Source organism: Eleutherodactylus coqui, chromosome 2 (genome assembly GCF_035609145.1).
Source record: "Eleutherodactylus coqui strain aEleCoq1 chromosome 2, aEleCoq1.hap1, whole genome shotgun sequence".
NCBI lineage: Eukaryota > Metazoa > Chordata > Amphibia > Anura > Eleutherodactylidae > Eleutherodactylus > Eleutherodactylus coqui.
Window position 1 is genome coordinate 256,927,296 of NC_089838.1, and position 144,179 is coordinate 257,071,474.

Consider the following 144,179-nt stretch of genomic DNA (forward strand, 5'->3'; position numbering starts at 1 on the left):
ACCTCTAAAGTATGTTGTGCAAGCTCTGTCCACTAGCCCAGCTTAGGCACCCAGAAGTCAGAAGAGCCAACCCCATGTCTGAGTACACCCACAAGAGAGTTGACATACTCTTGGATCATCATGGATAAGTGCTGTCTGTGACTGCGAGTCCTACCCTGTGCTTTCTCTGCAGACTGTGATGGGCTGCAAAAACTATGCCCCACCACCATTAGACTTCCCCTGCCACTGGTGGTGGTGCTGCTGTGGCAGCTTCCTGCTTGTCCACCATGAGTCACAGAGCTGTGATTCATTGCTTATATATCCCAGCGACCATGAGAAAATGCTGTGCTTAAGCAGCTTTATAGTGTCTTCTGATACTGCTGCATTTTGAGGTCTCTCTTCATTGCTGGAGTGAGGTTTGTCATTTTGGCTTTTTGGCGGGGATCAAGGATCGGGGCCACTCAGTAGTGGTTTGATGTGGGCTGAGCGATGGTCCTTCTGCAAACACTGCAGCATAAAAGCACTCATATGCCTCAAAGCGCTTAAGGATTATGGCCGACATTCCTCGGAGTCAAGAATAAGAGTGTCCCTTTGCTGGTCCCACCATCCATGTAGAATAGCTGGAGTTAGTGATGGATGTAAGGAAGCCACAATCCCTGAGAGGCACAAAATTTGAGAATAGAAGGCTACACAGTATATTTGTGCACTGTCCCTGTTTGGAGCAGCATAATTGAATTCCCCAAACTTCACTGCTACCTCTGTAAGGTCTTTAAATCATTTGTAGCGGCTGCATTGGCAACTCTGAATGACGTCTCAGACCACAAACAGAGAACTGCAATATATCCTTTGTAGAATATCTGTTTCTAACAACAAACCATGTTTTATATGGGTATATAAACATATTGCAGTTTTTTTTCTGATCCCTCCAATAGAACCCCAGTATACAAGCTTTCACACCAGCAGCAATATAATCTATGTAGAATATTTGGCTCCAACAACAGACCACATGTTATATAGGCATATAAACATGATGCAGCTTCTCTGTCCTGTGCTCAACTGTAAAATGTCTGATGCTTACACTGTGTGTATGTTATATATGGGTAGGTCATATGATGCAGGCATCCAATGAAACTGGTGCCCATATGCAAGATGGAGGACACATTAGTTGACATCTGGCTGCTGATTGCTTGCACACTGGCCTATGCAAAAAGCATTACGAGAAATATGATTTTCACGCAATTTTCCAAAAAGACTTACTCAACTCGATTTTGCTAAAATCGGGAAGTTTTTTTGTAATAGTTCAGCCAATGAAGATGAGTAACACTAATTTTAAGTTGTCAAAAATATACCGTTTTCAAAAATTCAAAGATGAAACACACATTTCTGAATAATCTGAACTATTGGAATTCTGTAGATCTACAAAATATTTTCCAAGTTTAAAAAATATGAATTTAGAAAATATGAATTTCATATCAAGGGTGCTGACAGTTAGTTAGATCATTTGCCATAATGGAAATGTAATGGAGAAATCTAAATCCACTAATCTGTGACTAAGATCGAATTTTAGTGAAAGGATATTGGTTAGGATGGAAGGTAAATATGGTTTAATCATAACCACATATGGTAATCATCTAAGTTGATGATAGCAAGTCAAATTTGTAGGCAGACAAAAACAGCAGAGGGTCCCTGTGCAAGAACAGTATGTAGGTCCCTTGTATACTAATAGCCCATCATAGAGCACCTACGTATGCCTCTCTAAAGAGAAGCTACAGCCTTACATCTCTGGTGGTGAACAAATATATCAGAAACTGAAATTCAACATCCCTGATCCTTCTTTTCCCTGACATCATCTATTAGGGGAAAGTCATCTGGCTCCATCATTATCAGGATGTTCAGCAATAATTGTGAGCCATTGACCTTAATTAAAGGTAATGTGTCACTATCATTTTGCAACCTTCACTGAGAGCACCATAAGGTAGTGCATGTGACACTGATTACAGTGATATGTCTGCTGTGTATCTGGGCAGTAGTTTAGGAGAAACTTGCATTTTACTGATAGTAGACAGACACAGAACTAGTCCTGCATATTAATGAGCTGCAGACTAGCCACACCCACCCTGCCCTCCAGCCAATGATTGGCAGCTCTCTCTATGCACAGTAATAAGCAGAGAGCTATCAATGAGTGGCTGGAAGGCGGGATGAGTGTAGCCAGCCTGCAGCTCATGAATATCCAGGACTATTACAATTAGTCCTCTATGTGCTGCTGCTAATAAAATGTGTTTTTCTCCAAATCTTCTGCACAGATTTACACAGCAGACATATAACTGTAATCAGCGTGATTGTCACTACCGTGTGCTGCCCAGAGAGAGGGGTGCAAAAAGATTGTGATGGAGTCTCTTTAAGGCCTATTTCACACGGGCCACAAAATCGCAAAATTTTGTAGCAATGCGACATTGCTACAAAACGTATGTATGTGAAGTCCATGCTTTCCAATGGGTTCTTTCAAACAAAGATGTTTTGTAGCCTGAAAGAACCCACTGGGCTTCACATAGATGCATTTTGTAGCGATGCCGCATCACTACAAAATCGCAAGATTTTGTAGCCCATGTAAAAGACGCCTAAAAGTGACCAAAGATATTAAGTAACATAGTATGTTATACCGAAAAAAAAGACATATTTCCATGCAGCTCAGCCAATTTCTCCCCCAATGTTGATCCAGAAGTAGAAATAGGATGGTGGTTGAACAACTGTTGAACAAAAACTGCCTGGTAAATGATCATTTTGCAGATCCAGCCATACACACTTTAGTTCACATTGTCTGCTACAGTTGCTCAAATTTGCCTTACATTTTTAATATCACCGGGAGATGAATAAACACTCTTTTTGGACCGTTTTCCCAAAGAAAGATCACTCATGGATGCTAGATCTCCTGTTGTAACGAAAGTTTTTTGTCCAATGATCAGCTAAAAATTCCAAACTTCTTTCCGAATAACGCTAGCCTGTCATCAGTCAGCTGAAATGATCGTTCATTGTTAAATGTCATCAAATAATCATTTTAGTCGAAATCTTCCATTTTCATTAACTTTAGTCTAATGTGTATGGGCATCTTTAGTCCCTTACATAAAACTGAACAGACAGTAGGAAGCACTTTTAAGAAGCTAGAAGGTCAGCATCCCTCCCAGACCCCTGTGAAGCTACATACGTTTTCTATATACTGTGTCCACCCAAGGTTACATCCTTCCATATACGTCTCGACAAATTTTCCCTTGTTCCAAAACCCAGCAATAAACGTAAAATCCAAAATGTATCTAAAAACAATGACAATTTCCTCATCGAGCTTCTTCTAAGTCTAATTCTGGGGAAAAGCCATCCATCCTAAATTTATAGCCCCATCCTATTCAAGAACTGCTTTCTTCTCACTGTAGTGTAGAAAAAGGAGGATGGTATTTTACTTTTCAATCTGTTAAGTGGACCCTGACAAATCCTTAGAGGAATAAAATTGCATGTGGTCATAGTATGATTAAAGCAAGAAATGGAGCATTTACCCAGGCTTAAGAGTTTGGAAAGCTTTATTAATTCGATTATGTACCATACATAAATATGAACACTCATAAACTCAGCCACAGTTTCCCCCTTGGAGAAAACATCTCATTGAACGATCGAATTTCCAGCCGAATAAGCATCCTGCCCCTTTTAAATAACTGATTCTCATTTTTCACACTTCTGCTGCTCAAGAAACCTGCTGCTAGTTGTTGGAATGAGGAAGCGGTGTCTGCTTTAAATATGCAACAGACCCAAAGTTACACATGGAAATGTTTCCTAGTCCTCTGCCGTCTAATATGGTTTTGGAAATAAAATACGGTAACTTTAAGAGTGTAGAAAAAAAAAAAAAAAAAGGAATAAGACATATTGCCAACATTAAGACATTCATTTATTGTTCGTTTTAAGCCATGTTGCAAAGCAAGCATTTTTTCTGTTGGGTATTGTGGGGAAAATATAATTCATATGCTTAATACTTAGCATATTTTACATGATTTGAGACTGTTTTGCGTGTTTGCTATATATCAGTTGACACCTCTGTAAAAATCTTTATATTAAATGCCGTTGGCAACTATACACTGAATAATAGCATTACCATTTGTAATATTCATAGCTGTGGCTTTATGATGCCTTTGCCACATGCATTTTAAGTAGGGAAGTCTTTATTGGTTCAATATTCTTTGTCTTGACCCCTTTTTCCAGTTTTATTTCGAAGGCAAAAGTGCTGCTTTTAAAAAGAGAATTATTTTAACTGTAAAGATACTGAAAAAAAAAATATCGGATTCTCTATGTTCTTTCCCATTATGATGATAAAATGTCATATTTTACTTTACAGAGTAATAGAGGGCGAGTATTTAAGCTTTATGAATATAAAATGTACCAGAACATTCCATTTGGGAGAGATATTTTAAAATGCTTAGGCAGAAAGCTTACATCAGACAATCATCATGTTCATCAAGCTTAAAGGGGTATTCTTATCTCTGGAATCCTATGTTCGAAATAGCAAAACAATGAATTCACCCATTAGATGTTTATTTCCAAAATGCTGAAACGTTCCCCAGATATTGCTGATATTGACTCCTCTGCCATTTGGTTGTTTATTGATGGTTGGCAGGAAAACAGAACACCTCTTCTATGGAAAGATATAAGATTGGCGCTTGAGCACCTCTTTCATCTATATCGGTTGGCCGTGATCTTGGGAGCATATTCACACTAGCTACTGTTGTGCGCTACTGTTTCTTTCCATAGAAGAGCTGGTCAGTTTCTCGGGCAACAAGCACTAAACAACCAGAGAACAGAGGAATCAATAACTGCAATATCTGGAGAACGGAGCATTTTAGAAAAAAAAACATTTTATGGGTGAGCGCATTGTTTTGTTATTAATCAGATCAAATTGAACATATTAAGATTTCCTATAGCCAATACTTCATCAGGTTTTAACTTTTTTCTTTAGGCCCTTTTATTTGGAACCACTGATGAACAAATAGTAATTTAAACTGGTAATTCTGAGAAGCTTATGACCATTTCTATCAGAATGATCCTCACAGCTTTGCAAAGAGCATTGTAGATGCTTTGGGTTGCTTCACACGAGCGTGTTTTTGCGCATACATAGGTGCGTACATAGGTGCTCACCCATGTACGGGCAAAAACACACGTGAATGCAGGTCTGAGAGCTGCCTGTGATTGGCTGAGCACCTCAGCCAATCACATTCAGCTATTTCAGCAGGTGGGGATTTTAAATCCATGCCTGCTGATAGATCAGCACCACAGTGCAGGGGACAGCAAAAGAAGACACGGCCTTGCCTCGGCAGCTGAAGGTCGGTGAGTATCTTTTTTTTTTTTTAACCACTTTTACTTGATTTTCAGGGAAGGGCTTATATTTAAACCCTTCCCTGAAATCAATTGCCGGCAGCAGAATCCTCTACCGCAGCTGACATGTGTGACAGCTGGGGTAGAGAATTGAAGAATTCCTCTGCTGCATCTGTCACAGATGTGGCAGATGTAGCAGCAGGTAATTCTTTTAACTAGCAGGGATGAAGGAAACATCTGCCACAAACATTTACCTATTTTTTTCTCATTAGCACATTGTTAGTTCTCATCGGTAACTGATGTTGACAGACGGCCACTCCCTGGGTTATCTGCAATTTTAGTTTCTCCTGCTTGAAACTCCTTCACCCAACGCCACACATTGCTAATGTCTATTACAGTGTCCCTATAAACATTCTTTGGCTGATTAAGGATTTCCTTAGGTGCCTACCCATCTTTCGAGGGACATTCAAAGATGGCTCTTTGTTTTAGCCTCAGATCCATGGTTCTAATAACTCCATCTGAAAAAGAAAAGCATACATAAGTCGAGTAAGGAGACTTATATAACATCGTTCATAGCCATTCACCGGCATCGAAATAGATGAGAAGTTACACTACTTTTTGATCCATCCTCATACATAACATTTCTTTTCTCTAGTCTAATCGTTTTGTGAACTTTAGAAAGCAGAATAAAAATATTATCTTTGGTTTTTGCGCTTCAACCTTTCTATTGGAGCATGCTTGCCAGTTTTGTATGCATGGAGAAAACAGCCCTGTTTTTAATTTGCAAAAGATTATTTATGCTACCTTAGGGTCTGGTCGGCCATGACAGATCTGAACCAGGCCTGTTAACTGGTGGCAAACCTGTGCAAGAGGTGCAGGAACCATGTAGTGAATGTTCCATCTCTTTAAGTAAATGCAGATATACAGAAAGAAGAAAAACAAGCGTAACTGAATAGTAATAATCTCAATTTGTTACTTTACAGGAAATTGTACAAAAGACCATTTATATACACTTGCTACATTGCTATTTTCTTATGGTAAACACAGAGGAGTATCATAAAGCTTCCTGCATTCTATAAAATGATACCTGAAACTCCTTCAAAATGAAACAAATTGCCATAGGCTACCCCATAGACATCTTTCACAACACCACCTATACCATGGCTGCTAACTTAAAGTGGCTATTCAACTTGGTCATATGGACATGAATACTGGAAAGTTGACGACCATGATGATTCCTACTCTGAAGCACCAGGCATTACATAGACACTCATTCATAAAAAATAGGCATCATGTTACCTTACATGTGGTCACACCGAGCAAAGAAATGGTCCATCTGTAATCACAAAATCCCAAGGTAGCTTTATTCTAAGAAGGGGTTGTCAAGCTTCCAAATCCTTTAACCCCCTTAAGGACCAGGCTGCTTTGTACCTTAAGGACCAGACACTTTTTAGGGATTTTACCCATGTGGTAGTTTTACTGCCTAATTTTTTTCCTTTAGCTACCAAAATTATTTTTGCTGCGTTTTTTTCTCGTGACATATAGAGCTATTTTTTAATATCTTTTTCACTGACTTTTTTTTCCCAGTTTTTTAGTTTTATCGGGAGTAAAAAGCTAAAAAAAAAGAATTTTTTTTTAACATTTATAGTTATTTTTTTAAATTAGTATATTTATGCTAAAATAAAGAACTGTAACAGGTTCCTAATTTTGTTTAAGACGTTTTGATATATAATATGTATGGTTTGGATTACAGCATGTAACGACAGTTTTGGTTGGTGTCGGCTTTGGGTTATTTTCTTTCTTATGTATATATTGTTGTTTTATTCTGTAATTTTTATTTATTTAATCATGTTTTTTTACTTTCTATGTCCCCTATAACGTCATATAAGGCCTCTGGGGGACACTCACATGTTTTTATTTGACATTTTTCCACTGTACCTGAGGCATCCAACGGAGCCCCAGTTACAAGGAAAAACATCCCCTGTAGTTACATTAGTCACTGGCAGAGCTGATCAGGGTCTTATAGGACCCTGCAGCTCTGCTGTAGCAGGAAATCCCAGTGGTCATGTGACCCCCGGGCTCCTGTAGTGGAAGAAACACTTTTTAGTTTATATCACTCATTGAGCGATGTGTACTAAACAAAGGAGGAGGCAGGATGGGTTAAATCCCATTTCTCCCTCCTCCTTTGAGTTATCAGCTGTGACTAACAGCTGACAACCTGTCCTGCTTCTGATTGATTTCAGAAGCAGGAGGCTTTAATCCCCACCATAATTTTACATACGGCTGGGCTTTAAGCCTGGTCCCTAATGGGTTAATATAGGGTTCTGTTTGCCAGCGAAGCATCCACAAGCTCTATTGCTTTGCAACACAAAGAATCTGTGCCGACAGATGAGATATCCCAAATACTTTTGATCAATTGAATACTGTGTTGTATGTAAAGACAGGCGGACAAATGTCAACATTCTGGAAGAAGCTAAGACCACCAGCATTGAAGCAATGATCCTTCACCATCAACTTCGCTGAACTGGCCACTTTGTGCAACTGCCCGACTACTGTCTCCCAAAGCAATTACTGTACTCTCAACTCAAGCACGGAAAACGGAATGCTGGTGGACAGCAAAAGAGATTTAAAGATAGGCTTAAAGCTAACCTTAAAAACTGTGGCATAGACATTGAGAACTGGGAAGCCCTGGCCCCCGAGTGCTCAATTTGGGGGGCAGCCGTTACCAACAGCATTGTGAATTTCAAAGAGGCACAAATGGATGGTGAAAGGGAGAAACGTATTAAGAGGAAAGAACGTCAAGCCAACCCTTGTCGGGACCATCTTCCACTTGGAAACCAATGTCCTCACTGTAAAAGAACCTATGGACCCATTGCTGAGCCCCTATATTTGGAAGAAATCTTGTTCGGCCACGAGTGATAGCCTATGATATGATGTATGTAAGGACCCTGTATGTTAGTCAAAAATCAAAATGACTTTTAGCACTTAGGGAACAAATTAAACAAGATTAGCTAGAACAGAAAGAAAAAAGCATAAGGATGCATTCACATGTGGGGAATTTACTGTAGATTTTCCACAGTGGAAAAAAACTGCAGCAAATCCACACCAAAATCTGCATCATTTTGTGAGGATTTTGATGCAGATTTGCAGTGGATTTTCTTTTAGCTGCAGAAAATTAGACACAAATCAGCTATGGGTGAATACACCCTTAAAGGGGATGTCTGGTCAAGCACTCTTGGTGCCCTGTCCTTACCTAGGTCATCAATAGCAGATCAGCGGGAGTTTGCTATTCAGGACCTCTGACAATCAGCTGAGAAAAGCTGTTGTCAGCTGACCAAAAAGCTTATGATGATGTCTATTGGGCAGTGGCCTGGTTTTCTATTACAGCTCTATCTCTTTAAAGTGAATGAGAGAACAGCAATACCAAACTCAGTCACTGCTAAATGGACAGTCTTATGAACGTTCTTGCCAGCTGACAGCAGCTCTTACCAGCTGATCAGAGGGGATCCCATGTGGCAGATTCCCACAAATCTGTTATTGATGAGCTATCCAAAGGATAGGTGATCAATGGCCTTTGACAAGAAACCCCCTTTAAACTTCAAGTTGGTTTAGTTATATTAAAAGAAGACACCAGGAGAGACACACTGCAGCAGATTGATTTAGCATCTAAAAGAAAGACAGCTTAAACTTAGAGAAGACAAGCAGAAGATGCGCCAAATTCATCATAGTGGCAGACGCTGTATGATAGATTTGGTGTATTTTTTGCTTGCATTGTTAGACACTATTATTTTCTTTAGGTCACCTCTTAGTTTGCTTCCTTTACAAAATTGTGGCTCAGATTAATAATATGGCACATTTTAAGATTCCACTTAGCCCCTCCCCCTTTTCTAGACACTTTAAAAATATTTTAAGTAAGGAGCAAAAAAAAATTAAGAAAACCGGGGTATGGCATGTACACCAGTTTTTTAAATGCAATCTGCGCCAAAATTCTGGTACAATTGTCATAGTACTGTATATCTGCCCTAGGGCCCTTTTACATGCAAAGAGTATCATTCGAAAAATTGTTGGATTGCAAATTAGAATAGTAATTGTTTAGTGTAAACACAGGCATAACTGAAAGGCGAAAAATAACTCATTTGCTTCTCATCATTTATTTTATGCAGGCATAAAAATTATCATTAGCAACTAGAGATGAGCGAGTATACTCGCTAAGGCACATTACTCGAGCGAGTAGTGCCTTAGCCGTGTATCTCCCCGCTCGTCTCTAAAGATTCGGGGGCCGGCGGCAGGCGGAGAGCGGCGGGGGAGAGCCGGGAGGAACGGAGGGGAGATCTCTCTCTCCCTCTCTCCCCTCCGCCCCCCCCCCCCCCCGCTCCCCGCCGCAACTCACCTGTCACCTGCGCCGGCCACCGAATCTTTAGAGACGAGCGGGGAGATACTCGGCTAAAAGGCACTACTCGCTCGAGTAATGTGCCTTAGCGAGTATACTCGCTCATCTCTATTAGCAACTGATACAGTGAATGTGAACAACTGAACAATCCAGCGAATGAAATTTAATTGATTTATTTGCCTGTATAAACTGGTTGAAGAAACGAATGAGCTAAGTCTGTCATCAGTTCGCTAGTTCGCTCAGGCGAACAATTTCTCACTCCATGAAAAAGGACCCCGCCTGTTATGCCTTTAAGGCAAAGTCTAACACAAGGATTCAAAGGGCAGCAAAAAAAATAATTCAGTGTACCAGTTTGCATTTGTCTTATCCCCTGACCTGAAAAAAATCCCAGCGTGGCCGCAACATTGCAATTTTTTAAAGAATAAGATCATCTTAACTGTCTTGGATTTTCTTTTAAATAGCATACCATTTTTTTTAGATTTAAGCAGCAACATTTGTACTGTGTGAACATATACACATAGTACAGGTATAGATGTATCTGCCGTGTAAGATGAGACATTATGCATAGAATGAACCCACAGAACATTGAATGGAAAAATACAGTGTTTAGTAGTGATGAGCGAAGTTTTCAAAAGTTCAATTTGACCGGTTCCTCAAACTTTTGCAAAAAGTTGGATCCAGTCTACATTCATTTGAACTGAACTGGAAGCTTACCAAAAGTCCCTAAAACTTGTGTATAACACTGTTGAAGAGCCATGAAGGAGTTTTTCTGGTTCTTAAACAGTGTTATACACCAGTGTTCAGTGAATTAAACCAGTAGAACTCTGTTTTGGGTAAAGTTTTTTAAAGGTTTGCGCCAACCCAAAATTTTTTCAATGTTCGACCCAAAACAGGGTTCCACTGGTGCGGTAGACTCAATGCTTGTTACGACTCATTCATTCAAGAACTGCGAACAGGACTCAATACACATGGACAGATTTAAACCAAGAACTGACAGATGCTCAAGACACTCACTATACATACCAGCACACATAACAGATATTATTGCTATAGAAAGTACAAGGTATTATTTTGGCCAAGACACTTTAGCACTCTTCAGGGGTCATCATTGTCTCATGGGTCCCCACACTTACAAGACAATTAACCTCAAGAAAACCTGCCTGCAAGCGGGGTGATCGTCCTGATATGGACGACCCCATGCTGGAACCTAAGAACCTACCTTGTCCTAGATGATAAACAATCCACAGCGGAACACAGTTTACACCAACACGCTCACCATGGATTGCATACCACACAGAACACCATTTACACTGAACAGGACAGTTCATACACCTAGTCTGGCCACCTGCACGGACATACAAAACACATTATTGTTCACACAAGACACATAACAGACTGTTCACACCTCATGTCTGGCCACCTGCACAGACCCTATAAACACCCACCTGTGCACATGAATATACACAAATACCATGCATGGAGCAAACACCAGGGTGTTGTGAAACCAGCTTCCTCTAGCAGAGGAGCTGGTATATATATGCAGCAGACCAGTGGGGATTGGCTGGCAGGAAAACTCCACACCCAGCCAGCTCAATTAACCCACCTGTGGAGCTGTGCTGCTGAAAACCCATATAGAACAACAGATCCTAGCAGCACAACCTAACACAATAGTGTTTAGTCTATGAACTACCTAAATACAGTACACGATAATATCTGCAATGAGTAAGAATTATAAATGCTTCTGCCGCTACCTCCTCAGTTTTGTAACCCTTAGCATTTGCAGTTACTAATCAACCATTTTTAAGCTTGTCAAACGAACATAATATTGAATCAGAGTAAAATTCCTTCCACGGATTATTTTGGTAGAAATTGACACTAAGTGCTAAATGTGACGGAGAAACAGACGCTAATAATATGGGTAGCTGCCTTAAGATGTTTCATCAAGTGTTTTGGAATCCTTCTTTAGAAGACTAAACACAAGAAAGTAAGATAAAGTGAAAAGAAGGATTAAGTGATCATGCTGTAAGTGGAGCTAATAAAAGTGTTGTTAGCATCTGTTTGTAAGGGTAAGTGTACCTTTAATGTCCTGCCTGCCTTCTCAGTTAATAAAAGCCATATGTCTGAGTCCTACCTACATGAACCATGGGAGTTTTATTTTGCTGTATATTATAAGCTGTTTATTACAAGTGATGCTTTGAACAGTATCTCTCCAAATAGTATCAAGAAGCTTGTAAAAGTCAAATGTCACTCTTCTTAACTGTCGTCTACAAGAAGTCAGAGATCTGCATTCCCAGCCTCCTACCAGCAAACAGTTCCAAGTGTGCTTCTGTTTTGGGTCATCTCACTGTATGAAGACTTTTGTTTAGATCACAGAATAAGGATCTTTATTTTCGCTGCTTATTTGTTGACGAACTCCTATTTTCGATGATCTTCAATATTTCACCCCAATTAACAAATAAATATATTGGTCAGCAGATGTTCCTGATCTTAGAACTGAAGACTGGGAAGAAGTAGCGGACACTTTCCTTTCCACTATGGTGAGTCTTCATAATATCCTGATCCAGTACAAATTCCTCTACAGAGTATATTACATGGCTGTTTGGTTGAAAAGTAGAGATAAATCTGATTGCAATAGCTGTTTTCATTTCCAGGCTGAGCAAGGGACTTTTCTCCATTCTGTATGGCAATGGTATAGCCATACTGGTCTGCAGTTCTTCAGTGCACGGTCATTTTGGATTGCATCATAGTAAGTCTGTTTGGTAGAAATTATTGATTTTTTAGCTACAAGAAACTAAAAATTATTATTTATTTTTTGTTGTATTCCGTTGTCTTGTACTTGTAGCATTGTGAAAAGCCACTAAGTCTCCAACCGTAAACCATTGGATTAAACTAGTTAATTCATATGTTCCTCTGTATAAAAAATTGTATATGAATAGGAAGTGTCCAAAAAAATCTGATGGTCAGGAGAGGTGTCGTGTCTCCTTAAAGAGAGCACCCAAAAAATGTGTGGAGACACCTAGGGAGTGAGTGGGTCGGGGAACATACTGTCTCTCCCCAAGGAGAGCACCCAAAAAGGGTGTGAGGAAACCTCAAATATGAGTGAGGAGACTTTTAAGGCCATGCTAGCTCCTCTGGGTAATTTATGCAAATAAGGAAGATGGAAAAATATGTGTGCAGCGTCACCTATTGGATGGCAGCATTCCTTCAAATCAATGTAACTTTCTAACAAGTCTTAACAATTATTGGGAATAGGAAGCGAGAGAACCAACAGACAGCTGTTTCGGGGTGTTTGCCCCTCATCAGTGTGCAGTTGGTTTCTATAGATTTTTTTTAAAAATCTGATGAAACGTGGGCTGATTGGCTGAATATTTCTACAAGCACCAGTGCTCCAGGAGATAACGTTTTTGTAAGGACAGGGTGGATGCAGTGGAATGTTTGGTATTATTGCATGTATGTGTGTATGTAAGGTTTCACGTGTCATGTTGTGCAAAGAACTAAAATAATGCTGTGGGTTTAGTCAAAATCTCTTTATTATACAATTATCATAGGTTCATATACAGCTCAAATGTTACCATACAGCGCGGCGCGTCGCTCCGGCGTCGGCTCCGGCGGCCTGGAGCACTGTGTCGAGGTTGTCCCAGCAGCTGTGGGCGGCGGCATGGGCGTGTCCGCCCGTAGGGTGCCGCCCGCCCTCCTCCGCTCTTCTTATACAGCAGTGGGCGGAGTTGCCTCCTCCCACTCTCCGCCCCTGGGCGGAACCTTGTGGTTAAAAGTCTGGCAGTGAAGTGAGCTCACTGCCAGTTATTGGTTCTGCATGCACCTAGCCAGTCTGTCTGCGGTTCTCCTCAGCCAGTCCCTAGTTGTCGGTCAGCTCCCTCTGGTCCTCTATTACTCAGTCTGTTTTTGTTGGTTCTGTTTGCCTCTAATCTAGTCTGGCCCAGTCTGCACTAGTTGCTATCCAGCACCCTGCCAGTTTGCCTGTGAGTCCCATCTCCAGCCTTGTAAGTTTTGTTGGTCTGATTCATCTGCCTCCTCTGTCGGCACTCTGTTCCCCCCATTAGGTAGGTTCCTGCTTGTCAGTCGCCAGGTCCCTAGCCAGGGCAGGGACCGCCGTCCAGTTGTCCGCCTGGGGTTAGCCAGGGCCGAGGCAAGTAGGTAGGGACAGTGGGGGTGCGGGAGATCAGGGCACCCCAACTGGCGCTCGGGGAGCAGAGTGCCGTAACATAATAACTGGCCCTTAAAATACTGTTTTTCTTTTCATGGCGGCGATCAGCGCCCTTGCAAACCAGCTGCAAGACCTGGTGCCGGTGATCCAGGATTTGGCAGCTCGCATGGTGGCCCAGGAGCAGTGGGCGTTGTCGCAGGGGCAGAACGCCTCTACCTGTCCCGAACCCAAATGCCCTCTTCCTGAGGTGTTCTCTGGGGAGAGGAACAAGTTTTTTGTTTTTCAACAGGCGTGTCGCCTGTTTTTTCGGATGCGTCCCCGCTCTTCCGGCTCGGAGGTCCAGAGGGTCGGGCTCATAATGTCCCTGCTGCGGGGCTCTGCCCAGACTTGGGCCTTTTCCATTCCCGAGGGTTCCCCCTCCCTGCATTCGGTGGACTCCTTTTTTTAGGAACTCGGGGGCATCTTTGATGAACCGGATAGAGTGGGGTTGGCGGTTTCACGGTTGCTGGCGCTGCATCAGGGGTCGCTTTGTGTGGAGGATTATTGCTCCAGTTTCAGACGCTATGCGGGTGATACTGCATGGAACGATAGCGCCCTGAAAGACGTTTTTATGCAAGGTCTCTCGGACGCGGTCAAAGAACTGTTGATCTCCCATCCCGTTCCCGGGTCCTTAAAGGAGGCTATGGAGTTAGCAGTGAAGGCAGATAGGAGGCTCAGGGCTGGGAAGCAAGATAGACCGACCCATAGAGTCAGGGAGGTCATTTGTCCTGTTCCCTCCCCGTCCGTACCAGTCTCTGTTCCCGAACCTATGGAACTGGACCTGTTGGACCCCGAGGAGCGACGCCGGATTCGGTTATTACATCATCTCTGTCTCTACTGCGGGAAAGCTGGACATCGGGTGATAACCTGCCCCCGGAGGCCTCAGCGTCCACAGTCTGAATCGGCAGAAAGACTTCCAGTCCTAGGCGATTGCAGGGAGGGTCGCCTAGGACCTCAGGTACGTCCTAGACTCGGGCTTGGTACGATGGAGGACCCCAGTGTTACAACTCACGGTGGGGGGTCGCCATTCGGAAGGTCTATCGTTCCTGGTAATGGAGAAAATGTCGGTAGACATGATACTAGGGATGCCGTGGCTGGCGTTGCACAACCCCCAATTCGATTGGGTCACTGGGGAGCTAACCCAGTGGGGGCCGTCCTGCCATAGCCATTGCGCTCCCCCTCCTCCCTGCTCAGTCGATACCGCACTCAGTCCCCGAGGTATCACTTACCCTCACACCCCGTCCGCCCGTCCTGCTGCTGATGTCGCCGCCGGTGTGCTGCAGGGGGGACGGAAGAAGGGGGTGGGGTCTCGTATGCAGTTGCATTGTGAGGAGAGTCGGTCGGTATTTGAGCCGTACAGGGTGGGACAGAAGGGGTACCGGTCCTCTGGAAATCGCAAAAGGAGGGGTCGCACGGGGTGCCATAAGTCTTTGTCGAAACCTGTTGTCTCTTCGGTGATGCCCACCTCCGGTCCCCCGCCGCCCACCCTGGTCTGTGATGAAGTTGAACACAAGGCCCAGGAGGTCCTGGATTCTTGCCGGGGTCCAGGAACCGTACAATATTTGGGGGCCCGGAAGAGTTTTTTTGGAGTATGATAGCTCAGATGACAGTGATTTTAAAATTGGAGTTGCCGCATATTTTGAAGGCAGCGTCATTGGGAGTGAGGATGGGACAAGAGATAGTGGTGAACCTTCGGGCATTGACTCGGAAGACGACCTGAAACACGACGATATGTCAACGGTTGGTCCTGAAGAAGATGTAGAAAGGAGAGCCCCTGAAGGAAATGGGGCAGCCACAGGCTACCAAAGTCATGGACCTGAGGATCAGTCCATGGTGACCGCTCGGGAGGGTCACATTCTCGGGTTGGTACAGCGTTTTCATAGCCGTTTTTTGGATAAGCCTGGTCGAGTTTCCGGGGGCCCGGAGGTCCCCCGTCAGAGGGGGGGTAATGTTACCATACAGCGCGGCGCGTCGCTCTGGCGTCGGCTCCGGCGGCCTGGAGCACTGTGTCGAGGTTGTCCCAGCAGCTGTGGGCGGCGGCATGGGCGTGTCCGCCCGTAGGGTGCCGCCCGCCCTCCTCCGCTCTTCTTATACAGCAGTGGGCGGAGTTGCCTCCTCCCACTCTCCGCCCCTGGGCGGAACCTTGTGGTTAAAAGTCTGGCAGTGAAGTGAGCTCACTGCCAGTTATTGGTTCTGCATGCACCTAGCCAGTCTGTCTGCGGTTCTCCTCAGCCAGTCCCTAGTTGTCGGTCAGCTCCCTCTGGTCCTCTATTACTCAGTCTGTTTTTGTTGGTTCTGTTTGCCTCTAATCTAGTCTGGCCCAGTCTGCACTAGTTGCTATCCAGCACCCTGCCAGTTTGCCTGTGAGTCCCATCTCCAGCCTTGTAAGTTTTGTTGGTCTGATTCATCTGCCTCCTCTGTCGGCACTCTGTTCCCCCCATTAGGTAGGTTCCTGCTTGTCAGTCGCCAGGTCCCTAGCCAGGGCAGGGACCGCCGTCCAGTTGTCCGCCTGGGGTTAGCCAGGGCCGAGGCAAGTAGGCAGGGACAGTGGGGGTGCGGGAGATCAGGGCACCCCAACTGGCGCTCGGGGGGCAGAGTGCCGTAACATCAAAGTGATATAGAATTAATGGCCTAAATAAGTCTATTTTAGTTGCTTGACATGTCTGCTTCATGCTTATATGTTTTTTTTATTTGTTTGTATTGTTATCAACAGGGGCGTAACTAAAGGCTCAGGGGCCCTCATTTAAAAGGTGAGTTGGGGCCCCTCCTCTATCTGTATCTGTACCCGTACCCATACCTAAACCATGCTGCACAGAGGCATAACTTGAAGCTTCTGGGCCCCAATGCAAAACCTGTACCAGGGCCCCCAACTATAATGCTTTATTCATAGTACTGGGCTCCCTATATGGAGAAGAGAGGCCTTATGGGCCCCTAAGGCTCCTGGACCCGGGTGCAACTGCATCCCCTGCACCCTCTATAGTTACGCCCCTGGTTATCAACATTACAAAATAAAACCTTAAAAAAAAGAAAGAAATATATTGTCTTCATTGATAACTTTTCAATGAACAGCCAATCACAGCCAGCACTCAATCATTCACAGCCATTTAGTGAATGACATCACTGAATGGCTGTGATTGGTTTATCGAGCACTGGCTGTGTTGCTGCAAGTTTGCAGCGTCTCCCAGCACACTGTCAAGTGTATGAAGCAGATACCAGGACATGGGCCTTTACATGAGGAAAACTGGACAAGACCGACGAAGGGCATCAACCCAGCAAGCAGACCAGCATCTGATCCTTTGTGTAAGGAGGAATAGGAGGAGTACTGCTAGATCCTCCTTAAAAATGACCTTCAGCAGGCTACTGGTCTGCATGTTCTTACCAAATTGAGGGTGGCAGGAGAGTCTGACATCCCGTAGTGGGAACTGTGTTCACAGCCCATCACCGTGCAGCTTAATTGGCATTCACCAGAGAACATTAGAATTGGCAGGTCACCATTGGTGCCCCATTCACTTCACAGATAAGCTTAACACTGAGCACATATCCTTTGCTCATTGAGATCTGAGCAGTAATTTAAACCTTCTCTTACATTTTCTGAGCAATGTTTTCCCTTAATTTGTTTGAGCAGTGTATATTTAGTAACTCCATAACCACAACAACAACAAACATCCTCTAAATGTATCTTCCACTTTCAGAGGTTCGAATTTTAGTATTAATGTATATCTATGTGTTTCTACTTTTTTCCTTTCACGTTATGTGAAGTCTACTTCATACTTGTAGTCTTGTTAACATTCCAACCTTAACTTTTGTACCTCTTTGTGGCTTATTGATTTGAGTTCAGTTTCCTGTTTGCTTCATTTTTGAAGGCTTCTCCCAGTCTCCTATGTACACTGCTATGTGTTAACATTTGTCTTGTAAATAGTTAATGAGATATTGATGGGATGCCAATACAGAAGAGGAGGGAGTCAGCTGGATCAGTTTATAAGGGCCTTGAAGTGCAGCAGCTGTGGCTCAACTTTGAGGAGAGGATCAAGTCAAGAATAAGAGATAGGCAAACTTTGGCTTAAATGTTCTTCCCTCTGATTGTCCTTGGACATCTGCCTCATCTCCTGTCAGGAATGTTGGCAGCTGTTAGATCAGAATAACACTGCTGCTCGGTCATTTCGATAGCTGGGTCTGCTAATACTTTAAGCCAACTGGTCTCTGCACTATGCCTAAACTGATACACAACTATGCTAATGTCTAAAGTCAACCGCCATGAAATCCAACAGCTATGAAATACATAGAGCTTTTACTGTTCCTCTCTTTTACGTTCATGATAATTTGCTGTAGTTGTTTACGGTAAATGTAACTATGTGACCATTGTAACAACTGTATGAGTATCTGGAACAACGTACACTCAAGGAGTTGGAGAGGGAGAAGTAATTTTCTGCTTTACAAATGTTTCATATATTTACCTACTGCCAGCAATTTCCAAAGTATTTATTAAGTAATTACTTTATATTAGTCAGGGTTAATGCCAACTATATATTTCAATATAAATTATGAGAAATGTAAAAATAATTGTAGCAATCTTTATTTATACAGCAGGGATGTAGCTAGAGGGGGTGCAGGTGGTGCATTATGGCATCGGGGAATGCAATATATCACTCTACTCTAGCAGGGTATTTAGATACAAGGATAGGGCAGCTAATCTAATTTTTGCTTGGATGAAGCCAAGTATTTGTACATGGAGATTCTGGTTTGATGTACATCCCTGTTCAAGTTGCAAGGCCTGTTAAAAAGTTGGACATTGACTCATAGGGTAGCACCTTTCAATAGATGCCGCTATGAAGGATTATTCCATCACTCATTTGCAAGACTTTTTCCCAGTGAGCATTGCATTACCTATACAAGACTTCGTATATCCTTGTGGTACTCTCTCTTGTGGTGCTCTCTATAAGGAGAAATATCACACTCTCCCTTTCCGAGACTCACATTGATACCCAATCATCTAGCTAATGGCCCACCAGAATCATACTGTATGCCGATAAAGGGCAACAATCCTGAAACAGTTGTAGGTACATGGATATTCTGGTCTGGTCTACATCCCTAGTCATGTTGCAAGGCCTTTTAAAAGGTCAGCTATTGACTAATAGGGTTGCTACTAGAGATGAGCAAGTATACTCGCTAAGGCACATTCCTCGAGTGAGTAGTAGTGCCTTAGCCGAGTATCTCCCCGCTCGTCTCTAAAGATTCGGGGGCCGGCGCGGGTGACAGGTGAGTTGCGTCGAGGAGCGGGGGAGGAAAGAGGGAGAGAGAGATTCTCCCTCCGTTCCTCCCTGCTCTCCCCCGCCGCTCCCCGCCCCCCGCCGCCCCCCGAATCTTTAGAGATGAGCGGGAAGATACTCGGCTAAGGCACTACTCGCTCGAGTAATGTGCCTTAGCGAGTATACTCGCTCATCTCTAGTTGCTACCTTCCATTACGTGGTATAGTGGAGGATTATTCCATCACTCATTTGCATGGCTTTTTTTCCAAGGAAGCATAGCATCTGCTATATAGGATTTACTTGTGTGGCTCTCCACAAGGAAAAACATTAACCACTCAGCTTTGGGCGGAGGAAACCCTAGGTCTGACTCTGGCTAAAATAGGTATTTAAATATGCTGCAGACTTTACATCTGTACCATATTTCCCAATTGCTAATTTGCAGATTTCTTAATATATTTACCTTTAGAATTCTTTATCATTACCTTGTTACAACTGTTCAAGTCTCCCATTGCATCTCTGTTTCATGTGTACCAACATATTGTCCATGGAAACATCTATTCACATGAATGGGCTAGGCTGTCACTGGTTTAGTGGCTTAGTATGGTTGAAATGTCATTTCAACTGAGCCGCTCCTCTCACAGTTGATTGCACAGTACATAAATAGTTGTAATAGATGCCCAAACAGCAACATAAGAATAGTGAAGAATTCTAAGGGCTCGTTCAGACAAACGTAGTTTTCGCACTGCATAGCAGCGCAAAAAGATAGCTGCTAATAGCGCTGTAAAGATCGCGTGAATGAAGTAGCCCGTTCACACAAAACTAGGTGTGAGCTGCGTCCTTTTTAAGGCTCCCATAGGAGCCCATGGAAACCACGCAGCAAAGATAGGACATGCCTTGGAGCTACATGTGGCCTGCAGCATATCCTATCCTTGTTAGGTGCGCACCGTTTTGGGTGCCTAACATTCTCTTATGTGAACGCTTCTATAGGAACCTATTGGTTCCTAATAGAAGTGCATTCTGTCGCTGCTAGCAACGCGAAAACTGCGTTCATCTGAACGAGCCCCAACAGTAAGTACTGTATAATTGATACTAACACCCCATGCGAGTTTTAGTATCTCTCCTCTATGGAGCATGTGCTGCATTCATCAACAAGGTTAAAAACAATTGCAGATTAATTCTATTTAGATACCAGGTCAGGTCTTAATAGGGGTATTGCCAAAGGCGCCTCTGCCATGTAAGACACCACATGGGTCAGGAGAGTAGGTGGGAGAATGTGAGCAAAGCTTTGCTATATTTTTCTAACAATAATTGAGGTAGTGGCAGCATCAGAGATGTAATAAAATCAACTTCTCTTTATTGCTCCATGTTAAAAAGGCAACCTTTCGACACAGATGTCTTTATCAAGCCAATTGATAAAGGTTTGATAAAGACATCTGTGTCCAAACGTTGCCTTTTTAACATGGAGCACTAAAGAGAAGTTGATTTTATTACATCTCTGATGCTGCCACTACCTTAATTATTGTTGGACTGCGCTTGGGGATTGGGAGGTCCATAATAGAGTTGAGCGAACATACTCTGGTGAGCTTGATGCTCGTTCGAGTATTAGCGTACTTGATGGTGCTCGTTACTCGAACGAACATCAAATCGCGTTCGACCCCGCCCCAGCTTTTGGCTCCTCCCCGCTGTGACGCAGAATGCGTCGAGAGAGAGAGAGAAAAAAAGCTCGGGACCCCGGCGTTCCACATACAAAAATGCTCGAGTCTCCCATTGTAGTCAATGGGGTTCGTTACTCGAGTAGAGCTCTCGAATTTTACGAAAAGCTTGACTCGAATAACGCGGACCCGAGCATTTGGGTGCTCGCTTATCTCTAGTCCATAATTCTCTTTTTGTGGCTCTGCATGGTAAGGTACCTCACCCATGTTTGGGATCTACTAAGGAGTGCTGCCGGACACTTGGAATTTTGATTGCTATATTTTTCTGTCTTCACTAGAAACCTCAAATAAGTATGCTGATAAATCTGTCCCATTTTGTCTTCTTTTAAACTTCTTTTAGATGTAAAGTTGCTAGAATCGTAAAAAAGTATGATAGTTTATTTATTAGTTGGCTTTCGTTGACTCACTGGATTTCATCTTTGTAATATGATGCCATATTATCATCCAGCTCTTTGCTCAGTATACATGTGCAGTGTAGAATTATACTGTATATGTTTCTGATACATTGTAACTAAATACTTACACCATTGTCTTAGCATGGAAAAATGCTTTGTTTGGGAAGTATCCAGGCAACTCGAAAGTAATTATTGCGTCTGGATACCACAGAAAATGATGTTTTAACTTGTTTCACATGTACGCCTGTGAAAAAGGTTTGAAAATCCAAAACTTCTGAGAACTCAGAATGTTTTTTCATTAGGCAAGTAAAGGGTTAACTCATAAAGAAAATCCCTGTCCATATGCCCTATTAGTATAAAGGGGGCCCTTGCTAAGGACCTCCCTTTATGAGCCAGCTGGGCAAGATTCGGCCCGCCTATGTGTTACATGATTGGTCGTTTAGCTGGCATGTGATGCTATGCTTCTGCAGAAAGAATATATAGTGTGGGGACGTTTTCCTGAAATAATAGCAAATTGGCAAGTGGCATTGTAGCAAAACCTCAGCTTATACTTAAAGAGCATCTCTACCTACAGACATGAATGTGAATCTTATATGAAGACAACTATAGTCCCACCAAAAAGTCAGTTCCATATATCAACCGATATAACAGACCCCCCCCCCCCCCCCCCAAAAAAAAAGTCCAAGACAGGACTGCAGAAATCTATCATTAAAAAATTGTTACAAATATAATAAAAGCATTTAAAAAATGGAACATAAAGGAAATGCAGCATCAAAACAAGGGAAATACATTGCCTCGGATCACACATATAAGGAGTTCCCAAAGAAAATCATGCTCATATTAACCTACAATAGGGGCAACCAATCTCAGTGTCATATATATATAGTAAAGTGTTACCACGTAACCAAGGGTCTGGAAATCCCTGTGCCCGATGCACACATTTCGCCATTAGCTTCGTCCCCCCTTTTTAGGATTAGCTTCCACATGTGACCATAATAAATAACACTATACTGTATCTGGCCGTTATATGACTTGCTTACTGCATTTATCACCATTTTACCCATCTGCAGGCCTATATATATTTATATTTAGTTTTATTTATTTTTTTACCCAAATCAGGGATGATTTTCAGGGAAGGGCTTATATTTCAAGCCCTCCCTGAAAATCACTGCAGGGGTTGCCAGCATCCTATTGCTTTCAATGGGGCTGCCGGCAGCAGCTGTGGCCCCATTAAAAGCAATGCTGCACTGACCTGCATTTACGTGTGTTTGTGCACGTACGTGGGTGCGCAGTTTTGTGCGCACCTATGTACGCACACGCTCGTGTGAATGCACCCTAACACTTGTGTACAGCTACTTTTTCCTTTAGAGCTTTCCACAAAATAGCAACGAAAAAGGGCAACTGTTGGAAAGAGAAATCTGCCTGGTTATTCTTCAATACTTTGCTGGACCCATATCATTGCATTGCGAATCAGATTTGATATAGAAAAGCTTTAGAAAATCCTTATCAAAACTGCAGCAGTGTCATTTTAAAAAACATTGAGAAAAATGTATTTAACCTTTTAGTGAGGGGCCCATTTTGTACCCTAATAACTAGAGATGAGCGAACGTACTCGGTAAGGCCGATTTCACAATCGAGCACCGCGCTTTTCGAGTACTTCACTACTCGGGGGTCGCCGGGGAGCGGGGGGAGGCGTGGTGGAGCGGGGGGTAGCAGCGCGGAACAGGTGGGAGCTCTCTCTCTTTCCCTCTTCCCCCCACTTCCCTCTGCAACCCCCCGCTCACCCACAGCGCCCCCGAGTACTTTTCACCCGAGTAGTGAAGTACTCGAAAATCGCGGTGCTCGATTGCGAAATCGGCCTTACCGAGTACGTTCGCTCATCTCTACTAATAACCAATAATTCAATTTTTCTATTTTCTTCGTCATCACATTCCTACAGCCTTAACTTTAAAACTTTTCCATTGACAGAGCTATACGAGGGCTTGTTTTTTGCCATGCAAGTTGTATTTATTAATGGCATAATTTTGGGGTGTATATATTGTATTGTATGACTTTTATTATTTTGGGGGGAGGGCTGGTTGGGGGAAAAAGAAATTCCATCATTGTTTTTTTGTTTTTTATTTCATTTTTATAGCGTTTAGCATGCAGAATAAATAATGTGATAGCATTATTCTCTAGGTCAGCCATAACATGCTTATTTTTCCATTGATGGAGCTCTATGGGGGCTTATTTTTTGTGGGATGAGTCTTCATTAATCCCATTTTTGGAAACATATAACATTTTGATCAATTTTTATTCAGGTTTTTTCAGAGGAAATATTAACAAAATTAACAATTCTGGCCTGTTTCTTTTAATTTTTATCTTACAGTATTCATCACGCTGCATAAAAGAAATTAATTTTTCAGGTCAGTACAATTACGTTGAAAGCATATTTCAATTATTTTTGTTTAATATCTTGCTACTATTTCTAACAAAGATGTATGTTTTTTGTATTCTCACATTGAAAGACCTGAATGTGATTGTTCCCAGCTAGAGAAACCACATAGTCTTGTAGATATGATACCTTCTAACATAGTTCTGTTTCTGTCCAGGATGAATTATACCTTTTATTGGTAAACCGTGCATGTTACACAATGTACTAACTTTTTTTTCTAGGGTCATTGTGAACGTGACAATACCAAAATTGTGACAATTTCCTCTAAATTCCGGCAAAATGCCTGACTACTGGCTGAAAATTGAATGGACTCTAGGATAGTCAATAGGAGTCCATTCGGCTCCATTCGGTTCAGTTATAAAACGAAACTGTTAGGCCAGGGTATGCTGGGACCTCCCAAACACTGATATGAATGAGCCCTTATATTGGTCTGGAGGCCATCTTCAAGCCTTTGGATGCCATAGCAACTCAACAGGACGCCATGATCACATCAGTCCTCTCCATCATCTTTCTACATGCAGCAGTTACATTGACTGCAACATGTAACGAATTAAACAGCGGGGATTGGCCGTTTCTCTGATCCATGCTGTTAGAACAGGTGCCGGGCTGTCACCGGGCATAAGAATAAAGCCCATTAGTAACCGCCAGATGGGTGTATGGGCCGTTACTAAGGGGTTAAACAAACTGAAGGCAAGAGAACAACTCTGAGACTTGTATTTATTGACAATTTATGAGCATCATAACTTCAGATTCTAATTGCAAGAAATATAAATTACAGGGACGAAAATAATTAAGTAACTGACTGATAGTAGAACCTTTGGCTGAATACTAGATGCGGAAAACTCAGAACAATTTATTTTTGTTACCCTAATAGAAAATTACTTTGAATTGTTGATCACTTGACTTCTAGTTATACAAAGCTATCTTGCAATTTGTCACCATAGCAATATCATTCCTTGTGACTGAGGCATGAGGTCATTGATAGAATGGTGATCTCTCAGAAGTGAAGGTGATTCTTTCCAGCTATGTAAGGCTGCATTACTCTCCATGTTATCTGAGTGCTATGACACAGACACAGCTTTACTTTCCAGCTCCGTCAATTTGACACTTCTCTCCAGCAGTGCATACATCATTATGGGAACCTTAAGATCTCAGCACTCGTTTGTTCATTTGTTTTTTACTTAGTGATATTAAGTAGGGAGAATCATCTGAAGAGTGTCAAACAATCTTCCAGGGCCACTTTGTCTGCAGTATTTAAAGTCCTGGCACCAACGTGTAGCAGTTAATATTGATGAAGCCGCTTCCCATTCATATTCATTTATAAGTTCTCAGCAGTGCCATGTTCATATCAGAGATGTTAGTTACACGTACTGAAAAGAAGATATCCGTGTTGTGTAGGTTATTTGTAAGGCGGGTTTACTTTGCACTCTCCAATCGCAGCCTTTCGACTGAAGAAGTATCATTTATAGTTGCCTGTTTCTTTAAAAGGAATCATTTGTTTTCTAAGGGACTGCTTAGTAATTCAAAATATAAACTGAATTTCTAAAAACTTTTGACATGTCAAGTTTTCATTAAATAAGGGAGACGGAACAATACCTCCACAGAGCACCTATTGGAAGGCAGCAATCCCTATCAATGTTAGACTCTTTATATAAGCCTTGTAACAATGACCAGGAGTTGAAAGCAAAGTCAGAGCCCATGCACAGACAGCTGTTTCAGGGTTTTGCCCTTCATCAGTGTGCAGTAGGTTTCTGATTTTGCCAGAGAGAGTTTTCATCAGTGGAGTCCAGATGCGGAGACACACATCGATTGCTAAAATGAATGGGCAAATGTGCTCACTGAGTGCTGTGCCCATTTAGCTGTCATTGAAAGTGGCATATAGACTATAGACTTTGTATAAAGTCTGTACTCTACTCTGAATTGGCACAGTGATCATATGAGTGATTCTGCCCATATGTTTTAGTAATCATAGGAGTCTCAGCACCCACACCCCACTGATCACTGTTTCTGACATGTCACTATCGTGTGTCAAACGTTTGCCAAAAGGTTAGTCAAGTAATAAATCTTGTTATTTTCTATAGTGACAACTTATTCCACAGCGCTTTCAGGTAATTTATTTATTACCCGCCAGCAAGTGGGAACTCATTTTACAAACTTCAGAAGGATGGAAGGCTGAGTCAACTTTGAGCCGGATACCTGAACCACGTGGGGATTGAACCTGCAACCTTCAGGTCGTGAGTGAGAGCTTAGGACTGCATATCTGCTGTGGCTGATCGCAAAAATGATGGTCTTCTTGACTGTCAGCTGAAGATGAAGATATGAATTGTGGTGTAAGCCCAGGAAGAGCCTGGTGCTAACGGGTAAATGTACATAAATAGCTGCTGGGAGGAGCATGTAAGTCTAGATAAAAAGGCAGTTTTGGCACCAGTAGGTGACACTGTTTGTGATCCGTGTGTAGTACCTATTGAAGCTGCTATTGGCTTGTGAAATAGTTATACTTGGGTCATGGCCCACCTGGCAGGATTGCAGTGTGCAGACTTGGACATCATGAGTGGTGGTGGACTGGAGGCTGGGTGCAGCTTGTCCAGTGGAGAGTTGATGGAGGGATGAAGGCCAGGAGTCATGATGATGTAGAGTAAGTGAAGAGCTGTGTAGATGGTCACCTGATGTGTGAGAGCGTCTCTGGCAGGAAACAGTTTAGGGGCTGCTTTGCTGAGCTGGGCCTGGTTGTTACAGGAGTAGATGGAGAGCAAACAAGTGACTAATTGTTAGACAGGGACTAAGGAGGCTGGCCATGGAAGAGGGTGGTTTGCAGTGTTCTATGCAAATAGGAATATACTATAGTGTTAAAAAAAGCTACATATTTCAGCTCCCTACAACTAGACCTGAGAGTAAGGACCCAGCTATAAGGGTCTGAAATACATAGTTTTTTCCACACTATGTTCCTACTTATATTTTAAATTAGCCAATAAATCTATGTTTTTAAGCATTTACTTTCATGCTGGGCATCTAAGGTGAAGAGGAATGAAGCTCTGTAGGGTAGGATCTGAGAAGGACAGGGTTCAATAGGAAAGGGCTTAGACTGAGAGACATATCCACTTGGTATTTGATGGAAGGTGAATTGGCAGCTGAGGCATATATGAAGTAAGGTCCTGGGGTGTGGATTTTTTGGAGTGAACAGAAATCTGAGATAGTAGATGAAACTGTTATTCAATAGTATACTCTTTTCAGTAAAGTTCTGCAATGCTTAATCAACAGCACCAATATGTATGTATATAAAAAACAATATGATTTTATGTCTCATCTGAGTCTTGTGACCATTAAGTGTTTTGTGCTTCTCAAAGTGACTAACCATTAGGTCAAGAAGTGTTAAGTTAGTGTGAACTGTTTAAAACTGAATTTGGTCTGCACATTGTTGTCTTGCTTTAAAAATGAACCACCCTACATATTAAAGGTACAAGAACATATTAAAGCTCAATTAGATGAACTTTAGAAACTAGCTGATTTTATTGAGTGCATCCACTGCAGATAAGGGAGATGGAATAAATCCTCCACAGTGCCACCTATTGAAAGGCAGAATTGAGGATTTATTCCATCTCCCTTATTTGCATATTACCCAGAGGAGCGTGCATGGCCATTTGAGTCTCCTTACTTAGTTTATAGTTGCTCTCCCTAAGGAGAAAAGATAGCGTTTCTGATCCACTGCAGATGAAATGCACAAGTGTATCTGGTTGGCTTTCATGAAGGTCTCTTTGCAAGATACCAAAAATACCTAGCTCATTACTTAAATAACTGCTGTGATGTAAATCATCCGTTCAGAAAAATGAAGGGTAGTGAGATACATAGAAAAGAGGACAATGTTTAAAAGCAGAGAGGAGTCCAGCTCCTACTACCAAATGGCAAAAATAAATACTTAACCAACTCTGGGCCCTGCCTCTACAAGGACCTTTTCTACTCAAGGGCCCCATAGCAGATACATGGTCTGCCTCTTTAATAGGCATGCTTCCCATACCTGCATACATGACTTCGGTGACTTGCATTCAATACTGTATGAAACTATTAACCATATATGTATGTATGGTAAAAACCTTCCTCTTTTCTACCTTCAACCATTAAATCAATTTCCATAAAGGAAGAAAGGGAAAATATTTACCTAATTCCTTTGATTTTGAAATAATTAATTACATGTAGATACTTTTTAAACTAACTACAGCTAAAATGACACACTTATAGAGACATTTAGTGAGAAAGTTACAATATAACAAGTTATGAACTGCAGCAACTTGTTTATTGATATTTCTAACATTGTATCTAAACAAAAAAAGGACATTTCTTCTTATTATTTTGTGTCTGGTACATATACAGTTAAGCTGAGACATCAATGTACATTGTCAACATGGCTCACTTTCAATCTGTGCTCTAGGGGTGGGAGTTACAATCTTGGAGATGTCTGGCTATCTGCTATTCTGCTTGTCATTCTTCACAAGAAGACCACCCAGCAAATTGCCTGAAGAAATAATTCTTCAAGCGCTACATTTACACAAAATATATAGTCAGAGTGCATCATCCACAACATGAGGGGGGATTTGCATACAGAAAACAAGCTGGAAACAAAGACCATATTTTATTACACTTGCTGCTGTCACAAATGTACAGACAATACTTTAATTCACAATTGCCTTTATTTTGGGTTATTTAAATAAGACTTACATATTTTGCAGACCTGCGCACTTATTAAAGGAGATTTCCAATCTTGGAAATTTATGGCATAACTACAAGATGTGTCATAATTGTCTGAAAGGTGGGGATCCCCACTCGAGAATACTTGCAAAGCAAAGTGAGTAGTACTACAATTATATAGTTTGCTACAAAAAACACAAAAATTTTGAAACATGAATAAGTGATCCAATCAAAGAAACAGATTTTCTATAGAGGTGACATTATTTTTAGAACCATACATAAATTATATTCATTGTATACGGATCAGAAAGTCATCACAGTTCTTATAGATAATCCTTATGTCTTTAGCCAGCGTTAGGGCTGTATGTCGTCTGCGTAATGAGCAGTGCTAAAAGCTCATTTACTTACTTTGGGACATTCAGACCTGCGTTTCTCAAGCGTGTTTTATGCACGTGACCTATTTTGGTACGTAGTATACATATTATAGTCTATGGGTGTAAATTACGCAGTAAATACCCATGTTACATGCGTATTTGCTGCATACTGTGCATTACACTTTCAAAAATATGTGTGTAACATGCACAATGTAAGTGAGTCCTTAGTCACGACCTGAAGGTTTTGAGTCCGATCCCCGCTTGGCTCAGTTAGCTGGCTCAAGATTGACTCAGCCTTTCATCCTTCCGAGGTTGGACTGATTTAAATGGTCGGCGTTCATGGGTTTGCCCATTTTTGTGTGTCTTCCTGTGCATACATATCTACACATTTGTGCAACCCCATAGACTCTATGGGGACTCTTGGTGCACAAATGTGCACAAAAGTAGAGCATGAAGCGGGGTTTTTTCGTGTATGCAAAAAAGAATGGTAAGGATGAACCCATTTAAAACAATGGGTTCTATTCACTGTCACTGCGCAATGTGCACAAATATGGTGGTCTGAAGCCGCTCTTAAAGGGACATTCAAAAGGGAGTTACAAAAGTGCTTTGAGGGAAGGGAGGCGAAGGAAAGGGAAATGAAGGGGGAGGAAGAGGAAAGGGTGAGAAAGGTAAAGTAATATGAAGGGAAAGGAGTTGGAAAGGAACAGCAAGGAATGTCGGAAAATTGCCTGCTACCACATTGGAGGGTTTTTTTTGCCTTTCTTTGCATCAACATTGGGGGGTATAGGCTGAACCGGATGGACATATGTCTTTATTTGGCCTAACATACTATGTTACTATGGAAAGGAAAGGGAAAGGGTGAGAAAAGTCTTCTTCTTAGGAGGTAAAGTTAGTCCCCTAAAATCAATGTTTTTGAATTATGACTTTATATGATAACTACATAGGTGCTGTGCAATTACATTTCTAAAGCACCGAGTCCATTAATCCTGTACAGCATGTCATTTAGTCACAATCCCTTTCGAAATCCCCCCACTGATCAATTCTAAATCCTCCAGTTAGGATTTCATATTTCAAATCCTTCACTCATTCTTCTCGCCTCAAATACTTCCTCTTACGGCTGCACATGGCATCTGGATGCATTTGGATCCTGAAAATTTGATATTTTTGAGCAATTCCAGATTGATATGGTCATTGGGACTATTTGTCAAGGTTGCTGGCTCATTGGGTATTTTTAAACCACTAAGGAATTCTCCAGCCAGCATTTTCTTGCCGGCAGCCAGCATTGGAAAGAAACATTTTAAACTTGAAAGGTTAAGATCTTGGAAGCACTGATTTCATCTGTGCTTGTAACCAAGGTAGGCAGATGGATTAACGATATGTGCACAATGTTCACTCAAGACACCTCAGTAAATATGCACAACTGCTAGGAGAACACAGGGACAATCTAACGTTATTGTCTAATCATTTCAATGCGAAGATTAGAAAGTGGTGCCCAAATCATTAGTGTAAATATCAAAAAGGATTTACCAAGAAGAACTGAAGTTTCATGCTCTTTCTGATGTATGGCAGAGGCAGCTACAGGGCATAATTTTCTATGCAGGTCTTCAGAAAACCAGATAAACTTAACATTCACGCATTCCGAGTAAGAATAACACAATATATGTGTATGCCTAAGAATCAATATTACGTTGAAAATCAAACAAGCTATTCATTTTGCTACATAATATTATGCACCACAAGCTGCAAAAAGCATGTAATGGATTTCAGATAGAACCGTTTTTCTCAGAGATGGATAAGCCAATTCAGATTACATTTAAGCAATAACTTGTCAACACACATGCTTCTGGTTAAGGCATTTATTGACCAAAGAATTATGAATCAGAGCAAGAGGACCTATTTGTATAGTAGAAAAACTGGCTAATGCAATGTGCTAAGTCTTCCACATTTTAGACCCTTGTTCAATGGATAACCCCAAGTCTCTAGTCAAGCTGAGAATCATAGGAGATGGAGTTCGGCAGCTACAAATTGAGTATTATAGTCTAATACACCAACAGGGGTTTGTTTTATTATATTTTGCAAGTCTATATGGTTTATTTATGCACTCTCATGATTTGCCATTAGACTACCTCTCACTTGTTTTCTAGTTTTTCACAGAAGATCTAATATTGTTTTATATATCCACAGCCACATTATTATTGAAGAGATTTTGCCAAGTTAGCACAGTTTGAGAGGAGACGCATTATTGGAATGCGAGAAGCTGGATGGTCTTATCAAAGAATTGCCAGCCACTTGGGCTATTCTGACCAGACTGTAAGGAGATGTTGGGATCAGTGGATGCGGGAGGGCACGAACGCAAGGCAACCGGGCTTAGGACATTCTTGAAAGACCACCAGTAGAGAGGATCATCCAACAAGCATGAGCAGCTTTAACTGTTTCTTTGTCCGCCGTACAGAGATTGCCCCTACTGCTGGTGTGATGGTCCAGGGGTTCATAACATACATCAGTCAGTGGTAGTGGTACGAGGGACAATGACATTCAGCGATATCTTCAGGACACATGTGTTACCTCTCATGGTGGCTTCCAAGAGGCATTTTTTTAGCAGGATAATGCTCAGCTGCACACATCAAGGGTGTCACAGGAATGCCTCCACAACATTGTCAGATTTCCATGGCCTGCTTGGTCAGCAGATTTATCATCAATATAACATGTATGGGACCATGTGGGATGCCAACTTCGACAGCCTACGTGATGTAGATGCTCAGTTACAGCAAATGTGGACCGGTATGCTGCAGGATACCATACAAAACCTGTATACCTCCATGTCCGCCTGTATCACATCTTGCATCCAAGCTAGAGGCGGTACACCAGGCTACTAGAGCCTCTATGCCTGCCCGTATCACATCTTGTATCCAAGCTAGAGGCGGTACAACAGGGTACTAGAGCCTCTATGCCTGCCCGTATCACATCTTGTATCCAAGCTAGAGGTGATACAACAGAGTGTAATGACCCAGAGGTTCCTACAGGATAGTCATACACTCAGGGGTCCTGAAATACCTGGCTATGTGCTCCTGCGGAGACATAGAAGGTATCGTACAGGAAAGAGACCTTGTCTTTCCCCTACTTCACAGACTAAATTTAGTCTGCCCAGCAACAGCTTGCTCTTGATTGGCTGCTTGCCATAGAATTTCTTGCTTGATAGTGGCAGGAGGAGTTGCGGCAAGCCCAGAAAAGTGAGCAGGATGTGAGGCGGAGAGAGAGAAAAAGTGCGGGAAAGCAGCAGGAAGTGAAGGAGGAGTTAGTTAGAGTTCTCGATGTGAGGTGGACGAGAGAGGTGGTGTATTGCAGAGCTGCAGCCATTAGCGTGCCCAACTGGAGATTGGGATTACACAAGCTACACAAACAAGTCCAACGTGGAGGAGAAAGATCTGGGAACCATCTACACAACAGTGTACGAGCCTCTGTTAAGGCAAAGTCTGGCAATGCTGATGAATAGAGGCTCCTGTCACACATTTAGAATGAAGAAGATGATAGCTCATCCTGCATGACTGCATACTTATGGTCTTTAGTTTATTGAGGTGAATGTAGAATTTAGTAGTTACACTACCCTTCCAGCAGGCAAAGGTGGTAAAATCTGCAGTTATGTAATGCAGTGATGATGCATCATGGGTTTGATAGCACAGAACACAGTGAAGGTGAAATCAACATCAAGATGATGCCTGATAAGCATCAGACAGGAGGCTGCACTGCATGGAAGTGACTGCAATATACATAGGAGACATCCAGAGTTGGACAGGCAACCGTAAGGGGGAAGGAATGGAAAAAAGTATGTTAATGGAGGTACTTCTTTAACCTACCAGTATATTTTTTGGAGTAAGGGAGGGAACCTGAATACCAAGACAAAGCCCACACAATTACAATGGGTACATAAACCCTTATCCACCATGCTGCATCAGCACTTTACAAATGTTGGTTCATGAAGACATAGACTGCCCATCCAGATTAGATAGCTGTTGGCCAAATTCAGTCAACAACTATGTGGCTCAGCAGTCCCATAGACACTTGTTTTGAATGTAATGAGGGAAGAAAGCCTCTGACAGACTCCTCCGGCAATGGCTTATCTCCCAAAGAACAAAAGTATCAGCCAATAACTGTGCAATACTTATGTCCCCTGACAGCTGCTGTTGGGAAGAGCCAGCAGACTGCCACATTACATGATAATCTGAACCCCCTGAAATCAATTTACATCTAATGTGTATAATATTATGGTTTAGCCTTTATACATAGTTTATGTGATGTCTAAAATGTTATTCTTCAGATGACTAATAAGTGGTCAGATGACTGCAGTTGGCTTGGAGGAAGCGGATGTAAAAAAAATCTTGGACACCATCATGGTGTTGCACAGTTGGAGAAGTTGTACATTCTATGAAGTAGCATACAGACATGCCTGAGCCGGTTCAAGCCCCAGTGTAGAAGACAGCAGGAAAACACAGTCACCGCTATTGTAGACTACAAGAACAGACTGGAGTGCTAACTAGTATAATGGAGCAGTGTAGAGAAAGGCAATATTTTGTATTGTCCAAATTTCCCATGAGCCACCTGCACGATCTAAGACCTGCAGTGAGTTGCATAGACTCAGTACCTCTTTTGACAGAGTTACCCCTCCGTCCAAGGACCCTGTAAAAATCCTAATGCATTTGAAAGGGCTGACCATGAATATACAGTACCATGATGATATACAGTACTGTGCAAAAATTTTATGCAGGTGTGGAAAAATTGCTACAAACTAAGAATGCTCTTAAAAAATAGAAATGCTAAGAGCTTTTTTTGTCAATTAACAAAATGCAAAGTGAATTAACAAAAGAGAAATCTAAATTGAATCAATATTTCATGTGACCACCCTTGGCCTTCAAAATGGCATTAAAGCTCCAGGTATACTTGCACACTGTTTTTGAAGGAAGGTTTTTCCAAACACCCTGGAGAACTAACCACAGATCTCCTGTGTATGTAGGTTGCTCAAATCCTTCTGTCTCTTAATGTAATTCAAGACAGACTGGATACTGTTTAGGTCAGGGTCTGTGGAAGCTATATCAGCACTTCCAGGACTCCTTGTTCTTCTTTGCACTGATAGTTCTTAATGACATTGGCTGGATGTTTGGGGTTGTTGTTCTGCTGCAGAAGAAATTTGGAGCCAATCAGACACCTATTTTTATTTAAAAAATCTTATTTGCAGCATTTTCCAGAGCTGCCTAAACCTTTTGCACAGAACTGAATGTATTGTAGGGTTTTTGCTGTTATTGAAGTTTCCTATGTTAATCCCAGCTCTTCCAAAAGAGACAGCAACACATCTATATTGTGCTCAGAAATAGGTTTCATAGCCTCATAAACCACTGCAACAACAGATCTGTGTTTAGAATGCATTGTGAATTATTGTACAGAAGAAGGGGTTAAAGGGTCAACCCCCTCAAGCACAGACCTTTGTGAGCTTGTGCCCCACATCCTAGGCTGTAGTAATGTAATCCTGCTTTCTAACCAAGCCAACATTTGCACGGTGTTTGTATATTCTCCGTATGGGTTTCATATGGTTATTCTATTTCATTCGGACATTCCAAAAACATTTTAGTATAGATGCTATTAGTAGTAGGTTTAGGGCTCATTCACACAAGTGTATTTGTATAGTGACAGGAGTGCGGGGGATGGGAGTTCTATTCTCCTGATTGGCGGGGTATCAGCAGTGTGACCCTCACTGATCAAGTTATTTACTATCCACAGGATAGGAGATAACTTCAGATTCTGGTACAGTACATAAAAAAAACTTTGACTGGTTCATGCGCTAATACGCATACTGTATCGTGTCTGTAAGATCTGATTTTTAGATGGTCTTCCACATTTCTCTGTTGCCCTGCTGTTTGCAATCAACTTTCAGGCACAGCGTAGGTAGCAAATCTAGCATTCAGCCAGTAGTTCTCTGATCTGCACTTCTTTGCCTTGACTTCCCATGCAGCACTGTAGTCTGTGGTCCAATCAACAGTAAGGCAGTATCTGAATGCCCACCCTTCTGCTTTCCCAGGCATTCTGGCCAAATGGTGAGTAAGCTCAATATAATACGTGTACATACACACCCATGAGAGATTGTGGGGATTGTTATCACAGTGTCTGCAGATCTGTTGGCCTGCAGCCTATGAGTACGTGGGAGTGCCCCTGTAAACATAGGTCCTCCCCCCATTGCTAAGGAAACGTCCCTGTGTCCTTGTTACTACAGAAGCTCTGTACCTAATGATAGAAAGTAGATTACAGAGAAGCTGGAAGGGACACCCCTAGTGACAGCCACTTCAAGTATTATTTAGGCCGCCTGTCCACGGCCGTGACGGAATATTCCGCTACGACGGAGGAGGGAGCACTGACAGGTCTCCGCAATGAGCCTATCTAATAGATAGGCTCACTGCGGAGAATCGCAGCAAATCGCGTCATGCCGTGATTTGAATCCCGCGATTGGAGAATTCTCCACTCGTGGACGTCGGGCTACGCTTTCCATAGTAAGCCTATGAAAAGCATGTCATGCGAGGTCCGCAGGCAATTTATCGCCGTGGATCTCCCAATGACAACTCGCCCGTGGACAGGCAGTGGTAAAGCAACACAATTTTCAATGCAAGTAAATTATAGAAATGATGAGACTAACACAAGCTAGTAGATGATCATAAGTTGTCTGAAAAGCTAGCGCCCCTATAACTTTTTCTTGCTGTTGCTTCTTCGAGGTCTAAGAAAATAAGAGGTCTGTTCTCTGCCCCAGAATTCAACACCAAGGTTAAAGCAGTTTTACAAGACTCCAATATTGGTGACCTATTCTTAGGATAGTTCATCAGTATTCAATCTGTGGGGGTCTGCCACTTGGAACCCCTGTTAAACAGCTGTTTGAAGAGACTCATGCTTGGGTTAGCCCTGCAGCCCTTTAAGGCCAGTGACATCACGTTCATCTGCCACGTGGTCTGTGAGCAGCTCAGTTTCATTCAAGTGAATGGGATTAAGCAGCTACACCTTCCACAGCCACTAAAAAATGTATGGCGCTGTGCTTGGCATGCAGTGTAAAGGCTGTGGAACTTGCCCGAGCGCTGTTGCTTCTAAAACAGCTCATTGGCAAAGGTCTTGAAAGGTGGACCCCACTGATCAGATATTGATGACTTATTCTGAGGACAGGTTATCAATATTGGAGTTCTTCTTTAATATGCACCTGATTTATTATTGTATTATATATTTATTCCTATTGTTATTGTGTATCATTATTATTGTTATTATGTTACCTTTATTTAGCATTCCTATATGTCCAACATGTTGGTGAATATAATTATGTTTCAGTTTTCTTTCCCACCCACTTTTTTAATGGTGTTCCCTACCCCTAATAAACACATTTTTTTTAAAAAAAACATTGCATTTTTTCAACTAGTCTAAATAGATTTTTTAGAAGTGTTTGTTGGGTGGCTTTTTATTTTATCTCATTCAACCCTTTCTTTTAAATGCACAAGTTTCTAGTGCGATTAAAGTGGTTTTCCAGGAAAAATATTATTGATGACCTATCCTTCGGCTAGTGGTCAAGAAATAAAGGTTTCAGCAGAATCAATGGTGCAAATCCAATAACGATGTTATTCTCCCATCACACCAGCAAGTGACGTTTCGGCATGTAGCCTTTTTCAAGCCTAAAAAAGTCTACATGCCGAAACGTCGCTTGCTGATGTGATGGGAGAATAAAATCGTTATTGGATTTGCACCATTGATGCTGCTGAAACCTTTATTTCTTGACCATTGGACTTATTTTGGGAGCACGGATGCGGTCTCCTGTATGTTCCAGCTGTTGCATCGGATAGCTCCACCCATGATAAGGTTTATTTAGTGGTGCTGCTCACGTGCACTTTATATATTGGACCTATCCTTAGGCTAGGTCATCAATAGTTAATTGATCGTGGTCCACCGCTCGGAATCCAGACCAATCAACTGATTGTGCACCTGATAGTAAAATTATGGTGGCGCTTTAAGCGTCCTCCCTCTGCAATCAATTAGAGGCAGGAAGGGTTATCAGCTGTTAGTGACAGCTGATAACCCGGAGGAGAAGGCAGGAGGGGTATTTAACCCTTCCTGCTTTTTCCTTCCCCGAATGCACAATGCTCAATGAGCGCTGTGTACTAGAAAGTGAAAGTAAAGTGTAGTTTTCACTACGGGAGTCGGGGGGTCATGTGACCGCCGAGGTTCCCTGCTACAGCAGAGCTGGAGGGTCATACTAGACCCTGGCCAGCTCTGCCAGTGACTAATGTCACTACAGCGGTTGCTTTTCCCTGTAACTGGAGCTCCAATGGATGCTCAGCTACAGTGGGAAAGTGTCCAAAAAAAAAAATGAATGTCCCCCAGAGGTCTTACATGACATCATGGGGGACACAGATAGTAAAAAACATAATTCCATACATCAGTAAAACAAAATAACAGAATACAACAACCATATATACATAAAAAAAGAAAATAACACAAAGCCGACGCCAACCAAAAACCGTCGCCGTACGCGTCCTGTAAACCAAAACCATACATATTATATATCAAACCGTCCGAAAATAATAGAGGAACTCATTTCCATACTTTATTTTAGCATAAATATACAACATTTTTAAAAAAATAACTATAAATGTTAAAAAATCCTTTTTTTTAACATTTTACCTCCAATAAAACAAAAAAATATGAAAAAAAGTCAGTGAAAAAGATATTTAAGAAATTGCCCTATATGTCACAGAAAAAAACGCAGTAAAAATAATTTTGGTAGCTAAAGGAAACAAAATAGGGCAGTAAAACCGCCACATGGGTAAAATCTAGAGATGAACGAGCACCAAAATGCTCGGGTGCTCGTTACTCGGGACGAAATTATCGCGATGCTCGAGGGTTCGTTTCGAGTAACGAACCCCATTGAAGTCAATGGGCCACCCGAGCATTTTTGTATTTCGCCGATGCTCGCTAAGGTTTCCATTTGTGAAAATCTGGGCAATTCAAGAAAGTGATGGGAACGACACAGCAACGGATAGGGCAGGCGAGGGGCTACATGTTGGGCTGCATCTCAAGTTCCCAGGTCCCACTATTGGGCCACAATACCGGCAAGAGTGCCCCCCCCCCCCCCTCCCAACAACTTTTACTTCTGAAAAGCCCTCATTAGCATGGCATACCTTAGCTAAGCACCACACTACCTCCAACAAAGCACAATCACTGCCTGCATGACACTCCGCTGCCACTTCTCCTGGGTTACATGCTGCCTATCCCCCCCCCCCGCACGACAGTGTCCACAGCGTACACCAAATTGTCCCTGCCCAGCCTTCAGCCGCCCTCATGCCACGCCACCCTCATGTCTATTTATAAGTGCGTCTGCCACAGGAAAAGCAGGCACACACTGCAGAGGGTTGGCATGGCTAGGCAGCGACCCCCCCATAAAAGGGGCAGGACGATAGTCCACAATGCTGTACAGAAGCAATGAGAAATCCAATCCTGTGCCACCTCCATCTGGAGCTGCACACGTGGGCATAGCAATGGGGAACCTATGTGCCACACACTATTCATTCTGTCAAGGTGTCTGCATGCCCCAGTCAGACCGCGGTTTTTTATAAATAGTCACAGCCAGGTCCAACTCCGCAATGGGAATTCCGTGTGCACCCACAGCATGGGTGGCTCCCTGGAACCCACCGGTGGTACATAAAAATATCCCATTGCATTGCCCATCACAGCTGAGGTAATGTCGTGCTTAATACAGGTGGGCTTCGGCCCACACTGCATGCCCCAGTCAGACTGGGGTTCTTTACAAGTGGACAGATGTAGTAACAACTCCCTGTGGACCCACAGCATGGGTGGGTGCCAGGAAGCCACCGGTGGTACATAAATAAATCCCATTGCATTGCCCATCACAGCTGAGGTAATGTCGTGGTTAATGCAGGTGGGCTTCGGCCCACACTGCATGCCCCAGTCAGACTGGGGTTCTTTAGAAGTGGACACATGCAGTTACAACTCCCTGTGGACCCACAGCATGGGTGGCTCCCTGGAACCCACCGGCGGTACATAAATATATCCCATTGCAGTGCCCAGCATAGCTGAGGTAGCGTCATGTTTAATGCAGGTGGGCTTCGGCCCACACTGCATGCCCCAGTCTGACTGGGGTTCTTTACAAGTGGACAGATGTAGGTTAAACTCCGTGTGCACCTACAGCATGGGTGGCTCCCTGGAACCCACCGGTGGTACATAAAAATATCAAATTGCATTGCCCATCACAGCTGAGGTAGTAATGTCGTGCTTAATACAGGTGGGCTTCGGCCCACACTGCATGCCCCAGTCAGTCTGGGGTTCTTTACAAGTGGACAGATGTAGTAACAACTCCCTGTGGACCCACAGCATGGGTGGGTGCCAGGAAGCCACCGGCGGTACATAAATAAATCCCATTGCATTGCCCATCACAGCTGAGGTAATGTCGTGGTTAATGCAGGTGGGCTTCGGCCCACACTGCATGCCCCAGTCTGACTGGGGTTCTTTACAAGTGGACAGATGTAGGTTAAACTCCGTGTGCACCTACAGCATGGGTGGCTCCCTGGAACCCACCGGTGGTACATAAAAATATCCCATTGCATTGCCCATCACAGCTGAGGTAATGTCGTGCTTAATACAGGTGGGCTTCGGCCCACACTGCATGCCCCAGTCTGACTGGGGTTCTTTACAAGTGGACAGATGCAGTTACAACTCCGTGTGGACCCACAGCATGGGTGGCTCCCTGGAACCCACCGGCGGTACATAAATATATCCCATTGCAGTGCCCTACTCAGCAGAGCTAACGTCAGATACAATACAGGTGGGCTTCGGCCCACATTGCATGCCCCAGTCAGACTGGTAATATGTACCTTAACAGTAACCTCGTTGGTGGTAATGTGGTGGTGACTGCGGACCTGCTAGCGCGGTTTTATGTAGTTGGTTTTCGGAATGTGGCCAGGATTAAGTGGGCCGTGGCGGGGGGATGGTGGTGGTGCTCTCTTGTTGTGTCGTTAAAGGTGAAATTCTTGGACTGCCACCAGACGGACCAATGCAAAGGTATTTGCCAAGAATGTTTTCATTGTTGGAGGAGGAGGGGGATGTTTTGGAGGCACTATGTGTCCTCTACACGTGTCCGTGGTTATATGCACCTTAACAGTAACAGCGTTGGTGGGAAATGGCCTCGCCGCCATCATGTCTTTGTGAAGCCTCTGTTTCCACACCCCAGTGACATACCATTAGCAGCGGTATAGGCAGAGCCCAGAATTATTAACATTTCAGCGGTAGCATTAGGGACAGGCCCCACTAACATTTCACTAGCAGCAGTATAGGGGGAGCGCAGTCTTAGTTCCATTTCAGTAATAGTAGCACTCAAGACAGGCCCCAGTAACATTCCCATTGCAGCAGTTTAGGGAGATAACAGTTTCTTTCACATTTCAGTAGCTGCAGTATAGACAAGGCCCCAGTTACATTTATGTAGCTAAAGTGTAGGCCAACCCCACACACCTTTCTGTACCATGAGTGCAGGCGAAGAACATAGAAATTACTATGATTACACTGTAGGTGAGGGCCCCAAAAAACTGGTGTACCAACAGTACTAATGTACCTCAGAAAAAATTGGCCATGCCCAACCAAGATGGCAGGTGAAACCCATTAATCGCTTTGGTTAATGTGGCTTAAGTGGTAACTAGGCCTGGAGGCAGCCCAGTTTAACGAAAAATTGGTTCAAGTTAAAGTTTCAACGCTTTTAAGAGCATTGAAACGTATAAAAATTGTTTAGAAAAATTATATGAGTGAGCCTTGTGGCCCTGAGAGAAATTGCCCGTTCGGCGTGATTACGTGAAGTTTCAGGAGGGGGAGCAGGAGGAGGAGGAGGAATATTATACACAGATTGATGAAGCAGAAATGTCCCCGTTTTGGATGGTGATAGAGAACGATGCTTCCATCCGCGGGTGCAGCCTACGTATTGCTTAGGTATCGCTGCTGTCCGCTGGTGGAGAAGAGAAGTCTGGGGAAATCCAGCCTTTGTTCATCTTGATGAGTGTTAGCCTGTCGGCACTGTCGGTTGACAGGCGTGTACGCTTATCTGTGATGATTCCCCCAGCCGCACTAAACACCCTCTCTGACAAGACGCTAGCCGCAGGACAAGCAAGCACCTCCAGGGCATACAGCGCGAGTTCAGGCCACGTGTCCAGCTTCGACACCCAGTAGTTGTAGGGGGCAGAGGCGTCACGGAGGACGGTCGTGCGATCGGCTACGTACTCCCTCACCATCCTTTTACAGTGCTCCCGCCGACTCAGCCTTGACTGGGGAGCGGTGACACAGTCTTGGTGGGGAGCCATAAAGCTGGCCAGGGCCTTAAAGAGTGTTGCACTGCCTGTGCTGTACATGCTGCTCGATCTCCGCACCTCCCCTGCTACCTGGCCCTCGGAACTGCGCCTTCTGCCACTAGCGCTGTCGGATGGGAATTTTACCATCAGCTTGTCCGCCAGGGTCCTGTGGTATAGCAACACTCTCGAACCCCTTTCCTCTTCGGGAATGAGAGTGGAAAGGTTCTCCTTATACCGTGTGTCGAGCAGTGTATACACCCAGTAATCCGTAGTGGCCAGAATGCGTGCAACGCGAGGGTCACGAGAAAGGCATCCTAACATGAAGTCAGCCATGTGTGCCAGGGTACCTGTACGCAACACATGGCTGTCTTCACTAGGAAGATCACTTTCAGGATCCTCCTCCTCCTCCTCCTCAGGCCATACACGCTGAAAGGATGACAGGCAAGCAGCATGGGTACCGTCAGCAGTGGGCCAAGCTATCTCTTCCCCCTCCTCCTCATCCTCCTCATGCTCCTCCTCCTCAACGCGCTGAGATATAGACAGGAGGGTGCTCTGACTATCCAACGACATACTGTCTTCCCCCGCCTCCGTTTCCGAGCGCAAAGCATCTGCCTTTATGCTTTGCAGGGAACTTCTCAAGAGGCATTACAGAGGAATGGTGACGCTAATGATTGCAGCATCGCCGCTCACCACCTGGGTAGACTCCTCGAACTTTCCAAGGACCTGGCAGATGTCTGCCAACCAGGCCCACTCTTCTGAAAATAATTGAGGAGGCTGACTCCCACTGCGCCGCCCATGTTGGAGTTGGTATTCCACTATAGCTCTACGCTGCTCATAGAGCCTGGCCAACATGTGGAGCGTAGAGTTCCACCGTGTGGGCACGTCGCACAGCAGTCGGTGCACTGGCAGATTAAACCGATGTTGCAGGGTGCGCAGGGTGGCAGCGTCCGTGTGGGACTTGCGGAAATGTGTGCAGAGCCGGCGCACCTTTCCGAGCAGGTCTGACAAGCGTGGGTAGCTTTTCAGAAAGCGCTGAACCACCAAATTAAAGACGTGGGCCAGGCATGGCACGTGCGTGAGGCTGCCGAGCTGCAGAGCCGCCACCAGGTTACGGCCGTTGTCACACACGACCATGCCCGGTTGGAGGCTCAGCGGCGCAAGCCAACGGTCGGTCTGCTCTGTTAGACCCCGCAGCAGTTCGTGGGCCGTGTGCCTCTTATCTCCTAAGCTGAGTAGTTTCAGCATGGCCTGCTGACGCTTGCCCACCGCTGTGCTGCCACGCCGCGCGACACCGACTGCTGGCGAGGTCCTGCTGCTGCTGTCACATCTAGATTGCAAGACAGAGGTTGCGGAGGAGGAGGAGGAGGGTGCTTTAGTGGAGGAAGCATACACCGCTGAAGATACCACCACCGAGCTGGGGCCCGCAATTCTGGGGGTGGGTAGGACGTGAGCGGTCTCAGGCTCTGACTCTGTCCCAGCCTCCACTAAATTCACCCAATGTGCCGTCAGGGAGATGTAGTGGCCCTGCCCGCCTGTGCTTGTCCACGTGTCCGTTGTTAAGTGGACCTTGGCAGTAACCGCGTTGGTGAGGGCGCATACAATGTTGCGGGAGACGTGGTCATGCAGGGCTGGGATGGCACCTCGGGAAAAGTAGTGGCGACTGGGAACTGAGTAGCGCGGGGCCGCCGCCATCATACTTTTGAAGGACTCCGTTTCCACAACCCTATACGGCAGCATCTCAAGGCTAATAGATTTGGCTATGTGGACGGTTAACGCGTGAGCGTGCGGGTACGTGGCGGCGTACTTGCGCTTGCGCTCAAACACTTGCGCTAGCGACGGCTGGACGATGCGGTGCGAGACATTGGTGGATGGGGCCGAGGACAGCGGAGGTGAGGGTGTGGGTGCAGGCCAGGAGACGGTAGTGCCTGTGTCCTCAGAGGGGGGTTGGATCTCAGTGGCAGGTTGGGGCACAGGGGGAGAGGCAGCGGTGCAAACCGGAGGCGGTGAACGGCCTTCGTCCCACCTTGTGGGGTGCTTGGCCATCATATGTCTGCGCATGCTGGTGGTGGTGAGGCTGTTGGTGGTGGCTCCCCGGCTGATCTTGGCGCGACAAAGGTTGCACACCACTGTTCGTCGGTCGTCAGGCGTCTCTGTGAAAAACTGCCAGACCTTAGAGCACCTTGGCCTCTGCAGGGTGGCATGGCACGAGCGTGCGCTTTGGGAAACAGTTGGTGGATTATTCGGTCTGGCCCTGCCTCTACCCCTGGACACCGCACTGCCTCTTGCAACCTGCCCTGCTGCTGCCCTTGCCTCCCCCTCTGAAGACCTCCCCTCTGAAGACCTGTCCTGAGTAGGCGTTGCAAACCAGGTGGGGTCAGTCACCTCATCGTCCTGCTGCTCTTCCTCAGAATCCTCTGTGCGCTCCTCCCTCGGACTTACTGCCCTTACTACTACCTCACCGATAGACAACTGTGTCTCATCGTCATCGTCCTCCTCACCCACTGAAAGGTCTTGAGACAGTTGCCGGAAGTCCCCAGCCTCATCCCCCGGACCCCGGGAACTTTCCAATGGTTGGGCATCAGTGACGATAAACTCCTCTGGTGGGAGAGGAACCACTGCTGCCCAATCTGAGCAGGGGCCCGAGAACAGTTCCTGGGAGTCTTCCCGCTCCTGAGCATGTGTCATTGTAGTGGAGTGAGGAGGCTGGGAGGAAGGAGGAGCAGCAGCCAGAGGATTCGGATTTGCAGCACTGGACGGCGCAGAACTATGGGTGGACGATAGGTTGCTCGAAGCACTTTCTGCCATCCACGACAGGACCTGCTCACACTGCTCATTTTCTAATAAAGGTCTCCCGCGTGGACCCATTAATTGTGCGATGAATGTGGGGACACCAGAAACGTGCCTCTCTCCTAATCGCGCAGCAGTCGGCTGCGATACACCTGGATCAGGAGTTCGGCCTGTGCCCACACCCTGACTTGGACCTCCGCGTCCTCGGCCGCGTCCACGTCCTCTAGGCCTACCCCTACCCCTCAGCATGCTGTATTACCAGTGATTTGATTTCCCAGCCAGGAAATAAATTGGCGCAAGCCTGCTGTTAAACTTAGCTGGCTGCGTATGATTTTTGTTTAAGTTCTCCACCCAGCACACACGTACCCAGAACGCTGAGGACTGTCAGAGGCAGGCCAAATAGAATAGTTGCCCTTTTTTTTTAAAGGAAAGGCCCACTGCCTATATTCAATCAATAATAAATGTGTTGTGGCCCTGCAGTGTGTCACAGAACTGCAGTGTTGCACTGTTATTAACTGCAGCAGAGCGGTGATTTCCCAGCCAGGAAATAAATTGGCGCAAGCCTGCAGGCCAAATAGAATTGTTGCCCTTTTTTTTAAAGGAAAGGCCCACTGCGTATATTCAATCAATAATAAATGTGTTGTGGCCCTGCTGTGTGTCACAGAACTGCAGTGTTGCACTGTTATTAACTGCAGCAGAGCGGTGATTTCCCAGCCAGGAAATAAATTGGCGCAAGCCTGCAGGCCAAATAGAATTTTTGCCCTTTTTTTTAAAGGAAAGGCCCACTGCGTATATTCAATCAATAATAAATGTGTTGTGGCCCTGCAGTGTGTCACAGAACTGCAGTGTTGCACTGTTATTAACTGCAGCAGAGCGGTGATTTCCCAGCCAGGAAATAAATTGGCGCAAGCCTGCTGTTAAACTTAGCTGGCTGCGTATGATTTTTGTTTAAGTTCTCCACCCAGCACACACGTACCCAGAACGCTGAGAACTGTCAGAGGCAGGCCAAATAGAATTTTTGCCCTTTTTTTTTAAAGGAAAGGCCCACTGCGTATATTTAATCAATAATAAATGTGTTGTGGCCCTGCTGTGTGTCACAAAACTGCAGTGTTGCACTGTTATTAACTGCAGCAGAGCGGTGATTTGCCAGCCAGGAAATAAATTGGCGCAAGCCTGCTGTTAAACTTAGCTGGCTGCGTATGATTTTTGTTTAAGTTCTCCACCCAGCACACACGTACCCAGAACGCTGAGGACTGTCAGAGGCAGGCCAAATAGAATTTTTGCCCTTTTTTTTTAAAGGAAAGGCCCACGGCGTATATTCAATCAATAATAAATATGTTGTGGCCCTGCTGTGTGTCACAGAACTGCAGTGTTGCACTGTTATTAACTACAGCAGAGCGGTGATTTCCCAGCCAGGAAATAAATTGGCGCAAGCCTGCTGTTAAACTTAGCTGGCTGCGTATGATTTTTTTTACGTTCACCACCCAGCACACACGTACCCAGAACGCTGAGGACTGTCAGAGGCAGGTCAAATAGAATTTTTGCCCTTTTTTTTTAAAGGAAAGGCCCACTGCCTATATTCAATCAATAAAATATGTCTTCTGGCCCTGCCTACACAATTCTGTCCCTGGAGTATTACTGCAGGGCGCAATGCTCTGCACGGCCGATTTGGAAAAAAAAATGTGCAACACTGCTAACAGCAGCCTCCACAGTACTGCACACGGTTAGATGTGGCCCTAAGAAGGACCGTTGGGGTTCTTGAAGCCTACACTAACTCCTAACACTCTCCCTGCCTAACCACCACTTCTGTCCCTGTAGTATTACTGCAGGGCGCAATGCTCTGCACGGCCGATTTGGAAAAAAAAAAATGTGCACCACTGCAAAAGGCAGCCTCCACAGTACTGCACACGGTTAGATGTGGCCCTAAGAAGGACCGTTGGGGTTCTTGAAGCCTACACTAACTCCTAACGCTCTCCCTACAGCAGCTCCAACACGATACCACTGTCCCTGATCTCTGTCACAAGTGACTCACAACGCATCTGAGGCGAGCCGCGGGAGGGGCCGACTTTTATACTCGGGTGACACCTGATCTCCCCAGCCACTCACAGCAGGGGGGTGGTATAGGGCTGGAACATCACAGGGGGAAGTTGAATTGCCTTCCCTGTCTTTCAATTGGCCAGAAAAGCGCGCTAACGTCTCAGAGATGAAAGTGAAAGTAACCCGAATATCGCGTGGTACTCGTTACGAGTAACGAGCATCCCGAACACCCTAATATTCGCCCGAGCATCAAGCTCGGACGAGTACGTTCGCTCATCTCTAGTAAAATCCCTATAAAGTGTCTGGTCCTTAAGGTACAAAACATCTTGGTCCTTAAGGGGTTAATACTTCCTTGTTGACTTACATCTAACATCTGGCTACAAAAATGAGGCAAAAAACACCTAAAATAACTTCACTAAGAATGGGAGGTTTTTCCAAAAATACTATATGTGAACCCACCCCCAGAGTACTAGTTGCTACGTGCACTTTATAGCTGTTTATGTTTGTCTCTTTCCATACTCTAGAAGTTGACTTCATGTACTCTCTGAGACTAAAGTATAAAAATCATTGGACATTTGCAGATACTTCTTTGCGTTGTGTTATTCCAGTTGTATCTTCCAGACCGCAAATATTTAATATCACATACACGTTTAGGAAGATCATTTTATGGCCACATACACATGAAGATTACATTATATACAATGCTCAACCACTAATGTGTCCAAATTTAGAAAATGTAATCTATATACACGAGTCAGAAAATCTTGCTTTAATCTGCGAGACACATGTCTGAATGTAAACCATGACAGTGGCACTGCAAATGCATACCACATGACGGCTGATCTGGGGAAATTGGACAGGAGTTCAGCTGTTTCCTCCTGCTGCCAGTGTACCGCAGAGTAGACTTTCCAGCAATGCGCTCAAGGGGGAAAAGTCAATTAAAATGCAACTGTCCCAATTCTAGTGAAAGTCACTGATCATCAAGAATTGCCATTCATTTTACTGTATGTGCATTTAAACTGTAGAATGACATGCTGACAAAATGCATTTAAAAGGCCATGTCCGTCAAATCCCATTTGAAGAATGATGGTGACTAAGTACATGGATAATCTGACCTTCTATTAAACCTTATTAAGATTGTTGACATTTCTTTTATTGTGTCTTTGGCTGTTATAAGTCCTGCCCCGAGCAGTGTTTAGTGCATTGGTTCAGTGCCTCTATTAGCTGAAGCTCGGTCCTATTTCCTGTGAAGAGTGCCCTTCCTTCCAGTACATTGTAAAATGGCTAAGTATGACTGTTACCGGTGGCTTTGCTTGGGTAAATCACAGTTACTGTTACAGTTACTAAACACTGAATGCTTAAATAGAGAGAATCCCACAGTAAGAGTTAGCTCACGGGATCTTCTGTGTCTAGCTAGTTTTAAAGAGATTCTAAAGGTAAAATGAACAGGTGCTGCAATACTAAATTATTTGTATGATTGTAGTAAACATTCCTCAACAGTAAAGAAGTTTCATGATCACTCCGTCTTGATGCATAACTATAGGGGGTGCAGAGGTAGGAGTTACATTCATGTCCTTAAATCTACAGTGGCCCAATGGCCAGGGGCATAAGTTAGTCAATAGGGCCATGGGGCAAGTTTTGGACCAAGGTTAAATTCTGCCAAGATGAATTATTAATCGAAGAATTCATCATGGTGGTCTGGGCCGGATGGAGAAAAAAGTAAACATGAGTGATACAAAACAGAAAATCAAAGACAACATCCCCCAGTGACTTTATTTGTGCTTGAATTCTAAAGTCTGCAGACCTTTGTTTTTATCATGACTGCACATATACAATATATATATATATATATATATATATATATATATATTCACACATGTATATACATACATATATATATATAAGTTTATACGCATATATACTGTATATGTGCAGTCATGATAAAAACAAAGGTCTGCAGACTTTAGAATTAAAGTACAAATTAGGTCACTGGGGGATATTGTCCTTGACTTTCTGTTTTAATCACTCATGTGTACTTTTCTTCTCCATTTGGCCCAGACCACCATGATGATTTCTTTGATCAATAACTCATCTTGGCAGAATTTAATATACAGACATTGGCTCCTCGCTTTTTTTATCACTTGCCCACCTCCTCACAAGCACTCAATCTCTATTGCTTTACATGCCCTATGAAGTAATAGTGCCCCCTTTAGGCCCACACAGTAATAGTACCCATATGGTGCCTTGAAGCAGTACTACTGCAATCTTTTCCCCCATATAGCAAGTTTGACCTCTTGCCCCAAAACAGCAATAGTACTCACTTTATAGCCCAATGCAGTTGTAGTGCCCTTCATAGTGTTGCCATACAGTGATAGTGGTCCTCATAGAGTACCCTTATAGTAGTGCCCCTTAGGGCTCAGTCACACGGACGTTTTTATGCGCGTATATACGTGCGTTAAAAAAAGGCGTGACCATGTCCATTGCCATCCATATGTTCTATATGCCATCCATATGTTTGTAGGTGCGATTTTTTTTTTTTGACGAACGCAGTACAAATGTTTTTACACGCGTATATACGCACATAAAAATGCCCTTTATAGTAATAGTGTCCCCCCATAGTGCCTCCACAGTAATAGTGAGCTTTGATTTTAATTAAAATAAAAATCTAATTCAGCTAGACTGTCATTCCCATGAAGTGAAGCAGGTCTTCTACCTGCAGCCTGGCACAGAAGGCATGACAATGTGAGGTTATTGCACCTCCTGACAGCTCCCGAGCCCCAGCCAATGTAAGTCCCAGGTAGGAAGCTGAATGCTTTTCTGCCAGTACCAATGCTTAGTTTTGAACTGGATCAGTGTCCTGAGAGTTGGTGTGGTGCTCTACATGTTATCATAGTGCGCCAACACTATCTGCATGGCGCGGCAAGTCATACACTCTGTATTGAAGCAATTGTGTTACACAAATTGTGTGCAAATGTTTAATGTACCAAAAAACCATTCCTTTAAGAATTACTATGTCTGTACTGGTAAGTTTATTGCCTTAACATGAAATTGTTCATAGTATGTTCGTGGCTGAGATGGGGTAAATTAGCTTGTTCTCCATTGGGGACAGGACTTGATATGAGTAGTGGCAATCTCTGTGTGGCACTGTAGGCCACAGCAACAAAAACCCACGCTTTTACCCATGGCAGTAGAACTAATTTTAAAACTTTGTATCCTTATTGAGTTTCACCCATTAAGTTTTCAAATTAGTCGAAGTTTCTGTATCTATATCCCACAGTATCTTCCTCCACCTACTCCCCCCATTTCAGGCTTAGTCTTTTTTATCATATTCTTTTGGCCCTAATGAGAAAGTGTAATTGTGCACCTAGTAGAATGGTACAAGCTTTCATCTAATGTCATGGAGCTGTCACACTGATTATAATTGTCTGTTACTGTATGAACAAATAACTTGCCTCCAGAACTGTTGGCTTTCAGTTGCACTTGATCCAAGTCAGGGGATGACTTGTCTAATATCACTTTAGGACTTCTGTGAAATAAACTGCTTGATTCCTGTTCAGTAAGAAAGTTCACTGTCCTCAAAACAAGAGAGTAAACTTTTGCACATCTGCATACTGATTATGCTGAAAAATTGCCAAATCCATTTACTTTCCCATTACAACAGGTGCATTTGGGTGACTGTAAATGCATAATTCCACATAGGAGTACCTGTAGTGCAGGACTGGTCTTTGTGAAATGTAGTGTAATCGTAAACATATAACTTCACATAGACTCAATTGTGACAGCATCTTCAGGGGAAAAAAAAGCTCTAGCTTTTTTTGCAGGGGTCAAAGGACACATAGCGTTGTCATCAAACACAAAGTCAGCAGCCAGGAGGAGGCTTAAACTTGACAATTGGCCAGCTTTATTTGCATTGTTGCAATAACAATAAAACAGCAGAAACAAAAGAAAAACCTTGCCTGTCCGACACTAACTAATACAGAGTATTACCCTCTCTACCCTGCAGGAGAGCTTCACTTTGCCACCTTACACAAAAAAAAACAGGCTTTAGCAACTGTGCTCACAGTTCAAATGAGACAGACACAGACCAGCTTTCTATGTTCCCAGGTAAAACAGATATGGGTCTGTTAGCTGCTTCTTATATATTCACCCACTGCCTTACTTAAAGGAGATGTCTCGAGGAAGCAGTGAATTTTTTTTTTGCCCAGTCCCCCTAATTAAACATACATTACTAATTACCCCTGTAAATTACTTTCCTAGCTGGTTTCTACTTACAGTTCCAGCGTTTCAGCAACTTATAAAACTTTTTCCCAAGATGGCCGCCAGCTCTTTTCGCATCGCTTGCTGTAGCCCGACGTGCGCGCTCCCGAGACGCTACCAGCTGTGTCTCCATGGCAACCAGACGCCCCGCAGCCGCCGACCGGACCCCTGGAGTGAACACGGCCGACCTGTCACCCACCGCCAGGCAGAAGGTAACCGGCGCAGCCCCCCCCCATCACAGCGGCAGCCCCCCCGGCCCAGCGACAGCCCCCCCCGGCCCAGCGCTAGTTCCCCCGGCGCAGCGACAGCCCCCCCCATCGCAGCGACAGCCCCCCCCGGCCCAGCGCTAGTTCCCCCGGCGCAGCGACAGCCCCCCCCCCCATCACAGCGGCAGCCCCCCCGGCCTAGCGCTAGTTCCCCCATCACAGCGGCAGCCCCCCCGGCCCAGCGACAGCCCCCCCCCCCCCGGCCCAGCGCTAGTTCCCCCGGCGCAGCGACAGCCCCCCCCCGGCCCAGCGACAGCCCCCCCCGGCCCAGCGCTAGTTCCCCCGGCGCAGCGACAGCCCCCCCCCATCACAGCGGCAGCCCCCCCGGCCCAGCGCTAGTTCCCCCGGCGCAGCGACAGCCCCCCCCCCATCGCAGCGGCAGCCCCCCCCCCCCGGCGCAGCCCGGTGCAGCCCGGCGCAGCGGCAGCCCCCCCGGCCCATCACTTACCAGGACAGCTGGACGGCGGGACAGCTGAGCGGCTTCTCCGGACAGCTCGGCAGCTCTGCACCTTCCTCTAACAGAGGAAGGTACAGAATGGCCGCTCCAGCGCGCTCCCGAGCAGTGACAGCTCGTCTGCGCATGCGCAGAAGAGCTGTAGCGGGGAGCACACTGAAGCGGCTCGTGCTGAATGGAGAAGACCGGACTGCGCAAGCGCGTCTAAAAAAGCAAGCTGCCGGCGAATTTAGACGGAACCATGGAGACGAGGACGCTAGCAACGGAGCAGGTAAGTGAATAACTTCTGTATGGCTCATATTTAATGCACGATGTATATTACAAAGTGCATTAATATGGCCATACGGAAGTGTATAACCCCACTTTGTTTCGCGAGACCACCCCTTTAATTAATCAGCCAGCAGGTGATACTCTCCTTGTTATTCCATATAGGAGAGAAAGCGAGGGGAAATAGATCTCCCTTCTACAACCACGCCTACATTTTTGTCACAGATCATACACCATGATGATATAAAACAATCGAAACTTGGGAGGGAGAATATACAGGATTTATGTATAGTATACTGAGAAATACTAAACCTGCTCGTACACATTAGATTATTGCTTCAGGTGCTTGCTACTCCAGGATCAGTCAACAATCTGTTTATAGGAGGTACTCAACTGTCCACCAACATGAAGATCAGACATGTTTGATTTCAGCATTCCCAGTGCTTAGGCCTGCCATGAGATAAGCAGCTGCCAGGAGTATTTCACAGCTCATTGTCTTCCAGAGTTGCTATAGGAAATTAGCAAGTCTTCTAGTTGAGTATAGCTAGTAGTTAGCACTGAGATTCCAGTTTTTCAGTCATAGTAACATAGTATGCATCGGTGTCCAGAACTGTACACAGTATTCCATGTGAGGCTTGATAAGTAGAGTGGGAGAATAATGTTCTTGTTCCTCGCCCCTATATTTCTTTTAATTCACCCAAAGACTTTATTTGCTTTTGCAGCAGCTGACTGGCATTGATTGCTCCAGTTAAAGGTTGATTTACACACAATGATTGTCACTCAAAATTTGTCCAAACAACGGCTTTTGAGCGATAGCCGTCATGTGTAAATGTGTGCCCTTCGTTCATTCTTCGTCCATCTCTGAGTTTAGCTCAGCATAAAAGCTGTCGTCCCTGATAAGAGAGACAGCATGTCTATGGAGGTGTCGTAATGGGGAGATCAGAGCAATGTGGTACCGGGGCCATAGACGAAGGAATATTTGGATACATCACAGCAACTGCATTTTTTCCAGTTCGATGTTTGGAGGGGTCTACCATGCAGAAATAGCAGTTGTTGAACTGATCAGTTTACGCCTGCCAAATTCTTGGTATCGCAAACTTCATGGCTCTATTTTTGCCTCTGAACCAACTTTCAAGAATTTTCTTGCAATTATCACAGCTGAAGTGAGGTGTCCATGAGTCATCTTGATCACTCACAGCCATCCCAAAATATGCCAAAGAGTTCTTCTTTGCCCGTGTTTTGATGAACTCTCCGCATATATAACAGAAACCATCTGCAGAATATTTACAACCTCTTGAGGGGACATGACAAGGAGTGGGTGATGTATTTTTATACTCACCCGCTCCCTGGATCCTGTGGCGCTCTCCCCAGAAGTCGGCATACAGCACAAAAATCTGACTCTTTTCAGAGTCCCATGCATGCGCTCTCCTATACAAATCTGTGAGAGAGCAAGGGCACGAGTTTCTGAAAAGAGTCAGATTTTCGTGCACCATTGGGACTTCAGAGAAGGACACCACTGGATTTAGGGAGTAGGTGAGCATAAAAAATACAGCACCGGCTGCTTGTCACATCCTCTGACAGCTCCAAAACTTAGTTTAGAGTGCTATGGGACCTGATAGGTTCCTTTTAAATAAAAATCCTGATCAGATACATGTTGACATTGAAAAAATGAAATAATAAGAAAATGTATGGTCCATACAGCTGATAACTATTATCTGAGGATATAATCCAGTATGCAGATCCGTACGGAGTGAACACCTCGGCTCCAGGCTGCTGTAATGGATAATGAATTGCTATTGAATTCCGAGAAGCAGATTGCCAGCAGGTAGCTCTCACACATCATCAGTTCACTAAGAACATTTTACAGTACGCTTGTTCTGTTTTATATCCCACCACTTTTGTGTTGTTTGTTGACTACTGCTGCTTCTGTTGCCTTAATCGTTATCACTAGAAACCCTGCAGAATTATGAACATTACCCCTTCCTATACTTTATTTCAAATCGCATACTTCTTATGAGTATTTATAATATATTAGACTCACCCTGTTGACTGTTAAGTTAGTATTTCACAAGTTTTAGAGAATACTTAAGCAGATCAGGTCTCTCATTATAGTTTACCGACCAGTAAATCTGGGAGTCCGTAAAAAAAGCTAAAGAATTGACCCATTTCTACAATTTACTTTATAATCAAGCAAATTACTGTAATTGACAATATGAAAACTTTTCCTGATAAATTCATACATCTGAACACAGATGTAAATTTTTGCAGAGCCTTGGTCATGTGTCAAAAACAAGCCATCCGAGGTATGGTATGGTTTTTTTGTTTTCTGCCTCTGATTTTGTAAAAAAGGAATTTCCCTCTACTGTAATCCTGCCCTTTGAACCCGCTAACCCAGTGTACACAGCACAAGATGAAAGGTGAACTCTAAAAAATAAGAGTTTTTAAGCAGTCCATACACATTAGATTAATTTTGGCAATATTTGACAACAGCCTAATGTATATGGGGGCCTTCATTTGTCAAATGTTAAGGGTAAAAGAATATCAGGTATCAGGGGATTTTTACATGGGACGATCTGTCGGGCATCAGATGCCCCAACAGGTCACACTATCATGTGCGCATTGGTGCTTTTAACTATACTTTGGCGCTGACGAGGACCATTCACATTGGGCACACCTATGCTGTGATTGAAAAAGGCTGTGTTTTGTGGACATTTGTGAACCTCCATAGACTCCTATTGTGCCTTATGTGTGCAAATGCACACAAAAATAAAGCATGGCACAGTTTTATTTCGCATGGGTGAATGAACCCATTGAAAGCAATGGGTTTTATTCTCTGCACAATGCATGTTCATGTGTTTAAACTCTTAAGGTGCTTTTACAGGAATGATTATCATTAAAAAAGTTGCTGGATCGCTCTAACTTGAACGATAATAGTTTGGTGCAAACACAGCCAGCGATCGAACGATGAACGATAATTTGTTCAATTAATTTGATTATTGTTCATTTGATGCAAGCATGAAAATCATGGTTGGCTTGTTCACTAATCGCTCGGTTTAAATAACGATCATTCAGTTTTTGTCATTCACTAATACTGTGAACTGAATGATCCTGTTAAAAATAAATAAAGAATTAATCTTTGAGTATAAACTGAACATCCAGGTGAACAAGCAAACTGTGATATCATTTGCACGATTTCTTGCACTTTCTACAAGCAACCTTACTAATGGCTCTTTTGCACGGGTTTGGATGCAAAAATCTAAACGATTATCATATAGTGCAAATGCATGCCCCTAAAGACTAAATGATGAATGAGAATCGTCCCATGTAAACAGGCAGTCATTAATTTACTGCCTACTGTGTATGGAGATGGTAGGCCATAACTATCTGCCTGCTCCGCCTCCATTCACTAGCGATGCTTGTTCCAGTGTAAAAGTATAGGAACCATTATCGCTAGGATGACCTGTTGGGCACATTGCGCCCAACAGGTGGCCCTTACCCATGTTGGGACATAAGTTTCCTGGGTTGGATTCAAATAAAGTATCTAAAAAAGCAAGAATGTAGCTGTAACTTCAATATATGATTATCCAGTGACCAGCGTTACAGTAACTGCAGGGCTTTGGCTGCGCCAAACACTTCACCAGTTACCTGCGGAGGTTGGTGAGAGGCCGCACCCAGTGCTTCTACCAACACCTCGCGGTTTATGTAAAGCAGGGCTGGTGTCAGCACCTGGAAAACCCGGGAGGGTGCCAACCCAACTTCACTTCCTGACAGGAAGCAATTCACTAATGGATACTGCATACGTATGTCAGCATATCCTACAGCTCACAAGCTGGCAAAGGTGCCGTAGTGCACATGACTGCTTAAACAGTCATGTGCCATTCATGGCAGTATCAGTGAAGCCCGTGATTCGCTTAGCGGTTGCATGCACAACAAACAACCATGTGACAGCTGCAGCTTGTTACTGGGCTAGAGCAGCAAGAAAAAAATACATGTTTTGTATGATCATGTCCATAGCAATCTACACAATAAATTAAACACACTTGTCATCTCACAGGAAAAATACTATTAACAAAAAAAAAACAAAAAAATAGAGCCAACATTTTTTCTCTCTTTATTTTGCCTCCCAAAAAGTAGTCATATGCACCCCAAAATGGTACAAAAAAAGTTAAAGGAGTTTTACAGGCAGCGCCGGCTGCCAGTGTCAGGCTACACTGGGGTCAGAGGGGAAGCCGCTGCTTCAACGACTGTGTAGTGGCCAGTGATCATAATTGCAGGTGCAGCTCTCATTGAAATCAACGATTTCAATGAGAACTGCACCTGCATTACCAGCACCCGCCACTACACAGGGGTCGGAGCAGCTCCGACCCAGGTGCACCCTGGCACTGACAGCTGGCGCTGCCTGGAGAAGTACCTCTAAGTTCCTCATGCAAAAAATAAGCCCTCAAACAGCTCGGTTAATGGAAAAAGGAAAAAAAATTGTGGGTGTTTGAATTCAGAGATACTACAAAAAATTATTTTTCAAAAAAAAGGGGTCTTCATTGTGCAAAAGTGGAACAACCTAAACAAATACATATAATTTTGGTCCTGTCATAATCATACCAACCTGCAGAAAAAAAGTTATTATGTCATTTATACAGCATAGTAAGCACAGTAAAAAAAGGCAAAAGTGATGTGTTCTTTCACACTGCCCCCCCCTCCAAAAAAAATAAAAAATAATAGTTACACATTATATGTATCCCAAAAACTACAGCTCACCACATAGCAAATAACCCATTATTTGGGTGTATCAACAGAAAAAAATGAAGTTATACTGCTGCGTTACACACCATAAAGGGGCCCACTGAGACTCTGTCACCCAAGGACCCACATAGCCCCAGAGACGGCCATGATATTAAGAGCCAAACAAGTGTCACCATCCTGGCTGGTCCTTTTCACTTATCAATAAGGAGAGTGTTATAAAGCCATTTGTAAGGCTCTGGGATACCAGTGAATCATAAAACAATTCTGTCCAATTGTATAAAATTTGAAACAGTAAGGGGTCTCCAGAGGTAACTGGCCTGTCTAACATTCTTCAAAAGTGCATCAACTACTTATCCAAGAATCACAAAAAAACCCGCAGGTGAACTCCTTAGGATTTCCCATATGTCTGGCGCCCAGCTTCTTTTCCCTTCAGCGTTGTAGTGAAACGTTAGAGGGAAATTGATGTTGAGGACTGATCCCACAGTTTTCTATAGGACAGCTCGACTTCTAACACATCAGCTTTTATGCTGGTTGCCTTCCTGTGTCGAAGAGAAAACCAATTTGGCTACAAGTCCATATACTATGGTTTATACACTTAAACAAATAAAGTTTATACAGAGTTTTTAATATGACAATCAACCCAGCCATTTGCTTTCTAAAAATCAATTGAACAGCCTCTCCATTCAAGAATTACAAAAAATAATTATCTCACTGCAAATCTGGAAGATATTCACCAAAATGAATTGACATTCCCGTTGGTGCACCTGCTTGTGACTTATCATTTCATGTAACCTGTATTTCATTTGGCGATACAGCTGTCGGTTAGGGTGACTTATTTAAATGCCTCCAAATGGCTGTCAGTGTGGCAACCAGCTGAATACATAAAACAGCCTCTCCAAACCCTTTATGGTCTAGGGTCAAAGTAAATGGAATAATAAAATCCAAATGCTTTTGTCTCATTTTCCATCATCCAAACCTTCCGCATAAATCTGCAGCTTTGCAGTGACCTTGGTGTTTAGCAGAAGAATGGGGCCACAGGTTTGAGGTACATTTGGTCTGCCACTTGGGTCGTTAAAAGCTTTTTTCAATTAATTTTAACTGGCATCCATAAGGATCAAGCACTCCTTCTTCCCCCCTCTTTTTTCATTTTACAATCCAAGAAGCAGAAACGTCTGGATTAAACCAACAGGTATCGGAGTTACCAAGAATATTCAGATAGTGAGGCAAAAGGAGACTTGATGAGCTAGTTTAGATTTTCATCTGATGCCCAATATCTAAGGTATATTTTTTCTTAAACATGATGGTATGAAAGTTGCAGATAAATTTGAACAAATATATTAATGGACAGCCATAAAGATATTTATACACTTACTAAACTATCCTCTCTCCAGTCTATCCTCTATGCAACAGCCAGGCTCATCTCCCTGTCCAACAACTACCTTAATGCCTACAACCTGTGCCAGCCACTCCACTGGTTGGCCATCCACAACACAATACAATTTCAATTATCACTTCCATCCATAAAGCTCTCCACAGTGCTGCACTGCCCTATATTTCCTCCCTCATCTTTGTCTACCATCCTACGCATGCTCTCCACTCTGCTAATGACTTTAGACTGTTTCCCCATAATCTGAATATCCCCTCCCATCTCCAAGGTTTTTCTCGTGCTGCATTAGTTCTCTGGAAAGTTCTACCCCAGATAATCAAGTTAATCACTAATATTTTTAAGTGTGCCCTAGAAATGCATCCCACTCTTCACTGTTTATTAGTTTTTTACATTATTCCTTAGAACCTGACACCCATCCTAAAAAAAACCTCCTCCATGCACAACTAGAGAGTAGAGACCCTTTTGTATGGAACGATTATTGTTCAATTAATCGTTGAATCATACAAAATTGAACAATAACAATTCAGTGTAAATACAAAAATACAACCAATGATTGAACGATGAATTATAATTAGTTTGTTTACCTTTTAGCAATATAGTATGCTAGACTGAAGAAAGACATATGTCCATCTAGTTCAGCCCCCCCCACCACCACCACCACCACCACACACACACACCTCCTTAATATTGATCCAGAGGAAGACCAAAAAACCTTTGAACCAGCTTAAGCTCTGATGTGTCCTTCTTGGTTACCTGTCCCCAAAAGTGGCCACAATATTCCATATGTGGTCTGCCCAGTAACTTGTAAAGAAAAAGTACAATGTTCTTGTCATGTGCCCTTAGACCTTTTTTGATGCACCCATATTCCTATTTGCCTTGGCAGGAGCTGTCTGACCCAGTTAAATTTGCAGTTAGCTAAAATCCCCAACTCCTTTTCCATGTCAGTTTTTCCTAATGGTTTCCCATTTTGTGTGTAATGGCGACATGTTTTTCCACTGCCCATATGCATAACCTTACATTTATCAGTGTTAAACCTCATTTTCCACTTTTCAGCCCGAGCAGCCAACTTATTCAAATACATTGGCAACCAGATTCTGTACTCTTTTGTGTGGTACTTTACATAGTTTTGTACCATCTGAAAATATTGATATCTTACTGTGCAATCTTTCTATAAGACCAATAGTAAATATATTAAAAAGAACAGGGTCCAATACTGCTCCCTGTGATACCCCACTAGTAATGGTGACCCAATCAGAGTATGTACCATTAATAACCTCCCTCTGCTTTCTATCATTGAGCCAGTTACTTACATATATTCTCACCGAGACCAAGCATTCTTATTTTATATACCAACGACACAGGATCAAATATTTTGGAAAAGTCCAGATACGCAAGATCCAATGACTCACCCTGGTTCAGTCTAGAACTTACCTTCTAATACAAGCTGATCAAATTGGTTTGAAGGAGCAACCTCTCATAAACCCATGCAGATATGGAATTATACAGCTATTTTCCTTGAGGTACTCCAGGATAGCATCTGTTAGAAGCCCTTCAAACATTTTATCCACAATAGAAGTAAGACTTACCAGTCTGTAGTTTCCAGATTCACTTTTTAACCCCTTTTTGAATGTTGACACCATATTGATTTTGTGCTGTGCAATGGTCTGTCTATCCCATTATTTAATTTCCTTAGAACCCAAAGGTGCATGCCATTGGGATGTGGCGATTTGTCTATTTTAATCTTTCTAAGGCGTTTCTGCACTTGTTTCCAGGTTAAACTGGTGACATTTAGTGGAGAGTTTACTTTATCACTCTGCATCTCATTTGACATTTCAAATTCCTCTGTGAATACACTGGAGAAAAAACTATGTAATAGATTTGCCTTTTCCCCATCGCTCTCTACAATTTTACCTACTTTATTTATTTAAGGGCGAACACTTTTAGTATTAGCTGCTTTCATTTGCTTTTTCCATAACATAGTTTTTTCCTTATAGGTTTTTAGTGCTTCTTTGTTGTCTTTTTGTTTTAGTAGTTTAAATGCTTTCCTTTTGCTCTTCATTGCTCCGTTTAGAACTTTTTTGAGCCACATTGTTTTCCTCCTATTCCTAATTCCTTTATTCCTGTAAGGCATAAATCTCTCACAGTAGGTATTTAAGATGTTTTTAAATGTTTTCCATTTATTGTCTGTACTCTTATTTTGAGGACATTGTCCCAGTTAACAAAGTTAAGGGCATCTATCAGCTGATTGAACTTTTCTTTCCGAAAGTTTAGTATTTTTATAGATCCCAGATAAAACTCCCTTTTGAAAGACAAGTGGAAATGTATTATATTATGGTCACTATTTCCCAGGTGCCCCTCAAATTGAATCCCTGTTATTCTGTCAGGTCTGTTACTTAATATTTAGTACGAAATAGTGGTCCTCTAGTTGGATCCTGTAGAAGTTGAGATATAGTTAAAGTCCCCCATAATAATCATCTCGTTGTGATTTGTAGCTTCATCTATTTGACTCAGTAATAGATTTTTGGTGGCTTCTGTTATATTTGGTGGTCTATAGAAAACTCCTATGAGAATTTTAATATTGTTTTTCACTACATGTATTTCTACTCCTAGAGACTCCACATGTTCATCTTCCTCACACATATCTTATGGTAGTGTGAGCTTTAAATAGGATTTCACATAAAGACAAACCCCTCCCTCTTTCCAGTTTTTAAAATCCCCTCTGAAGAGATTGTAACAATGTAAGTTTACCATCCAGTCACAGCTTTCATATAACCAGTTCTAACTATACTAACCCCTTCCACCACTCCACACCATTTTCAATACTTAGTCCCAGTTCACTGTCTACACTATCTTCCCCTCTATCGTTCTGGATGCCCTCCTCCGCACTCTCTAGTTTAAATCTCCTCCAACCTTTTAGTCATCTTCTCTTCCAGCACGTATGTATTATTCACATGCAGTGTGGCTTTAAACACCGGTGCAGCCCAGGGTGGCAATACCAATGTGGTTCACTTTTTAAGGCGCAGGGCAGCCCGACGAACAATTATGGCGTCATTAATAGGTTGCTGGTCTACATGGTGCACTACATGTATCAGAAGGTCTGCCACTTTGTATCTACTCTGTGTAGGAGTATATACCAAGCAGTCACCCCCCTCTATATAGGAGGTTATGTGAGTGGCTGTTTCATCGGTGTCCCTCCACAGGTGTAATTGGCTCCCTCATTTGGCAGTATGGCTGCCTGTATGCTGAGGTTGGTGCACATGTTTGCCCTCCTGTGTCAGTAAGTATACGGCCATTTTTAGTGATTGTTTGCTTTTATATTTCCCTTTCTGTAATACTGCTTTATATAATAAAGTTATCAATCTTTACTTAGTGGTCAAAAGTTTCTTCATTGGAGGGTTAGGACATGTAACATGTGTTTTAAGATTGTTCTACACAGTACTTATAAGTAAGTAGTAGGATGAAGTTGGTTGTCCATTTTTGTAATTTTTTTTAGCTCTTTTTATTTCTTTTGTTTGAAATTTCATTTTTACTGGACAGAGGCATATAAAGTAATAGACTTAAATATCTTCCCCACAAGGGAATTATAAGAAATTCTTGTCAGGCTTGGTGAGTGAGGGAGCTGAATAAGTTGCTGGTATCAAGACACAGTATCTTGGCATATTAACTGTAGACATTGCCTTCCCTGTTCTGACCTTTATATTAATGTTAATAGCTTTGGAGAAATAAAATGTAAATTTCTCTCTAAATGGATCAGTGCAAGCTGGGGACCTAAGTGTTGCTTGAAGCATTTGTGTTAAAATTAAAACATTTATGTTTCAGCACTTAATTTTATTAGTTTCTCACTGAGGTTGGCTGAATAGATACTACAATATGTTTCTCAAGTAAATTTTCACAGTCAGAAGATTGGATCTATAACAAAACCCAATTGTATTAATCTAGCAGCCTTATAATTCCCTCACCCAAATTTAGCAATAAACAGAAAATACTATTTTATGTTGTCTAAGTGGATAAATCTTATAACAGGTATTTAATTTTATGACATGATAAAGACGTGTACATTTTTACAACCCATACTGAGAATTCCTAATAGCAATCTAACTACCTATTCTTCGAAGTGATAGTTATTGTAATAACCTAACTGATAGACAACTAAGTATGTATTATTGATTTAGTTGGCTGGTACCAATCTAAAATGCAATGAGATATACTGGCCAAAGACACACTTAGTGCCAAATTGTTTTCCTGGCACTCGGCCATGGATCTAACTTTCTTTTTTAGATTACAATTCATGATATTTAAAGATAAGCAACTTTTACAGGTGTTATAAAGTGGAATGGTATGCCAAATGGAAATGTAAGAAAGAAGTATGATCTGCAGCAGATTCAGAGAACACAGAAAGTCATATACTTGGAATAGAGCGGTCATGTTCTCAGTCGTGGAGCGAGCATGAAGAGAGTGAAAGATGGTCAGTGTAAGAGTCTACCCATCATCTACTTCTTCTCGCAAATGACCATCCGGCCACTAGTCCCTGCACAGTCTACCTAAGCCTCCGCTCACTTGCAGGCTTCTCCCATAGAGTGTGTACACGCTTCCGCCCCCTTTCTTAATGGGCCAGTGTTCACTAATACTGGCCTCACCAATCACCAGCAACCATCTGCTTTATCAGGTATCCACTAGTATGGAAGATGCCTAAGTAATTGGTCTTCTATCATTGTGATAAAACCCCAGTTTGTGTGTTCTTACTTTTGCTTGTTCTAACTGTTCTAACTTCTGTGCTCCCTGACCTTGGCTCTGAATCTTGGACTCTGCTTGTCTGCTGCTTGCCCTGACCCATAGCTTGGACCTTATTTACGTACCTGTGCCACCAGCCCTGACTTTAGCCTATTCTTTTACTACACACCTGTTCAGACCTTCAGGTACTGCACTTTGGCCCAGTTAAGCATACTCAGCCACATAACCGGGACTATCTGTGCTATGGCTTTATGACTCCACATTAATCTGATATCCCACTTGGAGTTATGACAAGTTATAAAGTTATCCCTATCCTATCATAACTTTATGGTCAGCGGAGGTCCGACTGCTGGGACCCCCTCCCCCCCAGATCTTGAGAGCAAGGTCAGGATGGCCCCTGAGTGAATTCAGCAAAGGTTACACAGGTGCGCCACTTCTACATTCACTTCCATGACATCACCGGAGATTGTTAGGAAAGGGGGTTATTATAACATTCCTATTTTTACAAAATTTCATAAAACAGCTATGTGAATAAAAAAAAATAATATTTTCTATATTAAAAGCCTAAAATATATGAAATGTATATTTTTTGGGAAGTAGACATATTGACTATACGTATACTCATGGGGTTAATGTCTGTTAATCTGGCATCACAAATGGCCTAGACTGGAAGTTTATTGTATATAAAATCCAACTATTTAAAAGGATTTTATATATATCTGGTTTTAATAAACACAGGGGAATGAGAAGTGTTTTCTTCTCCATTTGTGGCATTCTTGATAAACGACCTAGGCAATACTTACATAAATGCTTTTTACTTTGACGAATAATCCAGACTTGGAAAATATATGAAAGTAAATGAAAGAGAAAATACCTTGAACCTATTATTAAACTGCCGAAAAAAAAAACTGTTTGGAGTAAGACATATTAAGTGCTTGTTAGAACTTATTTCCCAAGGAAAGCACATCAGTGTATGAATAAGTGACGCATTAACACCTATAGATGTGATTGTTATTGATAACACAAGATTGTGCCGGTGATGGGGAAAAAAGAGGGAAAGAAAGCCGAAATGGAAGCAGTTGTGTGGCTATTTACGGAACCACATTAGTCAAAGTATTGCATTTTAAAACCCCTTAAGTTGCTATGCATCATCATATAAGTCAACGAGAAATAGAAAGCAGAAATTTTTAAGAATTATGTTGACGTGTAAATTGTCAGCAGAACTGGTTCGAAAATTTACATGTCGCCATAGATCTGCCGTCACATCCTTGGCATAAAATTAACATATTATAACTCTAATATTTTAACGTAATGCCTTCCTCATGAGAATGCCATATTTATCTGATTAATATCATCTGCGTAAAAACTGTTCAATTACAGTATCAGTCGGTGTGTGATTAATATGGCTGCTTAGCGTACAAATCTGCTATAAAGGCAACTTTAGGAATAATGTTTAAATTAGAAACATACCCATGAGTGTCAGAATACCAGCGAGAGACTGTAAATAATTGTGAGTTGTAAATATTCAGCCTTTTGTGTGAGAACACAGTGAAGAATTTCATTGTCATATCTTAGTACTCGGTGGGAAAGTACATCAACATTTTTTTTTTCTTAGATTTGCATCCATTCATTTCTGTTCATATTGTATAAATCATACGGAAATTTTTTTTTTAAGATCTCTTTTAGACGTAATCTGATTATTCCAATGTATCGGGAAATGTTTGCCGGGAGAAAGCTTCACTTTTTCATATATGTGAGGAACATGAATGTTTTCTGAATGTTTTCAAACTTGTGAAGAATGGTAAGCTAGGAAGAGGAATATTCAATAGGAAATAAAAATGTACAAATGAAGGAACTAATTGGTTAACTGAATTAAAGCCTAATTGACTAAGGCCGGTGGCACGCGACTGGATTTGAACTGCCGAATCCACGATCATCACTTGCGTGGAGGATTTGTGGTATTCTGCATCCATTGAAAGAATAGAGCATTTGCATGTTTGCTTACATGAGCGGACAGCGATTGCGATTTCCGTGAGCGGAAATAAAATCACGGCATGTTCTATTTTTGTGCGGAATCCGCATGGACGGCTTTCATTGAAGTAAATGGAAGCCGTCTGACCTGTGGCCCATCCGTAATTGACATTGTGCATAGTTCGCAGGTAGCCACGCCAATGCCTAGTGACGGCGCTGGAAAAACAAATATTTTCCCAGAAAAATCTGTACTGAACATGACGGCGAGCCACCCCAATCATCCTCAATACAGAAAAGACCAGGTACGCAGGGTCGCCGGCCAGGGACAGAGCTGGACTCAGCTGTGGGTTCCCGAATGTGGAATTCAACCCATCCGTGTGCCACCGGCTTTAATCCAGGAAGCTGAGATAAAATGTACTGTTTGTCTTTTTTACTCTATAGAACAGTATTCCCCGACTTGTGGCTCAGGAGACACAAGTGGCTTTCAGACACCCAGCACGTGGCTGCTCAACTGTTGTCAGCTGCTTATGCCATTGAGCTGTAGTGGCATCAGTGATAATTTACTATATAATGTCATAGTCATTACTAGAACTTCGCTTTAGGGTCAACATACAAGTAGCTAATACTAGGACAAAAAAACTTGTCCATTGGCTATATCTTTAATAGGGTTTTTCCCTTTAAATTCTCAGTGTGGCTCATGATCTAAGAAAGCTTGCAGAACTCTGCTGTAGTGCCACAATTTTGTTAGGAAAATTAAATAATTGTTGACCAGCATGTCTCGAAATGAATATAGAGGTTAACTGAAGTCACACCTGGATTTTCTGGGCTTATAAAGTCTTCTACTTATCTAGCAGAATGTACAAGTTGCCCTTACCAATAAGGTTAAATTAATATACCGAAAATTGTTATTGATTATTTCTATGTAGGAGTTAGTAAAACAATCAGTCCTGGTCAGTGGTCCTATGCAGTTTCATTATTTTCTCTATCACTTACATTATTGAAGTTTGGATATGTTGTAATACCATGGGCATCATTGACACCATTTTAATGTGGCACAAATATTTCAACATTGATTTAAAGGCATTGGTCCATGAATAACAGTTATCACCTATCCACAGGATAGGCAATAAATGCATGACTCCTGGATTATGACTAGAGATGAGCGAACGTACTCGGTAAGGGCGATTTCGCAATCGAGCACCGCAATTTTCGAGTACTTCACTACTCGGGTGAAAAGTGCTCGGGTGCGCTGTGGGGCGGGGGGTTGCAGAGGGGAGTGGGGGGTAGCAGCGGGGAACAGGGGGGAGCCCTCTCTCTCTCCCTCTCCCCCCCACTCCCCGCTGCAACCCCCCCCGCTCACCCACAGCGCACCCGAGTACTTTTCACCCGAGTAGTGAAGTACTCGAAAATCGCGGTGCTCGATTGCGGAATCGCCCTTACCAAGTACGTTCACTCATCTCTAATTATGACCATTGAGACCCCCACTGACCACCAGAAAGATAGTGAATTGAATAGTGAGTGTGCATGTGTGACTTTCAGTACATTTAAACAGGGGCTCTGGATCCCCATTCTTGTGATTCGTGGGGATCTCAGCTATTGGACCCCTGTGAATAGGTGATCAGTGTTGTTGGTTGGCCAAACTTTTAAGTCCAACGGCCTTGGGTCAAGAAACTGAACAGTTATTAGAACCTTGTTAATACGGTAATGTAAGGCCACATTTAGAAACTTCCTCTATACTCTTAGATTATTTTGGAGAATCATATTCATTCTAAGGCAATTACCTATCAGCAATAACGATACTGTGAGCTAACCTATTTGTGGTTTATATCCTAGTTCGAGACCTGACAATCGTGTAACATGCAGTCTTTTAAGCAGTGACAGCATAAAGCATTGATATATACAAGTTTAGGCTTCTTTACCACAAGCGCATAAACGGCAACATTTTTATGCCCAACTGATATATGCGACCATCTCAGCCATTGGTTTTCAATGCATCCATTCACATGGGCGAATATACAGCGCATAAAAACATTGAACTGTGAAAAATGAAACATGCACGACCGAAACACGTGCCAATGCATATATGGTGGGCAAAAATATAGTTCTGGAACTATCTTTTGTCCTTTATACGTCGGCGGCTCCCATAGACTGCCATGAGAGCTGGACAAAGAAAGGTGGTGGGAGGCATTTTAACAGCGCCCAATGCTTTAAAAAGCTTACAGGTGCCTCTCTATAGGCATAGGAAAGAATCCCGAGGATTTTTGCAGAGTGAGGGTTTTCCGGAGTGCAACGTATTTTATAGCTACAAATGACGCTCACGGTCATGTTAATGGGCGAGAATACACTGGCCTGATCGCAGAAAAATGTCCATTCATGCCAACAAACGGCGTGAAAACGTAAAAATGCCTACCCTCGTGTGAAAGAGCCCTTATTGTGTAATAAACAATATGCATCTTCCAATCTATAATGATGAAATGATCCATAATGTGGTAATTAAAGGAATAAAATACAAATTATATTTGCTGCAAGAAATAGAAATAAATCACCTAAATTAAGTAGCGAAGTATTATTTAAAGGACTTGTGGTGGAAACCTAGGTTGCTCACAAGTGAGTTCAGAAAACATAAGGAGGTCATAAATACAGCCTGGATAAGACTCCGGGTCAGATACAAAACCAATTGCTGAAAGCTGGTGAAAAACTCAGGCTTCTAAAAGGCAAAGAGGAAATGAGAGAAGCTGTCAGTAAGCAGAGTGGGATAACTTGCATGTGGACACAATATAGCCAGGTCTAGAAAGCAATTTAATAAACGTCTTGAAAGGTTCCATTTGTGGTTTTTAAGGTGGACTTGTAAGGTTCCAGATTTTTAACTAGTTAAACCATCTCAGTTAAACTAAGCTAGTTTATTTGAAGTTTGATCTGCACCAATTTCCTGTAGTGGCTTCTCAATATTGTTTTACATTCAATATATTTAACGTGAAGCATTGAGAGATTATCAGTATATAGCTTCTGTGTGCTATGTGCAATATAATCAGCTCTACAAGACCCCAACGCAGGGTAAAACATCAAGGTGGTAGTTACTTACAATTGTCTCCACCAACAGGGCTATACAGTACTTCTGTCATATGGGAAGTCCGGGCCAGCAGTCACCCCCGCAAATCTGTGAACACTCAATTCACCAACTTTTTCTGTTGGGGAGCCTCAAGACAATAGAGGCTGAAGAATGGTTTCTATCAACATATTTAGTTCCATTATTTTATATGCTTAAATGATACCATCTACAACAGTGTGTCCCCTACAGCCAGTTTTTATAACTTAATGACCAAGCTATATACATGTCCCCCCTGCAGGATGAGATGGTATTTGGGTTGGCTGCACCTGTCAAGAAATATTTTAACCCCATTGGTGGGGTAATAAGGGTATATATATATATATATATATATATATATATATATATATATATATATATATATATATATTCTCTTACAAAGAAACCTGCATGGATCTTCCTGGGGGTTGCGCTATTCCTCTGTTTTCACTGCTTTTTGATTGTTTTATATGCGGAAGTGTAGCTCCATAATATGATATTTCTAAAAGTGGAAGTTCACTATCATAAGCAATTATACTTATAAACACCTGGTCAATAGAACAGATTTTTAAGAATTTGATATCAGGGCACAGAAATGTCAGCCAAAATAAACTCTAAAGAGAAGATGAAGAAAGGAAAAGTTCTTCAGCACTGTTAAAAACTTCGAGGTACGGAAAGAAGCGGCTCTGTAATTAACTTTACAGGTGACTCCGGGCTTTAACATATTTATTTAAAATGAAAACAATTTATTAGGAAAAGAAATGTAGGAAAGTTTTTACAGCCCTGAAGGGAAACAGAAGTTATCCTCTGCAAGCAACACTTGTGTCAATGAGGAATTCAAGGTGACTGACACATTGTAATCACTCCTTTGTTTTGAAGACAAGCCTTCTCATTATTTTTGGCAGACTGCTCATTAGAATCCCTGTGTAATTCATAAATCTGCTATTTTGACAGCTAACAAAGTAGACTTACATTCTGATGCCAGCACAGTTCATGCACCTATGTAATAAAAGTAATGAAAGACGTGGATATTAAAGGTTAGAGCATTCTACAATGCATAAAGTCCAGTAGACTGTTTTCTCAGAAAGTGCAGGGAATTTCTATAGCATTACATCAGCTGTTACATTAAATAGAAAATCTGAAACGGCCAATGGAAAACTATCAGTCTAACTGGGACTATGAGCTTATAGTCATCCTACAGGAGAAACAAAGATGGTCGAACCACTTCTCTGACTACCTGAAGCAGACTGTGCATTAATGTTTATCATTAGTTTAAGACACTACACACTAATGTGAGCAACCCTAGCTAGTCACACCAGCATGTAGTGTCTTAGACTAATGCACAGTGTGTTTCAGGTAGTCAGAGAAGCCATTTGGCCATCTTTGCTTCTACAGGAACAGAGATTCAATTTAAGCAAGGGCTGGCCCGTGTCATTGTTTAGGCCAGCTGTACAGGTCGGGTTTGAATTACAGAATTGTCTCCTGCGCAGATGATCCGCAGCATTGTGCACCAATTCAAACCAATGGAGCAGCCGCATGTCTGCTCATATGAGCAGACAGCAAGTGCGATCTTCAGCTCGTGGAGGAAAAAATACGCAGCATCTTCTATTTTCATGCGGGCTCCTCACAGACAGCTTCCATTGAAGTCAATAGAAGCCTTCCGGCCCGCGGCCCTTCCACAATTGACACTGCAGAAAGGTCGCAGGATTATGATGCCGGATGCCGCATCCGGATTCCAACCCGGTCGTCTGCAGGCAGCCTTAGCCAGAAACCCTTTGTGAATTCTGCAACCGACATTCATACAATGTTGTTACATCTTTCAGTGGACAATTCTGAGTATAAAACAATATTTATGTAGGTAACATTACCTTTATTTCCAAATGCATGCAAGGAAGCTGAACGTGGTATAGTAGAAAAGTACAAGAAATTAACAATTTAGAAGTTATTTCTGTGCTCAGTTGTTTCTTTAGAGTTTGTATGAAAGAGCAACTCACAAGATCAACAACCGTTCCATACAAACCTGGGACCCACATACTAGTGATCACCTTAGCTAAACCCCTATAATACAGTGTAGAAATTTTTTCTACATCAACATACTATATAATTATTAGTGTTGAGTGTCCTGAACCAGTAAAACCCTGCTTCGGGTCAAAAATTGCTAAAAGTTTGGTGTGGTACAAACCCAAACCAAAATTTTAGCAAAGTTCTACCCAAAACACGATTCTTCTGGTTTGGTTTGTTCAACACAAATCTTGAACACTGGTATATAACACTGTCTAGGAGCCATAAAAGCCTCATATTACACTTTGACACTCTATTTATATACTAGTTTTAGGGGTTATAGTGAACTTCCGGTTCAGTATGAACTAATTCAGAGCAAACCATGATTTTTCCAAAAGTTTGGTAAACCGGTTGAACCAAACTTTTCAAAAGTTTGCTTGTCACTAACCCTTCTGTAAATTGAGTTAGCAAGGAGTGCTGGTAAATATCAGCTCGGAAGACTGCAGAATTATACAGATACAGTGCTATGCTATGATATAGGTTGTAGGCTACGATCAAAACAATCTGAATAAAAAAAAGAAGTATTTACAAAAGTCACTCAGACATTTGTGCAGATGAAACCTACATGTAAAAAGCAAATTGATGACTAAAGGTAAACATTCTCAGGGCTCAGTCACAGGGGCGCATCGGCGCCCGTGTGACTGCAGGAGGAAGACCGCCGTACGTCAAGATGGACGTCTCTCTGCAGCGCCGGGAGAAAGAATATGTGACGGCTTCATTGCCGGTCATGTGTTCTTTCTTCAGCGCTGCGGGGAGTCGTCCGTCTTGAGGCATGGCCGTCTTCTTCCGGCAGGAAGGGCTCAATCAAACGGGCGCATCGGCACCTGTGTACAGGTGCCGATGTGCCCATGTGACTCAGCCCTTATGCTACAAAACCTGAGTATTTTTATATGCACCAGTAGGAGTCTACAGGAAGTTTATTCTAGAAAACCTAATTATTATAATAAAAAAAATGTACGGAAAAAATAGTTGTACATAAAAAACCTGTGGACCCAAAGTGCCCAAAACAAGACGTTGTCGTGAGCATCATTGAAAGTCCATGTTACATAGAAAAGAGGATTTTTTTTTAGCATTTACAGTTTATTTAGCAGCAGAGATTTACTTTCCCCCCACTTTCAAAAAGATAAATGGAGCCCTCTGATTGATCCCACAACTGTATCATTTCATCCATTCTTTCGACTGGAAACTGTCCATTTTCTTTGTAATCCGGTACAAATAAGAGGAGACAGGGGATAGAGCTTTGAATGACTGGAAATAGGGTGGAGGAGTGATGGAGGTGAAAGCTGTGAAAATACCATATGTGGAAGACACATAAAATGTGCAGCTCTTGACAAACCCTAAAAATGTTGTAAATGTAGTGTGTACTGCAAGAATAAAGCTGGATGCCTGACACCCAATGGCAGCCAGACTTCTTTCTTCACACCCTGCAATAAGATACCGATGATTCCAAACTTGGAACCTCTCCAGAAAAACATTCTTCTTGGCTTTGCAAATGAACTGAAAATACCAAGTCAGCAACCATGACGCAAAAGAGAGGAAATACATTTGCAAATATGAATGAGTGGCTTGTACACTTATTTTTAGTCGTTCATTACAATACATAGTACTGCAGTGTTCTTCCTCTGGACATTCTAGTTTAGCCACCCTGAGCAGCTAGGAAGTAGCAATCAAATAATCCTTTACATATGGAAGACGGATTATACCAATTGCTTTCCTAACACCTGTAACTTCTTTACCATTAAAGCAAACAATAAATAAAACCCGCACTGCGTACTCTGAATCACTAATGTATTTCACAATTAAATTAGGGTTAATGGTACTATTTAGAGATGAGCGAACGTGTTCGGCTCCGCCCCTTTTCACCCGAGCACCGAACTTTGCGAGCAATTCCGTGCTCGGGCGAAAAAAGTTCGGGGGTCGCCGTGGCAGCGCGGGGGGGTGCGGCGGGGAGTGGGGGGGAGAGGGAGAGAGAGAGGGCTCCCCCCTGTTCCCCGCTGCTGCCGCCCGCGCCGCCGCACCTCCCCCCGCCGCCCGGCGCCGGCCGAATACTTACGCGCGGACACTGAAGTCCTCGGATAAGCCGGTGTCTGGGTGCGTAAGTGTTCGTTAAGAACACGTTCGCTCATCTCTAGTACTATTATTATCTGCATCTGTTCAAATATCAAGTTGCTATATAATAGCTAGTTAGTTAATGTAGGCTCTTCAGCTGTAGTGCAGTCAATTATACCTTAAATTATGTAGGTGTACAAATGTGTATAATGCCTTAATAGCAATGAGGAAGAGAATATATCATTGCCGAAATAATGGGGCAGATTTACTAATCCTGTGTAATAGTGCAAATGTAGCCCAGGCAGTCTATAATTTTGTCAAATGTATCACAGTGATTTATGCTGGGTAACTTTGGCACATCATTAGATACTTTTTAGCTGTATACCATCTATTGGTTGGCTTAGATTGGGCCAAAGTTTTAGTTCAATGTTAGCATACATTTTTACATTCCAGACAGACCCCCTTTCCCACAAAACCACACCCATTTCTACTAAACCACATATTCTGTTGAACTAGGCACTGTGGGTTATTCTCTTCTGGTCATTTCCTTTATAAAAAGATCTAAAACTTGATGAAATATTACGCACTAGAAATCTTCTAGAGGAAAGAAGGTTTTTACACTGACATAGGGGGTTCTTTACGGTAAGAGCAGTGAGACTATGGAAATCTCTCATCCAAATAATCAAAGTCGCAGCAGCACTCTGTTAGATCCGACCACTATAGTGGGAGGAGGGAAGAAGAAATGCGCAAAAAGCTCATATATGAGGACCCGATTCCTTTGGATCCTCAGAAGACCATCAGTTCATAAGAAAGTAATGAGCAGCGCCAGAGGTGGCTAAATCTTTCCTTTTAAAAGTGCATCAGCAGATGCCTCTTTATTAAGTGCAGAAAATCCAGTAAAACGCACAACGTTTCGACCCGACGGTGGGTCTTTTTCAAGTGCATAAAGCCATATACAACATACACAGCACTTATATAAAACCTCCACCTATCCACAGACAAACACATAATTAAAAAACGCCCACATACACCTGTAGATCATGCTAGTGCCGTCCTCCATGCTGCTCCACAACCACTTCATCTTCTCCCATTAGAAAAAGGCGTCCGACGTCATCACAAAGCATCATGTTGCCCGGACGCATCACCAATCCCTCTGGTGTCCTGAATTCAGATCTGCGCATGCGCTTAGCGTAGCGGGACGTGTGTTGGTGATGTCCTCCAGACGCCGCTCGTTACTATAGCAGCATGGAAATGGAAATCTCTGCCTGAGGACGTGGTCGTGGTGAACTCTATAAAAGAATTCAGGAGGGGCTTGGACGTCTTTCTTGAACGATACAATATTACATGTTATAATCATTAATAACTTCAAGGGTTGTTGATCCAGGGATTATTCCGATTGCAAGATTGGAGTCAGGGAGGATTTTTCCCTCTAAATGAGAAAAAATGGCTTGTACGTCATTGAGGTTTTTTGCCTTCCTCTGGATCAACATTGGGAGGGTGATAGGCTCAATTGGATGGACATATGTCTTTTTACAGCCTTTCATACTATGTAGGTTCCAAATTTTGGCGTATTTTACAGCATGATCCTCCAGAATCTTTGTAGCACAGGAGAATATTGTTATCATTGAATATGAATAATTGCCATAATTCAAGTAGGAAAGATGCAGTTAGGGTAGTTTTTAAAAAGGAGCAATGACCTTAATGACTTTGTATAGCAGTACACATTGTTTTGGATAGATCAACAGGTACAGGCTTACTGGCATATTAATCCTTTCCAATCGACTGTCTGACCTCTGAAGACATTATGATTTAAGGCTGTACAGCTATGATGTTGGAAGACATCTGTCCGGGTTCTCTTACTGTATATTGCCAGCCTCTCTGCTGTCAGAGCCTATCCAACGTGTCACCTCATGCAGTACTGGCTTTAGCCAGCAGATAGCACTGTTGTATAACGGTAGAAAAAGAGTAAGCCCCCTAGGAAAACCAGAATACAAATTGGATTGGAAAGGGTTAAAGTTAGTTTACTTCATGTCAACGTTTTGTCTAATTTAAATGAAGTTTGCGGCTATGAGGAGGGTTATGTTGACGGTAGTGACCAAAGAGAGTAAACATTTGTGCCTTAAGATGCTTGGCATGTAAATCCAGTAGCACTTGTACAGGTATCTTTAGCTCCAAACTAAAGATACTACGTCATAGAAAGAAATGAGTAAACTAAAAAGTTGTAGATATGACCAATATAATTATATTCATCATTTCACATAGGTATAATCCGGAGCAAAAAAAAAGTGCAGCACTTAGTTAATGCATTTTATGACTTGTCTTAGCTATGACCCTTTTTCTAAACTGTCATTGTAGGCATAAAAGGTAATGTCAAAAACACATAATAAATTTTGCCAAATGCCATGTGCTACATTTCTTTGGAGCAATTTGAGACTGGGAAAGGGATTCACTGGCTTCCAAAGCTCCACTTCTAGCAGGAATAGACCTAGGAGGGATTTGCAAACATTATTGCAGTAGTACCTTACCAGACACTACATTTAGGGTTCCAGGCTCGGCAGCATCTCCCTGTTCCAATGAAGGTACCACTTTCTGGATGGTCAGAACTGGTATGCAATAGGTATAAAGTACCACAGCTCCTTAGTTAGCATGTTTGAAGAAAAGGCCCTGTCGCAGGTCCTGCTGAGTTGCTCAGACACTGGAAAGACTGGTGCCACTTTTTCTGTTCCTCAGGATTAGGTTTGGAGTGCCATTACTATGTCAGCTCCAGTTCATGTGGTGCGCCAGTGCTCACATGCTTTAGTTGGTCCTGGCGAGCAAGACTTAAACACCTCTCTGCTGCTGTTTAGGTGAAGTACTAGCTGGTGATTGACAGCTCCGTTAGTTGATCAGCTAATATAGCTGTTATGTTTGACAGGCCGATCAGCCAATCAGCTACTTTCCTTATGATATATAATCCGGCTCTTCCTGGCTGGTTATACTCCCTGTGAACTGGTCTCGTCTGGTGTGCAGTGGCTCTGCCCAGTGCTGGTCTAGTTAGGTTTTGTGTTTTTCTGTGCTTTTTGGTTCCACGTTTGTCTGTTACCTCTCTCACTGTGTTCTGTTGTTTGTGCAGTGCTTTGCATCCAGTCCTTTTGCTGTCCCTGATCAGGTCCTCTGTTCTGGTCCTCTGGTTCCTCTCTGACTTTGAACCTTGCCTTGTACAAGACAGTGGAGTCGACTTTTTCAGGTTGAGCGCTCCGCTTTGTGGTAGGTTCAGTCAGGGAGGTTCAGAGGGCTCTCTTCGGTCCCTTATTTTGTCTGTTCTCTCTTGTAACCTGTTTGGTCTTGTGTCTGGCAACCCTCAGTTCCCTCCATATAGGTTGTCCAGACTGCTCTAGATATCCAACTCTTCCAAGTTTTGTGCACAGTCTCGCACAGACATGACACATTGCCTATGGCACCAAATCATCTGCTGCCGTCCATCGTAGCCATACAGCTTTAACTTCCTCTTGGGTGCTTATGAGTTTGTAGGTGCTGAAAGCCGAGTATATTCTAAGTTTGTCTAGCAGGTGCTTCTTCGAAACCACTTACTTCTCTTCCTTTCTGATTCTCTCATCAGTGTTCTTTCTCACAGTGACCTTAGCCTTTTCTCCCCCAATGCACAGAATCTCCTCTGCTTGGCATGTCCATAACTGACTACTACTTTTTCACTGATTCTTTAAAATAATGCCCAACAAGCTTCTAGTTTCACCCATCAAACTTACCAGTGGCACCTTACAACAACAATTTTTAAAGGAACCTACCTCAAGAACTTAAAGCGACCCTCCAAGCCTGGAGACACAAAAATGGCCGAACGACTTCTCTAACTGGTACACACTGTGCACTAGTATTCATCATTACTAGTCTAAGATGCTGTACCTGCTTTGATTAACCAGTGCTGCCCACATGAGCACTGCTGGCTGGTCAGATCAGCATGTAGTGTCTTAGACTACCAATGCATACTATTCACAGTGTGCATCAGGTAGAGAGATGGTTCGGCCATCTTTGTGTCTCCAGGGTTACTTTAATGTGTTAATTTTTAACAGAATTCTGGCATGATAAATCTCCCCAGTGTGTTATGTATCTAATGTGCTATAGTGCTCAAATACAACAAAAGGAAGGATAACATTCCTGACCAAAATAACTAATGTCTTGATGGATCTATCACATAGTGCTCATATTCATAAATTCCGTAATATTTAAGGGTGACCAATCGGATGCTTGCATTTTCATAGAGCATTTTACAAACTATAGCCATTGTCTTATTTTCTGCTGAGCTATGGAACATTTGGCATACAGCACTGTGTTTCCTCTGGAAAACACCACTGTCCTCTCAATACCACATTCTCATGTGTCTTTCTCATCATACCTGAACAAATTAAAGAAAAAAGCAGGTGTATTTTTAATCACATTCAACTTACAGTTGTTTTATTGTATCTGAGTATTAACTTAGGGTTGTGAAAGTTTTCTCTCCAAGCTCTGGGAGAGTCACATGCTGAGATTTTAATAACCGTCCACTCTTGTCGTAAATTGGTAGCACCTGCAACATATGGAGGACAGAACCCACACAAAGAATGTCCACTGTTTTGTTCTTCGCAAAAATAATTAAGGAACGTATCGCTATTAAAAAGGTGGCAAATTGATAGTACTCTACTCATTCAACATTCAACATGGGTTTCTGAAAGCTTCCCAACAGTGCTGTTCATTCCCAAAGCTCTTGAATGTGTTTCTACCACCTTATGTTTGGAAATCCCATTTCCCCAAGATGACTATATAGTATTTGGAATGCATTCGGGGTCAGATGGTAGTACCCCCATCTTGGCAATCTACAAACTGTTTAATTTAGAGACACTAGAGCATTGTTGGTCCAACTAAATTGGACATAAATGTGGTATTATTCTTAGCAAATTACTCCTTAACAATGTGCTAAGGTATTCAATGATAAATAGGCAAAAAGTGAAAATGCGCTAGACAGATGTGTACAGGTCTAGCTGGGTCGAATACTTTGCAAGCTTCTTGATCCAGCTTTGTGGGAAACAAAGAATACAATATGTTAACGTCCTGAAGAAGTTGGTAGAAATCGGTTTTATCAGTCTATTTCATTGGCTGTTGCTTGATACATAGCTTTAACACTTGTTTTCATACTGTATTAGTAATATAATTTGCTTATTACAAGGTAGCATTGGAATAATGCTGTTTATATGCTGGACTTTCTCTAAGTCATGCTAGCATTGAAAACAATGGTATACAGCATAAACATCATATGTATGAAGATGTCATTGTCATTGGACATAGTCTTCCAATTAACTGATTTACTAAATTTTCTTTGTCAGTTATTATTATTGTACTTATTTCTTGGTAGAAAAGTGGTGGTTTCCTCTACATTGATGGCTATGTTCTACAACATGCATACAGAGCATTCACTGCTCTGATTTTTAGTCTATCTATGTATATGCAGCAAACAAGAATTGACCCCAGTGGCTTGAAAATAGCCATAGTGTATGGGCTGAAATGTTGCATCTACAGATGAATAAATACACAGTTTTTTCGTTTTATTCACCAGACTTGGATGTGCCGCGTAGATTTGCAGTATTTATCTACCTATCTATTTATCAGGAATGCACTAGTGATGATTAGTGATGAGGAAACTTTTCAAAAATCTGGTTTGAATTTGAAGAAAAAAATTGATTTAAATTAGTTCAAACTGAACTAAAACTTAACTAATAGCACTAAAATGAGTGTATTACACCCATAAAGGCCCATAGAATTTTTAGGTCACCTAGGACTTATCTAAGTACGTTTGAGTTGTTTTAAGGCAAAGTTAATGAAGTACGAGGGAGAGAAATACAAAAGGAAAAAGAAGATGGAGAAAAAGGAAAGAAGGAAAAAAAAAATCTCTTTTTCCCTTTTTTTGTCATCTTTTCCCTTCTTTTTCCTTCTTTTATCTTCTTCCTCTTTTCCCCTTTTTATCTTTTTTCTTCTTTTTAAAAGTTAGATTATTTTAGTGGGTTCAGCTGAAACAAACCGCTAGTGATTCAGGTTTGCCCGAACCGAACTTTTAGCACAGTTTGACCTAAAACAGGATTCAACTGTTTTGATTCGCTCAACACTAGTGATGATATAGTTTTGGTAGTTCCATATACATCCATTAGGCTCCATTCAATCTCAATAAGGCAACCTCTTTCCATATCTCCTATTAGGGTATATAGATGTCACAGAAGGGGCATCTGTACCTTCTTTCTGTACCATCCTTCAATAGCCAAAGAAGAGATCTGCTATCACTGCATATCACCGCAGTCACCATCACTCATCTGCTGCAGGGGCTGTGGTCAATTAATGTCCTCATGGCTGCAGGGCTTATCACATCTTGCCTGCTCTCTGGCCTCCAGTTTCTGCCCGTAGGGCTCACACATACTCCAGGTCCCTGATGTAAAGGGTGTGTGTGCATTCCAATATCTATCCCCACCAATTCTCTCCTAGCACCTACTATACGAGGCATCCCCACCCAAAGGTAGATGTCTAAGCTAAGAAATTTCTTCCCACTCCAATTATGACAAATCCCCAGTGTTCTCCTGGTTAAGACCTCTCTTTGCTTCTGATTACGACTGACTTCTGTAGTCCTGAACTCGGTTCTGTTACTGGACTCTTATCTGTCTACCATCTGCCTTGATCTATTGCCTGTTTACCAGAGTAGCGTGTACACTGCCTGCCCCAACCTGAGCTTATCTTTCCACTATTTGTGTACACAACTCGCATGCAGATCATAAAATCATAGAATGGTAGAGTTGGATACGTATATGTTCAGAGCCTCAAGTCCCATGCCTCAGGCCTTGTGTAGCATCAGCCGCCACACCGCTGAGACTATTTCTGCAAATAAAGGCTTGGGGAACCCACAGCAAAAGACCAAATTCCACTTGGAGGGGTTAAGGGTGAAAAATAGGGTTCGCCAAGTGCTACTTCCAGCCCTAAGTTATATCAGTATGTGTCAAGGTGAAACCACAGTCTGTCTGACTGGCAGATGCTAATAAAGAATGGCTCTCACTGGTGGATCTAGTTGTGTTACATGGTTGGCCATTCATTTAAATGGCCAGCATATAATAATGAATTCTCCCTGCAGCTAATGCAAAAGGGAAAAGTATAATGAGACAAACCATTTAAATAGCAATTCCCAAATATCATATTTTTAGAAAAATCTGCTACCATCAGGCAGCAGAAGGGTTCCCATTCTACACATACATGAAACAAGGGATTCAAATTCCCTCCGTTGTCCTGTATTTCTGCCAGAAGTCCTTAAGCACCTGCATTTATATTATCAAAGTTGCTTCTTAGAAGGAACATCCCATAATGACATTATATCAGGGAGGTGTTATTTATGCTATTCCAAGAACTATTCATGTAAGGTCAGCAAGAATGAATTTACAATGCAATCTTAATTTAAGACACCCCATCAGAATTCGCTAAACATCATTTTGTCATATTCCTTATGCACTACTAAAAAAACGGATACAATAAAGAGCGCACATACAGAACTTATGTAAACCAGCCATAAAATAGGAGGGGGACGGCAGATCATAAAGAAGAATTACACTGAAGGAATCATTTTCATGGATATATGGAAACTGTGCTCTGTAACGTGGGATAAAAACAATTTAATTAGAAGGAAACACAGGGCATACTGAGTAGCACTTTTATTTAAACCATGATATATGTGCATTCTTGTTACTATTCATATGGGATAAATAGATTTCACTTAGAATAGCTTTGGATGGAGAGTCAAGATTAATGGCCTATATGAATTAATTAACAACAGCCATTACACTCTCCTTGTCTTTTTCATCCTCTCCCCTTGTCTGCAACCTCTGATTTCATTTAGAACATTTACAAATACCAGTCAGCAGCATTTCCCACAAGATTTACTATAAAACCTCCAGTGAATTTATAACCTTTCTGCATCTGCCTCTCTCATCTTTACTTTTTAAACCTTTCATTGCCACAGATGACTGAAGTTTAAGAAAATATCAGAACCTGTGATCCATTTCTTATATCTAGTTATAGTGTTACGTCCGAGATGGAGGTAATTATTATGTCCTTAAAGGATGGATATGCATACAGAGTATAAACGCAGATAATACAAAATGGTGTATAAGGAAATATAAAAGTGGGGAAACGATGAATATCACTCTAACTTACTGATGAGAAGAGACCCTACTTAAAAGCGGAGTACTCGCCCTGATGAAGGCAACCCCACTACAAGGATCTGGAGCAAACCTGACTCTCGTTAGATGGTGATAAGGAATGTGGAAGCAATAGATGTTACCCAGAAATAGGAACCACAAATGTGTAGGAGACAAGATGTAACAACACCCCAGATAAAATAATACACTAGATAGACTTATCTGAAGTGAGACACTGGGCCAAAAACCATTAACTTGACCAGAAACACTTTCAGACTAAGGCCGGCTTCACACAGGCATAAGCGTATTTATGTGCAAATTTGCACTATGTGCATTGTGCTTTTGTGTGCATGTGTGCACATTTTACTGTATTTTTTGCACATGCACCCTGTGCATTTCCGCGCCCCCAAAAGACACACAAGCGTGCTCACATTGATTTTAGCAGGAAATTAAATTTATTAGTTTAATATATGCTATTTTTGTGCCCAATACACATGAAAATAGAGCACGCTGCATATTGTTTTGGGCGAACTAAATGCGTACGCAAAATACACCAATGTGAACGAACCCATTGAAATCAATGGGTTCTGCTCACCCTGTACTGTGCATGCAAATTTTGTACATAGAATCCAGAGTGCAAATGCATTCATGTGAATAGGCCCAAAGAGTGTAACCAGCATCCTCTCAGAGCCAAAATAAATGGGGGCAAACTAAAACGGATTGGCCGGCTGGGTTACCCACCTCCCATACTATCCACATTCTAGTAGAGAAGTGTCTCTATTAGCCTCCAGTACCAAAAATGACATAAAAAATTTACTAGTGTGAGGACCACATGGGCCGGGGTTGACACTGTAGCACCCTAGTCCCAATCTTACGGCACAGCCAGTAAGCCATAACTGTTAATACCAACATAATCCATAGCATAGTACACAGAATATACTCAGATCAAATTCACACAAATGTACAGGTTCAGTTGTAACCAGTCTGTGACTGGTATTGCAGACGAGTCCTATTGAAGCCAAAGGGCTGAGCTGCAGTTACAGACACAGACCATGTGGGCAAAGGTGGAGCTGTTTCTGAAAAAAAAAAAGCAGACTACTTAAATCTCATACAACTTTAATCTCTGTATGCTATTGAATGGCAAGAGGAAGCTTAATAAGCTAAAAGAAAGTCATTAAAAAAATGGAGAGAATAACCTGATGTGGACCTATGACTATAAGGCAGCATTGATATCCACTGATCCATTAAAGAGCGTTTATCTGCAATTTTGCAGCTGCAACATTGCAATGTAGGGGGAGCAGGGGCTTAACTATAGGGGATGCAGGGGATGCGGTTGCACCCAGGCCCATAAGGCCTCTCTTCTCCATATAGGCAGCCCAGTACTATGAATAAAGCATTATAGTTGGGGGCCCTGTTACAGGTTTTGCATTGGGGCTCAGGAGCTTCAAGGTACCCCTCTGAGGTGGAGGACAGCATGGCTCAGACAAACCTGTGCAAATACTGTTACTATCTGCAGCTGTGAAGAAATCAACTTTTATTCCTCCCCTGTTCCCACATAGCGCTGTCAGCAGTTTTTGCATTTGCAAAAAAGTTATACATTTCTTTTTAAGTACTTCCCGTGGCCAAAAATAATGAAACAGCTGATAGTCCTTACTCCCTGCAGCTCCTCGGAACACCTTTGTTCTCCCCTTTTGGCGTTGTACTCACAGACTGCAGTCAGCCTGTTAGTGGGATGTCACAGGTTGTTGCAACCAATCACAGACCATACTTTACTGCTAGTGTTGAGCGAACCGAGCCTCTAGAATGCTGTTTTGGGTCAAACTTTGCTATAGGTTTGTACAACACAAACCCGAACCAAGCTTTCAGTAAAGTTTTACCCAAAACAGGGTTTTATTGGTTTGGTTCACTCAACACTAGTCCTGAACACTGATGTATAACACTGTCTAAGAGCCTTGAAAGCCCTCTATAGCATTCTCTCTGAGTGTTCTACATGGCTTTTATGGCTCTTAGACATTGTTTTAGGGGATTTGGTGAACTCTCAGTTCAGTTCAAGATAACTCAGACTGAACCAAAGTTTTGCAAAAGTTTGGCGAACCACACTTTTCAAAAACTCGGTCATCACTACTTACGATAACTGAGGTCTGGATTCATTGTAGCAGCCTGTCAAAACAGACCCAGCAGGGAGAAGGATGCTGTGCAGCTGGGCCTGCAGGGAGTCGGGATGAGTGAACGGCCATGGGCAGCTAGTTTTTAAAATTTTTAAATAACTTGGAGAACCCCTTTAAACTATTTTATATATTCATCGGCCTCTTTTTCAGGCAAGGATATACATTAGTTTTTAATGTAATTGATACTTAATATACTTTGTGCCATTTAAAGTTCTTTATAAGACTTTCACTTATCTAGAATGCATCAACAATTTTTTTCGTCCAGAGGCAATTTAGCTCATTATCTTGATTCTTTAAAATGTGAATCAGTCTAAGGCCCAATGTCCACGGGCGGATTTGATTTGAGGATTCCGCGCAGGGCAGCTGTACGGAAGATCCGCAGTTCAAGCCACCCATAGGAAAGCATGGGCGTCCACACCTCAATTAACAAATGTGGATTTGTTTTCTGGATTCCATATGCGGAAAATAAATTGCAGCATGCTCCATTTTAGCGTGGATTCCATGCGGACGGCTTCCATGGAAGTCAATGGAAGCCATCCAATCAGTGGCCCATCCGCAAATGATATTGCAGACGGTCTGCGGATTCTGCAGGAAAAGCAAGAGATTTTTTAAAAAATATGAACTGAGCATGTCCAACGGTGAGTGTCCCGGACCATCTGCAGTACAGAAAATGTGAAGTACACGCGGTCGCCACTGCCGGCAGGGTCAGATTCCGCCGCGGACTCCCGCATGCAGAATGCAACCCGTCCGTGAACATGAGGCCTAATTCCCACATTTGAAGACTGATATATAATAAATTACCCTACCAGGTGTGGTATAATTAAAGAGGTCAACCTCAACATTTATGAGCTATACTTAAGAAAGGCGATCAATATTTAATTAGTAGGGGTCCAACCCCCCGGACCCCTCCTAGCCAGCATAAATAAGAGGTTACAGTACTCCAGTGACTGCTTGGTTACCATCATTGTTTACACAGGCACTATGGCTAGTTTTACGGGTGGCAGTGCCTGGTACTACAGGTCTGTTCCTGCCAAGTAAATGGGATTGAGCTGAGGTTCCAGGCTCATATGTATCTGGCTGTGCCGTCAAAACAATGAAGGCTACACAGAGTTCATTAAATATGCTGATTAGCGGTAGGTTCCAGGGATGAAATATTGAAAGCCTATCCTAAGTCATAGAAAATCCCATTGAATGTAAAGCACTAAGTAAAACTTCACAAATAAACTTTTCCAAAATAAATTGGAATATAAAAAGACAAAAGCAATTTCCCAGAAAATACATAAGGTTCTGTGAATTTACAGTATTCCTTTAAATTCTTTCTCCTTTTTCCTATGGCATTTTCACATGGACCTGTGGGAATCTTTTGCTGCATCTAAATGAAGAACAGACCTACTTTTCCTCCAATTGATTAAGCTAAAATCAATTGTTTTCTTTTCGTCCTCGTTCCAGCTTGAATTTCCCTATTACTACTTGTAAAATGAATCAATTATAGGAAGACATGTGATTCATAGGAGATTTTTTTTCCCCAGCAAAGGACTGTGTGTCAGTGGGCATGACCTTAACAGGCATGTGATCTTAATGCGTAAACCCCCGAGTTTCAACTACACATGGGGGCCGTTGTCTACCCTTCAACAGACGGAGCACTGTGTAAAATACACTAGATCGTTTAGGGAATTATGTTTGTGCTAATTTGTGTTTGTGCTCTGTAAAATGAAATTGCACCAGGGGAATAGCCTTGAAATGAAGAAGGCCTTTGAGTTATACAAGCACAGGCCACAAGTGAGAGCACTTTGTGTTAAGGTTACAATTTGTGTAATCTAGGATAGATGGCTGTTTAAAGATCAAGTACAGAACTGCTGAGATGCTGCCTGACTTGAAAACTTTAATTTACTGTCACTGTTAGTCCCTTTGAGGTTTATAGTGGTATTATAATACACAGCATCAATCACATGAAACAAGAACGGATTTACAGTTTGTTTTAAAGACTGCAAATGCAATGTAATGCAAATAGCATGCCTCATGGGCATTTACACTTAATGGAAAAGCTAAAGAGATGCAAAAGATTGGTTGGACAAATTTGAAATTGACTATAATATCAGATCTAATGCTCCATTTCTTAGTGAAAAAAGCAATAATTATTTCAATTCACGATGGTAAGGTTTCAGTTTCAAACTGTTCCTAGTGGTTTGAACACTGATTGTAAAGTCTAGTAATCACCAGCGGTGTAGCTATAGTTGGTGCGGTGGAAGAATGGGGAGGGTCAGATTATTGTGTTGTCTTTGAACCACTTGCAGGTTCCTCTGGAGGAAAAGCCAGTAACTGAGATGGACACCAACATTAAAGTAATGAACACTTTACTCCACGGGAGGCTCAAAACGGTGTGGTTACAGTCACAATGGGTACCATTTCGTTGATTATAGAGTCTATGCAAGGTGCAGAGCTTGGCCGCTATAGTCATAGTACAAGGCTTGGCAGTTACAGTCTCTTTAAGAGGGCACTTAGCTTGGCGGTTGCAATTAGCAAGAAACTGTCTTTCACTGTAGGCACACAGCTTAATAGTTATGGTCTCTTTGCAAGGCACTTAGCTCCTTAGTTATAGTCTCTTTTAATTAACTGACTTAAATAAAACAAAACAGGTTATATCCAATGACTTGGTCCAATTGGAGCTGTCCCAGAGTTCAACTAAGGTAGCAGTCGAGAGCCACAGAATTTATATGGGATGCTAGTTGAAGGGGACTCTCTCCAGGTCATAGCTCCACACAAGGCCATAGTACATGATTCAAAAGGTCAGTGCATCAGATCATCACCCACATAATCACATGGTCTTTGGATTAGTTGTATCAGTATGCTTATTGGAGCTAATTTCAATCTCACAGGAAAGTATGGCTCTCAGACTCCAGTCAGTCTTAGGCTCAATGACACAGTCCCATTCACTGCCACTAAGCCACAATAACAACAGACAAAGGGTGTATGAAGCAGAGTCAATTATATATAGTCTTGGACTTCAACTTTCACAAGGCCCATTGTCATAACTTTTCAGTCGCGACAGCATCGTCACATGGTGGCTTCGATGCAGGCTCAGACCTGTCGCCTTGTTATTCAGGAAAAGGGTTAATGCACATTCTGCAGAGACTGCTGGTTGCTGTCTCTCTATGCTGCATGCATGCATGCTGACTATTAGTCATTCCTGGGAAAAGGTTGGGGTGTGGTTCTCTAATTGCTCTTCCAATCTACAGGTGTGGAGAGCTTTATATTCTTACCCCTCCCTTTACTTCCCGCTGCTTATTCAGTTCCATAGAAGAGAGGTTAGAGACTGGTGTTCCTGTATGCTGGGTGAATTGCTCCTTATCCAGATAAGTGCTGCAGTATCCTGTCAGTTGTTTTTGTTATCTGTATTGTTTTGCTTTGCGGTGTTGGTTCATCTCTCCAGAGGTTCCTATAGGGATAGTGAGGGCCGAGAAAGAAGACAGTGGGGCTGTCCTTATCAGGACAATTACTCCGCTGTCAGGTAGGGACCCTTCACCTCCCTGTTCAGTTAAAGACAGGCTTCTATATTCCTGGAGTGGTGCTTACTGTCCAGCATTGCGTGGTGTACTACTATTACCATCAGTGTGTACATCACCCTCTGCCCCGTGCTAGCATGGTGCTCCTGTGACACACGGGCGAGACATACAGGCTTCCTGGAATGGTGCGCACTGTCCTACAGTGCATGGTGTACTACAGCTGCATTTTGTGTGAATGTCACCCTGTGCCCATGCTAAACGTGGTGCTCTTGTGTCACATGGACGTGACACCCATAAGGCACTACTCTCAGCATCTGTACCTGTGTCCCTGGGTCAATCACATTCATTACAACATAATATGTAGTTAACCACATGGACTACTCAATACCTTTAAATAAGGGTTGTTAGCATACAACACAGCAAAACAGAGCAACAATAATGTGTGCTAAGCTCAACAGTCCTAGTTAGGAACACTAGGATCTTGGCAGTCCATAACTTAACAAATGATAACACAGTCCAGTTCATACCTTTGGTAGGGGGGTTCAGAACAAGGTGGAATCAACACTAACTCCCTTGCAAGCAGCTTCACCCAGGCCCTAATGCTTAAGAGGCCCTATGTCATCTAAGAAGACAGAATTGTAAGTGGTATGTGGTAAATCTGAAGATAAAGATAATCATGTGTTTTAACCATTAAACTGCAAAATGTTACGTTTTTCATTTGTCAGTTTCTTTTGTTACGCTATTTGTTGAATAATATGATAATATGGCGAAAGTAAAAGTGTATGTACTAGACAGCCAACATATGTGGTCCCTATGGGGGGCTATGACTATAGGGTTCCTGAAGAGAGTAGCGCTAATTGGCTGCATCCATTATTTTAATAGTTTTAAAGAATCTGTGTGGTGGTTCTCTCTCCACAGGTCCTAAAATGTGTAGGGAACCTGAATTCAAGTATCATGGAACAGAGATTGAGAGCACATCTCACCTGTTCCAGGTGATTAGGGGTGTGATGGTATTACTAGCACCAAAAGATTGCCCTATTTTAATCTTTGCATGAGCCATAGAGTGTCAAAAGGCCTTCCCAAAACTGCACCAACAACATACACATTTTTTAGAAGTGATGTGAATATTGTAGCATTATGATTTGCTTTCACTGGAGCTAAGAGACAAACCCCATAGTATGAGAAATACCCTCAGGCCACTCTTTTCCACCAAATTTTACATTTAAAGCCACATGTTCAGCATGGCTTGTTCTTCTGTCATCCATAAAACACACAGTCATCCATCAAATTGCCAGATGAGGAAACATGATTTATCACTATACAGAGTGCATTTTCACTGCTCCACATGTTTTCCTGCTCCTCCCAATACTTGGCATTGTGCATAGTAGGATTAAGCATATGTGCATAGGAGTGGCTATGAATGGTTTGTTGACTAAATTAGCTTCAAGAGGCAGTTTTAAAATTAGAAATGAGGGGCCCTTTATAATTTGTTGAGTGTAGATGCATGCCCTGACTGAATGATGAATGAGAATTTCAAATCCCGTAACCTAACTTAGGCCTCTTTTCAACCAAGTTTTATAGTGTCCTCTCCACCAATAACCTAACCACCTCTTCACAGCACATAATCATGCAACTGTATTCTCTTATATCACCCCACTCTATTCCCTAATGATGATATTCATATAGTCCAACATCACATGGAAAAGTATGTGACTGGCTGTTTAAGAAAATGCTAGGCAATGAATTGCTAGGCAAGGATATTAGCATTGCAACAAAAACCAGACTGGTCAATGCAATCGTCTTTCCCATAATGACGTATGGGTGCGAAAGTTGGACACTCAGAAAAACAGACAGCAGGAAAAATTGATGCGTTTGAACTATGGTGCTGGAGGAGAATGCTACAGATACCTTGGACCGCCACGACAACGAACGAGGTAGTGTTAGATCGCGTCAAACCAAAAATATCACTAGAGGCCAAAATCATCAAACAGCGGCTCTCTTTTTTTGGGCACGTGATGGGCGCTAACTCACTGGAAACAGTACTGATGCTTGGCAAGGTCAGTGGAAAGAGAAGATCAGGACGACAAAGAACAAGATGGCTAGATACAATCAAGGCCACCACAAACATGGCAATCGCGGAACTGAAAGAAACGGTGAAAGACAAGAATGCATGGAGAACATTAATCCATGGAGTGACCGAAAAGTTAATCATCATCATCATCAGGCAATGAATTAAAACTGATTTAACAGTTATTTGTTGTTCCTTAACTGTAGCCTAAAGTAGGTGCTCTACTAAAGGAAATGGATTTTTGTCATTTACAGCCATCACTTATTGCTTTATGTCCAGTGGAGAAGTAGAGAAGTAGCTACACTTGAACGCGGCTCATTCTATTTCGAAAGAGCTGAGGAAGCACAAGCCACCTTTCTATTGAAGCCATTGTAACTTGTTGGTATTTTTGCATCAGCAAAGGCGCTCCGGAGACCCCCTGTTAGATGATAGATGGGAGCACAGCAAGTGGGACTCTCATCTATATAGCATTTCTATAAAGCAAGTGGTTGAGATGCGAAAACCTCATCATGGTATTCCCATGAGCGATTGCGATTTTGGTTCATAAAAGACAGTCCAATTTCTCAAACAATTTTCATGAATTTTTTAAATTGTTGCATGTGACTTCCATCTGTTTTTCATATGCATGAAAAAAAATGCACAGGCTCTGCCCTTCCTGGATCTCTATACTATTTTTCTATGGTCCCTATGGTTACATGTGTTAAAAACAGTTTGCACTTACATCATGACTTGACTTGCAATTTTCATTAAAAAAGAAATCAGACAAAAATAGGACATATCGTGTGTTTTTTTTTACTGTCCTCCCAGAAAAAAATACCCATTTGAAAATCCCCCTTCAAATCAATGTGTTCTATCACTGTGCGATTTCAATTAGATTTTTTTTTTAAATCACTCATGTGAATACAGCCGTAGGGTACACGCACATGGACAAATAAAAAGTTGCGGCTGAGATTCTCGCACACATCACGCATTGGTCAGCACATGCATATCCCATCCATGTGCTGTCCAATGTGTGGGAGACCATACATTGACGTGTACTATTCTCCTCAGAAAATCGGACAAAAATAGGGCATGCTGTGACTCTTTTTATGCGGACTAGTCATCGGAGTAATAAAAGCCCATGTTCATACTCCCATTCAGATGAATAGGTTATATTTTCTTCTGATATTTGGGCCAACTTTTTGGTCCACAAATCAGACAAAAATGTTGTCCATGTACCTTAAGGTATTGTTTTTTGTTTTTTTTATCTTGCTCTAATTTACCATAGTGATTCTCATCAGTTCTTTCGTATCGTACTCATTTGCATAAAACTATTTTTCTGGAACAGGTGTAGCAAACACAAATATGTTCTACATCCACACAACACATGGACTTTTGGCAAGTCTATCCGATTATTCCAGCTTTCATACAGGATGTGATTTTAGCTCCGTGTCCTTTTGCACTTATTCCCCACTTTCTTGATGTCTTGTGAAATACTGTTTTTATAATTTAACATGTGGTATGCAGCATTACGATGGTTTTCATCCTAACCTCACTATTTACAGGAGAACATTACATCGCAGCAGCGAGCCAACTAGGTCTGCTTATTTAACAGCCGTCACGCTCACTGCCAAAGCTCGTATTACCAAAATCTACATAAAAGAATACATGAGGGTAACACCCACAAAAAAGGAAGTAACCTGTCTGAGACTCCAGGCTATTAGAACATCAAACAAATAAGTGGGTAATTATCCTTAAAGTGCACAATAGCAATACAGTTTGTAAATCATGATTTGGTTTAATTCGTACTTGTGCCTGCCACATGCCAAAGTGGGAACCCATTGCATAATAAGTTGTTTTTTCATAATTTCCACAGATTAGGATTTTATTAATGCCTGTCAGCAACAAATGCTAGGCATGTGTTTCATTAACTGTTGCTGCAAGCTGTGCCAGCTGTGACATCATAGCTGATGTAAAGGCTGTGTTACATGCCAGGAGGAAGATTGATTGCTAGACCCAGCTATTTGCATCCAACTGCAAAAAGGTTGTAAATAGTTTGTTTCTTTAAGCCTCTGTTCATTTTGCTATTTTTTTAACTTTTTGTATTTTTTTAAGAAAAAAAGTGGTCATTTTGAGAGTCTTTAGTCTTCGAAAAAATGTTGTAGAAACATGATGTTAAACATGATAATAAATTGAAGGGGGATTCATAAAGGAGATTCATTGATGCAAGACTGAAGGTAAAATGTACTAAAAGTTGGTTCCCTCTGTCAACTTAGAAGGCAATAAGTAACAAGGAGGACATAGACAACTGAGGGATCCCGTGCAAGAATAGTATGTGGGCTCCTATTTCTTTGGAATTCACACAAATATACATCAATATTAGTCTTCTATTATTTGAAATCGATGATAAGTGTAAAAGTATTCTAATTCATTTACTACATATTTAACTATTACAATTGTATGTGTTTTTCTGGTTTTGGACAACCCCTATCCATTTGAGTATTTCCTTGACAAAAAAGCTGCTGCAGGTGAAATCAATTGGCCAATCTTGAAATGCATTGATAAATTGAGTCCAGATCAAGAGTTATAGGGGTTGTCCAGCAATGCCGCAGTGTGGCTGTGGTATCTGAAGCCTGTAGCAACCTGTCCAAGGCTGGAAGAGTATATGTGTAGAACACAAGGGTGGGACTGTGGCTGGGATATGTTATGAACAGTGTAGGGTTAGGCTCCACTCCTACCCACGGCCCTGTCTCTTTCCCCATCTGGTCATCTGAACCTGCCATTTTTGATGCCACAAGTCAATTATTTTATGTATGTGGGGAACGTCTGGCTCTCCTCCAATAGATGATGTCATGGGAAAGTACTATTGTGCATGTTGAATTTCAGCACCCTATTTCTCAGTCAAAGGTGTTTGGCCGCTACTAATGCGCTGTTTAGATGGAACGATTATTGTTCAGAAAAGCAGTCAAACAAATGACATTGGACAATAATTGTTCCGTTGAAACACAAACAAATGCATGAACAATGAGTGAGAATCATTACCCTAAGTAGGAGTTCTGGCTTATGGACAGGGAGGTCTTATGCAGGGTATATGAAAAGGGGGTTATTTAGCACAGACAACTCCTTTGACCTGTGAATGTAAAAGTTCTGGAAGAACATGCATGTTTTAAAAGTTTGAAAGTAGGATGCTTGTTTTACAATTTGCCATGTCCAGAGTGGGCGTCCTCCTTCCTCAAAGCTTCTGTGCATTTTTACAGGTAACTAGATTGACGCGATGTTCGCTACACGAACATAAACAGATTGAGAAAAATGGTTGTAAATATTTTGCCATTCCGAGATTGGGAATGGCAAACGATTGCGGATTACGCAATTCAAACACGGTTGCCCCCCATTATGAGGCGTATTTTTATCTTCTGCCTAAGGAAGGATCCTGAGAGGTTCGAAAGCTCACAATAACATCATGTATTTTTGTTAGCCATTAAAAGGCATCAAATCTACAAGATTACTTGGTTTACTTTGCTGGGGACAATCACATTTTTATATTCCCAGGTACACGTGTGTACTGATTGTTTAAGGTTTAAAGGTCCAAGTTGGGGTGCATCTTCTGTGACATAATAAAGAACTTTCCTCTATAAATTCTTGCTTGATGTTGCCAGGTCATCTGGACATTAAATTTTTATCAAAATCATTACATTAAAATGTAAAATGTTTTCTGCCTCTACTTAGGTTAAGAGAATTCGATCAAGGGAATTGGTAATATAGAGGGAATCATAGTAATTATAGCTTGCATAGGAATGTATATATTCCATTTGTGACTGAGTAGTGAAGGACCTTGGAGTAGGATAGAGGACTGTGATGTTGGTTTTGGCAGTGGCTCATTAAGAGTCTATAACTAGAGATGAGCGAACCTACTCGGCCACGCCCCTTTTTCGGGGGGCGCCGTGTGTGAGTGGGGGGTTGCAGCGGAGAGTGGGGGGGAGAGGGAGAGAGAGAGGGCTCCCCCCTGTTCCCCGCTGCTACCCCCCGCTCCGCCACGCCTCCCCCCGCCCCCGGCACCCCCCGAATCTTTTCACCCAACTATGGAATCCCCGAAAATCGTGGTGCTCGATCGAGTAATTACTCAAAACGAGTAGATTCGCTCATCTCTATCTATAACCCAACTTAACAAAAGTATTTAGAGCAAGAATCTAATAAGTGATTTACATTGCAGATAGACGAAGCCTGAGAATCACTCATACAAGTAGCATATTCAATTCTTAGATTGTGATTTATTTAATGACTCACTTTTACTTTAAATCCTGTGAAGTTCAAAAAAACATTGCTTATTTGTTCATATTCAAATAAAAATAAATAGTGACAATATTATAATAAATTTCCATTTGTCTTTCAATAAACAGTTTTATCGGGGGCCACAACATTAATACTAAACTTTAGGAAGGCAAAGTCGCAAGAGATGCCCGTAGCCTTATTGACTGGGACGATGTCCTCAGAAATAAAAGTAAAGACAGTAAATGCTAAATTGTTAAAACCTTCTTAAAGAGAACTCGTCACATCCCCACAGTACTATAAACTAAGCTAGGGAACGCACTAAGCCTTATACGCACTATCCCATAGAATTCCAACAGTGGCTAAGCTAAAACCAAAAAATTGTCCCATCGCCGAAATACCCAATTAAGGGCTTCTTTAGACGACTTTATATTCACACACAAAACATCAAGAAAAGAACTAGAGATGAGCGAGCACGCTCGGTTAAGGCAGTTACTCGAGCGAGTATCGCTCTTCTCGAGTAACTGAATACTGGTCCGAGCAGGCTCCGGGGGGGGGGGGGGGGGTCGGGGGTGAGCGGGGAGGAGAGAGAGAGATCTAATTTAAACAACTTATATGCCTGTATAAACTAGCTGAATGGGCGAACTCTGTCATTGTTTGCTCGTGTGAACGTTTTCTTGCTCCGTGTAAAAGGACCGTAACGGCCCATTTACACACAAAGACAATCTTTCAAAAGAGTGAAAGATTGACAGTTCTAGTGATCATTTTGTGCTAATGGACACTAATGTTCTTAGCAATTTATCATCTTCATTTGCGTGTAAACGAGCCTCCAGGAGCTGTTTGCTGAACACAGCAAGTGGTCTGAGGTCTGCAATCAGTTCCATTCTTCTTGCATGGACTATTGGCATGAATACAATGTAATCAGCCACTCCTGTGCAGAACACAGCATGTGGTCCCTCTTATCTCTCTCCAGCTGAAAGATGGATTTTAAGCTCACCTTAAAATCATCGTTCAGACGAAGAGTAAACGATGGCAGCATTTGCACATAACAATTATCACTCATATGCCATTTCTTGAATAAATTTTGAGCGATAATCATTGCGTGTAAATGAGGCTTAAGGAATGGGCCAAAATAAGACATTACAGAGTAAAGCCTCATTTACACGCAATGATTATCGCAAAAAAATTGTTCAAACGATGGCATATAAGTGATAATTATTGCGTGTAAATGCAACCATCATTTACTCTTTGGCTGATCTATGATTTTAAGGTGAATTAATCACAGTAGGGGAAATAAAAAATTAAAAACAATCACAGAAAATGGCCGTTACTTACTGACTGAGGAGTGCATATAGATGCATCCTCCTCTCACCATGCAGGTAGCTGACTACCAAATGGAGGAGCCAATAACACCTGTGCAGGACACCGATAAGACAACCACTCACACTGCCTCCTGATAATGAGGGGGGTGGCTGCTTGGTGTATACTCCCACACATAGTAGATACAGGGTGCCAGACCATTCTGATATATGTAGTTCACCATGCAGACCAGCAACCTATTAATGACGCCATGATAATTCGGCGGGTTGCCCTGCATATCCATCAGTGAACCACATTGGTACTGCCACCCTGGGCTCCCCCTGGAGTCGTAAAGCCACACTGCATGTGAATGATAGATAATAAATGCAAGGCATTGGTTGGATGTTGGCCAAGATACATGAGCCCACTAACCACTTCACGGTTCCTTGCAATGTAGTGGGTTCTACACTAATATAAATGCATCACAGAAGGGGAAATATAAAATTAAAAACAATCAAAGAAAATGGCCGTTACTTACATTGAATACAATGTAATCAGCCACTTTTGTGCAGAACACAGCATGCGGTCCCTCTTATCTCTCCCCAGCTGAAAGATGGATTTTAAGCTCACCTTAAAATCATCGTTCAGACGAAGAGTAAACGATGGCAGCATTTGCACATAACAATTATCGCTCATATGCCATTTCTTGAATGAATTTTGAGCGATAATCATTGCGTGTAAATGAGGCTTAAGGAATGGGCCAAAATAAGACATTACAGAGTAAAGCCTCATTTACACGCAATGATTATCGCAAAAGATTTGTTCAAACGATGGCATATAAGTGATAATTATTGCGTGTAAATGCAACCATCATTTACTCTTTGGCTGATCTATGATTTTAAGGTGAGCTTAATACCCACTGTTCAGCCTGAGAGTAGATAACAGACACCGCACGCTGTGTTCTGCATTGGAGTGGCTGATTACATTGTATTCATGCCGACAGCCCGTGAAATGTGTGCGAGAACAATGGATTCATAGAATAGAGATGCTGCATTTATACGGTCGAGAATAAAACGCAAGTTCTGTGCAATTGCGTAATGCACAGATCTTGTGTGTTGTAAAAACCCATTGTTTTCAATAGTGTATTGTACATTAAAGGCGTTTTTTAGGGAGAATACTATTGATGACCCAATCATAGATCTATGATTCTATGACCTATCTTTAGGATAGGTCATCAATAGTTGATTGGCTGCGGTCTGTCACTCGTGGCCCGTGCTGTGAGCACCGCAATAACACAGAGGTTGGAGCTGAAACAGCTACAGTCTCCGCACCAACCTCTGTGAAGTGGCCGGCGCTAGTAACTGCAGTCAAAGCTCACGTTAATTTCAATGAGAGTCATGTCTGCTTTTACAAGCGCCGGCCACTACACAGAGGTCGGCACGGAGACTTCTGCTGCTTCAGCTCTGACCACTGTGTATTTGCGGCCCTGACAGCATGCACCCGCTCAGCTGATCTGTGAGGGTCCTGAGCGACGGACCACAGCTGATCAACTATTGACGACCTATCCTGAGGATAGGTCATCAGTAATATTTTCCACGTAAAACCCCTTTAATTATTTTTAGCTTGGACCGACAGTTCAAATTTGAAAAATCGTAGCATGTCCTATTATCATGGCACTAGGATAGGACATGTGTGTCCCACTCCTTGCACAGTGCTCGGACAGAGTATCCATGTGATGTGTGATGTCAGTTACACCCGAGAATCTCTGGCGCAATTCACACTCGCCTCTGTGCATACAGCTGAACTAATCTTAAACCACTGATGTTCTACAAAAGATCAATGGTTAATAGTTTCCTTTTTGTGGCTACAAATCTGTCCTGGGGATGGACACGCAGGTTACAGAGCTGTGTATTACAAGGAGCCGCGCACCTGTGTGTCCATCGCATGATCAGAAGAGAGTTATATTCCTGGGAAGTCAGCAATGATAGTTCCCATCAAATGACTACATGCAGATGTATTGAGGACTTACAAACACATTACAGACACAAAAACATGGTCAGGACACAGTGGTGTAGGTTGTCAGTATGAGCATAGGACCCTTTTACACTGATCAATCATTCAGACTCTCACATCCAGTAGGAATCTGAAGAATTATTGCTCAGTGTAAATGCCTGCCCCGATTGAACGACAAGCAAGAATTTGTTTGCTTCTTGTTCGTCATTCAGTTTATGCATGCCGAAAAACGAACGACGGATCGGCCAGTGAAAACAGGCAGTTAACTTATGAACAACTGCCTGTTTATTGTGAATGGAGGCGGCCGGCCGGAACAATCCACCTCCTTTTACTGAGCGATGGCCGTTCCTGTGTAAAAGTACAGAAACAATTATTGCTTGGACGACCTTTTGGGCATCTGTGCCTGACAGGTCATCCCGTTTTAGGGGGCTTTTTGCTGTGTAGTTTTCCAGGTGTCTATAGTATTTAGTGACTGTGCTTGTCTGTGTTAGGGAACTTCATACAAGACAAAATATTCTGCAACACTGTTGCAGAATATGCCGTCCTGGAATTCCACACCAACGTCTTCACAACTAAGGTTAGATTTTGATACGGAATTGCCAGCAGAATTCTGCTATTTCTAATTCTGCATCAAAATCTGCACGGTAACCATTGTTCTGGAATATTCTATCTCATGTAAAAGGTCCCTTATAGTACATGTGGCAAGTTGGGGTGTCTTGCATCTCAGATCACCATCATTACATCAGGATAGTTGACACACTTGGCACACATCATAATGTGCAGTTTCTTTAAGTTATGACGCCTGCCAGTATTTATTTCATATACAGCAGTCACTGGTATGTACAATTCCTCAGGGTTCACAACCCACAACGTCACCATCACCATCCACTACCCAGGGTGTCTAAAGCATGCCCTCATCTGTCAGACTTGTGACAGGCCCAGACTGGTCCATAAGCCAAAAAAGAAATATGGGCTCACCTCACCAGCAGTATCTTCCAGTGTTGCAGGGAGATCTGAGATTCAACAGGAGCTCCGTCCTCAAGCAGCCGACGGCAAACGGCTAAATTCCATAAAAATAAAAATAGAAGTGGAGAGGAGCTGCTACCGTTAAAAAAATGTCATTCTTTATTAAGTAAGAAAAGCATACAGCTCACAGGTTCGCGCTGAACGCGTTTCGGCTATAGTAGCCTTTATCAACAGCCAGACTGGTCCACACGGACATGAGGCTCCAAATGCCTGATGACTGCTGCACAGCCTCCTACTGTGGCTGGAAGCCAACTTTTCCCTGAGTGTGGCAGGAACTGATCCTTTTATCTTACTTCCTGCCACACCTACAGGTATCATAATGCCTGTCTACCGGCCATTCTGTGTACTACCCTTCTACATACACTATTTGTTGCCTGCAAAATTAACAGTATACTCTGGCACTAAGTCTTAAGACAGCCTCACATGAGGGTATTTGTGCTGGCAATTTTTGCGCACGCAGTACGCAGCAAATACAACCCATTGATTTCAATTGGTTCACCCTCATGGTTCTTTTTTACTGTCTTTACAATGTAAAGGATAGGATCGATTCACATTAGCGTTTAATCTCCGTTTTGGCTTTCCATCTCTCTGTTCTGTTTTTGGAGCAGAGAGACAGAATTAAAACAAAATTAAATGGATCCGTTTTTTGCCACAATTGATTTCAATATTTTTTTTTTAAAAACGGAAAGCAAACAAAAAGCTTTCAATTTGCATTCATTATATTGGGTTTACGCTTTTTAAACATAAATAGCGCATTCCACAGCTGTACATAGCACTGAGAGGCTTTTCATGTTACATTTGTGTTGTATATGTGACATGGCTGTAGGGGTAAAAGCCTTAGCCGCAGTCAGAAAGCCTCTTTGAATAATGTACAGGTGTCCCATATGTTACACAGGTTGTAAAGGGGGGGGGCTTGAGTGCCGCTGAAATGTTTACATGTGCTTAGTTTCGTCGTAAGGAGGGAGATCTTTTTTTTTTACCAGCGTAAAATTGAAAAGGGCTCCCAGGATTCCTTCACATAAACTTTTTTGTGAGTTTTAGCAAGGTTTGTAATAAAACATTATTAATTTATTGCATTTTTTTCAACCTGTGTTTGTGGCATTTTTCTCATACTGACTTTTTTCTGTGCCTTTTCTTTTCCCATATAGAAGCCCAGGGGGAAAAGCATGAAAAGAAAACACCAGAAGAAGAGAATGCTGCATTTTGGGGGGAAAAAAACAGCATGGACACACACACACAAAAAAATAAATAAACGTTCCAAAAGTGAAGAAAAACAGCACAAAAATTTGCCGTTTCTAGTGTTTCATGTTTGTCTGTTGTCTTACAGCTAATATTTGGCCACCAAGTTTTTTTGTTTTTTTTTTATTAAAAATTGTGGGTTGAGAATGGCTAGAAAACAGCAAAAAATGCTGCATTTTTCCAGAAAACACTACATCTGAAACCACCCATACTCTTTAAGAATAAGAGGACTAAATGAAAAGTATTTGTATCCTGAGAACCCCATTAAACATGGCTTTCACCGGTGGAATTAAAACATTTTAGGTGCCTTTTAAACTTCACTGAATGCAGAAATCCAGAATCTCCCGGGTTTTTTTTTACCCTCTAATGTAACATTTTAAAAGAAAAGTGATTTAATCTTTACCTAATAATAGCTTTTGTAGTGTTTTAAACCACTAGCAAATCCAAGCAGAGCATTTACTGTTAATTTGTTTCTATCCTTTGTGACTATCTGTCCACACAATGCCCAGGAGCACAAGAGTGACAGCAACAGGCCCCAGACGGGCGGACTGTTTCATATTATTGACTTCTTGAATGCTTGTTGCTATTGCCTAGGTTAGCATAATAGAAAAGAAATTAAGTACTCATGGGATTAGCACAGTTTGGAAAGCTCGCTGCCCGCCCGCCCGCCCACCCCCCTTTAGATACGCCTAACTGAGCCATAACTATTTTGCTCTTCTCAGCGAGACTCTAGCTTTTCTTAATAACCTGGCTTTTCAAGTCCTTTTTATTTTCTGTTTCATTATCTATAAGCAAAGTTCTTCTGGCTCTTCAATGTCTAATGTCTTCCTTTCTTAGTTGTTGAACATTTGATTGCAGTTTTCATTGACTGGGGGTGTTGTATTACACTGGAATCAATAGCTAAAGGCCTCCCAGCCCACCGATTAGCTTGTCAGTCAGAACCCCATGTAGGGGGAGGCGGTGTGTAAATCCCAGAATATCAGGGGCCACCAGTTTGAAAAGTAAGGAATGTAAGCAGCGAGTATGGTTTTTCTACCACCTGTTGCTCACAACATGTGCAAAGTGTATTAACTTCTGTGCTTTTACACGCCTGAAAGGTCAACTGTCAGGGACACACAAAGCTTGCAGAATATTTCAGACCATTATAAAAATCTACTTTTACTTATTGTGTTACCGTGTCTCTTTTTTTTTTTTTTTTTAAACAAAAACACAAGAGCTCGTTGGAGGGTGACTTTGGTCTATCGTTTTCTTTTTTGCTGATACATTGTATCCTCTTTCTAAATGTTGGGTCTGAAAGAGATACATGACACGCTTCTGTTTGCATTATAAATCACGTACCTCCGACAGTTAAATGGTGTGGTTATAATATTTGGGAACCTCAGAGTAAAGAGTGGTGGTATTGTTTTCTAAAGCTGACCTTAGTTCGGGGTGCAAGGATACATTTTACTTTTGGATTACACTAACTGTCAGTCATGTCCTTGGGGACCTTTTTTTTTACTATTTTACTTTTTGTTTTTAGTATGGGTTGCCAAACATGTCTTATTGTGTCATGTATATAAACTTAGAACATATAAAATGGCCAACAGTGTGGATTAGTCATGATGATGTGAAACAGCACATGGGATCTAGTCACGATACAAAAAATTAAACATGATATGTGAGTATATATATATATATATATATATATATATATATATATATATATATATATATATATATAATCTAATATAAATAAGCCTACATGCTTTTTCTTGCACCACGCTTTGACCCCTTTGCTGTAACTTTGGTGTATGATGTTGGTGTCATTAGATGACACACATGCTCACCGGTGCCGTAAAATCATCAAATGGGAGTTTAATATATTCAGGCACCTGTCAGGGGGGTTGAAAGTTACAATGTTAAGTCTATGGGTGGTGCTGCTGTGCTTCAGGCATGCGCTCGAATGAGTGAAGCGTTGCTAAGCAACACAGCATGCTCTGCTAAGCTGTACCATACACTGCCCAACCAAGAGTAATAGAGAGAGAGAGAGAAAGAGAGAGACAGAGATAGAGAGAGAGCAATATAGAGACAGAGTGAGAGAGCGATAGAGACAGAGAGAGCGATAGAGAGAGACACAGTGAGAAAGAGCGATAGAGAGACAACAATAGAGAGAAAAAGCAATAGAGAGACAACGATAGAGGGAAAGACAATGATAGAGAGACAGAGAGAGTGCAATAGAGAGACATAGTGAGAGACCACTAATAAGAGAGACAGTGAGAGAAAGAGCAATAGAGAGAGAGACAATGATAGAGAGACAGAGAGAGAGCAATGGAGAGAAAGAGTGAGAGAGCGATAGAGAGAGAGACAGTGAGAGAAAGAGAGATAAAGAGAGAGCAATAGAGAGACAACGATAGAGAGACTTACAGAGAGAGTGCAATAGAGACAGAGAGAACGATAGAGAGAGACAGTCAGAGAAAGAGCAATAGAAACAGAGAAAAAATCGAAAGATAGAGAGAGATACATAGTTAGGCAGACAGAGAACAATAGAAAAAAAGAAAGAGTGTTAGAGAGACAGACAGAAAAAGAGCAATAGAGAAACAGAGAGAGAGAGAGAGAGAGAGAGCAATAAAGAAACAGACAGAAGGAGAGTGATAGAAAAACAAAAAGAGAGCAATAGCAATACTAATTTTTGCCACAATGTACTGGTGTACATGTACACCACCCCTGAGATGGCATTAGAACAGAAAGTGCGCCCAGTTACCCCAATTTTCTATGCCAAATATACCATTTTGATAACTTTGGTGTAGTATGTCTCACAGCCACATTCTTTCTTTGCTCAGGAAGTGCTTTACGAGGTGTAAACAAAGATGCCTAACTTTAGTATCGTTATCTAAGCTAAAAACAAAAATCTGATTTCTGTTAGTTCACAATCGTTATAGATGTAACATATTTGCATAAACTTGTGCACAGAATTATTGTAGAAACAATGTAACACATTTTTGACCTATTGCTGGGGAAAGACTTCTGCACAAGCAATTTTATTTCAAACTTAAAACTTTGTCCCTACTAAAATTAATTTGCTGCATCCAAAAAATCTGGGTGGAATTCAAGAATATCCATTAGGTGATAGCCTGAATAACTGCAAGGTCAGTCATTGAGAAGGAAAGAAATATGCAAAAGTTCAATCACTGCCTTAAGTCTCACTAAACATATTTTTCATCCATCTGGTGAGCTGTATTATTGACAAAAATACTGCTTGAAGTATGAAAGACTGTAAATGCAAAATAAGGAGAACTCCAGCAGCCATGTAATGAAGAAACATATTCAGGCTTTATGACAAGACTTCCATAAAATCCACAGCAGAACCGAGGTTACTAACATGATGCCCTTAGTCGTAGCCATAGTTATATGACTATGGGCACCATGTGTGCCTAGAATGCATAAGTGTTCAGTTCTGTTCTTCTATGGATTTCATTAATTTTTTAATAAAGCAAGCTGTAACTTTTTTCTTAATTACAAGGATGCTTGAGTTCTCCTTTTTCTGCATTTACAACTGTTTTCCTCACATATTCCTTAGCTGCTTTTGCTAATACTAACAAATATGAAAGACCGTAGTTTTATGAAGAAGCTATTGTAGCCATATGTGTCATAACCATCTTAATACACAAGGTGGTCATGATCGTGGCTACATATTGTTTTTACAGGTACATATTGTTTTGCAGTTGCACCCGGGCCCCGGAGCCTTAGGGAGCCCATAAGGCCTCTCTTCTCCATATAGGGAGCCCAGTACTATGAATAAAGCATTATAGTTGGGGGCCCTGTTACAGGTTTTGCATTTGGGCCCAGGAGCTTCAAGTTACGCCTCTGCATTATGGGGTTAAGAGAAGGTGGGGGGCGCCAGGATAAAATTTTGCAGCTGGGCCTATGAGCCTTTAGCCACGCCCCTGGGTAGAGGGTAACTGGTGCAACATCCATATTACACTTCTAATATCAAAAGTTATATATGGTATAAAAATGTATAAAGTTAGTTAATAGACAGATAGATTGTAACCAGCTATATCATGACAGAGATATGCTGTGAAATAGTAGACTTTTGAGGTAAAATGCTTTCTGTTTGCTTATAACAGTAAAGTACAGTATATATTGGAGATGAATGCATTGCAATATTAGCCTTTAGATGATTGGCTTAAGTTTAGTCCCATTTGTAAAGATAGAAGGATCAGAAGTTTTAATTGAACCATTAAGTTCTAATTCAGAATGCATCCACTTATGGCCAGACAAAGATGGTTGTCCATGGACAGCTTGACTTTGCCAGAGAGGGAGCCACTCTTACAAAGCAGCTTTCTTCTCTTGTTTATAGAATAGTTTTCCAAGCAGTGGACACCCTTCTATGAGACAGGGGTAGTCTTCATGATATAGCCCCTTTAAATCAGATATTACATAAAATAAAGTTATGGAAGCATGGACTTACACATAGTAATTTTGTAACACAGTCCAACAGAAAGTCTTGGATCATGGATCAATTATCAATATGTATAAATAGAAAAAGATGCCTGGTTAACTTGATCATATCATTACACATGAGCAGTGATCAGATAGGAAAACCCCATGATAAAACAGGATGCATTTATTATATCTGTGACCAAAAACAATCCCATTAGTGTGAAATATCCTGCGTGGGAAAGGCCCATTCAGATCAACATTTGTCTTGGACTAAAATCCAGCCATAGTCCTTATGAAAAACTCTAAATAAGTCTTCGTGCACACAACCACGTGCATTAAGAACATTGCATTTTTATGCAGTTAGTATAAACAACAGTTGTGCAATGTTGTTCAGGTATTAAAATGTGTATGAATACTGAAGCTCGTGTTTCTGTTACTGTATTTGTTCCAGCCATGGCTTACATGCACCTTCATATTTAATTTATTTGTTGGAAGTGCTGTTTTTGGTTGTATATGCATTGGTGAAAGAGTGGCTGCCTTCACTTTTGTCATTCACCCATCTGTCCAATTGCTTTAGTGAGAGTTTATAGCCAATTATCCAGTTTTATTATTGATTTGGAGGCGTTTGGCCTAAAGAGAAATATCTTTAGAGCTAGAAGCACATCCAATAAGGTTTGCTTGGACGTGGCGGATGGGCCCACATGTTTTGATCAAAAACTTTGCATTTTTATGTGATTTGTATGTACAACAGTTGTGCAATTTTATTCAGATATTACATATGTATGAGTCCTAAAGAGAGATGAGCGAATATACTCGCTAAGGCACATTACTCGATCGAGTAGTGCCTTAGCCGAGTATCTCCCCGCTCGTCTCTAAAGATTCGGGGGCCGGCGGGGGGCGGGGAGCGGCGGGGGAGAGTGGGGAGGAACGGAGGGGAGATCTCCCTCTCTCCTGCCCGCTCTTTCCCACTCTCCGCCGCAACTCATCTGTCACCCACGCCGGCCCCCGAATCTTTAGAGACGAGCGGGGAGATACTCGGCTAAGGCACTACTCGCTCGAGTAATGTGCCTTAGCGAGTATACTCGCTCATCTCTAGTCCTAAAGCATGTGTTTCTATTACTGTACTGTCATTGAGGTATGTTTTTTTGGTCTGATTCCGTGTGAATTGGGCAGACAATAAATCATGGGAAGCTCTATTGAACTTTGAATGTATGGAGGTATTCTTCATACAGTACTTGATAGTGCATGACATGGCACGTAAGTTCCCTGTGATGCCATAGCACACAGTTGCACAGAACTCCATGTACCACAGCACATCCTCCAGCACATGACTCCGCTGTGTGCATGAGGCCTAATATTTCAAGGTTGTTATTCTATTTCAAAGTACTAAATATGTTTCCAAATGACTGTAAAATGAAAATTACAGATCCGATTTACATAAAATTATAGCATTACATACACAGTCAGCAAGAAACAATTATACTGTAGGTTTGGGAAAGTGTCCTGTAACAAATGAAACTTTCCATGAGACTCTTTAATATACAGTCCAACTTGACACTTTGTCACGTAGCAATTACAGACTCTTTTGTATCAGAGTGTGCCTTGTCCTCACCCAGAAACAAAGCAGAAGTTGGCAGGAGAAGCATCTCTCAGAGCAGGGGCTGGCAATTTGTCTGGGAACATGATCTGGAGAAACTCAAGAGCAAAGTGTGTTTACTAATGGTCAGCACTGGTGACACTGTCTTTACATAACTTATCTGCTCACAACTAGATTTTAGCAAGCTATGCAAGAGTTTAAGAGTAGGAGACGTAAAAATACCACTCTTTCTTAACATATATATTTATTGTACTTGTCAAAGAAACCTTTGACGTTATTCTAATGATCACAGGGAATATCCAATGTAGCGAATGAAAGGCTTGCTGATGTACAGGTATACTTTGGGACTACACTACATCAGTCAAAAATCCTGTGGTTGTCCTCATTTAAGGTTTGGGGGTCAGAGATACCATTTCATCCTTTTGTTCCCTGTCACCAAATATGTGTTAGAACTGATGGTACACAGCACAGATGCAGAACCGATAAAGTCATTTGCTCCAGATTGCATAAAGCAAGAGGTAGGGAGTGTTCTAATTATTCAGATTGAAAGCAGTCACAATTGAGGTCAAGCTCCATAATCCAGGGGACCTGTAGGCCACCTTTCCACATCAGGTCCCTCATGGCTGGCCCACATGGTTCTGCATCAGGATGTTGTGTACAGCAGCACTAGGACAGTCCATACTACCAAACGCTATGGTTGCAACCACGCAAAGCACCTCTTCATCTAATGGGGGTGCAGCAAATTGTTCTGTTTGAACCATTGCTCAAAGGAGGTCACACACCAAGCATCTGGCTTCTTAAAGTCCTTTTACATAGGACAATTTTCTGTCCTGAATAATATTCCTCTGAAAGCTTGTTCACCCAACAATCCAGTCATCTAAATAGACCAATGATGAACAAGTAAACGTTCATTCGTTGGCTGATCATTCAGTTTCAGCAAGAATAAAAGTGTTACATGTATAGATGTATGATATGGCATGTATGGTGCATGGATCATTGTACATCCCAACGTGTCAACAGGAAGATGTACGGCTAACTTATATGGGTGAACAATCGTACTAACAATCATCCCCATAAGCCGATTCTTGACCCATGCAAAACATAATAAAATGTGGGACAAACCGACATGCATGTTGATCGGCACTCATTACATTCGGCAGATAGCTCATGCATAAGTTCCATTAGACTCCAAGTAGTAGAATGTGGCCTCCTATGAAGAGCTGCTGGGTGCTGGGAACAGAAATACATCCTGGCACTGCCCTTTGCTGCATAACATACATTGGTTTCCCACTTCCACCAGTCTTCCATGCACTGTTTGAGAGCTCCATCATACTCTGCAGACCCTGTGCCATGACTCCTGGCTATGCTCCCATTGCAAGTTTTAGAACCCCAGGCTCAGACTGATGCTATGCGCAGCCCTTTGCTGGCATTGTAGCATGGTGAGTATCTCTTTGGCTGTAGCCCCTGGATGCAGAGCCAGCCTGCACTCTCTTGATAACGCATCATGCATCTTCTGTTCTCTGTAGGACTGCCATCAGGGCTGGGTAGTAAGGCAATACATTGTGTATTACTCTTCAATAAGGTACTAAATGTTTCCTTTTCATATTGCATTTTAACACTTTCTACACATTTATGTATAATATAATTATTGTGGCTGTACCATTCTATTTAATTTTCTTGATATATGTATGCCTTGCCTATTAAGTTGATTAGGTTGTGGTCTATGGTCTGATTTAAGACTGTAGAATTCAAAAAATTTGCATGGGGTCCCAGCAATCTTTAGTTAAGGTCTATTTACATGGAACAACTGTCGAGCGTATAAAAGGCCAATGGCCATCCCAGCGACTATCACTCTTATGCTTTCACATAGGAGCAATAGTCATTCTGTGAATGGAGGTGGAGTAGCCGGAGATCTTTTATGGTCACCCACCACTTTCACAATAAACGCTGGGACCACAGCGTGGTTACAGCTAGATACCAGCAACAACTGAGTGGTAAGTATATCTCAGCAGCCCTATTGGGCAGGAGATTGTCCAGCAACCGCTTTAACTCTCCTGGAGATGAATATAAACAGCAACGGACCACTGTTAAAAATACAGCATATGGGCCATTGGTTGTCAAACAGATCAGTTGCAGAAACTGAAGTTTTTATTCCTGATTACCTCCCTCATGGCACAATAACAAAGCAATAATTGCATGACTGGGCAACTCCATGGTTAATATACTTTTTAGGCAGTAATGGGGTTTTGGTTTTGACAGAACCTGCATGGAGTTTGTATGCCCTCTCTATGTTTGGGTGTTCCAGTTTCTTCCCGCACTCCAAAAACATGCTGAAAGGTTAATTGGCTTCTGTGAAATTGACCATAGTGTGTATTTGTGTGTGACGTAGGGAAATTAAATTGTGAACCCTATTGGGGGCAGGGGATAACGTGAATGGTAACAATATCTGTACAGCGCTGTGGAATGGGTTGACACTATACAAGCAGCGGGAAATCAAATAAATGAGAAATGAGTATTAGCTTATTTCCATAGGCTAAGTTCATATATACCTATACAGTTTATATCACACAATAATGTGGTGTATTTGCTATACATAATTAAACTAAATTCTGTTAAAACTAATAAAATTCAATGGAAACGGATGCCTAAGTGATATCAGATAATTCAAGAAAATATCCTAACTAGATTGATGTAAATTAATGTATTTTCAGACTGGCCACCACCACAAATACTAATGGGATTTGCCAAATTTTCCTTTATGCTTTTTGACAAAATACATGTTCAAACAGCCCGAAAACAATAGCCTGTATGCAGGCTTCAAAACCATAGTAAACTGCTTGAAAGCTTCATTGACACTGAATAAAAGGATTGCTGTACTCTGATTGGCTGTATCCTGCCAGTAAACCTACCTCAGCAATCGACAATGATGGGACTACTGAATAAGATGAGTTCATCCCACTCCAGCAGACTGAGTCATTCTTCTATATTAAGAATTGAAATTAAAATGTAAGATTTACGATGCCTCTGTTACTAATAACCCAAATTCTATTTTCAACACCATGTTGCATTTTCTTGTACGTTTCCCTTTAAAAAAAAGTCCCTTATCTTTTTGTTATTTAAATATAATTCTTTCTAATTATGCTTAAATTCGCAGCCTCCCTTGGAACCATGAAATCGGCTAAGCTATTTTGCACAAAGCAAGCCATTGTGATATTAATGCCACTTAAAAGTAATTCAAAACTGCATCTCAAATTATTCAAATCATCTCTGACCATTTTTCGAATTCTCCAGAAGTTTATGAACAGTTTTCTACAAGCATAAAAAACAATTCATACTTTGATTTTATAAAATAATGCTCTGTCTTTAAATTAATTGAAAACACAAGATCCCAAAGGCTGAAGCTTCTGTGCCGGTTGAGTATAGTGCATTCCATAGTCATGTCAATGAAGTATTGGAGAGAGGCCCTAGAGTGGAGGACCACACTATGAACTGATGTCCTCTTTGTGTTTGGGCTTCTTTTCACCTTTGCGCCCTTCAGTCATAATAGTTGCCTATTACTGGTTATGAAGAGCTAGGACCCTGTGTGTCATCTGAATGCCTCGGATTCTTCATTCACCAAGAACAGAGCTAAAGTGTTAAGTTTGGGTCTTGATTGAGCTTTCTCCAACTGTTTGTGTGCATGAAACAAGCTCTCAGCATGTTGGGGAGAAGTGGTTTTTTACCCAGATTACATCCAGCTCTCCTTCTATAGTGCTCTTTTTAGCATAGGGTGTGAAAGGTCAGCCCATGAGATTGGATGGACCTACTCAACCAATTACAGTTCTACAGTGTCTCAACAATGAAATCTTTTGGTCACTGACAAAAGATTTTACAGGCCTGGTGTAAAGACATGAAAAAGGCATTGAAATCGACACAAAAAAACCTACAAGAACTAGCTTGGATTTTAAAAGGGGCTATTCTTTTATTAATTTAACCCATTCTAAGTTGAAGAAGATAACATATATGTACAACATAATTATTAACTGTCCAAATCAGTTAATAATAATTTTAAAAAAATCCAAGATTGATTTTTTTGTTCCATTTTTTCCTTTTTTTAAATTAAATTGTTTTTGCTTTTTTTTGTTAACTTTCTAATTTATAATTTAATGTTTGTTGCATGTATTTTTTTTTTCTCCATGAGAAAATTATATTCACACTCGTTGATATTAAGTAATTATGTCATTACTTTTACACAAAGGACCTCTTTGCTGGTTGTAAAATAAATAAAACAATCTCATGAAAAATGAGCATTAGACTCCGACATTAAATGTAAATCCCATAAGTAAATTAGAATAAAGGGCTAATGTGCAGACATGACACGACAATTTGAAAACAAGCTAAAGCACAAACATAATTATATTGACTTGAAAAGTCTTCTTGTACTTCCATAAAATCATCAGCAAATGTGATGTTTAATATGGATCAATCATAAGAAAATAGATGAAACACATTTTTATTATTTCGGTGAAACATGTCTTTCCACATAGTGTTAGGAATTAAACCGAATGCATTAAATATTTGTAGAGCACTTTTGCTTCTTAAAATAGCAACTTTTTATTTAGTTGAATTTAATTAAGAGCCCACTTCAATCTCTCACTGTCTGAGCAGTAAAAACAAACAAACACAGCGGGATGCCCCAGCAATTCAGATGTAGATTAGGATAACGCTACAAGTAAAGTGACACCTATTTTTTAGCTAAGTAATACAATAAGAACAGATAAGCACATACAGGAAACCCAGATCGGCTCTGTAAAGTGAAAGTTTAACCTGTTGTTCCCAATGAGTTAATTGAGATTAATATAACTATTTATATACTAGGGTTAGTACTGCTGTTTGTGCTAGAGGCCCTGATACCTATGCCAATCACTGAGTTGCTTTGGTATATACCACTACGGAATGGTATTCATTAAAGGGAATACATCTACTCATTATTTTACTAATTGAAATTTATTACAAATATTCCATTAATTCTTTTTTTTCAGTTGGCATGTTTTTTCGTTCCACTAGTATAGGCTTAACGAGTAGTTCCTTAGATCTAATTCATAGCAAGCACCTATATATACGAGGGGCTGCTGATAAGTCTTTGGCTTTGTGTTCTTTTTTTGTTTCTATGGTAACGAATGTTACATCACATGAAAGCCTTATGGGTCTAACATATGTTTTCAAAATTTTGTGTTTCTAGCGTATGGCAACAGGGATATAGGCACGCGGGAAAACAAAATGGCAGAGACTAAGGCAATATTCACAGCAAATGAGAGCAGAGGAGTGATGAAATTCTTGTTTCTGCATGGAAAGTCCGCGAAGGATATTCATAGTGATATGTCACAGACATTGGGGGATCAATGCCCTTCATATTCTACAGTTAAGAACTGGGTTGGCAAATTTAAAATGGGCCACTTCAGCACCAATGATGAGGAACGTCCTGGACGACCGAGAGAGGTTGCTGTTCCGGAGATCGTCGATGCTGTGCACAACCTCATACTAGAGAATCGGTGAATTTCAGCTAAAGGAATAGCAGACATCAGGGGGATTTCTGGTGAACGTGTTTGTGTCATTATCCATGAACATTTGAACATGAAGAAGCTATCTGCAAAGTGGGTCCCCAAATGTTTGACAACAGATCAGAAAATAATGCGAGTGAAAACTCCCCGGTCCATTTGTCAGCGTTTCTGGACTGATAAGAACTTCCTGGATCGACTGGTCACTATGGATGAGACCTGGATTTATTTGTATTACCCTGAAACCAAGGAGCAGTCAAAAGAGTGGAGGCACTGTGGTTCTCCTCGCCCAAAGAAGTTCAGGGTGCAAAAATCAGCCACTAAGGTGATGGCTTCTGTGTTCTGGGATAAGGAGAGTGTGCTGCTAGTAGACTACCTTCAAAATGGTTCCACCATCAATGCAAGGTATTACATTGAACTTTTGGACCAATTGAAGGCAGCTCTGAAGGCCAAAAGGCGCGGCAAGCTGTCCGAAGGAATCTTGTTCCTGCAAGACAACGCCTCCACTCACACTGCACAAGCGACCACGGCAAAACTGGTGGAGCTAGGCTTCGAGCTGGTTGACCACACACCTTATTCACCAGATCTAGCTCCCTCCAACTATCATCTGTTTCCAAACCTGAAAAAACAACTCAAGAGTACCAAATTTCACACCATTTCTGATGCCTTGGCTTTCAGAACTTGGAATACTGATGTAAGAAGTGTGCTGACATCAGTGGAGAGTATGTGGAATAAATGCAAAGTTTCATCTTCCTATCTCGATTCTTTCTGGGTAAAGCCAAAGACTTATCAGCACCCCTCGTATAGTGGAACTATTGTTGGGGGTGTCATTGTATGTTATCTGCCTGCATTTTTTTAACACAGGTATTACCTTTCATATAAGGGATTAGCTATTATCAGTGCAGAGATAGGGGCCCAAAAACCTCTTTGTCACATAAGGCCCTGTACATATTTTTCTATGGACTTGACGTAGAATTTGCATCAAATCCACAAAGAAATACTCACAAATAAGTTTCCATTAATTTTTATGGGAATCATTGCCATAGTCTATGTGGTGCAGATTTTAAAAAATCCGTGCGCATAACAAAAGTAAGTGCTGTATGAACAAGGCCTTATGGGCAATGCACACGGGACGTTTTGAATTGTTCAAAATGATAGTTGTCCCATCTAAATGCATGCAGAGACTGGAAGATTGAACAAGAATTGTTCAGTCATTCAGCTTGTGCATGCAGAAAACTGAACGACGTGATGTTCAGTGTAAACAGCACTAGTTCACTTTTGAACGACTGTCTGCTTACAGTCAATGGAGGCGAACAGGAGGAGGGGGGGGCGCTCCCTGGCCGACGCTCATCCATGACGGGAGTTGGCCATATGATGATGATTAACCATTCAGTCGCATTCACCCCTCGGTCGCTCTATGGATCAATGTTCTCCACACATTCCTGTCTTTCACGGCTTCTTTCAGTTCATGGTGGTCTCGATTGTATCTAGCCATTTTGTTCTTTATCATCCGTATCTTCTCTTTCCACTGACTTTGCCAAGCATCAGTACTTTTTCCAGTGAGTTAGCACGCATCACGTGTCCAAAAAAAGAGACCCGCTGTTTTGATGATTTTGTCATCTAGTGATATTTTTGGTTTGACGCAATCTAACACTACCTTGTTCGTTGTCATGGTGGTCCGTGGTATCTGTAGCATTCTCCTCCAGCACCATAGTTCAAACGCATCAATTTTCCTTCTTTGCTTTTTAGTGAGCGTCCAACTTTCGCAACCAATACTAGTTATGGGAAAGACAATTGCATTGACCAGTCTCTTTTTTGTTGCAATGCTAATGTCCTTGCTTTTCCAGATCTTTTCCATTCCATTTCCAGTTGTCCATATACTTTACCTGTAATATGGCCAACAGTTATTCCTCTTAACCCCCATACAAATGATCTACTCAGTAAAGTATGCACATGTTTACAATAAATAGAGAGGAGTAAAGGCCTATTTACACGTAATGATCACTCAAAATTCATTCAAACGATCGAAAATGAGCAATAATCATTACATGTAAACACAATCATCCTGCACTTTTCATATGAACAATAATTTTAGGGTGAACCTAAAATCCATAGTTCAGTCGCAGATAGATAAAGTATCTCTCAATAGATGGTATGCTATGTTCTCCACAGGTGCCGTGAGATTACATTGTATTCTGCTGGCAGCCTCCTTGATAACAATGCAGCTGTTTGGACAGTAGGGCGTGTGATTAGTCACATGCTGGGCTCTGCAAACAGCTCCTAAGGCCCATTTACATGCAAATGAAGATGATAAAGTGTTAATGGACATTAGTGTCCCCTAACACTTAATGCAAAAAGATCGCTAAAGCTTTCCACCTTTCAATTATTTGAAAGATTATCTTTGCATGTGAATGGGCCTAAAGTCGCTGCTTTGCAGAAATTGTGAAACAGTAGAGAGTCGGTCGGACATAATAGTTTTTCCCATTGCAAAGTGTATATGGGTTGGTAAGAAGAGATTATCCATGGTCAATAAGAGTGCTGAGATGCATCCTATGCCATTGAGAAATCCCCCAAAGAAGCCACTGCATCGCCTATATGAAATGTTCTGTTGTATTATCAATTTTACAGTAAGATTTGTAAAGCAAACAGAATGTGGTCCCAAAGGTGTTTTGTGGCACTTCACTGTTTGGTTCCCCTGTGAACAATATTCTGCCAATGGTAATCAATAAGCCGCCTGTAACAAGGCAGGAGTTCCTCCTTACCAACCCATTTCCACTCCCATAGAAGGTTGTTTCCTAAACCCACCAATAAGGACGGGCCATAGAACTATTTGATTGATATGGGGTTACTCAACTTTCCCTCGACACATGATGTCTGGGGGGGAAAGAAGGATTGGGGAACGTTGAATTTCAGCACCCAATACTTTTATTCCGGGAGATAAGCAGGCACCAGAGCTGTCTGGCTGTGGCTTATGTACCTAAACACATGAATGTTTAAACAAGCTAAATGTTCATGTACATGGGGAAGCGATTGTTCATCTGACAGTTGTTGAATGTGTATGGACAGCTTTATAACCTAATTTCAAGACAGGCATACACAATGTCTTTGGGATTTAATAAGAAACATGAGCACCCAGCTAAAACCTGTGCTAACCAATGAGCCACTGTGCTGTCCAATGGAGATGTATCGCTGTTCTATATACTTTACATCGTCTCAAGGCCTTTTTACACTGGCTTATAACTCACTCAGATTCCCGCATCCAGCGAGAATCTCAACATTATCGTTCAGTCTAAATACACACATCGACTGAATGACGAACAATAATTTGTTCTTATACGGCTCATCATTCAGTTTGTGCATGCCTAAAAACTGAATGATGATTGGCCCATGTAAACAGATGGTCATTTATCTATGAATGACTGCCTGTTTATTGTGAATAGAGGCGGGGGAGCCGAAACGATCCCCAGCCTGCTCTGCCTTCATTCATTGAGCACTGATCGTTTCGGTGTAAAAGAACAAGAATGATCATTGCTGGGTCAACCTGTTGGGTATTTATGTAAAAGGGCCCTCACTTGTCTAGATCTAGTTCAGGATGATGTTGTCCTTTAATCAAACCATTGGTCACAATTTAATCTCAGTAATGTGGCAATCTGATGATCGCTAAGATTACACTAGACGCTGAATCCAGAGTTGTATAGTATTAATTGCATCCTCTTGGGCCAGTTGTCCTAATTTTCTGATGTTTGCAATGAAAACCAAACTAAATGATGGAAAAGAGAAAACATATCACAGCTACAAATGTGTTTAAATTGTAGCCAAATCCCACTATAAAGGTTAATGTGATTTTCTCATCCTGTGTGAATGAGTCCACAGATCATTCCATTGCATGAACACTTATAGAATGAGATTAGCAAGCAGGCAATGTCTGACACAAAACAGGCAGATGAAACTCACTCAGGTAATGAAATGGGTTCTGTAATCTCTATAAACTCTATTATAACTCAGTAGTTACTCTTGTCCTCTTCCCCCCAAGAGAAATGGCAACAGAATGACAGGAGACAGCTGCTATTAATTACATTTTCTTCTTACATCTGAATCTCACCTTGCTCTTACTGAAATACTCTGAGAACTGGGACATTTTTAACCTACAGAAACAACCTCAGTGTTTCTAAAAGAGTTGCTGCCATGCATCCATAATCATTATTGTATTTACTAATACAACCTACATTAGTTGTGAGTTACTCCTTGTTTCAGATCCCATGAGAAGTCAAGGTCTGTCAGGACGTCAGCAGACCCATGATCTACAGAAAGTGGAAGCAGCCAAACATTGGATTGGCCTGAAGTAATAGCATGCTATTTCTCTGGCGCCTCCATGGCATCAATAGTTCCTAGAGAATTTATAGGATTCCTCATCATCCGGAATAATTAGCATTAATATACAAAGTTGTTGCTATGTTTCAATTATTTATGGCTTGTATACATTTTATATATAGTCAATAGATGAATAAGTAACAAATCCGTCAAATTTCATGGCAATCTTCCCATGCCGAAAGTATCATACCATAAAGTATTAAGTATCATAATATACTCTCCATAGTGAATCCTAAGAATATTAGAAGTTACTGAGGTGTTTAATGACTAATTAAAATACAAGGCCGAACTTTGCTAAAAGTTCTGTTTGGCATGGACCCAAACCAAGCTTTTAACAAAGTTTTTCCTAAAACAGGTTTCTACAATTTTGGTTTGCTCAACACTAGTCCTGAACACTAGTGTATAACACTATCTAAGAACCATAAAAGCCCCGTATAATATGATCAGAGCGTTATACAGGGCTTTTATGGCTATTAGACAGTGTTATACACTAGTCTTAGGGGTTTTGTTGAACTTCCAGTTCAGTTTGAACTAATTCAGACCAAACAAAACTTTTTACAAACGTTCCACGAAACGGCTAAACCAAACTTTTCCAAAATCCAATCATTACTAATGATGCCGCAAAACCAGAAGTTTTAAAAAACATTCTGTACTGCACATGTCTATAATTGCTCACCGTGCGGACCATAGAAGAAGAAGAAAAGAAGGTACGCATGGATGCCAGCTGGGCACAGGGTCAGATTCCGCTGTGGGATTCTGCATGCGGAATCCGACCCGCCCGTGTGCAGCTGGACTTAGGTGCAAACAAAATATACTAAAACCGTCTGGAGTTTCTCCTGGAACCAATGGGTTGGTGGTAATTGGGATAATTTTCAGGGGTTCAGCTATAGGAGGGTACAGAGGTTGCAGGTGCAATTAGGTCCTGGCGTCTGCAGTGGGTTAAAAGGCTCTTCTGCCACCTAAGAGGACACAAGTATTATAAATGACAAGTGGGGAGTCCAGTTGCATATTTTGCATTGGGACTCAGGAGCTTCAAGTTACATCTGTGAAGACTCATGGCCCTGTATAATTGGCATAGTCTTAAAAACTCTCTAACCTATCAAGTTCCTAAGTAAAAGGATATAATAATACACCTAATATTTTATTATCAATAATATTATTTATTCATACAGCACAACATATTCCAAAGCCCTGAAAGTTCCAGGATGTGCTGCATCCCCTGCATTGTTTACAGTCACAGCTCCATACATTTACTAGTGGCAGTGCCCGGTATTACTGCTTTATTCCCTTCAAGTGAATGGAACTGAGCTGTAATACCAGGAACAGTTGCTACTAAAAGTACAGCGTTGTGCTCTATGAAGTAGACGATATATGGGATGCAGTGCTTGCCATTGCACTGTGGACCCTTTAAAACGCTGATCATTGGATACCAAGAGTCGGATCTCACTGATGTAGAATCGATGGCCTAATAAGGACAAGCTATCCATTGTAAGGCACCAGATAACTCGTTGAGAACAAGTAAAAATCTGTAAGTGACTATATGCTTACATATAACATTCTTGGTTTTGTGCAAATGCCATAATTAGCTTGTTTTAAAGTACACCCAGATTCTCACACAGATTCTATTTAAATGGGAGCCGAAAATGGTTTCAAATAATAATGTTTTTGACAGCTGCACAACAAGATAATTACATTAATCCAGCGATTAGACACTCTAGCATTACACAGAGTCAGAACTGTACATACTAGGGATAGCTGAGCTGAAAACTTTGATTGAAAGACATCCAGTCACTATGTTTCTGCTGATGGCAACATGAGCCTGTAATAAGAACATTGAGTTATATTCATATAACTCAATGTATGTATATATATATATATATATATATATATATATATATATATATATATATAACATTTGTGCATGTATTTCTCTACACAAAGGTGTATGTAAATCTCTGCATATGTGTTGTGTAGAATGTCTGTACATTTGTATATTGCTTCTTCACCGTCAACAACTTCAGCTGTGTTAAGCTGCCCATTAAATTAGATTAAAGGGGTTATCACTCCAAAAACATCTTGGTCCTTTCACATGGGCCGATTATTAGGCTTGAGTTTTCCTCCAAATGCTCAATGAGACTATAAGGGGACCAATGATCAGCCTACAAGTCAATGAACACCCATTCATCAGCTGATCAGCTTGACTATTCGGGAATGAAAATGCTTGCTGATCACCACTATTATCTCCCCGTGTAAATAGTGAAATGTATTAATGATCATTCGATTCTCAGCCCATGTAAAAGAACCATTATCCACAGGAAAATAGCAGAGCTCATTGGCGAGTCCCATAGAAGTGAATAGTGATGGTTATGCACATGCTCTATTCTCCCGAAGGACTCAATGTGAATGCAATATTCTTGTTATTCTTGGGGGTCCCAGTGGTCAAACCTATAGCAATCCAACATTTATCACCTATCCTGTCGTTTAGTGGGATAACCTAATGTCATTTAAACTGACAGGTTTTAGCATGATTGGCCAACAATCGAATGCGTATGAAGGCAGCTCAGCAATCCTTTAAATTCTGTCATCTAGAGAAATAGCTAATTGTAGAAAGGAGCAAATAAAGGGACGCAACCCTTGTAATGTAAAGCGCATAAAAGCAAAGGAATCAACCTAAATTCTTCTTTATTAATTAATAGAGATGAGCAAGCATACTCGGTAAGGCGATATACTCGAGAGAGCATCGCCTTTTGCGAGTACCTGCTGGCTCGTCCCTGAAGATTCAGGGGGGGGGCGGCGGTGAGCGGGGGGTTGCAGAGGCGATCGGGAGGGAGAGAGGGATCTCTCTCACTCTCCTTCCCACTCCCCCTCGCTACCCCGCGCCACCCCCGACCCCCGCAGCCCCCTGAATCTTCAGGGACGAGCCAGCAGGTACTCGAAAAAGGTGATGCGCTCTTGAGTATATCGCCTTACCGAGCATGCTTGCTCATCTCTATTAATTAAATTATAGCTGTCACAAATAACACGTTTCGGGGGCACAGCCCCTTCTTCAGAAATGGCCGGAAAGAAATACTAATAAAACAAATGGAAAGTAGAAAGTAGGAAGAACAAGAGACAAAAACAAATTCAATTTAAGAATGATAATAAAAAGAATTTAACCCTTTGAATAATGCTACTAGATGCAATAAATTCATGAAATACTACTGGTAAAAGACATAAAATATACAAATAGCATTTCTATGCCCCATTACCTATGGTGATGGTTATTGGACTGGCAGCACCCTACTAACTATTTTCCAAAAACTATTCTGAATATTAGGATCACATCCCTAATAGCAGTCGCTCCAGTCTTTTCTTCTCTTGGATCTAGAGAAATAAGTATTTCCTACATGTTGCGAAATAAGCCGTTGTTATAGTACTAAACATCCATGCACAGTCAATTGTTGTAAATGGCTAGTTATTACTCTAGAAAAACAGCGACAATCTGATATTCGCAGTCAAATGAACACATATATACATCAATCAGCACTATATCCTTTTTTACTATTTTAATTTTAATTCATTGTGCATAACATTGACTCAGTAAACAGTCAATAAACTACTAAAACTTTGATAGTACTTTTCATATTGTTTTGTTGTGCTGGGTTGTTTTGCCAGGCCTTCCCCTGATTGGCCGATGTTGTCTTTTGTTCAAATTACACTTTATTTTTATGAGCCAGCTGTTTCAGATTGACCAAAGTAAAACCTGCAGTTTATTTTTATGAGACAGCTGTTTTGTGATTAGTTGAGGGAAACCCAGGCTGCACTTTTATGTTAGACTTGTATTCTGATTGTCTAATCTTTTCCATCAGTGAATACACTCCACAAATATGCCTTGCACTTTCTTATTAAGCACACTGTGAGATACATAAGAATAGACTTTAAGACTGATCTTAGATCACCAGATGCTGCTATGGTTTCTGCTTGCTTTGTGTTCCATGTGAAATGTGGAGGTGTGGAATTAGGCATCGGAGATCAGAAATATGGGGAAACACCTTAAAATCTTAATCTTATTTGTCTTCATATATATGAGGTTCTGTTCATATCATGTGTATGTAGGTAAAATTGCTTGATTTACATCCAGAACCTATAGCACTGGTCAGGGGCGTAACTATAGGGGATGCAGGGGATGCGGTTGCACCCGGGCCCAGGAGTCTTAGGGGGCCCATAAGGCCTCTCTTCTCCATATAGGAAGCCCAGTACTATGAATAAAGCATTATAGTTGGAGGCCCTGTTACAGGTTTTGCATGGGGGCCCGGGAGCTTCAAGTTACGCCTCTGGCACTGCTGTATATAGCATTGTATACCATACAACTGTATACATTGCCGATTGGCTGTCATGTAAAAACATGTAACACACAGTATATATTTTTGTGGGATCCCTATACTTTACAATACAAGAAGGAGAAAATATGCCAACGCATGCCGACCAAATGTACAGTACACCAAAAGGACATCCATTTGGTTTATATTGAGCTCATTAAATGTTTGGTGTATATGTCTGATTTGAACATAGCCTTATTATTGTAAAACAAAGGCTAAGGAAGATGGTGCCCGATCAGCTGATCATCCAGAGTCCCAAGCGACGGCTCCAGCCAATCAACTATTGATGACCAGCAATAGAAAAGATTGCCTGATCATCTAACACGCATGAGCAGCTCCAACTGTTTTGTTGTCCGCCATCCAGAAGCAGGTGGCACCATCGTTACATCCCCTGTGTCTGTCGGAACCATTTTCAGGGGCTTGGCTGAAAGATATTTGGCCTCTCAGCACCCATTACATGTATTGCCTTTGATACCCATCCCCCATTGCCTCTGTTTACAGTAGTGGTGTGAACAATGAAACTAGACTGCTATGGAGTGGAACCAGGTTGTCTTCAGCAGGGAATTCAGGTTTAATTTGAGCATTGATGATGGCCATGTTAGTGTCTGGAGACCCCAGGATGAGTAGCTCAGTCCTGCCTTTGGTGTGAAGCAGCACACTGCACCCACTGTTGGTGTGATGGTCTGGGGAGGTCATCGCATATGACAGTTGGTCCCCCCTAGTAGTGGTATGAGGGTAAATGACAGCTCAGCCATATGTTCAGGACATCCTACAGCCACATGTGTTCCTCTCATGTTGACTTCCAAGAGGCATCTTCCAGTAGGATAATACTTGGCCGCACACACAAGGGTGTCACAGGAATGCCTCCACAACATTGTCACACGTCCATGGCCTGCCTGGTCACCAGCTTTAGCATGAATAAAACATGTATGGGACCATCTGCCATCATACCAACTTCAACAGCCTATGAGTTTGCACAATCTAGAGGCTCAGATACGCAGCAGGACAACATACGAAATTTGTATGCCTCCATGCCCGCCCGTATCACATCTGGCATCCAAGCTAGATGTGACCCAACAGGGTACTAGAGCCTCCCTTCAGGTGTTCAGTTTTCTGCAATAAATTATCCTTTTGCTCTAATATTGTAAACCGATGTTACAATCATGTGTGATTGTTCTCAGAGCGAGAAACAAAGTCATCTTGTAGATATGATACCTTTTAATGGATAACAAAAATACATGATGTTACAGCGAGCTTTCAGGAATATCACCCCCTTCGTCAGGCTAATGAATGAAACTAGTTTGGATGGCACATAATTATAACATACAGATGCAGAGGGGAGAACACATTCTTCTTGATCTAAATAAATGTACATACACAGAAATTTGGGACTGTTTTGCACTCAAGACTTAAAAACCACAAACAAGCAGAGCGGAGACATACATATAAAGCTTCATTCTGCTCCGACAACTGCTTCTAGGTGCTTGATTTTTTTTGACAAACAAATTGGCTCCATTTGTTCTCACTAAAGTCCTAAATTTACTATGCAGCCTACTTTGTATAGTTTGTGTTTTGTATTCTGTTGTACTAGGAGTACATGAGAACATTTTAGTGGTGTTACTTTTGAATATGGTAAGACCAGGGGCTGACTATGGGGTCCTTTTACACGGAATGACCTGTTGGGTGCAGATGCCCAACAGGTCATCCTAGCGATGATCATTCCTATGCTTTTACAGGCCAGGGATCATTTCAACCCACCCGTCTCCATTCTTCATAAACATAAATGAACAACCGCATGTTACACATGCCTATCCGTGATTCAGTTTTAAGCATGCAGGAACTGAATGACGAAGGAGAAGTGAACAATATCTCGCTCATCCTCAGTCAGTGCATGCATTTAGATTGAACGCTGGATGCGGAAATCTGAATGATTTATCAGCCCATGTAAAAGGGCTCTGAGAGATCAGATCAGCTGCTGTGATAGTCAATGGATTTGTTATGTGCCAGAAACACTCCATACCCTCTGCATTGGCCCATTATGGTACTGCTGGCAAAGGTCTATTCACTTGAATGAGAACTGTGCCTGCAGTGCTATTCTGCTCTGCTATAGAGTGTACAGTGCTGTGTACACTCTATAGCAGAGTCTATTGAGGGTCTATTCTGCTGGATAGGTCATAAATGGTTTAGAGCTGGAAAAGCCCCTTTAAACATTGCATTTTAGGAACACGTTGCTTGCCCTCCCAGTTGTAACTAAGTAGCTCTGAACCCTCATTTATTTCCCTAACGTCCAAATAGGCAATTAGTTCCTGGATATTTTTCCCTACTGAATGATTAATTTATCTCTTTAGTTATCTATATCTGAGGTACAAAAAAAGGAATTAAATGTGTGTCACTCCTAGATAGTGTTGAGCAAACCGAAGCAGGAGAACTCTATTTAGGATTGAATTTTGCTACAAATTCGGTTTGCCATGAAACAGGGTTTTACCGATTCAATTGTTCAATATTAGTCCTGAACACTGGTGTATGAGACTGTCTAAGAGCCATAAAAACCCTGAACAACACTCTCATAGTATTATACATGGCTTTTATGGCTCTTAGTCAATGCTATATATCAGTTTTAAGGGTTTAACTGAACTTTTGATTTGGTTCAACTAATTTGGACCAAATCAAACTTTTTGCAAAAGTTCAGCGAACTGGCAAACCAAGCTTTTCAAGAGGTTGCTCATCACTTCTCCTGAACAGGTGGCCTCCAAATGAATTTCAGAATTTTTGGCAAACATTAAGTTAATTCCATATACTTTTGTCCCATCTATAGATTTGCTCAAATAAAGTTCTATGAATCATATAAAATATAGAAAACATCAAATGAAATGGGAAGGTAGAATGCAACTGACTTAAAGGGGTTGTCCCGCGAAAGCAAGTGGGTCTATACACTTCTGTATGGCCATATTAATGCACTTTGTAATGTACATCGTGCATTAAATTTGAGCCATACAGAAGTTATTCACTTACCTGCTCCATTGCTAGCGTCCTCGTCTCCATGGTGTCGTCTAATTTCAGCGTCTAATCTCCCGATTAGACGCGCTTGCGCAGTCCGGTCTTCTCCCTTCTGAATGGGGCCGCTCGTGCTGGAGAGCTGCTCCTCGTAGCTCCGCCCCGTCACGTGTGCCGATTCCAGCCAATCAGGAGGCTGGAATCGGCAATGGAACGCACAGAGCCCACGGTGCACCATGGGAGAAGACCTGCGGTCCACCGTGGGTGAAGATCCCGGTGGCCATCTTCGCAAGGTAAGTAAGAAGTCACCGGAGCGCGGGGATTCGGGTAAGTACTATCCGTTTTGTTTTTTTTACCCCTGCATCGAGTTTGTCTCGCACCGAACGGGGGGCTATTGAAAAAAAAAAAACCCGTTTCGGTGCGGGACAACCCCTTTAATATAGTATATGATTATTTATTACATGTATTCTGTAACACTTTACATAGTGAAAGATTTAGGCCTCCTGTCCGCCAGCGATTTTTCACGACGTTTTTCCGTGGTGATAATCCGGGTAATGCAGTGAACTCTTTCCATATTATAACTATGGAAAGCGCAGCCCAAATGTCCACTAGTGGAAAATCCACTCACATTAAAAATCGAGGCATGCTGCGATTTGTGGTGATTATCCGCGATGAAGCTATCATTACAGGAAGGTTCATTGCGGAAAATCACGCAGAAAATCGCAGTGCCAAAGTGTTCCCCGGCAGTGGCTCCCACAATGGAAATCCGCGACGGGGTATCGCTACGTCCATGGACAAGTGGCCTTAGAGGGAGTACATAATAATGAGCACCTCCATACAATGCAATGCAATACATGCAACTATTGTGCAGCAGGAGGGAACTAGATATATGAGGAGAGAATACTTGGCCCATATGAGAACATAATTGATGAGGTTTATAGAATCTATGCTGAGGTAAGATAGCTATAATACATTTTTGTAATTATTGACTTGTATTTATTGTATCAGGATATTGTGGTCAGAATGGGGCCAATAAGTGGACATTCAGCTCCGATGAAACAGCCAATGTGTGGTCAGAGTTTGTTTATTTGAAGAGCAGAATAAAAGGAGGAGGGGGACTAAGAAGACTCAGAAAAGAAAGGCATACAAACTATTACTTTTGTTTAGAATGGGGGAGGGATAACAGTTCCAGGTCCTGCCTGATGGTTCCCATAGGAGTATATTCATGCAGCCTTATTTTTCAAAAAAACCTAATTATTTTTGGCTAAATCAGTATTGTGAACTGTTAATATCTTTATTTGAAATATTTATTATTTGGCATCAATATTCATTCCCATTAATCATATTACTTTACATCAATGTAAATATTGGACAAATTCAGGGAGATTATTCATCTGACCAGAATGTTCATCCTAAAGAAAAGGAGTGTGCCTCATTTGTTTTTATTGGACTTTAACCATTATGGGGCTTTTTATTTTTTTAGGTTTTGAAAAACACTAAAGATGTGATTATAACTGTTTTACATTAATATGACCTTTAAATTTAAGGTCAAAATTCTGTCATGAAACTGGTAGGGTCAGGGGTGAACTACCTATACTTGTTCTTCTGACCAAGATGGCCACTACAATTTTTTAACTAGCTAATGTACACTATGCACTGCTCTCTGATTGGCCAATGCTGCTCATGTGAGCAGCACTAGCCAGTCAGAGAGCAGGTATAGTGCACTAATAATCCAACATTACAAATGCACTATGAGGATTATGTAGTCTGAAGATTGTATCGGCCATCTTGAACAGCTGAAAGTGGGTCCTGAAACCGTCTGATCAGACAGACGGTGGAGAACAAGAATTGCAGGTAATATACCCCCCAGCTCCTCCAGTCCTGAATTTTGTCTTGAAGCCAAAGGGTCACTTTAAATCTAATATATGGATATTTTTATTTATTAATTAGAGTGCAAAAATATTTGCAAGTAATTGTGGTACAGAAATCCCAAATGTCTCTGATATATGTATCTATCTACAGTGTGTCTTGTTATACTTGATTGTAATTCAAAATTGCTCAACTGTGAAAATTATAAATCCAAGCAAAGAAGTAGAAACCATAAGTTCTTCAAATGATGCAGAAACAACTTTAACACCCTTTGTACCTGCTAAAAATGCATAATTTTGATAGTGAGCCTCAGTGTAAGCTCTCACCTACAACCTGAAGGTTGCAAGTTCAATCCCTGCATGATTCAGGTAGCTGGCTCAAGGTTGACTCAGCCTTCCATCCTTCGAAGGTCAGTAAAATGAGAACCCAGCTTGGTGGGGGGTAATAAGTAATAATTACCTGAAAGCGCTATGGAATAAGTTGGCGCTATACAAATAACAAGATTTATTTTAGTTTCCCCCCAAATCCAATTTTCTCAAATACACCTTTGGATTATATGAATGGTTACATAGTTACTTATTAGGTAAAAAGAAATGTATCCACCAAGTTGAGCTTTTCTAAGTGGGACTCATAGATACTTATCATATGTGCACTCAAATTCCCTATGAGACATATTGCTTTCGAAAGAGGCTCCATTCAGTGTAAAACATTTAGTTAAAGAATGTTCCCCAAAAATCTTAAAACAATGACATCACACCTCAAACTAAGTCAGATTTGTGTTGAAAATGCCAGAGTAATGTAAGCCCCAAGGTGCGACTACACCATGGTAATGCCTCTTCTGGCACCTATGGCTTTGTTGGCAACCACCAACTCACCTCTATCTAATGTGCATGCTTACCTTTATTTGCTTATTACCAAGAAGACTTTTGCCCACCCACATGCATTGCTACAGCATTATGATAGTATGCAATGCCACTGTTGAAGCTGTTATGCAAGAACAAGTCACTGTTACTCGGACTCATCTCATGTGATGCATCCATAAACATTGTAAGATTATCATATGGCAAAAATCAATACACAGTATGCATACAGAGAGAGAACAGAAACTTTTCTGCTTTACTCCTGATGGGATATTAAAGGGTATCCCTATCTCAGACAAACATGGCTGAGATATGAATACCATCCCATAAACCTTGGCCTCCAGTGGCCACGATTATGGAAACAGCCAAACTGCCTGTTCTACATTGTTTCCATAACTCTCGTAGAAGTGAGAGTAAGTAACCGAAACAGTAAAGCTACGCTGTTTCCATAACTTCTGATGTGTGTAAACACCATAGCTCCTCGTGTTACTCTGTTTCGATAACTTTCATTGACTTCTATTGGAGTTACAGAAAGAGCATAGTACAACCACTTTGACTGTCTTCGAACTCTTGGCCACCAGTGGCTGCAGCATAGAGGCTGCTATTCCCATTAAGCTATGTCATGTCTGGCTGAGATGGACATAACTCTTCGATTCTCTAGAAGTTGGGATGCAATGCTACACATTGCATTATACTGCCAAAATGTATGCTATGGAAGTGCATTAGATTGATCACCCTGTCTGTTTATTTGGTTTCCTGAACTAACAATGGCAGATAAAGGTAGGTGGAACCAATGAAAATAATGTTGGCTTTCTAAAGACCAGGTGAAAAGAAATGCTTCCAAGGTCACTTCTGTCACCAGGTGGTGTATTTAATTTAAAAGGAGTGTTAACCTTGTTTACACAAAATAACACCAATATGCAGAGAAAGCAGTAAATCTATTGTCGTTAAACAGCAGGAAGGCTGTTTTCTGCTGGCAGACTGCCCATAAGCAACATGAACTCATCTGGCAAAGACGAGGCATAGACAGGGAGGCTGAGGTCCGGGCCTAGTCATTCTGGCAGCCTGTGTACAGAATGTTTGTGGTATGCCCTTTCTACCCTCCAGTTGACTCTTTAAATTCTTGTCAAATATATTTAGAACAAGAGATGTCCACTTGAAAGGGAAACGTTTCTTAATCACTTAAATGCAGGAGTGTGGCAGTCTTCCAGGTCTTTAAGTTGTAAATGCAGAACTCTGTGTCTGGCTGCAAGGAGCTTGCAATTGTGTATCTTTTGCTGAAATGTGTGGATTTGTTTGAAACTGGAGGAAGTGATGTCTTACCAATCCCCCCCCCCCCCCCCCTTTTATTAAGCAGGAAAATAAATCACAACTCAAAGTTGTCACTTGTCAGAGAAAGCAAACAAGTTAAAGTGAAATAATTGAGGCAGCTTTTACTGGGTCCTCGATGGAAGGTCACCTGTGTGAGTTGATCTACTTGAATTTAAAGCAATAGTCCCACTTGCACAAAGAAAATATTTTGCAACAGCTTCCCAGCATAATTGCTTTCCTTAAACAAATGTGTCATGTTTAATATGGGAAGGTAATTGTGCCGTCTGTAAAAATAAATATTTTTCATTCACGGAAATTCTTCTATCTGCTGACATATGACAATCATTTGTTTCCTTTTTCTTTCCATCCTCGGTATAAGATTTCAGTTTTAACGTTTCTTCAATTATGAATGGAAATTTGCTTTACCTACCGGAATGCTCAATCTGCTCCTGTTTTGATTGCTAGGGCTCGTGTATGCTGACATGTTACCGATATGTTTTTACTTAGGGCTTTCCTGCCATATAGTATGCCTCCAATTTCATACAAAGCCATATAGAGTTATTTTTTCATCAATTTCCGAATTAATATGGCGTGCTCCATCACTTCCTGTATGGATAGAGGCACTGGCGTAACTATAGGGCATGCAGGGGATGCAGTTGCACCCGGGCTCATAAGGCCTCTCTTCTCCATATAGGGCGCCTAGTACTATGAATAAAGCATTATAGTTGGGGGCCTTGTTACAGGTTTTGCATTGGAGCCCAGGAGCTTCAAGTTACGCCTCTGCTTTAAGGGGTTAAGAGAAGTTAAGAGGGCCCCAAGATAAACTTTTGCACCCGGGCCCATGAGTCTTTAGCTATGCCCCTGGATAGAAGTATTGTCCTCTGGAGGAGGAGAAAGAGGAAAGACAAAGAAGGAGGGGAAGGAAGAAAAAAGAACAAGTATAATGTTTCAGTTATTAGCAGTATTACCTTGCAGAGCTGGAGTTCTAGGTGCAAATCTATTGAAGGACAACATCTGTATGGTTTTTTTCATGCTGATGATCTCCTTGAGGAGACTACCTTTCTCTATCTTTTTCTCCCCCCCCCCCCCACCCCCCACCTTTAAATCGGGTGGGACTGTCCCAATCTTGTGAAAATCAGCCCAATTTTATCATTTGGCTGATAACAATGAGCAACACTAATGCTGATATCCATCTTCTCATTCGTATTTTTCAGCCTCAGATTTTAAGTAAAACTCTGGTTTGGAGTCACTTTAAGGATCTATTAGGAAATTGCATTCCAATAATTCCACTGTAAAAGTCATTACATTATAAAGCTGCAAAAGCCGAAAAAGTTAATTTCTTCCAGTTTTTAGTGATAGTGATACAGAACCATAATGTGACATTATTGTTATCCAATGGAAGTTTTGTACCTCTGTCTGCCATTATATATTTATATGAGAGTGTTTTTGTACACATTTCATGTGCTACTGCGTAAGGAAAGTTGTGCCATGTGCCATAAAATGCTGTATTAGTGCTGAGTTTCCCTCTTTATAGGTCAGTGACACTGACGTAACTATAGGGATGCTGGAGATGCAGTTGCACCCGGGCCCAGGAGCCTTAGGGCCCAGGTGCAACCACATCATGACGTCATGACTGGCAGCCACAGAGAAGCTGCCATGATGATTAAGGGAAGTTGGGGGCCCCAAGATAAACTTTTACAACCGGGCCTATGAGCCTTTTGCTACGCCCCTGCTGCCGTCAATTCCTCGCCTGACAGTTAAGGTATATCCTTGTTTTGATCTGGTTCTTAATCTTTTGTAGAATGCTTTTCCTGATTCTGATCCTGAATTTGACACTGGCATTGTTTCCAAATTAAGTTCTAGTCATACCCTTGGTATTGCTTCCTGGTTCCTCTGATTCTTCTACTAGGATTGACTCCTAGACTGTCTACTTACTATGGTTTTGTCTCATCCTTCTGCTTGTCTTATCCTGTTTGCCACTCTGCTGATGACCTCTGGCTATCATCCTGACTTCACTACAAGCTCCTTGCTATAGCACATGCACATTGAAGACCACAATCTAGAAATCCATGCATCAAAGTCCATACCACATTGTGGGGCTTACAGGTGAATAGGGAGATTTCTTACCTTTCTATACCTCACTCTAGCCAACGCCAAACTGATTGTGATTTAGAGCAGTGTTCCCCAACTACACTAATCAAGACCACCCAACAGGTCATGTTTTCAGGATTTCCATAATACTGCTTAAGTGATACAATTATTGTTAGCACTTCAGACGTTGCCACAAATGTTCTCTCTATAGGATATTTTCAAATCCTGGAGGGTCTTGAAAACTGAAGTTGGGAAGCACTGTCTTAGAGGATCCAATTCTCTGGTGTTAAATATAACATACCATATAGAATTTCACATATACAGTGTGTGCTTACATACAAAGTGATGACGACATTCATTTTCGCACAAGGCCTTAAGTTAATTTCTAGACCCCCAACTTACTATTTGCTAATTTGGGAAAGCTTAAAAGATATATGGCGGCACGAGGAGTCCATAGGAACTCTGTGTGCAACTGACTAGTTCCACTGTAAGATGCCATATTCTCACGCCATATACCTCAAAAAATTATGATTTTGCATAAGGCATAGCAAAATTACACTGCTGAGGTCAAATAAAAGCTGTTCTGTGATTGGTTGATATGGACAACAAAAACAAATTTTCTTTGGACAGCTTTAATAAGAGTGTGGTGCCAGGCTACTTTACTGTGGCCCACCCACAAAGCACAAAGTAGAAGTAAATTCTATTTAGAATTAGTCCTTATATAGGTTACAGTGGTGGTGTTCTCCTCATAAATAAGGGTATCCATTGGAGATGAGCGAACGTACTCGTCCGAGCTTGATATTCGTGCGAATATTAGGGTGTTCGGGATGCTCGTTACTCGTAACGAGTACCACGCGGTGTTCCGGTTACTTTCAGTTTCCTCTCTGAGACGTTAGCACGCTTTTCTGGCCAATTTAAAAAAAGACAGGGAAGGCATTACAACTTCCCCCTGTGACGTTCAAGCCCTATACCACCCCCCTGCTGTGAGTGGCTGGGGCGATCAGATGTCACCCGAGTATAAAAGTTGGCCCCTCCTGCGGCTCGCCACACATGCCTTGTGAGTTAGCTGAGGGACAGTGGTATCGTGCTGGTGCTGCTGTAGGGAGACCGTTAGGAGTCAGTGTAGGCTTCAAGAACCCCAACGGTCCTTCTCAGGGCCACATCTAATAGTGTGCAGTACTGTGTTAGCACTGTATTTTTTTTTTTTTTTCAAAATTGGATCTGCAGAGCATTGCGCCCTGCAATAGGGACAGAAGTGGTGGTTAGGCAGGGAGAGTGTTAGCAGTAAGTGTAGGCTTCAAGACCCCAACGGTCCTTTCTAGGGCCACATCTATCCGTGTGCAGTACTGTCCAGGCTGCTGTTAGCAGTGTTGCATATTTTTTTTTCTTTCTCAAAACCGGCTGTGCAGACCATTGCACCCGGCATTAATACTACAGGGATAGAATTGTGTAGGCAGGGCCAGAAGACATACATTATTCATTGAATAGACGCAGTGTGGCTTGTCCTTTGAAAAACAAGGGAAAAAATTCTATTTCGCCTGCCTCTGACAGTCCTCAGGGCTCTGGGTACGTGTGTGCTGCGTGCAGAACGTTAAAAAAAATCAGACGCAGCCAGCTACGTTTTACTGCAGGCTTGCGCCAATTTTTTTCCTGCATGGGAAATCCCTGATCTGCTGGAGCCAATAACTTTGCATCACTGCAGTTCTCTGACACATTTGCAGGGCCACAACACAGTTATTAAACTTAGTAGTATTCATTGAATACACGCAGTGTGGCTTGTCCTTTGAAAAACAAGGGAAAAAATTGTATTTCGCCTGCCTCTGACAGTCCTCAGGGCTCTGGGTACGTGTGTGCTGCGTGCAGAACGTTAAAAAAAATCAGACGCAGCCAGCTACGTTTTACTGCAGGCTTGCGCCAATTTTTTTCCTGCATGGGAAATCCCTGATCTGCTGGAGCCAATAACTTTGCATCACTGCAGTTCTCTGACACATTTGCAGGGCCACAACACAGTTATTAAACTTAGTAGTATTCATTGAATACACGCAGTGTGGCTTGTCCTTTGAAAAACAAGGGAAAAAATTGTATTTCGCCTGCCTCTGACAGTCCTCAGGGCTCTGGGTACGTGTGTGCTGCGTGCAGAACGTTAAAAAAAATCAGACGCAGCCAGCTACGTTTTACTGCAGGCTTGCGCCAATTTTTTTCCTGCATGGGAAATCCCTGATCTGCTGGAGCCAATAACTTTGCATCACTGCAGTTCTCTGACACATTTGCAGGGCCACAACACAGTTATTAAACTTAGTAGTATTCATTGAATACACGCAGTGTGGCTTGTCCTTTGAAAAACAAGAGAAAAAAATTGTATTTTGGCTGCAGGCTTGCGCCACTTTCTTTCCTGCCTGGGAAATCAAATCACTGGTAATACACCATGCTGAGGGGTAGGGGTAGGCCTATAGGACGTGGACACGGGCGAGGACGCGGAGGCCCAAGTCAGGGTGTGGGCACAGGCCGAGCCAGTGTGGTGGCCAGGGGTAGAGGCTGGGCCAGACCGAATAATCCACCAACTCTTTCCCAAAGCGCCCCCTCGCGCCATGCCACCCTGCACAGGTCAAGGTGCTCTACGGTGTGGCAGTTTTTCACAGAGACGCCTGACGACCGACGAACAGTGGTGTGCAATCTTTGTCGCGCCAAGATCAACTGGGGAGGCACCACCAACAGCATGCGCAGGCATAGGATGGCCAAGCACCCCACAAGGTGGGACGATGCCCGTTCACCGCCTCCGGTTTGCACCACTGCCTCTCCCCCTGTGCCCCAACCTGCCACTGAGATCCAACCCCCCTCTGAGGACACAGGCACTACCGTCTCCTGGCCTGCACCCACACCCTCACCTCCGCTGTCCTCGGCCCCATCCAGCAATGTCTCTCAGCGTAGCGTCCAGACGTTGCTAGCGCCACAGTTTGAGCGCAAGCGCAAGTATGACGCCACGCACCCGCACGCTCAAGCATTAAACGTGCACATTGCAAAATTGATCAGCCTAGAGATGCTGCCGTATAGGCTTGTGGAAACGGAGGCTTTCAAAAGCATAATGGCGGCGGCGGCCCCGCGCTACTCAGTTCCCAGTCGCCACTACTTTTCCCGATGTGCCGTCCCAGGCCTGCACGACCACGTCTCCCGCTACATTGTACGCGCCCTCACCAACGCTGTTACTGCCAAGGTCCACTTAACAACAGACACGTGGACAAGCACAGGCGGGCAGGGCCACTATATCTCCCTGACGGTACATTGGGTGAATTTAGTGGAGGCTGGGACAGAGTCAGAGCCTGGGACCGCTCACGTCCTACCCACCCCCAGAATTGCGGGCCACAGCTCGGTGGTGGTATCTGCGGCGGTGTATGCTTCCTCCACTAAAGTACCTTCCTCCTCCTCCTCCTCCAACGCAACCTCTGTCTCGCAATCAAGATGTGTCAGCAGCACGTCGCCAGCAGTCGGTGTAACGCGGCGTGGCAGCACAGCAGTGGGCAAGCGTCAGCAGGCCGTGCTGAAACTACTCAGCTTAGGAGAGAAGAGGCACACGGCCCACGAACTGCTGCAGGGTCTGACAGAGCAGACCGACCGCTGGCTTGCGCCGCTGAGCCTCCAACCGGGCATGGTCGTGTGTGACAACGGCCGTAAGCTGGTGGCGGCTCGGCAGCTCGACAGCCTCACGCACGTGCCATGCCTGGCCCATGTGTTTAATTTGGTGGTTCAGCGCTTTCTGAAAAGCTACCCCCACTTGTCATACCTGCTCGGAAAGGTGCGCCAGCTCTGCGCACATTTCCGCAAATCCCACACGCACGCTGCCACCCTGCGGACACTGCAACATCGGTTTAATCTGCCAGTGCACCGACTGCTGTGCGACGTGCCCACACAGTGGAACTCTACACTCCACATGTTGGCCAGACTCTATGAGCAGCGTAGAGCTATAGTGGAATACCAACTCCAACTTGCGCGGCGCAGTGGGAGTCAGCCTCCTCAATTATTTACAGAAGAGTGGCCCTGGTTGGCAGCCATCTGCCAGGTCCTTGGAAAATTTGAGGAGTCTACCCAGGTGGTGAGCGGCGATGCTGCAATCATTAGCGTCACCATTCCTCTGCTATGCATCTTGAGAAGTTCCCTGCAAAGCATAAAGGCAGACGCTTTGTGCTCGGAAACAGAGCCGGGGGAAGACAGTATGTCGCTGGATAGTCAGAGCACCCTTCTGTCTATATCTCAGCGCGTTCAGGAGGAGGAGGAGGAGCATGAGGAGGATGAGGAGGAGGGGGAAGAGACAGCTTCGCCCACTGCTGATGGTACCCATGCTGCTTGCCTGTCATCCTTTCAGCGTGTATGGGCTGAGGAGGAGGAGGAGGATCCTGAAAGTGATCTTCCTAGTGAAGACAGCCATGTGTTGCGTACAGGTACCCTGGCACACATGGCTGACTTCATGTTAGGATGCCTTTCTCGTGACCCTCGCGTTACACGCATTCTGGCCACTACGGATTACTGGGTGTACACACTGCTCGACCCACGGTATAAGGAGAGCCTTTGCACTCTCATTCCCGAAGAGGAAAGGGGTTCGAGAATGATGCAATACCACAGGGCGCTAGTGGACAAACTGATGGTAAACTTCCCATCCGACAGCGCTAGTGGCAGAAGGCGCAGTTCCGAGGGCCAGGTAGCAGAGGAGGCGCAGAGATCATGCAGCATGTACAGCGCAGGCAGGGGAACATTCTCCAAGGCCTTTGCCAGCTTTCTGGCTCCCCAGCAAGACTGTGTCACCGCGCCCCAGTCACAGCTGAGTCGGCGGGAGCACTGTAAAAGGATGGTGAGGGAGTACGTAGCCGATCGCACGACCGTCCTCCGTGACGCCTCTGCCCCCTACAACTACTGGGTGTCGAAGCTGGACACGTGGCCTGAACTCGCGCTGTATGCCCTGGAGGTGCTTGCTTGTCCTGCGGCTAGCGTCTTGTCAGAGAGTGTGTTTAGTGTGGCTGGGGGAATCATCACGGATAAGCGTACCCACCTGTCAACCGACAGTGCCGACAGGCTTACACTCATCAAGATGAACAAAGCCGGGATTTCCCCAGACTTCTCTTCTGCACCAGCGGACAGCAGCGATACCTAAGAAATATGTATTATGCACCCGCGGATGGAAGCATCGTTCTCTCTCACCATCCAAAACAGGGACATTTCTGCTTCATCAATCTGTGTATAATATTCCTCCTCCTCCTCCTCCTGCTCCTCCTCCTGAAACCTCACGTAATCACGCCGAACGGGCAATTTTTCTTAGGGCCACAAGGCTCACTCATATAATTTTTCTAAACAATTTTTATACGTTTCAATGCTCTTAAAAGCGTTGAAACTTTAACTTGAACCAATTTTTCGTTAAACTGGGCTGCCTCCAGGCCTAGTTACCACTTAAGCCACATTAACCAAAGCGATTAATAGGTTTCACCTGCCCTCTTGGTTGGGCATGGGCAATTTTTCTGAGGTACATTAGTACTGTTGGTACACCAATTTTTGTGGGCCCTCGCCTACAGTGTAATCCAATTAATTTTTTGCCCACCTGCATTACAGCTGGCGTTACATCAGCTGTGTTGGGAACTGCAATGGGTGGGTCCACACGGAGTTGTAACTACATGTGTCCACTTCTAAAGAGCCCCAGTCTGACTGGGGCATGCAGTGTGGGCCGAAGCCCACTTGCATTAAACATGACATTACCTCAGCTGTGATGGGCAATGCAATGGGATATATTTATGTACCGCCGGTGGCTTCCTGGCACCCACCCATGCTGTGGGTCCACAGGGAGTTGTAACTGCATGTGTCCACTTGTAAAGAACCCCAGTCTGACTGGGGCATGCAGTGTGGGCCGAAGCCCACCTGCATTAAGCACGACATTACTACCTCAGCTGTGTTGGGCAATGCAATGGGATATTTTTGTGTATCGCCGGTGGGTTCCAGGGAGCCACCCATGCTGTGGGTCCACAGGGAGTTGTAACTGCATGTGTCCACTTGTAAAGAACCCCAGTCTGACTGGGGCATGCAGTGTGGGCCGAAGCCCACCTGCATTAAGCACGACATTACTACCTCAGCTGTGTTGGGCAATGCAATGGGATATTTCTATGTACCGCCGGTGGCTTCCTGGCACCCACCCATGCTGTGGGTCCACAGGGAATTATAAATGCATCTGTTTCCATTTGTAAAGAACCCCAGTCTGACTGGGGCATGCAGTGTGGGCCGAAGCCCACCTGCATTAAGCACGACATTACTACCTCAGCTGTGTTGGGCAATGCAATGGGATATTTTTGTGTATCGCCGGTGGGTTCCAGGGAGCCACCCATGCTGTGGGTCCACAGGGAGTTGTAACTGCATGTGTCCACTTGTAAAGAACCCCAGTCTGACTGGGGCATGCAGTGTGGGCCGAAGCCCACCTGCATTAAGCACAACATTACTACCTCAGCTGTGTTGGGCAATGCAATGGGATATTTCTATGTACCGCCGGTGGCTTCCTGGCACCCACCCATGCTGTGGGTCCACAGGGAATTATAAATGCATCTGTTTCCACTTGTAAAGAACCCCAGTCTGACTGGGGCATGCAGTGTGGGCCGAAGCCCACCTGCATTAAGCACGACATTACTACCTCAGCTGTGTTGGGCAATGCAATGGGATATTTCTATGTACCGCCGGTGGCTTCCTGGCACCCACCCATGCTGTGGGTCCACAGGGAATTATAAATGCATCTGTTTCCACTTGTAAAGAACCCCAGTCTGACTGGGGCATGCAGTGTGGGCCGAAGCCCACCTGCATTAAGCACGACATTACTACCTCAGCTGTGTTGGGCAATGCAATGGGATATTTTTGTGTATCGCCGGTGGGTTCCAGGGAGCCACCCATGCTGTCGGTCGACAGGGACTTCACAATAGGGAGTTGTACCTGCCTGTGTCTATGAATTAAAAAGCCCGGTCTGACTGGGGCATGCAGAGACACCTTGACAGAATGAATAGTGTGTGGCACATAGGTTCCCCATTGCTATGCCCACGTGTGCAGCTCCTGATGGCGGTGGCACAGGATTCTATTTATCATTGCTTCTGTACAGCATTGTGGGCTATCGCCCCGCCCCTTTTAAAGAGGGTCACTGCCTAGCTGTGCCAACCCTCTGCAGTGTGTGCCTGCGGTTCCTCCTCATGGCAGACGCACTTCTAAATAGACATGAGGGTGGTGTGGCATGAGGGCAGCTGAAGGCTGCGCAGGGACACTTTGGTGTGCGCTGTGGGGGGAGGGGGGTTGGTTGGGCAGCATGTAACCCAGGAGAAGTGGCAGTGGAGTGTCATGCAGGCAGTGATTGTGCTTTGTTGGAGGTAGTGTGGTGCTTAGCTAAGGTATGCCATGCTAATGAGGGCTTTTCAGAAGTAAAAGTTGTTGGGAGGGGGGGGGCCCACTCTTGCCACTATTGTGGCTTAATAGTGGGACCTGTGAACTTGAGATGCAGCCCAACATGTAGCCCCTCGCCTGCCCTATCCGTTGCTGTGTCGTTCCCATCACTTTCTTGAATTGCCAAGATTTTCACACAAGGAAACCTTAGCGAGCATCGGCGAAATACAAAAATGCTCGGGTCGCCCATTGACTTCAATGGGGTTCGTTACTCGAAACGAACCCTCTAGCATCGCGAAAAGTTCGTCCCGAGTAACGAGCACCCGAGCATTTTGGTGCTCGCTCATCTCTAGTATCCATACATCTTCAATAGCTGTTGGCTGACAGCTATTTCTCCTGACTTCCCCAAAACATGAACGTTGGGTTTGGCCAGCCTTCCTCTGTTTTACATAATGAAAGTGAAAAAAGCCATAGTCAGCAAACTCAGCTAGTGGCTTTTCTCCAGTGGAGACATTAAAATGTATAATAACCAATCCTTCTCTTCCTCAGTATCATCTGTTGAAGAAAAGTTGGGAAGCCCCCATACACAAGAACAGTTGTCCGACCCTGCGGAAAGCAACAGGTTTGGAAAACTGTTGATTAACCAGTATGGAGGCCTTTATGTATACATTGATTTCCTACATTTTATATAAGATCAGTATATCCTCCTTACATGTACACATTTTGTAGTGTAGAAGAAAAGCAATGTACCTGAAAGAAACCAAGAAGATACAGAGATAACATGTAAACTTAATGCAGATGGTATCTCTTATGGGATTCGAACCCAAGAGGTCTTGTTTTCGAATAAGGGAAAAATCCATATCACGTTCTTATTATGCATGTTCATGGATTTTGCCGACATGATCCAGAATTTTTTTCATTTTCACGAAGCTATAGCGCATGTAATATTCTATGCATGATTACATATATTTACACTGGACCATTGAGTTTGATAGAATCAGATGAGCCAACTGATCACACAGAATACCGACTGCTCTGACTATTAGCCGGTTGCCAAATGAAGCCAAAATAAGTATTTGTCTCCACTGTGAAATCTGGAAGGCGTGATAGATTAATCATTGCAAGCAATAGAGCTAGCAAGCAATAAAACTCTAAATTGTAGTACCACTGTTGAGGTTGCCTGGAAAGGCTATCAATGGTCAGAGTTTAAATGACCATTCAAAGCTTAATGTACTTGATATGTTCAACTCCCCAGCAGGATATAGCTGTAAGTAAATTACCAATTCATTAAGGATTGTTGATTAAGTAAGTGCTTTGACCAGAGGACATAATAGATAAATTATTATAATGTAAACTGACTGCATTTGGTTTTAGCAAACTGTGATAAGGAGAATCGGGGAGCAAAACAGCCTAACAGGGTAATAATGTGACAATTTGTTTTCCACGGAATAGCTTGTTCTGTCTCATTAATTAATTTACATTCATTTTAACCCTTTTCCACTTGAAAGATACCAATTACATATCCAGTACATGTGATATCTAGCAGCCTTTTATGTCGTCGCATATATTAAAGCACGGCCTGAAAATTCTCAAGGCTAAGTAAAGTATTTTTTATGAAATGAGAGTGATATCTAAAGCTGAAACATTGTAATGAAGGAGCCTTTATACATTCTTATGTATCTATAGGACATTATTGTATGGCAAATTGTTATTGTGTTCGGCTGAATTCACACTACTTTTGGCATCAATGCTTGACAGATACAGAAAAAGTCTGCTTATATATACAGTATGTCTAACAAGCTCATAGGCTATCATAAACCAAAGAAATGCTCCAAAAGTATTCTGCCCTCTATCCATAATCCTCAAGCATAATGCAAAGATTGCTTTTGTGTGTAAGACTGTAAAGGCTGCAGGAGATTTCACTCCTCACGCTCCCCCGCCCCTCTCCATTGACTTAACATAGCAGCTGTTCAATACTCAACAGCTGCTATTTACACTGAACGAGGAGTGATCAGCTCACCGTCCATTGTTTATGCTGCATAAACGATGAGCTGATCGCTCAATGTAAATAGCAGCCGTTCAGTATTGAACAGCCGCTATGTTAAGTCAATGGAGAGGGGCGGGGGAGCGAGAGGAGTGAAATCTCCTGCAGCCATCCCACCCCCCCCGAATATTTTGAGATGAGCGGGAAGGTACTCGCATAAGGCACTATTCGCTCGAGTAGTTTGCCTTAGCGAGTACGCTCGCTCATCTCTAATTATGACCTTAGTTTTGGTATTGTATTTTTTATTAAGGTTGGTTTGTGCTGCATTTATGTACTGAGCTTGATGCTGGAGCTGTATCTATGTTATTTAGTTTTGTTATGGTGCTGTATTTACTGTATGTATGAGTTTGGTTCTAATATTGTATTTTTGTACTGATGTTGGTTCATGCTATATTTATATGCTGAGCTTGGTTCTGGTGCTGTAGTTATGTACTGAGCTTGGTGCTGTATTTATGTTATAAGATTGGTTTTGCTAGATGATCTTCTATCTTCATGCAGCAGTGTCTTTCTTTTGATGCCACATAAAACATCATCTTCCTGGCTCTGGCTCTTCCTTTTTGATGTTCTGAGGCGCCACTGACAGCCCATCAGCACCCCCACAACACAATTGTTTAGTTCTGCTACAGTATTTCTATTATAACCTTAGTTCTGGTATTGTATTTTTTTTTTACTAAGGTTGGTTTGTGCTGTATTTATGTTATGAGTTTGGTTCTAGAGCTGCATTTATTTTTTGAGTTTCGTTATGATGCTGTTTTTACTGTATGTATGAACTTAGTTCTGGTAATGTATTTATGCCCTGAGCTTGGTTCTGGTGCTGTATTTATCAACTGAGCTTGGTTCTGGTGCTGTATTTATCAACTGAGCTTGATTCTAGTGCTGTATTTATCAACTGAGCTTGGTGATGAATTTATGTTATGAATTTGGTTCTGGTGCTGTATCTATGAACTGAGCTTGATTCTGGTGCTGTATTTATAAACTGAGCTTGGTGCTGTATTTATGTTATGAATTTGGTTCTGGGAGAGTATTTCTTCACTGAACTGTTCTGGTGTGCGTATGCTGCTATCTTGCTGCTTTCTGCATGAGCAGAATATATGCAGACTGCCTATCAGTGCTCTTTTCTTACGACAGAGGACGCTGAAAGAAACCCCACACAGGGTGCCATCTAACCTAAGACCGACAATGGCTGTAATAATGCTTTCTGCATGAGACTTTGGCTAAAAAAAAGGACATCAAAAACTGTAGCAAATATCTTTGCATAAACCTGGCCTAATGCCTCCTGCATACAACGGTATAACGGTTCTATGCAACCCCTTAGGAGTGGTACAGAGCCACAGGGACTCCATAGTTCTCCATATAGCAGCCAACAAAGGGTGAAAAGTCTTAAATCTGCTTTTCTAAATTTGCCCCGATGTCTCTTGCACCTGTATATTTCCATCAGGACATCACAGAGCCTGTTCTGTTGTTGACTTTTCTAAAAAGGATATGTCACCAGAGGCTTATGAAAATTGGGGTTACACCTCAATAAATCTTCCATTCAGTGCCTACTTAGTGATATATAATTTTATACATTACAGGTGGCTGCTACAGTCTGGCCATACAGTAAAAAGTTATGACTTTAATATATGGTATTATGTATTCGTTTCAGCAATTAGCCATACAATGCTGTTTTTATTCCTCCGAGATTATAATGTAGTTCAATATTGTGTAAGCATCAGCTCAGCTCCAGATGATAATGAACAAGTATGTGCTTCATAGTTATGTAGCCAACTTGCCATGTATATGACTTTGGTGTATGACTAATGGCTTCAGTGCAATATGAACACTCGGCATGTAACAATAAGTGCCTTGTCTTTGGATTATATCTGCAGATTTATAAGCGGGTGGCCTGAGGTGCATGTAAGGGTAGCTAACAAGTTTCACACACATAAAAAGAACATTTCAAATCCATTTATGATCCCATGCACTGTCAGGATATTGTGTTGCATGATGTAAAAGTTCTTTGTCCAGACTTGGACTGAAACAATGTTTTGAACAGAGTACAATTCACTGGGGAGAGTATTTATGTAGTTTGCAATTGTACTGTATTGGTCATGTAATACAAGCGCTGCTGCTCATAAAGAGCAATGACTACAGTGAAAGGATCGAGAGGATGGACCAATCTGTCAGGGGTCGTTCCCCAGATGATGGATGTCATTAATGTCCACCTCTGGATCAGGCTGTACAATGGGCTCCTATTCCTTTCTCATCCACAAGTCCACCCACAGACGGGCCATAATTTGCACTGGGATGGCAGCTGGAGTTTAGTGCTGGAGGCCATTCCTCCAACTGGTTTTTAATTGGTGCAATCACTAGTCTGAGTTATTGGCAATATGAAAGGAAACATATTTGCTTTATGGAACTTACAAAAGAGCATTCCCTTTCCAATTACTATTGAGCTATCGTAATGCATGCAGAAGACAGTAACCATTTCTATGCCAGAGCAGTAAGAGTAATACACAGCACAAAAATCGAAAGCAATTATCTAGAACACATAGTAAAAAACTTAAAGGGCATCTGTCGGCTCCAATATGCTGGAGGAGCTGAGCAGAATAATATTTTTTTTTTTTTCAGGTTAAATTCAGTGTAACTTGTATTTTATTCATTCTCGGCTCACTTTGAGCTTTGGAGTCCAGTGGGCGGTCCTAACGGTGATTGATAGCTATGAGTTTGTGACTGTGCATACAGAAATAGCTGTCAATCACTGATAGGACCGCCCACTGGACCTCTAAACTGATAATGAGCAGAGATTAAAAGGGAAACTGTTTCATGCTGCCCGAACCACAGGTAGCATGAACCCATAACAAGTATTCCTACTTCCCTTGTGTATGTTTTATTCTGAAATGCTGCGACATTTCAGAAAAACACACTTAAAAGTTTGACTCAAAATGGAGCTCAAAGTCAAAGAGACGGCCACTCCGACATCTCTCAGCCCACAGCATGTAGACTGACAGCTCTCTCACTGCTTTTGTATAGGTGAAGAGCTGTCAATCAGCGTACTGCGCACAAGGATAGGCCGGCACAGCCCACCTATTACATGCAGAGCTCCATTCTGAGTCAAACTGCAGCATTTATGTGGGCTTATCCCAGAATGCTGGAGTGTTTGGGAATAACATATACACGGGGGAAATAAGCATACCTGTACTGGGTTGTTGTTGCAATATTCCGGATAGCACAGTGACAGGTTTTCTTTAACTAAATTGCAAGTTAAACTGAATATTTCACCATAAAAGTAAATGTCAGTTTGCTCAACTCCTGCTCTATAACATGCTGCCTGCAATTTGCACTGCTTGTTTGAGCTGACAGATTCCCTTTAAAGAGATTTTACCTATATTAAATATTATCACCTAAACACATGATGGGTTAATAAGCATAGATTAGTGTTCTTTTTATGAAAATATTCCCCTTTAATTTAATTCTGTTTCATTTCCGTCTTTCAAACTGAGGCTGACGCCAGTGAGAATGGGCCCTAATATTTGATCTTATATATATTTTATATATATATATATATATATATATATATGAGAGAGACAGAGTATTCAGCCATAAAATAAAGCTCCATATCTAATATTTTATATGTGCATTGCTGCTGAAAGAGGCAAGAGGCTACTGCCATTAGGACATTGGTGAATGCCATTGACATGAGGGGGTTTACTTGATCTGCAATGATGTTTAAGTAGGTAGTACGTCTCAAAGTGACATCCACATAAATGTCAAGTCCAAAGGTTTTAACAGCAAAACCTTGCCTAGGGCCTCACATTACATCTGCCAGCTTGCCTTCTTCTCATAGTGTATCCTGGTACCAGCTGATCTTCAGGTAAGCAATGCACATTCTCCCAGCCATCTTCATGATGTAAAAGTATACATGATTCTTTAGACTAAGCCATCTTCTTTCAGCATGGCCCATTTCTGATGTGTATATGCCTATTGTAGGCACTATTGACAGTGGACAAGGGTCAGCATGGGCACTCTCATACGCAGCAAGTTGTTATGCACTATGTGCTCTGGCACCTTTCTATTATAGTCTGCAGTAAGTTTTTCAGAATTTTTGGTATTCTACAGTAGCTCTTCTGTGGGATGGAGCCATTATCACCTATGGCCCTGTTGCTAAGGGAGGCCTTTGGATGGTGTTTGGGGCTCCGGGTAGGTTTGGGCATAGGTGACCTGAGTAGGGAGAAAAAGGTGCAGGTGCAGCATTATGAGGAATGGTTTCCGGTGCTCTTGGAGGATCCACAGGATTCTGGTCTAGTGGAAAAAAATCTACCCTCATTGGGTATAGTTGGAAATAGGCGCGGTTGCAGCCGCCCTTAGCCGTTCTTGACATGAATAATAATAATCTTTATTTGTATAGCGCCAACTTATTCCGCAGCGCTTTCAGGCATGGATAAATGCAAAACAATACAACAATTACAATATAAGGTACATTGGGTTAGACACAAATGGGTTGAGGGTGGTACAGGAGGTGCAGGGGTTGGGGAACACAGGCAATAGGAAATTTTATGTACAGATCATTTATCAGAAGGCAAACAGGGTGGAGCACCATAGGGAGGGGCGAGGGACTAGGTCAGGAGATTTGGTATGCTTCCCTGAAGAGGTGCGTTTTTAAGGCACGTCTGAAATTTCGTGCATCGGGAATTGTCCGGATGCCTTGGGGTAGAGCATTCCAGAGGATGGGTACTGCTCTAGTGAAGTCCTGTAGGCGAGCATGAGAGGTTCGTATTACAGGGGTGTTTAGTCTGAGGGTGTTAGCCGATCGGAGTGAGCGCGCTGGGTGGTATACTGACAGTAGGGAGGCGATGTATGGTGGCGCAGCGCCATGCAGAGCTTTGTGAGTGAGGTAGAGGAGTTTAAATTTAGTTCTGCAGTGGATGGGCAGCCAATGCAGCGACTGGCATAATGCAGAGGCGTCTGAATAACGACTGGATAGAAAAATGAATCTAGCTGCTGCATTTAGTATGGATTGGAGTGGAGCGAGTCTAGTGCGGGGGAGGCCAATGAGTAGCGAGTTGCAGTAGTCAAGCCGGTGATGCTTGTAAATGGAAATGTTTTATTAACAACAAAAGCCGAGTCTTAATATTATACTTTGCTGTTCACAGTCCATGAAGAGAGAGGGAGACCATGTGTCTGGCCTTGAGGTCCCAGGTATTATGTTTGGCAGTGCCAAACGATTTGTTTCTCCTGTTCCAAGTGTTCTATTTACTTTGAAGCTGTGGATCCATTACTTTCTTAGAGGGCCCAGTACTGGGCAGCACACCAAGCAGATTCAGATATGGATGTGTCCCTGCTTCGGCTTAGGCCATAGGCCGAAAGAACAAAAAGCATGCGTTTCTACTTGTTATTTGCTTACTCTGCACTCCCTCCTCCCGGGTACCCGGTAACCAGTTCTTCTCAGCCAGCCATGTGACCTGCCCCCTCCAAGTGTAAAAAGCCTCATCGAAATAACTTTCAAACCAGAAGTATACATATATTGGAAGAGGAACCACTCTAGTGATATGTTTGAGCCACTGTGAGCCATGTGTTAGATGAATGTTCAGTAGAGAAAGGATGGTCTCTACTGTGGAGCTACCTGATTATGGTCCACCTGAGAGGGTGTGTTAAAAAGATGTGGGATTCTCCAATTCTGAACCTAGAGGAGAGAAACAGGCCATGTAAAAAGGCCTGGGGAGTCATATATTACTGATCGTCTTGCACAACAGGGTGTGAGATGCACGATGTGCTACTTTTTATATGGTTTATAGTTTTGTGATGCTTTTGGTGCTAGGCCTGACTGTAGAGAAAGCATGTGTAGTAAAAGGCCAGAGAGCCAGGATTTGATTTATATACTATAACTGTGAAGAAGCACAATAAAGTTGACAGAAGCCAAATTTAAAGAGAAACATTGTAATGGAAGTGAATTTTCTCAGTTTGAGTGACTAATCCCCAGTTCTCACTCTCTCTTTCTATATATATAACTATATATATCTACATATACATTAGGTGAAAGTAGAAAAATGGGCCATTTTACTTAGCATCGGAGCATACCCGTGCCACAATAAATCTCTCCCAGCGTGTTCATGAAGCATTTCTGACTGAATGTAATTCTGCCATTCAATAAGTATTAAATTGGATATGTGAAGAGCAGGAGATGTTTCTTAAGGTAATATGGTAGCAAATAATTTGATTGCTCTCACTAAAAATGGAAGACAAGGTAAATGGAAAAGTTATATCAAACTTAGAAAGGAGTTTTATTCTTTGGGGTTTTTTCCTTCATTTTTTTTATTTTTTTTTTAAACCAAGACAACTTTTTTTCTGTACACATACTTTCTGGCAAGCATCTGCCTCCTTGTTTAGCAACAGAAATCTCCAACAAATAGTAGATGTCACTGGGGTAACCTGAGTGGTCACAAAGTGTGGAATTACATGCACTCATATAAATGATGACTATGAAATAATAATGTTGAGTTCTCCAAAAAGGAAGTGGCTCTCAGCTGCAGCACTTCTCTCTAGCTAACAGAAGAAAGTCCCGAGAGGAGGCCAATGATGGCCATATTCTCTAACATGTAATTTAGAAATGTGTTGTCTGAATGAGTCAAAGCTAATAATGCCGCAGCTTTTATTAGCAAACGATTATTATTTTGTATATAATTGAAAAAACGGAAGGTTAGTAATAGGCTAGTCAATGGAAGAGTTAGGATTCGAAGTTGGAGCTCATTTAGAGGGCTTTTTCACACAGCCCGATCTTAACTGTATTGTGATCGGTCATATGATTGTTCTGGCTCTATTCAATTTGCATATGGTTGGCAGCACATCCTCTGTTTATACTGGAAGATATGCTGTCGACAAAAGATTATTTTTTGTCCTGCATAAAGGATGCGTTCAGTTGTAAAATTAGATTTTCCCTTGTTTACACAGAATAAGAACATTCATAAGAACTTTTGTTTGGTCAATTATCAACCTGTCTTAAAGACCCTTAAGAAGCAGGGAGAGAAAGAGAAGAGGAAATACGGCTTGATACAAAAAAATTTAAAGTTAAGCTATTTTAGTGGGCACATATAAATTACTTAAAGGGGTTCTGACACAAATAATGTTTTTATGCTTTAGCAGCCAGTGTTCCCTGGTCTGCCTAATGGACCCAGAGAACCCATGGTTTAATGGCTGCTAAAGCATAAAAAGATAATACTTACCTGTGCTTCTGTTGTTGTTGACATCGGGGGGTCATCTCCCGGCAGGCGCTGCTCCTCTTCTTCTGTCTGCACGAGCCGCGCCGCTCCGGGATCGCGCGCATGCGCAGTGGAGAGGTGCCCTCTGACAGGAGTCAGGACGGGCTGCGTCTCCACTGCGCATGCGCAGCACTCCGGAGTTCAGCCGGACGGACGGGCCGCCCACAGCAAGCACTGCTTGTGACGTGCTTGCTGTGGCGGTCCGTCCGTTGACCTCGGAAGTGCCTGACGGACGGACCAGAGCAGGAAGCGGTCTTTTTGACCGCTCCTGCTCTGCTTTAAAGTCACAGAAGAAGATGCCGGCTGGAGGGGACATGCCTGGCGATCGGGCCAGGCCAGGCAAGGTGAGTACAATTTTTTTTTTAATGTCAGAACCCCTTTAAAAGGGTTGTCCCGTCATAGACTAGATTTGAACTACAGGTGTAGCAAAGTTTAACCTAACGCTGATAACTTGCTACAAAGTATTCTTACCTTAAAGGGCCACTCTGTTGGGGAGGGGAGGTTCATTCATTATGTAGCTAGCACTGCAGTATATATAAGTAAGTTAGTATTGCCTTGTATAGTTATTCCTTTCTATCTGAAACTCCTTACCCCTTTCTCCTTATATGGTCATGTGATCTCGATTCTGACCAGCTCTGATCTATTTGGAGTTATGCATGTAGTTTCTGGTCAGTTTCTCAGTCTGTGGGATGCTATTAGAAAGCCCTACCACATAAACTGCCGAGAGGGGAAAATAAATACCCCTATCACAGTTACTGATGATGATCATGCAGCTCATGTCACACAGTTATAATAGAGGAGATCACAGCTCATCCCCCTGACTACATACTTGTGGTCTGTAGCTTATTTACATGAATATAGAAGGTAATGATAATTAAACTGTCAACTCAGAAGGTAGAAATGGTATAGCCTCTACTAATGTTGTGCTGATGCATCATGAGATTTATATGAAAGCGAAAGCATAATTTTCACCATCAAGATGGTGCCTGATAAGCATCAGACAGGAGGTTGCACTGCATGGAAATGGCTGAAATACACAGAGGAAATTTCCAGAGTGTAACAGACAATTAGGTGAGGTGGCAGGCCTGGCAAAATGTGTGGTCTTTTAACATAACAAAAGCCATTAAAAAGCTATTA

The 144,179-nt window shown here is 42.3% G+C and overlaps 1 long non-coding RNA gene across 1 annotated transcript; it reads left to right on the plus strand.

Annotated features, from left to right (window-relative positions):
• The first annotated feature begins 12,094 nt into the window (after nucleotides 1-12,094).
• LOC136610783 (uncharacterized) lies at nucleotides 12,095-97,060 on the plus strand. The gene is made up of 4 exons (XR_010790168.1): nucleotides 12,095-12,255; nucleotides 12,370-12,464; nucleotides 23,644-23,680; nucleotides 96,877-97,060. It is a non-coding gene; the product is annotated as an uncharacterized lncRNA (long non-coding RNA).
• The last annotated feature ends 47,119 nt before the right edge of the window (nucleotides 97,061-144,179 follow it).